Genomic DNA, 144,179 nt, shown 5'->3' on the forward strand with positions numbered 1-144,179 from the left:
GAAGACTCAAGTTAAAAGAAACCACCAGCTTTCATATGTTCTCATGTTCTGAGCAAGGAACTTAAACGTTAGCTTTTTTACATGGCACATATTGCACTTTTACTTTCTTCTCCAACACTTTGTTTTTGCATTATTTAAACCAAATTGAACATGTTTCATTATTTATTTGAGGCTAAATTGATTTTATTGATGTATTATATTAAGTTAAAATAAAAGTGTTAATTCAGTATTGTTGTAATTGTCATTACTACAAAAAAAATAAAAAATAAAAATTGGCCGATTAATCGGCATCGACTTTTTTTGGTCCTCCAATAATCGGTATCGGTATCGGCGTTGAAAAATCATAATCGGCCGACCTCTAGTTGAAACATTGATGCGGGGATTTGCTTCCATTCAGCCACAAGAGCATTAGTGAGGTCGGGCATTCCAATTCATCCCAAAGGTGTTCGATGGGGTTGAGGTCAGGGCCCTGTGCAGGCCAGTCAAGTTCTTCCACACCGATCTTGACAGACCATTTCTGTATGGACCTCGCTTTTTGCATGGGGGCATTGTCATGCTGAAACAGGAAAGGGCCTTCCCAAACTGTTGCCACAAAGCTGGAAGCACAGAATTGTCTACAATGTCAGTGTACGCTGTAGCATTAAGATTTCCCTTCACTGGAACTAAGGAGCCTAACCCGAACAATGAAAAACAGCTCCAGACCATTATTCCTCCTCCACCAAACTTTACAGTTGGCACTATGCATTGGGGCAGGTAGCGTTCTCCTGGCATCCACCAAACCCAGATTCGTCCGTCGGTCTGCCAGTTGGTGAAGAGTGATTCATCACTCCAGAGAACGCGCTTCCACTGCTCCAGAGTCCAATGGTGGTAAGCTTTATACCACTCCAGCCGACACTTGGCATTGTGCATGGTGATCCTAGGCTTGTGTGCGGCTTCTCGGCCGTAGAAGCTCCCGACGAACAGTTCTTGTGCTGATGTTGCTTCCAAAGGCAGTTTGAAACTCAGTAGTTGGTGTTGCAACCAACGACAGACGATTTTTACGCACTACGCGCTTTAGCATTCGGCGATCCCCTTCTTTTAGCCTTGTGTGGCCTATAACTTCGCGGCGGAGCAGTTGTTGCTCCTAGACGTTTCCACTTCACAATAACAGCACTTACAGTTTACCGGGGTAGCAGGGTAGAAATTTGACGAACTGACTTGCTGGAAAGGTGGCATCCTATGACGGGGCCACATTGAAAGTCACTGAGCACTTCTACTCCCAATGTTTGTTTATGGAGATTGCATGGCTGTGTGCTAGATTTTATACACCTGATAGCAACAGGTGTGGCTGAAATAGTCGAATCCACTAATTTGAAGGTGTGTCCACATAATTTTGGCCATGTAGTGTATCATTCTCCTGTACTCAACTCACCCACTATACCCCAGGCTGCCCTGGACAGGTGACCCGTCTGCCATCTCACTTGTGATCTCAACTGGAGGGAGTAAAACAGGAGTCAGGGACATATCAGTCTATTACTATCATAACTATTACTATCAAACTCATATCAAGAACACAGTGCTGGTAATGTAAGTCATCTAATGAGAGATAGGGTGAGATAGGGTGTTTACTGGGGAATTGGTCAGGCATAATGACAAAGTTGTCCGTCTCGGAGGATGTGTTCCTGTAGTTGTGGAGGGCTGTGTCCCCGGAAGGGGAGGGCTGAGCCTTGGCCTGGAGTCTCTGCAGCTCTGCATCAGAATGCTGAAGTGGAAAAGAGTGGAAAATATCTAATATTAGACCCTAAGTGACTGGTTTTGGTGGCGGATCATTTCCCCTTCATATTGTAAAGCATTGGGCTGAACACTTGGAAAAGTGCTATATAAATCCTATTCATCATCGTTATCATTCCCCAGAGAGGAGGGGGGACTCACTTGAGGGGAGCAGGCCAGGTGGAAGGTGGAGGAGCTGCGAGAGGAGCTGGCAGACCCATAGCTGGTGTAGGAAGGCATGGGCACCGGAGAGGCTGGAATGATGAAGGACACGGTCAGTGTGGTGCTAATCCCAACTACATACTGGGGGTCATGAAATGGCGTTGGTACTCTGTTTAAGTACTAGAAAACTTGAGGTGCACATTATAACTCATTCATAATTCACACCTGCCTAAAACGCAGCTCTAATCCAACGATTAATTTGCCTGTATGGCCTATAGGTATACTCACATTTCTTTGTGGATGAAGTTGAAAAAACTCATCTGTGTGGGTAGATGATCACAAATAAATGGAAATAAGACTTTGACAATGAGTGCACTGACTTCATTTCCATTCCAGTGAAAAATAGGTAATGTCAGACTTCAGATAGCAGTGTAAATATAACTGAGTGAGAGAGTAAGTAAGGCTAAGCAAAGTCCATGTGTTCCTTCTGGTTCCTTTGTAGCAGGCCCAGGAGCAGGTGTCTGAGGGGGACTGACGTCTTCCGTGGGATGCTGGAAAAGACACAGGGTTAAGTATATCCCTTTGGTAAAAGGTCACTTTGAAAAAACTGAACCAGCTCTGTGTTCAACAAGGATACAGAATAATGTCACTCATTGGGTTGTTTTGTGTTTGTATGTATTGACTGTTGAGACGATGATGTTTGTGAGTGAGTTTATATTTACTAAGCAATATCTTGGGTTGTTATGACACCCTGAACTGTAATGTGGTTGTGTTTTACTAGCATTAAGAGCATTAAGACACTGTAAGTTATGATACTGTATGAGTGTGGCCCTGTGCGTCTGTATATATTAGATCTAATAGATTAGGTCTAATAGCCTCATCGCAGACCATGGCAGAAATCAGCTAAAGAGGGGTAGGAACTCGAAACCCGGTGTAAATCAGTGAAGCCTCGCAACACGTCAAAACAATCAAATTCCTTGGGTGGAGCTCCTAAGATGCTCACCAGATTAGTGCCGTAGTGCGTGAGGACTAAAAATGTCAACAAAGCAAGCACTGGTGACAAAACATTTTAGAACTTTTGTAGCACGCTGATTTTCACAGCATTTCTTTGTTATTTTGAGATGATTTAAAGCTGCAGCAATAGGGGAGGAATGGTCTACAATGCTGGCCATATCAATATTTAAAATTTTGACGTTTCTGAAGTGATATTTGGCTGTAAAGGCTAGCATGAGGGACAAGAAGTAGCAAGGCACAATGTTTGTTTTCAGAAAAGTCAGCTAACCTTGTAAGCTACCAAGGACTAACTAACTAGCAACATACCATCTAGTTACATTTCTCTCACGATCATAAAGCCAATAACATTTTAATAAAAACAGCATATTATTGACCTAAAAGTTTAGCTGTGTTAGCCCAGTCCCTATCACAGCGACTGGGATACATAGACCAACCATGTACTGTCTATCTATGGGAACAACTGCAAATAATTTTGCAAGCAACATTGCCAAAATGAATAAAATAAAATAAAAATAACCTCATAAAATGTTATCTGTAATAATCATCTCCAGTAGCGTAATTGCCATCTCTTTATTTTCATACTGTACCTAAATTACAAGGGTTGGATTTGCACTAAACAATTTTTTATGTCAGCACTTAAAAGGCATGACAGATGCCCATAAGTCCAGTAATGCCATCATACTGTAGGCCTATGGCTGCATTGGTTATGCATGTCATATGATAAGCTGCAAAGTGGATTCACATAGCTGATATACTGAGAGAGAGTGACAATAAAATAAAACTGATTGGAGGTCTTACAACTACTGTCAAAGAAAATAAAATGTTAGAGAATACAAAACAGAGACCCAGACACATTACAGACAGAACCCCTTCCCCTCTTTATTGCAGGATTGTGAAATAAACTCAGCAAAAAAAGAAACGTCCTCTCACTGTTGTTAAGGCTGCGAAGGTTCAACTGAGATAGGAACAATAGCACACCTGAACTTGGTTAAAATAATTGTTTAATTCAAAAGTTAATAAATGGCAAATACAATTTCCGTATATACGGGTTCAATGTTTCATCACGCAGGATAAGACAGAGAACTGATTTGTTCCTGACAAAGATATTATATATACTCATGACAGAGATAGTTCCCGCTTCCGAGCCGGCCTGTCAGAGTAGAGACTGGGCGTGGTTTAGACTCACCCAGCCTATCGTTGGTGTTGGCGCCTAAGCCAGTCCCAGCCCCTTAACGCTCTTTGGTGTCCCGGCGCTGTTGCTGGGTAGATTACGCTCCCTCACCCCAGAGACTGAGGTCAGACAGCCCTGCAACATTGTCTGAGCTATTTGCACCTGTATACAAAGCCCACTGTTCTCGCTCAAGGCTAACCACAGCTTCCCAGCACACTTATCTGAGGCTAACTGTTACTTCCAGCACACACACACAGACACCCAGGCTCCCAGGCCAACAGTTGCTAATATTCAATCACATGTGTTATAGTATTGGGTTATAGTGCATAACTCAGAACCTCACAGATGTTCTTCGTGTGTATAGTTTATCTGTTATTGTCTATTGTACACCACAGTCAGCAGTCTCCTGATTCACCCCCCTCCCTCTAGCCCCTCATGTGCCTCCCTAAGATTAGCTTAGTTTCGGTCACACAGTACAGCGCCCTTCTTAACACACACACATTTCACACTTTATTGTTCATATCATAGGCCTTGTACATTGTTGCATACACACACATATTTCAGGCTGTGGCCTCATGGCTAGGCTATGAGAACTGTTTCTCCTGAGAACAAAGACAAATGTCAGGTTTACATGAGTCAGTAGCTTAAACTTTAATTAATGCAAAATCCTTCTAGTTTATAGTTATTTTAGCACGCTAAGCTTAGCAAAACCCCACACTGTCAACTGCGTTTATTTTCAGCAAACTTAACATGTGTAAATATTTGTATGAACATAACAAGATTCAACAACTGAGACATAAACTGAACAAGTTCCACAGACATGTGACTAACAGAAATGGAATAATGTGTCCCTGAACAAAGGGGGGGGGGGGGGGGGGGGTCAAAATCAAAAGTAACAGTCAGTATCTGGTGTGGCCACCAGCTGCATTAAGTATTGCAGTGCATCTCCTCCTCATGGACTGCACCAGATTTGCCAGTTCTTGCTGTGAGATGTTACCCCACTCTTCCACCAAGGCACCTGCAAGTTCCCAGACATTTCTGTGGGGAATGGCACTAGCCCTCACCCTCCGATCCAACAGGTCCCAGATGTGCTCAATGGGATTGAGATCCAGGCTCTTCGCTGGCCATGGCAGAACACTGACATTCCTGTCTTGCAGGAAATCCCGCACAGAATGAGCAGTGTGGCTGGTGGCATTGTCATGCTGGAGGGTCATGTCAGGATGAGCCTGCAGGAAGGGTACCACATGAGGGAGGAGGATATCTTCCCTGTAACGCACAGCGTTGAGATTGCCTGCCATGACAACAAGTTCAGTCCGATGATGCTGTGACACACCGCCCCAGACCATGACGGACCCTCAACCTCCAAATCGATCCCGCTCCAGAGTACAGGCCTCGGTGTAATTCTCATTCCTTCGACGATAAACGCGAATCCGACCATCACCCCTGGTGAAACAAAACCGCAACTCATCAGAGTAGAGCACTTTTTGCCATTCCTGTCTGGTCCAGCGACGGTGGGTTTGTTCCCATAGGCGACGTTGTTGCCGGTGAGGACCTGCCTTACAACAGGCCTACAAGTCCTCAGTCCAGCCTCTATCAGCCTATTGCGGACAGTCTGAGCACTGATGGAGGGATTGTGCGTTCCTGGTGTAACTCGGGCAGTTGTTGTTGCCATCCTGTACCTGTCCCACAGGTGTGATGTTCGGATGTAACGATCCTGTGCAGGTGTTACACATGGTCTGCCACTGCGAGGATGATCAGCTGTCCGTCCTGTCTCCCTGTAGCGCTGTCTTAGGCGTCTCACAGTACGGACATTGCATGCCTAAGGCACGTTCACGCAGATGAGCAGGGATCCTGGGCATCTTTCTTTTGGTGTTTTTCAGAGTCAGTAGAAAGGCCTCTTTAGTGTCCTGGGTTTTCATAACTGTGACCTTAATTGCCTACCGTCTGTAAGCTGTTAGTGTCTAAACAACCGTTCCACAGGTGCATGTTCATTAATTGTTTATGGTTCATTGAACAAGCATGGGAAACAGTGTTTAAACCCTTTACAATGAAGATCTGTGAATATTATTTGGATTTATACTAATTATCTTTGAAAGACAGTATCTTTTTTTGCTGAGTTTATGATTAATAAACATTGACAGTAGTTCATTAAACACTTAACTTTAAAGAATGAACAATGAATCACTTCAAAATGTACAAATAAGCTATCTTGTGTGTAAAGATTAGACATCTTAGTCTAAAACAGTGTTTCCTAACCCTGGTCCTCCAGTACCCCAACAGTACACATTTTCATTGTAGCTCTGGACAAATACACCTGACTCAGGGTTACAATAAAAATGTGTACTGTTGGGGGTACTGGAGGACCAGGGTGGGGAAACACTGGTCTAAACAACAATAGATCATTGAGTAGTAACAAGTAGGATATTTGTAAGGGCTTTCGTCGGTGGAAGAAGGAGAGGACCAAAGCGCAGCGTGATTAGTGTTCATCTTAATTTAATGATAATAAAAAACTGAACACTACAAATTACAAAACAACAAAAGTGAAAACCGAAACAGTTCTATCTGGTGCAGACACAAAGACTGAAGACAACCACCCACAAAACCCAACACAAAACAGGCTACCTAAATGTTGCGTCAAAAAACAGAGCACTCAAAACATGAGCAAAATGGCAGCTCTTCCTTTAAAGACCTCCAGGCCTCAAGAGGGCAGATAACCCAAAAACACGGGTGGAACTAAAAAATTGAGCCAGGATTTCTGGAGGGACTACTTTTACATGCGCACCTGGCAGATAAGCATGGGTATAAAATGTTTGGTCCTCAACATACACACAGCTCATTGTTCAACCCTAAAGACGCAACTGGTATGTAATGTTTGGAATTATTTATTATGTTGCATCCAGTGCTTAGCACAATTTACATGTTTAACTCTGGTAGGAGATGTGACTTCTTTTGTTGTGGATATTTTCTGACTGCAGAAGTAATTGCTAGAAGTGCTAGATTAAATTGTTTAAACGTTTACTTTATTCAAAGCCATGCTTTGTTGCTGTGTCATGCATTGTTTAGTGTAAAATAATGCATGTTTATTCTCTGTTTTAAGGTTATCAACCTATTGCTATTCCTATTCCTATTCCTTATTCCTCTGTCATTCAACTACTCTATTCAACAAATCAACTGTTTCAACATATTCAACAAATGGCATCAAAACCATAATAAAACACTGGAAAGGAATTGAGTTGTCCCTTTGCATCCTTCACGGGTTGAGCAAGCCGTTTTCAAGTTTTGGCAGAGCTGAAATAATTATAACACCTAGACAACTTGATGGTTCCCAATCAGAGACAACACAAAACACCTGCCTCTGATTGAGAACCATATCAGGCCAAACACAGAAATAGGAAAAACATAGAAATACAAAACTAGACTGCCCACCCCAACTCACGCCCTGACCATACTAAATAAAGACACAACAAAGGAAATAAAGGTCAGAACGTGACAGGACTGAGGGGTAGCTCAGGACTGAAGGGCGGCTCAGGACTGAAGGGCGGCTCAGGACTGAAGGGCGGCTCAGGACTGAAGGGCGGCTCAGGACTGAAGGGCGGCTCAGGACTGAAGGGCGGCTCAGGACTGAAGGGCGGCTCAGGACTGAAGGGCGGCTCAGGACTGAAGGGCGGCTCAGGACTGAAGGGCGGCTCAGGACTGAAGGGCGGCTCATGACTGAAGGGCGGCTCCGGACTGGCGGGCGGCTCTGGCTGCTCCTGACTGGCGGGCGGCTCTGGCAGCTCCTGACTGGCGGGCGGCTCTGGCAGCTCCTGACTGGCGGGCGGCTCTGGCAGCTCCTGATATATTTGTTGTATTTTTGTTGTGGTCTAGTACTGTCTTTTTGCTAGCTAAGGCCATCTACTTTAACTGCGGACTGCTCATAATTTGACATATCAACCAGGATCCAGGGGCATGGCAATTTGTGACTTGTTTTGGTATTCAGTGGCTGTATTGGAGGGGGAGTGGTTTCACCACTCAACAAGTTGTACAGGAAGGTGTGCTCTCCATCTCTGCTAGGAAATTAGCAATTAGTGTTAGTTCTTCAGTCTCCCCTGGTTTCTCAGCGGCCGCTGTAAGAGGCGGTTTTGTCGCAAAAATCAAGACTGTCTCTGAAACCAAGATGGTTCTGCCGATTTGTTCGAGGAAGGAAAGAAAGGAAGGCTCCACACCGCTCTCTCACTTTGAGTATCTTACATATTTTATAAAATTTTATTTACTTACTTGAATAGGTTTTTCCAACTGCCTCAGTTTTTTGGGTCCTTACAAAAAACGAAATAATGGGCAATCTTCACAATATTTTTGGTGGCAGCCAGCAGCCATGTGGACAAATTGTCACCAGAGCGGTTTAGAACGTGTTGTGACGTTTGACTTTGCCAGCGTAATCCACTTTCAATTTCAATAAATATAAATTGCAGACTGTCGCCCACACTTGATGACTTAAACTAGCACTTGAAGCTAGCATATGCAACAACTACCCTGACAGAAAACAGTGACGCACATAACACATAGCACCCCTTCTACTCTTGAAATGTCACATCCAATCAAAATCTTGCCACTGGGAGCCAGCAGACCATTCAAACTGTTTTTGCAATACACAATTCTCCAGACCTCCAAGGGAGGCATGACAATGATGTGATTTTGGAGGTATGGCAACGCACTTGACAGGAAGGGTAGAATGGAGAGTGGGGGGAGTAATGAGGGGTCCAGAAAGTTCTCAGCTTGGCAATGGCAGTCAAACAGACACCTGTTAGCTGTGTGTGTGTTCCTGCAGACCTGGCACCAAGATAAAGTGACTAAGGGGGCAGTTGAAACTGGCAAGGGGGCAACATTTTTTGGGGTTCTTGCATTGGAATTATATTGAATTCTGCTTATATAAGGCTAAACCACAAGAAACCTAACATTTAAATGCCAAGACCCCGGGATCATTGAGTGCTTTAAGTGACAACACCATTTTGGTAACGAATAGATAGGCTATTTGTAATAGGTGAATTAGCCTATGTGAATGCAGCCGTATACATAGCTGTCTTACCAAAATCATGCAAACTAAATGCTAAAAGTAGTAGCCTAGTTAGAATACAAACACAACTGCGAATGCAAACGAATGAATGCCAACAGAGCAAAACAGCGGTACCAAGTAGTAGTCCTAGTAAACAAAATATCAGGTCGATAAAGGCATGACACAATCTATATTTAGGCTAGTTACAGTAACAGTAAACAAACACAGAAAACAAAAGGCGAATGGAGAGCCAATTAACCAAAATAGCCTACAGCCTACTACAGTGAGATGCAGCCATGCACTGCTGTCTTGCCAAATAAATAAGCCTATAGGCCAGCTTCAAACATGGAAAATCAGGCCGCTCCTGAGTTCAAGCAACACATTGTAATATGGCACAATACACTTCTGTGGATCAAATTAGACCCGCGTAATCAATTAAGCAATGCCAGCCTACCATAAACACGTTTCCAATACGTACAGTTCAATTTACAACCACGAAAACCAATAAGCTACCAAGAACCATAATAGAATGTATCTATTTCCGATATGGGCTACCGATATGTAGCTATACCCAGGGGCTTCATTTGGGTTCTTGCATTGGAATTATATTGAATTCTGCTTATATGACGCTATACCACAATAAACATAAGTTCCATGATGTGACTAGACCCAGCCTCAGCTACATCCACCATCCATAGCATGACTAGATCCAGCCTCAGCTAAACCACCATCCATAGCATGACTAGGCCCAGGTTCTTCTGCCTGCGTCTCATGGCTCCCTGCACCTTGACCTCAATTTCCCCCACTGGCGCTTGTACTCTCACCTTGTCTACGGTCTTTATGTGGGCACGTAAAGCTCTTATGCCCCAAATGTCCACACTCAAAGCACCGTAGACTATCTGTGCTGGCAAACCCTGCGTAGAGCCCCTCCCCATGCCTTACTTTAAAATGCACATTGGGGTGGAAATTCTACCTTTAACTAATAATGAGGAGAGTCAAAGTCAATAATCAATCATTGTATTATTTTGATTAAAAACGTCTGGTCGCACCACCCATGCAGGTGAAATGGAGTGAGAGCCTCCTGTACAATGCCTTATATAGTCATGCTACCCCATGCAAGCATCTGTAAAACACGTGACCTTATATGTGTGTGTGTGTGTGTGTGTGCGTGTGTGAGGGGAGACAACTGAGTGAAAAGGTTACCTCAGTCTGTCGCAACTGAGTGAGCACAATAGGGGCCAGAATGACAGGAAGTCACTCTAGACATACTTCCTCTAACAGTAGCTCAACGGTTCCCCCAAGTTGCCTTGGGGTGCCTTTGACTGTCGGCCCAGATGATGTATGGTCGTACTGGTCTCACACACACACACACACACACACACACACACAAAACATGTATCTTTCACCCAGAAACAGGCTCCAAACAGAACAATAGCTTTATCATTGGTTTGCAGGATATAACCTTTACTCTGTCTCCAGTTAACTTAAGAGGAACCAGTCCGTTTCTGTCAAGTATTGGGTGAGTGCCCAGACATCATGGGGTCATTCTATACACACAGAACACTTAGAACAGGTCTCTATTTATGCGCACACACACTTTTCTATCTTATATGAGTTAGTTTCTTTAACAAACTCAAGCCCAATGCCTAGGCTTAAAGACGGATATTTTAGTACAAAAGCATTAGTAAGGTTTAACAGAAAATGCCCTCACAATATTGAACTGTTGTTCATTGTTATTCAGAAACAAGAACATTTGCCTCCAGAACGAAACAACATGCTTCACGGCATCTGCCTGAAAACCACTAGCAAATTCACCAAACCAACTCAGTTCTTTCTGGATTTGATCATCCATAATAAACGGAGGCAAATTTGCAACTACCACTCTAGTCGAAAGACTCGAAAGGGGAGAAATCGGCACCAACACATTCCTTACAAATATTCCGCTAGCAATCAGCCTACCCACCAAATTCACTCTTTTCATGAACACAACCACAGCTTTATTCATTCTAGATGCTTCATCAGGATTCTGGCAAGTGAAGCTAGATGATGCAAGCACAGATAGGACACATGGAAGTTAATTTCCTTAGACATTAAAACTTCTTTGTGATAGGGGGCAGCATTTTCACTTTTGGATGAATAGCGTGCCCAGAGTGAAGTGCCTCCTACTCTGTCCCAGATGCTAATATATGCATATTATTATTACTATTGGATAGAAAACACTCTGAAGTTTCTAAAACGCTTTGAATGATGTCTGTGAGTATAACATAACTCATATGGCAGGCAAAAACCTAGGAGAAAATCCAAACAGGAAGTGAGAATTCTGAGGCTGGTCGATGTTCAGCTCATCGGCTATTCAAATCCCTGTAAGATATGGATATGTTTGTCTTCCACTAGATGTCAACTGTCTGTAGAACATTGAATGAAGCCTCTACTGTGATGTGGGACCGGATGGGAGGTGTTTCAGTCAGTGGTCTGGCAGAGTGCCAGTTCTTGGTCACGCGCATTCCAAATGATATCGCCTTGCGTTCCATTATTTCTGTAGACACAAAGAAATTCTCCGGTTGGAACGTTATTGAATATTTATGATAACAACATCCTGTACTTAGTTTGACAAGTTTATTTGACCTGTAATATAACTTTTTGAAGTTTTCGTCCAACGTTCGCCTGCATCTGTGCGACGTTTGGACATGTGTACTAAACATGCTAGCAAAAGTAGCTACTTGGACATAAGTAATGGACATTATCGAACAAAACAACGATTTATTGTGGAACTAGGATTCCTGGGAGTGCATTCTGATGAAGATCATCAAAGGTAAGGGAATATTTATGATGTAATTTCGTATTTCTGTTGACTCCAACATGGCGGAGAAATGTTGTTACATCTGAGCGCCGTCTCAGATTATTGCAGTCTCAGATTATTGCATGGTGTGCTTTTTCCGTAAAGTTTAAAAAAAATCTGACACAGCGGTTGCATTAAGAACAAGTGTATCTTTAATTCTATGTAAAACATGTATCTTTCATCAAAGTTTATGATGAGTATTTCTGTTATTTGACGTGGCTCTCTGCAATTTCTCTGGATATTTTGGAGGCATTTCTGAACATGGCACCAATGTAAACCGAGATTTGTGGATATAGATATGCACATTATCGAACAAAACATACATGTATTGTGTAACATGATGTCCTATGAGTGTCATCTGATGAAGATCATCAAAGGTTAGTGATTCATTTTATCTCTATTTCTGCTTTTTGTGACTCCTATCTTTGGCTGGGAAAATGGCTGTGTTTTTCTGTGGCTATGTACTGACCTAACATAATCGTTTGGTGTGCTTTTGCCGAAAAGCCTATTTAAAATCAGACATGTTGGCTGGATTCACAACATGTGTAGCTTTAATTTGGTATCTTTCATGTGTGATTTAATGAAAGTTAGATTTTTATAGTATTTTATTTGAATTTGGCACGCTGCATTTTCTCTGGCTTTTGGCCAAGTGAGACAGTAGCGTCCCGCCTAAACTCAGATTTTTGGATATAAATATGAACTTTACCGAACAAAACATACATGTATTGTGTAACATGATGTCCAATGAGTGTCATCTGATGAAGATCATCAAAGGTTAGTGATTAATTTTAACTATATTTCCACTTTTTGTTACTCCTCTCTTTAATAATAGTGTTGAACATGATTTTTGAATGACTACTACTATTTCTGTGTTCAATAATATGTATGTATGTGTTCAATAATAGTGTTGAACATGATTTTTGAATGACTACTACTATTTCTTTACCCCACACATACAATTATCTGTAAGGTCCCTCAGTCGAGCAGTGAATTTCAAACATCGATTAAAATATAAAGACCAGGGAGGTTTTCCAATGCCTCGCAAAGAAGGGCACCTATTAGTAGATGGGTAAAAAAAAAAAAAATCTGACGTTGTATATCCCTTTGAGCACGGTGAAGTTATTAATTACACTTTGGATGGTGTATCAATACACCCAGTCACTACAAAGATACAGGAGTCATTCCTAACTCAGAGGAAGAAAAACCTCTCGGGGGTTTCACCATCAGGCCAATGGTGACTTTAAAAAAAGTTTGATTTAAAAAAGAATGTAAAAACATTTCCTATCAATGGCTGTGATAGGAAAAAACTGAGGATGGATCAGCAACACTGTAGTTACTCCACAATACTAGCATAATTGACAGAGTGAAAAGAAGGAAGCCTGTACACAATACAAATATTCCAAAACATGCATCCTGTTTGCAAAAAATGTGGCAAAAAATAATAATTTTTGTCTTGAATACAAGTGTTATGTTCAGGGCAAATGCAACACATTGCTGAGTATGGGTATGCTTGTAATCATTAAGGACTGGGGAGTTTTTTAGGATAAAAAAATGGAATGGAATGGCACATGCAAAATCCTGGAGGAAAAGCTGGTTCTGATGTTTTCCACATTGACACTAGGAGATGAATTCACCTTTCAGCAGGACAATAACCTAAACCTCAAGGCCAAATATACACTGGAGGATGTTGCACAATCCAAGAGTGTAAAGCTCTTACAGACTTACCCGGCAAAAGACTCGCAGCTCTAATAGCTGCCAAAGGTGCTTTGACAAAGTACTGACTCAGGGGTGTGAATACACATGTAAATGAGATGTTTTTCATTTTCAATACATTTACAAAAATGTCTAAACATGTTTTCATGAAAAAAATATGGGGTATTGTGTGTAAATGAGTGGGGGGGTGGGGGGGGGTATATTTAATCCATTTTGAGTTCAGGCTGTAACACAACAAAATGTGAAATAAGTCAAGGGGTATGAATACTTTCTGAAGGCACTGTAGAGTTGAAATGTATTCAATTTTGAGTTTGCATCCCAATATTACACTTCATATACAGTTGAAGTCGGAAGTTTACATACACTTAGGTTGGAGTCATTGAAACTCATTCTTAAACCACTCCACAATTTCTTGTTAACAAACTATAGTTTTGGCAAGTCGGTTAGGACATCTACTTTGGCAATGACACAAGTAATTTTTCCAACAATTACTTACAGACAGAATATTTCACTTACAATTCACTGTATCACAATTCCAGTGGGTCAAAAGTTTACATACACTAAGTTGACTGTGCCTTTAAACAGCTTGGAAAAATCCAGAAAATTATGTAATGGCTTCAGAAGCTTCTGATAGGCTAATTGACATCATTTGAGTCAATTGGAGGTGTACCTGTGGATGTATTTCAAGGCCTACCTTCAAACTCAGTGCCTCTTTGCTTGAAATCATGGGAAAATCAAAAGAAATCAGCCAAGACCTCAGAAAAGAAAAAAAATTGTAGACCTCCACAAGTCTGGTTCATCCTTGGGAGCAATCCAAATGCCTGAAGGTACCGCGTTCATCTGTACAAACAATAGTACCCAAGAATAAACACCATGGGACCACGCAGCCGTCATACCGCTCAGGAAGGAGATGCGTTATGTCTCCCAGAGATGAACGTACTTTGGTGCGAAATGTGCAACTGAATCCCAGAACAACAGCAAAGGACCTTGTGAAGATGCTGGAGGAATCAGGTACAAAAGTATCTACATCCACAGTAAAATGACTCCTAAATCGACATAACCTGAAAGGCCGCTCAGCAAGGAAGAAGCCACTGCTCCAAAACCGCCATAAAAAAGCCAGACTACGGTTTGCAACTGCACATGGGGACAAAGATCGTATTTTTTGGAGAAATGTCCTCTGGTCTGATGAAACAAAAATAGAACTGTTTGGCCATAATGACCATCGTTATGTTTGGAGGAAAAAAGGTGAGGCTTGCAAGCCAAAGAACACCATCCCAACCGTGAAACACGGGGGTGGCAGCATCATGTTGTGGGGCTGTTTTGCTGCAGGAGGGACTGGTGCACTTCACAAAATAGATGGCATCATGAGGCAGGAAAATTATGTGGATATATTGAAGCAATATCTCAAGACATCAGTCAGGAAGTTAAAGCCTGGTCGCAAAAGGGATTTTCCTAATGGACAATGATTAAAGCATACTTCCAAAGTTGTGGCAAAATGGCTTAAGGACAACAAAGTCAAGGTTTTGGAGTGGCCATCACAAAGCCCTGACCTCAATCCTATAGAAAATTTGTGGGCAGAACTGAAAAAGCGTGTGCGAGCAAGGAGGGAGGCCTACAAACCTGACTCAGTTACACCAGCTCTGTCAGGAGGAATGGGCCAAAATTCACCCAGCTTGTGGAAGGCTACCTAAAACGTTCGACCCAAGTTAAACAATTTAAGGCAATGCTACCAAATACTAATTGAGTGTATGTAAACTTCTGACACACTGGGAATGTAATGAAATAAAGAAAAGCTAAAATAAATCATTCTCTCTAATATTATTCTTACATTTTACATTCTTAAAATAAAGTGGTGATCCTAACTGACCTAAGACAGGGAATTTTTACTAGGATTAAATGTCAGGAATTGTGAAAAAAACGGAGTTTAAATGTATTTGGTTAAGGTGTATGTAAACTTCCGACTTCAACTGTACATCACAGAAGACTGAAATATGTGACCCGTTTCAAGAAGCTACAGTATGTGTATGTCGCTTGTCACTACTTCACCAGGGAGGCATTTATTTTAAATGCGATTTGGGGCAGAAATGCCTTCTGGAACATGTGAATTTTCATGTCCCATAATAACAAACGTGTATGCAATCATTTAAATTATGAATACAATTGTTAAGTTACAAGCCTAGCTGGTTTAGCCACGGAAAAAGACAGGAATCTTCCCGCTAGCCATAATTGGCTGAGATAATGGGTGGCCTGTACATGCTGAGAGATGAGTTCGGATTGGTCTGCCATGTAACATGATTCTGTCTTTCTTTTTTTTAAAGACTTAACGTTAGCATGGAGAACTGCAAAGTGTTGCAACTGCTCTTAACAACATTGCAGCCCAGAATTTAGCAGGCGCTATCGTCAAAGATCAGTATGAAAAAGTTGTGATGGACTATTTTCTGCACAAGGTCAGTGTGAACCGGATTGACTTGACCCAACAACGGGCCAAACAAGATGTAGCTAGCAACAAAAACCAAATGGAAAAGGCACGCTGCCGTGAAGCTCATTAGGTAGAGCATGGAGCAAGCACCAGGGTTGTGGGTTTGATTCTAATGGGGGACCAGTACGAGAAAAGTATTAAAATGTATGCACTCACTACTGTAAGTCGCTCTGGATAAGAGCATCTGCTAAATGACGAAGAGTCTAGCTACATTTTTAGATACTATTCATTTCTAATTTTGTCAGTCATTTTCATTGCAAGTTAAAGTGTAAGGTTAGCTAGCAAACGTTAGCTTGCTGGCTCACTAGCTAATATTAAGTGTATGGTCTGTGTATTAATATTATTAGCATCTCAGAAACACATGTGCATTGCTAGTTATAGGCTAATGTTAGCTAGCTAGCCAACGTTGAACCTCGTTGGTTAGCTTTAGCTACCTGCAGATTCATACTCCAACATTTCATTCATAGTAGCTAACTATGACAATCCATTTGTACTGTAGCTATGGGTTGGGATTATTGTTAATTATTTATCTAGCTAGCTAGACTAGCAAGACTCCAATTCGCAAGAGAATGATTACATGACCCATCAAGTTAGCCAGGTGTATCTGGGGGTGATTACAGCCATCTATTGTATTTCCTGAACATGTGTACATGTCTAGACAATAGTGACCCATCCACTTAGCTAGATGTGCCTGGGGGGTGGTTAGAGCATTTCCTTCATATGACCCATCAATTTAGACAAGTGTCTGGGTAAGCATCATTTAATAATTATAAAATATTTATATATTTTTATCTGGACACTTTCAAAGCCAGATTATTATATAGGCCAAGGACTAGATAAAGTGTAGAGTTTTTCGTTATTGTAGGCTACTACTTAAACCACTTTTAGTGTTGAAATCTTTGGTTGTTTACTACACTACCTTATTCACTCTGTTTAGCACATGGCCTCACATGTAAATCCTTAAAGAGATAGGTGGGGCTAGGCTTAAGAGGATGTGAACGATGCTGAATAGGTGTAGACAAAGAGCTCTCCAGTAGGTGTACAAAAATATTCAAGGGCCCTTTTTCTCAAAAGCGGGGTTGATCAACTTTCAAGGCAGAATTACTTTCCCATTGTTCCTCAACTGCAGTGTATGATATACCATTTTGTAGCTCTAAATCTACACTTTTTTCCAATGTTAAAAACACTATGAAAAATGTTGCTACATATAACTGAATCGAGGCAGTCGGTCACATATAACAAAACCTTTTGACATAAACACAGAATTTTCGGTGGGTTTTAAAAAAATAATATGAATTATGAACCATATAACATTCCACCCATGAGGCCACTAGAGGTGATTTGTTTATTTGACTACAGGAAAGGGCTCGATCATGCAAACACATTTCTAATTATTTTGACATGGCATCAGTGAGATTCAAACCTATAATCTTCTGTTCTTTATCCATGGAATTAGTCCACTGCACCACCAGGATGGAGCAGGCATGCCATGTTTTTTTTACACATTCAGAGCTGTTCATCTAGTCTATTCAAACAGACCCTATTTCAAAGAATACAAGCCCTCATTTAGATCAGGTGTGGCCAATTAGTGGGCGAGCCAACACACCTAACAAGCATAGAGTTTTGTTGATGCTGAGAACGGAATGTATATGTTTTTAAATAACATTCTTAGAACCTTCTCTGAACGTTATTAAAGTTTGTTTGTTTTTTTACCGAAAGTTTTCTTAATGTTCTCGGAACAATTTGAGAACATTAATTTAAATAGAACAGTGAGGAAACCTTTAGGAAACGTTATGCTGAGGTAATGAAATTCCCACAGAATGTTTCTTCACATTCTTGGTGCAATTTGAGGATGACTTTAAATAGAAACATGAGGAACTCTGTAGGAAACGTTATGCTGAAGTAATGAAATTCCCACAAAAGAATGTTGTTTCTTAACGTTCTCTGAACAATTAGAGAACATTCCCAATGTCAAACCAGTTCGAAAACATTACTAGATCATTAACAAAATTGAAATGAAATGTAACCATGTTTGAACTTTTATGAAACGTTCTGTTAAAGTAATGAAATACCAGAAATGTTTTTTGTCAAGTTCCTTATGTGCTAATGTTCCAAAACCAAGCAACTATCCTGCACCATTCCCAAAAGGTTGTGGGAAGGTAGTATGCAAAGTACCCATGGGAAAACCACACGCTCACCAAGCTCTATGAAACACATGGTTCTCAGAATGTTATATGCCAGCTGGGTAACTTCTTACGGGAGTTTCTACTTACAGTAGATAGTGCAGGTGTAACAGTACTTATTATTATTATTTCTTTTACATACATTAGCTACTGAGGACTGTTGACAGAGGAATTACATTCAGTACATTTTTTGTTTATTTTTATTCCACAACAGAAATAAGAGAGAAACCTTGAACATGAAGTACTATAGAACAAAACAAATGCAGTCCATATGATAGAATGGTCTGTTCTGAAATACTGAAAGACTAGGAAGTGCTTTTCAATTATTTCATAAAGTAAATCCTATTGTAGGAGACTAAGTGTTGGTACAGTGTCAGAACAATCAAGACTTTAAACAAGACATCTCCAATCTCAGTGAAACTCAACAAAAATACACTTTGCTGGACGTGTGTTTGTGAAATACATGTATGCTATTACTATGTATCCTCAAAGACAAATCATGATAAAAAAATCTAATGATCTGTGTAATTTAAAAAGATAAATGGAAAACGAATACAAATTCACAGAACTATGTCTAACGCAATAATTCTCTATTTTATAAAAAAGCATGAAATAATGCAGCTTACAGAGACATGAGGTACATTCGGAAATAGCATTGTCAACTCATCTCAACTCATCATTGTCAGAAGAAACAAAGAACTTCAAGAGAGGCAGAGTATCAAACATTGTGACCATTGAGTGACTTGTGTGCTCTGATGCTTTGCAAATTTTTAAAACTGTAAATGACAAAATCCATAAATAAGTACATTTAACTGTGGGGGTCTTGATTTGATTACACTTTTTACATTAAAGTATTCATCCCTGTATGTATGTATGTGCTAAGGCACGTTTGTTTGGTGCCAGATTCAATGTTTTGCACTTTCTGAACATTAAATATTTCAGAAAAGAAGAACATTGTTATTTATTCTTTCATTGGTTGGTTCGACACATAATGCTTAATGTACCATCCAGCCAGGACCCTGTAATAGAATAACCATCCTGCACAAACCCATTACCAGGCTGTTATAGCCTCCATTGTGACTTTGTCAAAACCATAATTCATTCTGAAAGTAACAATAAAACTTAAAGTTAAAGCTAAACGTATGTTTACATATCACAAAATATACCAATGCAAAACATTGGATAGCCTCTGGTCAAATTGATAATTATTCATGACACATACTTGGGAAGAAACATTTCAAGACATTATACACTGTTGGACACAAACAATCTGAAACAGTTAATGGCATGTTTTAAATTCTCAAGGCCAACAATCTCACAAAGTCCCCTCAGAATTCCCATCCCTACACTCTTAGGAAAAAAAGGTGCTATCTACAACCTAAAAGGGTTCTTCAGCTTTCCCCATAGGTGAACCCTTTGTAGAACCCTCTTTGTTACCAGGTAGAACCCTTTTGGGTTACATGTAGAACCCTTTCCACAGAGTGTTTTACATGGGAACCAAACAGGGTGCTCCTATGGGGACAGCAGAAGAACCCTTTTTTCTAAGAGTGCATATGCGTATGGCCAGCTGTCTTTTATTAAAGAAGTTGAAAGGCACAGTCCCTTGAGTCTTTGTCTTCAGGGTGTGCTGATGCCCCTTTGGGGTTACAGCTTTACATTAAATCATTGCATAGTGGAGGAGTAAGGGAGTGGGAGGCTGTGGGCTATGGAAGCTGTAAGAATGGTTAGTCATTGTGTATAGAGCTCTACATGAAGACGCATGACATCCTGACTATGTAGCTACACCACAACACACCCCCTTATCTAAGGCTTTTCCTTTTGAGTCCATGAGAGTGGATCATACATCACATATAACAGTGGGCAACAACACAATACTTAAGCAAGTGTATGTCAATGAATCTAGTGAACCCAAGGTTGGCATGGCATCCTACTTCCGCCATTATTGGAAGCGAAGTCCTGTAGTTTTACACAGCGGACAGGTCGATCCGATTGGCTGAGTAGGTGCTTTTGTCCCATGTGTTTATCTTTGTGGGGCTCACGCCTCCTCTGTTTCCATTAATCTATGAGAGAAAAAGGAGAGTAAATGATTGATCTCACATTTAAAGTTCTAAGTTGAATTCATGTCTTTCTTCTACCCAATTAGACCCCTCTACCTTGGTACTCACAACATCAGAGTTGAAGGGTTTCACATTGATATTGCGAATGGAGCTGCTGGTAAGCGACCACACCTTGGTTTTGTGCTTGAAGGCAGCTCTGACCTACAGCAAAACCATGAGAACGCCCAATAACAGGTGCAATATTTCATAAACCTCCCCAGACATTAGAAACAAAACAGAAACTATACTGAACAAAAATCTAAACGCAATATGCAACAATTTCAATGATTTTACTGAGTTAAACTCATAAGGAATTCAGTTAATTGAAATAAATTCATTAGGCCCTAATCTATGGATTTCACATGAATGGGCAGGGGCGCAGCCATGGGTGGGCCTGGGAGGGCATAGACCCATCCACTGGGGAGCCAGGCCCAGCCAATCAGAATGAGTTTTTCCTCACAAAAGGGCTTTATTACAGACAGAAGTACTCCTCAGTTCCATCAGCTGTCTGGGTGGCTGGTGTCAGATGATCCCGCAGGTGAAGAAGCCGGATGTGGAGGTCCTGTGCTGGCGTGGATACACGTGGTTGTGAGGCCGGTTGGATGTACTGCCAAATTCTCTAAAACAACGTTGGAGGTGGCTTATGGTAGAGAAATTAACATTAAATTATTCTCTGGCAGCTCTGGTGGACATTCCTGCAGTCAGCATGCCAATTGCACACTCCCTCAAAAGTTGAGACATCTGTGGCATTATGTTGCGTGACAAAACTGCACATTTTAGTGGCCTTTTATTGCCCCCAGCACAAGGTACACCTGTGTAATGATCATGCTGTTTAATCAACTTCTTGGTATGGCACACCTGTCAGGTGGATGGCTTATCTTGGCAAAGGAGAAATGCTCATTAACAGGGATGAAAACACATTTGTGCACAAAATTTGAGAGAAATACGCTTTTTCTGCATATGGAACATTTCTGGGATATTTTATTTCAGCCCATGAAACATGGGGCCAACACTTTATATGTTGCGTTTATATTTTTGTTCAGTATATATCAACACTATAACAACATGAAGGGTGTGTCTTACCTCAGAGTTGAGAAGACAATGGAACAGGAAAATAAAGAATCCCTTTAGAAAGATCCACATGATTGCAGTCAATTACCGTAAATAAAGGCTATTAATAAAGACCAATTTGATGTACCGTATTAGATTGAATAATGGTACATTTACAGTAGGCTACTGACCTGTAATGAGTTGAACACAGCAAACATGTACTGGAACATTAGTGAGTGATCGTTGATGGCCAGTACCCCAAAGATCCAGGAGATGCCCAGAATAGGAAGGAGTACAGCCACTGCCTTTGCAGTCAGCCTATACACACAGAGAGGCACAAACACACTAAGTGTCAACTATCTGCACACGATGTAATAAGTACTGTATTCATATCATTCTGACTGAGTGAGTCAGGATAGCATTATCACCATGAAGGTTTTAGGACAGAGTTGATGACTCACTTGACTGCGTTGGCATCTCCATGAACCTTGTAATTCTCTGAACTAATACGAGAGATGATCCTCGTCACAGATATAAGAATCACAATATTCACCTGAGACAGAGAGAAAACAACACACATCAGTTAATATACATTTTACATTTAAGTCATTTAGCAGACGCTCTTATCCAGAGCGACTTACAATTACATACATTCATTTTTTTTTGTTTTTTTTGTACTGGCCCCCCGTGGGAATCGAACCCACAACCCTGGCGTTGCAAGCGCCATGCTCTACCAACTGAGCCACACAGGGCCTAATAAAACTGAGCCACACGGGGCCTATAAAAAAAACAACTTAATTAGTTGTTCAATAAGAACTGAAGTCAACTACAGTGGTGATTGCTTCAGTTCTCTTACCAAAATGACAAACAGTGCTGGTGCCACAAAGGCCCAAATAGCCCCGATCTTCAAAGACAGCCAACAGCTGAGGGAGAGAGGAGAGACAAAACAAGCTAGGTTGACATCCCTTACATTATACTTCCCATTTCCCCTGTTGGTGTAAACTACTTATACATAAATGGCTGTTTCATGCCACCAGTATCGATATTTTAACCCTATTCAATGGCACAAAGTGCTAACAAGTGGTTTTGAATGTCCAGGTTAGAGTGTGTTGACAGTGTCTTACTTCCCAACCTCTCCGTAGCTGTCCAAGGCTGATGTCATAGAAACCACACAGATCACCAGTGGAGACCCTGGGTGAAGAGGGGAAATGTTAATCACAAGATATAGAGATATCACACACACATCATGACATCTGTAACATTACATTGTCCAGTATGTGCATCCTTATATTGACTTCAGTCTAATGCTGTCCAAATCAAGTTTGGCAAAGAGTATTAGATGAAAGTTAGACAGACCGAGAGTAGAGGACACAGGATTTTTTTTTTTAAATGAGGGTTTTCTGTGGTATTTTGTCATTACTCATTTCCACCAACATGGTTATATTATTGGTAAAGCTTCTTTGTTTAATGTTGTAATGACTTACTGAGTCCACAGAGATTTCCAGACTTCCCCGGCACAGAACAATTAAACTGTTACGCCAAAAGAGGAAATTAAGAATAAAGGATCAGAAGCCTTTTTTCACTGCTAATAACAGGAGCTGTAAACGACAAAACTCAGATGTCCTAACAGCTATATTTCCAGCTGCTGGACACGTCTATGCGACTTCATTTGTAGCTGGCCACAAATCGCAGCATTACTTCAGCCAACAACATAGGAAATGATAAAAATGGGATCTTATTTCCAATAATCACTCCAGCATGTGGAGGCTGTTCCCAGACAGCTAAACACACACACACACACACACACACACACACATTATCCTGTCTGTCTGTCCACTCTGGCCCACAGAGACCAGGGCAGTCTCAAAGCCAAACCAGAGGTCTGCTAAAACCAGACCCAAAAGGTCATCCCAAAAGGTCATCCTTTTAATTGTGCCAAACATTGTAAAGTATCAATCTTTTGATGCAGAGCAGTAGGGTTGCAAAATTCCAGTTACTTTCCTAAAATTCCCTGATATTCCAGAAATCCCAGTTGGAGGATTCCTTGAGTTAGGAGGGGATGAGCAGGTAACCCTGGAATCCTCCAACCGGGATTTCTGGAGAACTTGAGAATTTTGGGAAAGTAACTGGAATGTTGCAACCCTACAAAGCAGATTGTTGCATATAACTACAGGTATAAGTGGAAACACAGATTGAGCCAGTTTGATCCGAATGGGAATCACATCATTGTCAGTAAGACATGTGTGCCTAAAAAGGTCAATTAATACAGTTACAAGATGTACCCCAGCCAATCCCGTAGTAGTAGAAATGCTTGCTGCCCTCGGAGCCGAAAACCTTGATGACCATGCTGTAGAGGTGCAGGCCCTCCACCAGCATCCAGGCAAACACACTCAGGAAGAAGAAGTGGAGCAGCACAGCCATCACCTTACAGGGCAGCTGGGAGAGGAAAGGGGTTAGGCTACATCATGATCACAGTTGTCATCATCATCATGCTTTGTTTCCTCTTCATCATACAGTAGGTACAAAATCCCTTCCTGGTTCTAGCCAGTGAAATACTCTGGCTGTGGTTATGAGGTGCTTACCGTGCCCGGGTCAAAGCGGAAGCTGATGAGCATCAAGATCTGGGCAACCAGAATGGCAAAGGACAGGTTGGCATGGATGTGGTAGCGTTGGTTACAGATAGTGCTCACTGTCCTGCAAGGCCACACAAATGATAAGTAATATTACAAGAAATGTATCAAATACGTTTGACATAACATTTAATCATAATGGGGTGAATACCACTTATACAGAGCATGTGTGGCACACAACACACGTGAGGTGCTTTGATACGTTTATTTTGACTGAGTCAGTGAACAATAAAGATGGAGGGATACTCACGACAGGATTGCAAACGTCACCAGAGTGATGGTCAGACAAAAGATGGAGATGGCACAGCCAGTGTAACTGATGGTTGATAGTGCCACCTGGTGGGTCTTGGAAAGCTGTGCAAAGGTGAGAATCACATCACGATTCAGTAAAACATTCCAGACACAAATTTGATGTTTCGATTCATGTTAAGGCTGATTCATTTCAAAAGGATGCAGACCAGAATATGTTGCATTGAACACATTACTATGGGAAATAACATAAAGCTGAAGTGAGAAGAGCATTAAACTAAAATATTGATTTTATAGGGAATCAGTGAGTGGAGCTTCACTATGAACCATCACTGCCCTCTGTGAGATGTTTAAAGTAAGTGACATTGTTAAATGTCAGACAATTTGAAGATTTTGCCCATACTGCTGACCATGCCACTATATAGGAGGTCATTGTGTTGCTTTTATTGCATGGTTAGCCTCCATGGCAAGAAGTGACTCCAATATGTGTGACCCCCTCAGTGCTTTGAGTCCTGTCCAACATGCCAGTGCCAGTGCCAGCAGAGTGGTGTGGTACAGTATGATGTGCTGGGCTTTAACAGGGAGCAGTGACCCTCATTACTAGACCTCTGTGCCGGACTGGACTGGCTAACACTCTGTCACCATTGTAAAGCTGCTGTGGCAGGAGACAACTACCAGCAAAGTAAAGAAAGAGCATGCCCCTGACCTTGTTTCTGAATGAGGTCCATTCTCAAACTATGCTGCTGCACATATTTTCTGTCCTTGTATGTCAAGGATGATTCCCCATTTCTCTTTCTGTGTGTGTGTCTGTATGCAAATGTGTCCGCCTGTCTGTCTTTTTCATGTACAGTGCCATGAAAAATTATTTGCCCCCTTTCAGATTCTTTCTATTTTTGCATATTTTCGACACTGAATGTTATCAGATCTTCAACAAAAACCTAATATTAGATAAAGGGAACCTGAGTTTACAAATAACCCAAAAAATGTATACTTATTTAATTTATTGAATTAACAAAGTTATGGAACACACAACCTGTATTTTTTTCACCAGGTAGGCCAGTTGAGAACAAGTTCTCATTTACAACTGCGACCTGGCCAAGATAAAGCAAAGCAGTGCGACCCAAACAGAGTTACACATGGGACAAACAAACGTACAGTCAATAACACAACAGAGAAGTCTATACACAGTGTGTGCAAATGTAGTAAGATTAGGGAGGTAAGGCAATAAATAGGCCATAGTGGCAAAATAATTACAATTTAGCAATTAAATACTGGAGTGATAGATGTGCAGAAGATGAATGTGCAAGTAGAGATACTGGGGTGCAAAAGAGCAAAAAATAAATAACAACATGGGGATGAGGTAGTTGGGTGGGCTATTTACAGATGGGCTGTGTACAGGTGCAATGATCTGTAAGCTGCTCTGACAGCTGATGCTTAAAGTTAGTGAGGGAATTTTAAGACTCCAGCTTCAGTGATTTTTGCAATTCGTTCCAGTCATTGGCAGCAGAGAACTGGAAGGAAAGGCGGCCAAAGGAAGAGTTGGCTTTGGGGATGACCAGTGAAATATACCTGCTGGGTGCGTGCTACGTGTGGGTGCTGCTATGGTGACCAGTGAGCTGAGATAAGGTGTGGCTTTACCTAGCAAAGACTTATAGATGACCTGGAGCCAGTGAGTTTGGCGACGAATATGAAGCGAGGGCCAGCCAATGAGAGCATAGAGGTCACAGTGGTGGGTAGTATATGGGGCTTTGGTGACAAAACAGATGGCATTGTGATAGACTACATCCAGTTTGCTGAGTAGAGTGTTGGAGGCTATTTTGTAAATGACATTGCCGAAGTTAAGGATCATTAGGATAGTCACTTTTACGAGGGTATGTTTGGCAGCATGAGTGAAGGATGCTTTGTTGCGAAATAGGAAGCCGATTATAGATTTAATTTTGGATTGGAGATGCTTAGTGTGAGTCTGGAAGGAGAGTTTACAGTCTAACCAGACACCTAGGTATTTGTAGTTGTCCACATATTCTAAGTCAGAACCGTCCAGAGTAGTGATGCTAGACGGGCGGGCAGGTGCGGGCAACGATCGGTTGAAGAGCATGCATTTAGTTTTACTTGCATTTAAGAGCAGTTGGCTGCCACGGAAGGAGTGTTGTATGGTATTGAAGCTCGTTTGGAGGTTTGTTAATACCATGTACAAAGAAGGGCCAGAAGTATACAGAATGGTGTCGTCTGCATAGAGGTGGATCAGAGAATCACCAGCAGCAAGAACGACATCATTGATGTATACAGAGAAAAGAGTCGGCCCGAGAATTGAACCCTGTGGCACCCCCATAGAGACTGCCAGAGGTCCGGACAACAGGCCCTCCGATTTGATACACTGAACTCTGTCAGAGTAGTTGGTGAACCAGGCGAGGCAGTCATTTGAAAAACAAAGGTTGTTGAGTCTGCCGATAAGAATACAGTGATTGACAGAGTCGAAAGCCTTGGCCAGGTTGATGAAGACGGCTACACAGTATTGTATTTTATCGATGGAGGTTATGATATCGTTTAGGACCCACATTTGTGGTTTTTCAAGCATGAACTGTTGGTTTCAAGTCCTGCCACAACATCTCAATTGGGATTAGGTCTGGACTTCCAAAACTTCATGTGTTGCTTTTTAACCATTTTCATGCAGACTTGCCTATTTTGGATCATTGTCTTGCTGCATGACTATGATCAGCTTCAGCTCACAGACAGGCCTGACATTCTCCTTCAGAATTCTCTAGTTCCTTCTATTAACACCTACTTTAGAAAGGCAAACGCATGCCATTCCTACATGCTATCAGCCCTCGGGATTTTGACAATCGTCACTTTCAGCGGGAGCTTGCCATTGGCATCTCACAGCCCTCGATGAGCCAATGTTTTGGATGAAATCATAGGCAAAATTAACAGTATCATGCAATTTCCATACACCATCGCACAATAGGTTTAAGTTAAGAGCGTTTTCTTTGTTATCAATGAATTCCCAAATACGAACGGAACAATAGACGGCACCCACAACGCCATAAAAGCACCATCCCAAAACGAGTTCAACTATGTGAACAAAAGAATACTTCCACTCTTAATGTGAAGGTGATAGGTTATGTTATGGGTAAAATAATCTGCTGAGTGTGGTGGCAAATTGGCTCAGTGGAATGCACGACTCGTTCATTCTGCAGAACAGCAATGTTGGCCTAAACACCTACAAGAGGGAGCTGTTTAGGATGGGTGGCTTATTGGTGAGTGTTAGCTAATCATTTGAAGAATATTTGCCATTGCTAAATCTTATATTTTTCTGGTTGCGCGGTGGTATTTCATGGTACGGCGTTGTATATTCCCCACCGGCTTTAAAGTGATGGGTTTGACCATATGTGGTCAATTATGTGCGTTTCGAAATGCAACTAGCCAAGGTCATGCACGAGCACTGAGAACAATCGTTAATGATATCTACTACTAGTGTGTATATGATTGATGCTAGTACGGAGATTGTTTGATAAATCACACCTTTTTTTATGCGTACGAACATTCTAAATTTCGTTCGTAATTATAGATATTGATAAATGAGGCCCAAGGAATATTCATCCTGTGAGTGTGGTGACCGACCATCCATCTTGAATGGATTGCCAAAATAGAAAAGGAAAACCGTCCTTTCTGCTCAGTAATGTAGGCCTATTGCAGCAATCGTCTCCTTGATGCTATACTTTCCTCCAGTCACTACCTAATTAGTGGACAGCAGCTTTATCCCTCAGCTGGATGGGAACATCCCACTCATCAATATTCTGGAACGCTGTGACTGCTCCACTGTCCTAATGACAAGGTGCACGCTAAAGTTAATGGAGAATCAAACCTCAATGTCTGTAAATAACATCTGCTAAATAAAACAACAACAAGCCTTACGCCACACACATACATACAGTGCTGTGAAAAAGTATTTGCCCCCTACTAATGTGTTCAAGACCGAATCACTACTTTTGCATATTTTTTATACTGAATGTTATCAAATCTTCAACCAAAACCTAATATTAGGTAAAGGGAACCTGAGTGAACAAATAACAACAATTACGTATTTGTTTAATTTATTTAACAAAGTCATGCAACATGACTGTGTGAAAAAGTAATTCCCCCTTACACTCAATAACTTGTTGTGCCACCTTTAGCTGCAATGACTGCAACCAAATGCTTCCTGTAGTTGTTGATCAGTCTCTCACATCACTGTAGAGGAATTTTAGCCAAGTATTGCATGCAGAACTGCTTTACATAGAGACATTTGTGGTTTTTCAAGCATGAACTGTTGGTTTCAAGTCCTGCCACAACATCTCAATTGGGATTAGGTCTGGACTTCCAAAACTTCATGTGTTGCTTTTGAACCATTTTCATGCAGACTTGCCTATTTTGGATCATTGTCTTGCTGCATGACTAAACTATGATCAGCTTCAGCTCACAGACAGGCCTGACATTCTCCTTCAGAATTCTCTGATATAGAGCAGAATTCACAGTTCCTTCTATTAACACCTACTTTAGAAAGGCAAACATATGCCATTCCTACATGCTATCCGCCCTCGGGTTTTTGACAATCGTCACTTTCAGCGGGAGCTTGCCATTGGCATCTCACAGCCCAATGTTTTGGATGAAAGCGCTTCCTGTAGTTGTTGATCAGTCTCTCACATCGCTGTGGAGGAATGTTGTCCCACTCTTCAATGCCGAACTGCTGTAACTCAGCAACATTTGTGGGTTTTCAAGCATTAACTGCTCGTTTCAAGTCCTGCCACAACATCTCAATTGGGATTAGGTATGGACTTTGACTAGGCTACTCCAAAACTTCAAACGTGTTGCTTTTTAGCCATTTTCATGTAGACTTGATTGTGTGTTTTGATTCATTGTCTTGCTGCATGACCCAGCTTTTGGTGTTTGGTTTTCGCCAGACATAAATGGGACCCATGTCGTCCAAAAACTAACACTTTTGAATCATCTGTCCATAGAACATTCTTCCTAGAGTCTTGATGAACTTTTTGGACGAGATGGGTCCCATTATGCATGGTGAAAACCAAACACTGCATTCCACAGTAAGAACCTCATACCAACGGTCAAGCATGATGGTGGTAGTGTGATTGTTTGAGGATGCTTTGCCGCCTCGGAAACTGGACGACTTGCCTTAAAATCCTCGCAAAAATCCAATAAGATTGTTTTTGGGAAACGATATCTGACGAGCCAATCTGTACTTTCTTTAAAAAAAAGTCCCACCTGTAGCTAAAAACCTTCGCTCTGCGAAATGCAGCATGTGCCAAATGTTCCAACAGATCAAGATCAGCCATCTCTTATTAAATGTTCCATTATCTCTCCCCGTTATCTCAATCTTTTACAGTATTTCAACAATGCTTTCACTTACACACGTGCCTCTAATTTAACAAATGACTGTACTTTATTTAGGATATTATTGTAACAAATGCACTGATGTGGTCAAATTACTATATATGATATAGCCTGTCAAGATATGTTGCATGAATTCACATTGGAAATACAATGACATCGAAAAAATTATGCAATTATTACTCTCACAATTTCACACATTTTCAACATATTTTCCCCATTCAAAGCTTGACAAGCAGTTCCCTTATTCCACCACAATGGCACTGTGTATGCATGGCTGTGCATACATTTATGCAAGCTCTCAAGCAAACCCTCATATTGATACATTTCACACTGTGTGGAAATGATCCCACGCATGGTTTACGAACAGATTTGTGCCTACACATGATTGATAAATGAGGCTCCTGGACTTTTGATAACAGAGGAGGGTTAAAGACCTTGCTTCTCTTGCCTGGAACATGTTAGAATTTTTTCATTTAGGAGAAAACAATGCACTAATGGTGATAAACTGATGTGATCTGGAATGTGCTTTTAAAAGTTTGGGGTACAGGTTTACAACAAGAAGGAGACTGTGGCCTTCATGGTATAATATTGATATGTAATTAGTTCAGTAGTTTGTATATCTATTACAAAGAGGGTATAGAACGAGAATCCCTGAGCCAGTGGGAATAGATGGTCTTTGAAACATGGACCATTGCCTCATGTACCTGTCATACATGTCATTTCCGGTCACAACTTGCAGACTTGTTTACGTGCTGCTGTGCGTTTTGTTGCTAACCTTACTTTGCTACCTGACAACTTTACGGTTTTTACTTTTTAATTACGTTTATATTTTTTGTTTTTCCCTCACTCAACCTTTTTCATTCAACTTTTTCACTCCGGACGCTTTATCTGGACATGGTTCGTCAGGACCTCCAACAACCAAAGCTAAGTAGTAACATTAACATGATGCCTTCTAATTGCAGTCGCTGTACTCATAATATACAAGAGAAGGATCGCCTTACGGCGAGGATAGCCGTGCTGCAAGCCCAGCTTCAGACGCAATCGTTAGGCAAGGGTCATTTCAGTGTTGGAAAGGATGAAACAGCGTCTGTGCCACCAGTAAGTACAGATAGTAACGTTAGTATAAATCCCCTCGCACGGTCCCCGCAGCCGGACAACTTTCTCATGGCTTCTGAAGGGAAATGCTGTAGAAATGCTCAACCCGTGTTGCTCATTCAGCCGACAGAAACTTTCAACCGGTTCTCCCCATTAAGCAGCGAGGAGTCAGAGGCCGAGCCTTCTCTGGTCTCTACTCCTCCCGTTACGGGGTCTGAGATGCCGAAGCCTCCCACCATTAGCTCTGACAAATTGAAAACCCTAGTCATTGGCGACTCCATTACCCACAGTATTAGACTTAAAACAAATCATCCAGCGATCATACACTGTTTAGCCGGGGGCAGGGCTACCGACGGTAATCTGAAGATGGTGCTGGCTAAAGCTAAAACTGGCGAGTGTAGAGAGTATAGGGATATTATTATCACATCGGCACCAACGATGTTAGGATGAAACCGTCAGAGGTCACCAAGTGCAACATAGCTTCAGCATGTAAATCAGCAAGAAAGATGTCGGCATCGAGTAATTGTCTCTGGCCCCCTCCCAGTTAGGGGGAGTGATGAGCTCTACAGCAGTCTCACAACTCAATCGCTGGTTGAAAACTGTTTTCTGCCCCTCCCAAAAGATAGAATTTGTAGATAATTGGCCCTCTTTCTGGGACTCACCCACAAACAGGACCAAGCCTGGCCTGTTGAGGAGTGACGGACTCATCCTAGCTGGAGGGGTGCTCTCATCTTATCTACCAACATAGACAGGGCTCTAACTCCCCTAGCTCCACAATGAAATAGGGTGCAGGCCAGGCAGCAGGCTGTTAGCCAGCCTGCCAGCTTAGTGGAGTCTGCCACTAGAACAGTCAGTGTAGTCAGCTCAGCTATCCCCATTGAGACCGTGTCTGTGCCTCGACCTAGGTTGGGCAAAACTAAACATGGCGGTGTTCGCTTTAGCAATCTCACTAGAATAAAGACCTCCTCTATTCCTGCCATTATTGAAAGAGATCGTGATACCTCACATCTCAAAATAGGGCTACTTAATGTTAGATCCCTCACTTCCAAGGCAGTTATAGTCAATGAACTAATCACTGATCATAATCTTGATGTGATTGGCCTGACTGAAACATGGCTTAAGGCTGATGAATTTACTGTGTTAAATGAGGCCTCACCTCCTGGTTACACTAGTGACCATATCCCCCGCGCATCCCGCAAAGGCGAAGGTGTTGCTAACATTTACGATAGCAAATTTCAATTTACAAAAAATAAATGCAGTTTTCATCTTTTGAGCTTCTAGTCATGAAATCTATGCAGCCTATTCAATCACTTTTTTATAGCTACTGTTTACAGGCCTCCTGGGCAGTATACAGTGTTCCTCACTGAGTTCCCTGAATTCCTATCGGACCTTGTAGTCATAGCAGATAATATTCAAATTTTTGTTGACTTTAATATTCACATGGAAAAGTCCACAGACCCAATCCAAAAGGCTTTCGGAGCCATCATCAACTCAGTGGGTTTTGTCCAACATGTCTCCGGACCTACTCACTGCCACAGTCATACTCTGGAACTAGTTTTGTCCCATGGAATAAATGTTGTGGATCTTAATGTTTTTCTTCATAATCCTGGACTATCGTACCACCATTTTATTACGTTTGCAATCGCAACAAATAATCTGCTCAGACCCCAACCAAGGAGCATCAAAAGTTGTGCTATAAATTCTCAGACAACCCAAAGATTCCTTGATGCCCTTCCAGACTCCCTCTGCCTACCCAAGGACGTCAGAGGACAAAAATCAGTTAACCACCTAACTGAGGAACTCAATTTAACCTTGCGCAATACCCTAGATGCTGTTGCACCCCTAAACACTAAAAACATTTTTCATAAGAAACTAGCTCCCTGGTATACAGAAAATACCCGAGCTCTGTAGCAAGCTTCCAGAAAATTGGAACGGAAATGGCGCCACACTAAACTGGAAGTCTTCCGACTCCTCTTTAAATCTGCGTATTCCTCCCAAGCTCAGTTGTCCTGAGTCTGCACAACTCTGTCAGGACCTAGGATCAAGGGAGACACTCAAGTGTTTTAGTACTATATCTCTTGACACAATGATGAAAATAATCATGGCCTCTAAACCTTCAAGCTGCATACTGGACCCTATTCCAACTAAACTACTGAAAGAGCTGCTTCTTGTGCTTGGCCCTCCTATGTTGAACATAATAAACGTCTCTCTATCCACCGGATGTGTACCAATCTCACTAAAAGTGGCAGTAATAAAGCCTCTCTTGAAAAAGCCAAACATTGACCCAGAAAATATAAAAAACTATCGGCCTATATCGAATCTTCCATTCCTCTCAAAATTTTTAGAAAAAGCTGTTGCACAACAACTCACTGCCTTCCTGAAGACAAACAATGTATACGTAATGCTTCAGTCTGGTTTTAGACCCCATCATAGCACTGAGACTGCACTTGTGAAGGTGGTAAATGACCTTTTAATGGCGTCACAGACCGAGGCTCTGCATCTGTCCTCGTGCTCCTAGACCTTAGTGCTGCTTTTGATACCGTCGATCACCACATTCTTTTGGAGAGATTGGAAACCCAAATTGGTCTACACGGACAAGTTCTGGCCTGGTTTAGATCTTATCTGTCGGAAAGATATCAGTTTGTCTCTGTGAATGGTTTGTCCTCTGACAAATTAACTGTACATTTCGGTGTTCCTCAAGGTTCTGTTTTAGGACCACTATTGTTTTCACTACATATTTTACCTCTTGGGGATGTCATTCGAAAACATAATGTTAACTTTCACTGCTATGCGGATGACACACAGCTGTACATTTCAATGAAACATGGTGAAGCCCCAAAATTGCCCTCGCTGGAAGCCTGTGTTTCAGACATAAGGAAGTGGATGGCTGAAAACGTTCTACTTTTAAACTCGGACAAAACAGAGATGCTTGTTCTAGGTCCCAAGAAACAAAGAGAGCTTCTGTTGAATCTGACAATTAATCTTGATGGTTGTAAAGTCGTCTCAAATAAAACTGAAGGACCTCGGCTTTACTCTGGACCCTGATCTCTCTTTTGACAAACATATCAAGACTGTTTCAAGGACAGCTTTTTTCCATTTACGTAACATTGCAAAATTCAGAAATGTTCTGTCCAAAAATGATGCAGAAAAATTAATCCATGCTTTTGTTACTTCTAGGTTAGACTACTGCAATGCTCTACTTTGCGGCTACCCGGATAAAGCACTAAATAGTCTTCAGTTAGTGCTAAATACGGCTGCTAGAATCCTGACTAGAACCCCAAAAAAGTATCATATTACTCCAGTGCTAGCCTCCCTACACTGGCTTCCTGTTAAGGCAAGGGCTGATTTCAAGGTTTTACTGCTAACCTACAAAGCATTACATGGGCTTGCTCCTACCGATCTTACCGATTTGGTTCTGCCGTACATACCTACACGTACACTACGGTCACAAGACGCAGGCCTCCTAATTGTCCCTAGAATTTCTAAGCAAACAGCTGGAGGCAGGGCTTTCTCCTATAGAGCTCAATTTTTATGGAATGGTCTGCTTACCTATGTGAGAGACGCAGACTCGGTTTCAACCTTAAAGTCTTTATTGAAGACTCATCTCTTCAGTAGGTCCTATGATTGAATGTAGTCTGGCCCAGGAGTGTGAAGGTGAACGGAAAGGCACTGGAGCAACGAACCGCCTTTGCTGTCTCTGCCTGGCCGGTTCCACTCTCTCCACTGGGATTCTCTGCCTCTAACTCTATTACAGGGACTGAGTCACTGGCTTACTGGTGCTCTTCCATGCCGTCACTAGGAGGAGTGCGTCTCTTGAGTGGGTTGAGTCACTGACATGGTCTTCCTGTCTGGGTTGGCGCCCCCCCTTGGGTTGTGCCGTGGTGGAGATCTTTGTGGGCTATACTCGGCCTTGTCTCAGGATGGTAAGTTGGTGGTCGAAGATATCTCTCTAGTGGTGTGGGGGCTGTGCTTTGGCAAAGTGGGTGGGGTTATATCCTGCCTGTTTGGCCCTGTCCGGGGGTATCATAATAGGATGGGGCCACAGTGTCTCCTGACCCCTCCTGTCTCAGCCTCCAGTATTTATGCTGCAGTAGTTTATGTGTCGGGGGGCTAGGGTCAGTCTGTTATATCTGGAGTATTTCTCCTGTCTTATCCGGTGTCCTGTGTGAATTCTCTCTCTCTCTCTCTCTCTCTCTCTCTCTCTCTCTCTCTCTCTCTCTCTCTCTCTCTCTCTCTCTCTCTCTCTCTCTCTCTCTCTCTCTCTCTCTCTCTCTCTCTCTCTCTCTCTCTCTCTCTCTCTCTCTCTCTCTCTCTCTCTCTCTCTCTCTCTCTCTCTCTCTCTCTCTCTCTCTCTCTCTCTCTCTCTCTCTCTCTCTCTCTCTCTCTCTCTCTCTCTCTCTCTCTCTCTCTCTCTCTCTCTCTCTCTCTCTCTCTCTCTCTCTCTCTCTCTCTCTCTCTCTCTCTCTCTCTCTCTCTCTATTCAATGGGCTTTATTGGCATGGGAAACATGTGTTAACATTGCCAAAGCAAGTGAGGTAGATATTATACAAAAGTGAAATAAACAATACAAATTAACAGTAAACATTACACATACAGAAGTTTCAAAACAATAAAGACATTACAAATGTTATATTATATATACACAGTGTTGTAACAATGTACAAATGGTTAAAGCACACAAGTTAAAATAAATAAGCATAAATATGGGTTGTATTTACAATGCTGTTTGTTCTTCACTGGTTGCCCTTTTCTTGTGGCAACAGGTCACAAATCTTGCTGCTGTGATGGCACACTGTGGAATTTCTCCCAGTAGATATGGGAGTTTATCAAAATTGGATTTGTTTTCAAATTCTTTGTGGATCTGTGTAATCTGAGGGAAATATGTCTCTCTAATATGGTCATACATTGGGCAGGAGGTTAGGAAGTGCAGCTCAGTTTCCACCTCATTTTGTGGGCAGTGTGCACATAGCCTGTCTTCTCTTGAGAGCCATGTCTGCCTACGGCGGCCTTTCTCAATAGCAAGGCTATGCTCACTGAGTCTGTACATAGTCAAAGCTTTCCTTAAGTTTGGGTCAGTCACAGTGGTCAGGTATTCTGCCACTGTGTACTCTCTGTTTAGGGCCAAATAGCATTCTAGTTTGCTCTGTTTTTTTGTTAATTCTTTCCAATGTGTCAAGTAATTATCTTTTTGTTTTCTCATGATTTGGTTGGGTCTAATTGTGCTGTTGTCCTGGGGCTCTGTGGTTTGTGTTTGTGAACAGAGCCCTAGGACCAGCTTGCTTAGGGGACTCTTCTCCAGGTTCATCTCTCTGTAGGTGATGGCTTTGTTATGGAAGGTTTGGGAATCGCTTCCTTTTAGGTGGTTGTAGAATTTAACGGCTCTTTTCTGGATTTTGATAATTAGTGGGTATCGGCCTAATTCTGCTCTGCATGCATTATTTGGTGTTCTACGTTGTACACGGAGGATATTTTTGCAGAATTCTGCATGCAGAGTCTCAATTTGGTGTTTGTCCCATTTTGTGAAATCTTGGTTGGTGAGCGGACCCCAGACCTCACAACCATAAAGGGCAATGGGCTCTATGACTGATTCAAGTATTTTTAGCCAGATCCTAATTGGTATGTTGAAATTTATGTTCCTTTTGATGGCATAGAAGGCCCTTCTTGCCTTGTCTCTCAGATCGTTCACAGCTTTGTGGAAGTTACCTGTGGTGCTGATGTTTAGGCCGAGGTATGTATAGTTTTTTGTGTGCTCTAGGGCAACGGTGTCTAGATGGAATTTGTGGTCCTGGCGACTGGACCTTTTTTGGAACACCATTATTTTGGTCTTACTGAGATTTACTGTCAGGGCCCAGGTCTGACAGAATCTGTGCAGAAGATCTAGGTGCTGCTGTAGGCCCTCCTTGGTTGGTGACAGAAGCACCAGATCATCAGCAAACAGTAGACATTTGACTTCGGATTCTAGTAGGGTGAGACCGGGTGCTGCAGACTGTTCTAGTGCCCGCGCCAATTCGTTGATATATATGTTGAAGAGGGTGGGGCTTAAGCTGCATCCCTGTCTCACCCCACGACCCTGTGTGAAGAAATGTGTGTGTTTTTTGCCAATTTTAACCGCACACTTGTTGTTTGTGTACATGGATTTTATAATGTCGTATGTTTTACCCCCAACACCACTTTCCATCAATTTGTATAGCAGACCCTCATGCCAAATTGAGTCGAAGGCTTTTTTGAAATCAACAAAGCATGAGAAGACTTTGCCTTTGTTTTGGTTTGTTTGGTTCTCAATTAGGGTGTGTAGGGTGAATACATGGTCTGTTGTACGGTAATTTGGTAAAAAGCCAATTTGACATTTGCTCAGTCTCTCTCTCTCTCTCTCTCGGGGGACCTGAGCCCTAGGACCATGCCTCAGGACTACCTGGCATGATGACTCCTTGTTGTCCCCAGTCCACCTGGCCGTGCTGCTGCTCCAGTTTCAACTGTTCCGCCTGCGGCTATGGAACCCTGACCTGTTCACTGTGATTACTATTATTTGACCATGCTGGTCATTTATGAACATTTGAACATCTTGGCCATGTTCTGTTATAATCTCCACCCGGCACAGCCAGAAGAGGACTGGCCACCCCTCATAGCCTGGTTCCTCTCTAGGTTTCTTCCTAGGTTTTGGCCTTTCTAGGGAGTTTTTCCTAGCCACCGTGCTTCTACACCTGCATTGCTTGCTGTGTGGGGTTTTAGGCTGGGTTTCTGTACAGCACTTTGATATATCAGCTGATGTAAGAAGGGCTATATAAATACATTTGATTTGATGTCAAGGCCCAAAGGACCACACCTCATTATGGTAGTCCGCAGCAATGTCCTATTAAAGCACTAGTGAAACCAACATTGTTACTCTGGACCCATAAATGACCTACAGGAGAGGAATGCTGAAAACTCTAACAGAACCAGGACCTCTGGAAGGGGAGGGGGAAGTTATTGTGTGGTGAACCACAGACCCCTGTCCAAATACACTTAAATCACATACTGTGGTGCACTGATGGATAAACAAGAACAAAGAGGTACACACACACAGCGAGTGTCTGCATGGGACACGTTGTGGAGGAGAGGAGAGGGGATCTTACCTCCATGGGCACCACCTGCATGAGGATGGCGAAGTTGGTGAGATGATTACACAGACACACCGAGTAGGATATGTTCCCTTCGGACCGCACACAGCCCTCATTGGACCAAACACCCTCCTTTGAACTGACAGAAGATAGATAAGCAGCCAGCCAGTCAGGTAGAGGACGGTGACACAGGAGACAGCCAGTCAGGTAGAGGAAGGAGACACAGGAGACAGCCAGTCAGGTAGAGGAAGGAGACACAGGAGACAGCCAGTCAGGTAGAGGACGGAGACACAGGAGACAGCCAGTCAGGTAGAGGAAGGGTACACAGGAGACAGCCAGTCAGATAGAAGACGGAGACACAGGAGACAGCCAGTCAGGTAGAGGACGGAGACACAGGAGACAGCCAGTCAGGTAGAGGACGGAGACACAGGAGACAGCCAGTCAGGTAGAGGACGGAGACACAGGAGACAGCCAGTCAGATAGAGAACAGAGACACAGGAGACAGCCAGTCAGGTAGAGGATGGAGACACACACAGTGACATATAGACGCACAATAAGCTCGGACAGAGATGCAAGTAGGCACACAAACATGCCTGTCACCATAATAGCAATGATAAATCTACAATCCACACTCCCTAAGCCTGATTATATTCTAAGTATAAAGGTTATGTGGGAGGCCCATTAACACATATGTTTTGCTGAATTTCATTTTTAAGAGGGCTGTTAAGTATTTCAATGTTTTTCATGAAGCACAAGGGGAAGGGGAGAGTAAGCATTATGAGTCTAAATAAAACACTAACAATTCACAATGATTTATAGTTTTTACAGAAGGTTGCTGCACCCCCTTACTCAAGATATACTGTGCCAAATATATTGATTCTATGCATCATGGCTGTAATGTATATGATTATGATTCATACTCAAGACTAGACTATATGTTTTCCTATTTATAGGACACACTATAGTAAAGCTCCTTATACATTTAGCCTTTGGCAACACAATCTTCTCCTTGGGATTCCTAATTCCCTAATATCCACATACCGTACTGTTACGTCACAATTTCATGAACATATCTTAGTGTGAATATGTAAACCAACCTGTAGTCGAGGAAGGCACAGTAGAGGTACACTTTGTTGCTCTGGTTTAAGGCTTGACCCTGCTGATCCCTGTTCTGAAAATAGAAAGCAAGGTCGTCATTTCACGGTTACCGCTCTAGGCTACTTTCCAAACCTCTATTGTGAGGTACACTCTTAGAAAAAAGGGTTCTACAAGGGTTATGTGGCTGTCCCCATAGGATAACCCTTTTGGTTCCAGGTAGAACCCTTTCTCCCACTGGGCACAAACGTTGACTCAACATAATTTAATTGGAATGACGTGGAAACCAAGTTCTGCCCAGAAGGTTGGTTCCAGGTAGAATTACTTTGTGTTCCATATAAAATCCTCTGTGGAAAGGGTTGTACATGGAACCAAAGTGGTTCTACCTGGAACTAAAAGTGTTTTTTTGTGGACTTTTTGGTTCTAGATAGAACCTTTTTTCCCCCTAAGAGCGTAGGCATGTGACATTTTGATATCCCTTTGGCATTTTTCTCGTCACAATATACTGCCTCATCTTATATTTCTAAACAGAGATTAACTTGAAGAAACACAATTCCAGGTGTCCCTTGAAAAAGTGGTTATATTATCAATGGGACAACCGGGTAAAATAAAGGTAAATAGAAAATAATTGACTTGATTGTATTAGTAGTCTGTTTGATGGCCACACTAGTGTTTGTTTACCCCCATAACCCAGAGCAACCTGTTAGGAAAATGCATGTTACTGTAATCATCATGACAGTGGTATGGAACCCTTTGGAAATGAGCAGCTCTCTCCAGCTGGCATTCTGTGACTCGTTGGCTTCCCCTTCATCCATAAGCTTAACAAGACCATTAGAGCTGGCTCAATGCGCTCCAAAAATAGCAATCTCTTTTGAATTTGGAAGAATAAACCACCTATTTGCTTTTTGTTTTGTGAAATCAAATAACAATGCTCTCTCCACTCGTGCTGAGAAACCAATAAACATCTAAAGAAGACATCAGATTAACTAGCTAGAGCATAACAACGGCTCAGCCACACAGCAAAGGTGATTGTTGTATTGTGTGAGACTCCTTACTGTCTTAAAGCATTTTATTTTATTATAACTCACTTTTTCCATGTAATTCCTTAAATCAAATTTGGAGTCTCCAGAGACAGTGAGCTAATGGTTGAAGGAGTAGGAATGTGGTAATTAGGGCCTGGCCATGGTTTCAGGTTCAACTTAACACTCCGTCCAATCTTTCCTCAACACAAAGCAAAGCTTTCATAGGCTGGTGTGGTGTAACATCTACAGTAGACCCACCTCTCCTTATTCCCTGGGCCTTAATGGAGAAATTATATCAGAGTATGTTGAGATGGACCTTCTGGAAAAAGTGAGTGAGAGCGAGAGTGAAGCTGACAGTGAGGCTCGATGTCTTGTGCATGTGTCTGTTTCCTGGCCCTACCATAGGTTGTCTGCTTAATATTATGTTAGATATGGCCCAAATTCAGTGTGTTGCTCACCTAAACATTGTGCTAGGGATATGTACAGATAGGACAGTGTGTTCCATAGAGCAGCACACATGCACCCCATCAGCATGGGCAACGTCTGTCTTTGACAAGGTGCTAAAGACCCTCTGGGTGAGTTTACAGGGCATACGGGGTTTAATAACTCACTGGTTCTTGTCAGGAGTAAATAGAAGCAGATGGGAGAGTGAGGTACACCTAGGATCCATTCACAGCCCAGGAAGAGAAAGAACAATTACAGACTGCCATCAGGCATCCCTTTAACTCTGGAACATTTGTTCTCTACTATCGCTGAAACTTTGATGATGCTATTATGTTACAGAGGGGACGGGGGACTCATTTTCCACATTGAGTGAATACAGAGAGGGAAAATGTTACACACTCTGACCAGACACACGTTGAAGAGCATACTGACAAAATGGACAGTCACAGATGTGAGAAGTGTTATTATTCAGCCACAATGTCTCCGTGGCGACACAGTGGTTGTTGTGACATATCCAGTGGGGCGTTTCTGAGCCCATATCGTTTCTGAGCCCATGGGGAAAGATCGAGTGATGTGAAGCTGAGAGTCTCTCCTCTGTATTTAGAATGCAGGGAGAGAGAAATGTGATCTGGTGTGTGTGTGCCTGCCACTGCTCCCTCCCCGTCTCTCCCTGGTGCCCTGCGGCCTCCCCGTCTCTCCCTGGTGCCCTGCGGCCTCCCCGTCTCTCCCTGGTGCCCTGCGGCCTCCCCGTCTCTCCCTGGTGCCCTGCGGCCTCCCCGTCTCTCCCTGGTGCCCTGCGGCCTCCCCGTCTCTCCCTGGTGCCCTGCGGCCTCCCCGTCTCTCCCTGGTGCCCTGCGGCCTCCCCGTCTCTCCCTGGTGCCCTGCGGCCTCCCCGTCTCTCCCTGGTGCCCTGCGGCCTCACTGTCTGCCAGGGAAGAGAGCTCCGCTTCAGCACTTTATTAACAACAGAGGGCCAGCAAAATGAGCCTTGGAAATCACTTCAAACCTCATCTGAGGAAGAGACAGAGAGCAGACGACAGAGAGAAAGACAGAGACAGAGAGACAGTAAGAGGGAAATAAACATGGACTGAAAGGCGGATTGAGGGAAAGAGGAAGAGAATGAGAGACTGACTGCCAGAGGGAGGCAGAGAATGAGGTCATGATGACAGAGTGACCATTGAATCAGTCGTGAAGTAAGCAGTCCGTCCTTTACTGTGTCTGTCAACCCACTACATCTCAATCAATGAGAGACCAGTGCCTATCATGACATCATGACTACATGCCTATCATGTGGCAGCGTGTTGCATAACAACATTAGGGGGAGATTCGGAGGGAGTGTTGTGCCACGGAGATGAGTGGCATAAGCTTATCATTAACAGCTAGCACACCCGCACAAAACATATATTTTCGATTTCTCGACATACTGTAGCATTCTTACTGAGGACATTGAAAGACAGGGTGTAATGTAGGATTACTCGGAGGTGTGTGGTGTGGGACAGATGCAGTCTTCACCACTGAAAATTAGTCTAACAGCACGACTGTCTGCATCAGTGACACCATTCCACCGAAAAACATGAATTAATTTCCTTTGATGCCTTATTGTTTGATTAATCAGGAGACAGAACTCTGTGTCTGGTTCCACTAAATAACATGTAGAAAGTGCAAACGTATGCATATCTCCACAGAAACATTTAGTAGCTGAAATTAGCCATAAAAGGAAACACTTTATCTCTGGGACAGGCAAACAGAGGTGTAGTGAAACACTATCCAGTCCAGCAGGCCAAATGGACCACAGCATAGCAGGTTAGTATCACAGTGACACATCACTGATCTGAGATCCTTTCAGACTGGGACCCACTTTAAAATGATTGGTCTAAGCTAACCCCAGCACAGTTTGGGCTTAATGAACAGGTAATGTTGCTATGAAGGTCCATGGTGACAGACACACCAACTAATTTAGAGCATGTGGAGAAACCATCTGAGCAGCACTGGACAACACAACTGGCCCAGAGCAGAGTGAGGTCATGATGTCAGGGGAAATGTAAGGCTTGCAGCTGTGGTCTGGGCTGAGCCTCCAAGGTAGACACACAAAACAACTATGTAAGTGTTGATAAGTGTGAAGGGTGTGAAGAAAAGTGAAGTTGCCATTTTATTTTGATAGGGCGGGATACCGAGATCTGGAAGTCTAACAAGACTTCAAGTTATATTGAAATATCCTTGGTTGAAAAATAGTATGGCACATTGTTGAATTTCTAGGAAGTGTCTCAAGATACTAGGAATTGTATTCTAACAAGCTTTACTTTTAGAAATGACAATTTGCGTGAATATGGGGGAATGTTACTTAACAGTATGTGCCAAACCATCACTTTCTCTTTTGGATCAGTAAATTGAAAGGAAGTTCCATCTGAGTAACTCTGGGAAAGGGGAACAGAGCAAGGGAGAAAGAAAGTGAGGCGGGGGGAGTGAGAGAGACCCTTAATGCAAAGCTCCTGGCAAGAGAAGGATAGCAATCGCCAGACCTCCATCTGCGATTGATCAGCGAGCTAGCCCAAATGTGTAAGTCTGTATGTGAGGGAGGGAGGGAGGGAGGGAGGGAGGGAGGGAGGGAGGGAGGGAGGGATAAATAGATAGATAGAGAGAGACTCACCCACAGGGATTGGATTGGGTGTGTACTGAGAGTTATAAAAAGACTGGCAATAAAGACTGCTTATTATAGTAGCAGACAACTGATACCAGCTTTGGCTTACTTGTTTACAAAACATTGGGTATCAGGGTTCTTAAAGGTTTTGGTGGGTTTATTTTCCCAGTTCTTGATTCATTAATCCACAGTTATTCAGCATTCCAGCCTTACTTGGAAGCTCCTGAAAGTCTACTAGACTTGCAATCACTAGCCTGCTCTCCCCTCCAAAGAAACACTCCCTCATTCTCTCATCCCGTTTTGTTTTAAAAGACATTCAGTAGATGGATAAAAATGTGATCAATTATAGTGCAAAAGCAAGATATATAAAACGAAGTCAATATGAAACAGAACATTAATTCTAGCAATTTCATTGCAGTACCTGCTAAAAGGGCCTGCTGTAGTACACTATGAATGTGTGGGTCAATTCTGGGAGAGACAGCAGCCACCACCGCTCCTACACTACTCCCTCTCCATTCCTCCGCTGCCCACAGTCCCTCTCATGCAGCCGCCTCTCCAACACACAGCTTTATTAGCCCGTAAACTCAAGTTCTGCTTGTCAAAACCTTTTTTCTATCATTTAAATGTTGACACTGAACAACACCGGCATTCCTCGTGAAATGACTCTTTCCATTTCTTCATCTTATACCGTCAGTGTGATGCTTGAGTGAAACGGAGAATGGGGAGAGGGATGGGGAGGGGGGGCAGGTTTTTTATGTCGGTATTCATGTTTAACTACAGACCCCAGTGCCCCCTCTCCGCTGGTCCTCCCACGCCAGACGCCAGATGGCGTGAGAAAGCTCACAGGCCTTCAAGAGACCCGATAACACTTTCACTCCGTATCGGAGCCACTCCCCAGAACCCTATTGACTGGCGTGGCCCGGACTGATACGGCACGGCCAGTTAGCTCTGGAAGGAAATGACCTCAGTAGATGTTTGGTGAGGGTCTGAGCGTACAGGTGCAAGTCCAGAGTCACTGGCCATCCATTCAGACCTGTTTGGCCTCCCCTGTGAACGATGCTAATAGCCATAAGACAAAGTCATTATGTATCATTCCGACTGGTGACAGCGTCAATGAATTACCTATAGTTTTAGGCATTCACAGCAATAGCGTTCATGACATTGTTTTTCTTTTTCTGCTCATAAAACAGGCGTCCTCCATGTGAGGTAAATGGTCAAAGGTGTCTACTGTTGTGTTCGAGACCTGACAGTAAGTGACTGCTGTGTTACTAATACACAAGACCTGTTGTTACCATGGCACCATGACCAGGATGGTGAAATGTGGGGGAGCTGACAGTACTATACTGCTGCTGACAAATTTCCCCTTCTGAGACTTTAAAACTTCTTATGGATGCAGGGGCAGTATTGAGTAGCTTGGATGAAAAGGTGCCCAGAGGTGCCCAGAGTAAACTGCCTGCTCCTCAGTCCCAGTTGCTAATATATGCATATTATTATTCATATTGGATAGAAAACACTCTGAAGTTTCTAAAACTGTTTGAATGATGTCTGTGAGTAAAACATAACTCATATGGCAGGCAAAAACCTGAGAAGAAAATCCAACCAGGAAGTGGGAAATCTGAGGTTCTTAGGTTTTCAACTCATCGCCTATCGAATACACAGTGGGATATGGGTCCGTTTACACTTCCTACTGCTTCCACTAGATGTCAACAGTCTTTAGAACCTTGTCTGATGCTTCTACTGTGAAGTGGGGCCGAAGGAGAGGGGAATGAGTAAGGTCTGCCATGAGCTGACCATGCTCTGACCATGCGCGTTCACATGAGGGAGCTCTGTTCCATCGCACTTCTGAAGACAATGGAATTCTCCGGTTGGAACATTATTGAAGATTAATGTTAAAAACATTCTAAAGATTGATTCAATACATCGTTTGACATGTTTCTACTGACTGTTACAGAACTTTTTGACATTGTCTGCTTTTAATGAACGCGCTTCGTGACGTTGGATTTGTTTATCAAACGCGCTAACAAAAGTAGCTATTTGGACATAAATGATGGACATTACCGAACAAAACTAACATTTCTTGTGGAAGTGGGAGTCCTGGGAGTGCATTCCGACGAAGATCAGCAAAGGTAAGTGAAGATTTATAATGCTATTTATGACTTTTGTTGACTCCACAATTTGACGGGTAACTGTATGGCTTCCTTTTGTGGCTGAACGCTGTTCAGATTATTGAATATTGTGCTTTTGCCGTAAAACTTTTTTGAAATCTGACACAGCGGTTGCATTAAGAACAAGTTTATCTTTAATTCTATGTAAAACATGTATCTTTCATCAAAGTTTATGATGAGTATTTCTGTTATTTGACGTGGCTCTCTGCAATTTCTCCGGATATTTTGGAGGCATTTCTGAACATGGCGCCAATGTAAACTGAGGTTTTTGGATATAAATATGAACTTTATCGAACAAAACTTATATGTATTGTGTAACATGAAGTCCTATGAGTGTCATCTGATGAAGATCATCAAAGGTTAGTGATTAATTCTATCTCTATTTCTGCTTTTTGTGACTCCTGTCTTTGGCTGGAAAAATGGCTGTGTTTTTCTGTGATTTTGCAGTGACCTAACATAATCGTTTGTGGTGCTTTTGCTGTAAAGCCTTTTTGAAATCTTGAGGAATTTTAATTATGACATTTCTGTTGTTTGAATTTGGCGCCCTGCACTTTCACTGGCTGTTGTCATATCGATCCCGTTAACGGGATTGCAGCCCTAAGGAGTTTTTAATCAGACTAGATGTCTCTCTCTCTCCTCTTGCTGGCTAAAACCGTTGGGAAAGCAGAAGGGTCAATCACAAATAATTTAGCTACCCCTGAGCAGTGGAGGCACGCCACGGGAGGCCATTTTTGGAGTGGAGTTAGACAGACAGTAAAGAGCGGAGTGAACAATGACGGGAAAGGTCTTCCACATACTGTTTGAGCAGTTTCCCTCTCTCCTAGTTTGGAAGGTGAAGTATCCACCAGCTCCCAAAGACATAAAAATTCCAAAAATAGTCAGTCACTTTTGGGCTGAATCTATCCTCACGCTCACAACAGACCAGTAATAGCCTATTTACCTCTTTTCTGGTTATGGTTACAGACAAAAAGTGATGTGTGAGGTATGCAACTTCTAAATATACAGTGCATTTGGAAAGTATTCAGACCCCTTGACTTTTTCCACATTTTGTTACGTTACAGCCTTATTCTAAAATGGATTAAAAAAAAATTCCCCTCACCAATCTACACATAATGACAAAGCAAAAAAAAGAAAAATTACATTTACATAAGTATTCAGACCCTTTGCTCAGTACTTTGTTGAAGCACCTTTGGCAGTGATTACAGCCTCGAGTCTTCTTCGGTATGATGCTACAAGCTTGGCACACATACATTTGGGGATTTTCTCCCATTCTTCTCTGCAGAACCTCTCAAGCTCTGTCAGGTTGGATGGGGAGTGCTGAGTACCAGGCAGCTGCACAGCTTTTTTCAGGTCTGTCCTAGGGCTGTTGCAGTGACCATATTACCGCCACACCAGCGGTCTCGAGTCATGAAGTCAATCAAATTCCACATGACCGTTTAGTCACGATAATTAGGCTTCTCCAAGCTCTGATGCTGCTGATGGTCATTAGTAGTCTACCAAACTTGCTAACTGCCTGGTACTCCGCACTCTATTTTCCCTCTAATCACTCTACCATCAATGCAAATTTGATCGAAAGTCGAATCAAACACTTCAAGAGAGCCCATGAGCTCATGTTGCGCAACATTTATATAGGCTATGCAATTGCGCAAAAAAACTGAGTGATGGCCTCTATTAAAAAGAGGAGGATCGCATCAGCTTTCTATAGGCTAAGCCTACTATATTTATTTCTCAACTTTCCTAATATTAAGCAACTATTAAGCACAATGCTTATCTTTACAACAGGACTATAGCCTACCTGGCTGGCATGAAAATGAACCACGGGAAAAGCGTCCTCCATTCACTATTTAAGGGCAGAGACAACATGTTTTTTTCCCCTGCTCCTGTTTCGAGACAGGTGCATGATAATGGTCCATTCTAAATCAAAATCAATTTCACAGATATATTATTTAGTATATGTAAAGACAAGATAAAATCAAGAATAGTCTAATGGGTGACAATATTAGCCTATCACTTGTGAATGATATATTATAACTTGTGAATGATGCCCTGCATAAGGCAAGAAACAATTTTCTAATCATTGTCGCACACCTCATGTAGCCTAGCCCATAGGCCTATATGTTTTGATAAGGCGCTCGCCACAACTAAAGTGGCCAAATATCTTCTTTAAATTAAGCACATTAATCTGCTTTACAATATCTTCAATATGCGCCTCGGAATTGGATAAGGACACGCGCAGTTGCGTCTATGTCTGTCTTCACTTGTAGCCTGTGAGAAAGACCCGATCCGGTGATGGAGTGCCATGTGAGTGAGAGGTGCTTTCGGAGCACGTAGCACTCTGGGAGAAGGGCCGCAAAAGGCATGGATTTTTTTAGGGTGCATTACGGCAACACAAAGGGGATGCCACCGGGAAATTCAAGGCATTATCAAGTGCCTCTTGTGAATGAGAAACTGATGAAGTGTTTACAGCCTGTGCAAAAAACAAAGCAGCGCTCATGCCTTTTAAGCAACTTTTTTCAAATCATCATTAGAGTCACATCATGCTGTCACACCCGGATCTGTTTCACCTGTCTTTGTGCTTGTCTCCACCCCCTTCCAGGTGTCGCCCATCTGCCTCATTATCCCCTGTGCATTTATACCTGTGCTCTCTGTTTGTCTGTTGCCAGTTCGTCTTGTCAGGTCTTACCAGCGTGCTTTCCCGTCTTCCTGTTTCGCAAGTTCTGTTTCCTAGTTTTTCCCGGTTCTGACCATTCTGCCTGCCCTGACCCTGAGCCTGCCTGCCTGACTCTGACCTGATCACGAACCTCTGCCTGTCCTCGACCTGCCTATTGCCTGCCCTGTGTTTATATTAAATTATATGAGAACTGTACAATCACAACTCAGGATATGACCCAGATGCGGATAGTACAGTTCTCAGATAATTTAATATAAACAAGGGGCAGGTCGAGGACCTGACAAGACAAACTTGCAACAGACAAACAGAGAACACAGGTACAAATACACATGGGATAATGGGGCAGATGGGAGACACCTGGAGGGGGGTGGAGACAAGCACAAAGACAGGTGAAACAGATCAGGGTGTGACACATGCAGCCTTAGAATGTATTAAAAATCACAACATATAGCCCAACGTTTGTAGAACAACTAAAGTTACATTAATAACTCTAAATTAAGCATATAGGAGTACCTATATCTTTGTTAACCGCCCAACACAGAATAGCCGCATGTTTGCACTCCCTCAAATCGTTTGGAGAAAATTTCCTTTCTATTTAATTCAGCTTTGTTCAATTGTAACCTTCATACTATAAAATAATGCCAAGGAATTCTAAGAAAAAACGCTTTTTTATGGCGGTTTTGGAGCAGTGGCTTCTTCCTCGCTGAGCGGCCTTTCAGGTTATGTTGATATAGGACTCGTTTTACTGTGGATATAGATACTTTTGTACCTATTTCCTCCAGAATCTTCACAAGGTCATTTGCTGTTGTTCTGGGATTGATTTGCACATTTCGCACCAAAGTATGTTCATCTCTGGGAGACAGAACGCGTCTCCTTCCTGAGTGGTATGACGGCGGCGTGGTCCCATGTGTTTATACTTGCGTACTATTATTTGTGCAGATTAACGTGGTACCTTCAGGCTTTTGAATTCCTCCCAAGGATGAACCAGACTTGTGGAGGTCTACACATTTTATTTCTGAGGTCTTGGCTGATTTCTCTTGATTTTCCCATGATGTCAAGCAAAGAGGCACTGAGTTTGAAGGTAGGCCTTGAAACACATCCACAGGTGCACCTGCAATTGACTCAAATGATGTCAATTAGCCTACCAGAAGCTTCTAAAGCCATGACATGATTTTCTGGAATTTTCCAAGCTGTTGAAAGGCACAGTCAACTTAGTGTATGTAAACTTCTGAAACACTGGAATCGTGATACAGTGAATTATAAGTGAAATAATCTGTCTTAAATAAGCATGCCCCATTAAAAATGTAGAACCAGGAACAGATATAGCCCTTGGTTCACTCCAGACCTGACTGCCCTTGACCAGCACAAAAACATCCTGTGGCGTACTGCATTAGAATCGAATTACCCCGCGATATGCAACTTTTCAGGGATGTTAGGAACCAATATACACAGGCAGTTACGAAAGCAAAGGCTAGCTTTTTCAAACATAAATTTGCATCCTGCAGCACACACTCCAAAAAGTTCTGGGACACTGTAAAGTCCATGGAGAATAAGAGCACCTCCTCCCAGCTGCCCACTGCACTGAGGCTAGGAAACACTGTCACCACCGATAAATCCACGATAATTGAGAATTTCCATAAGCATTTCTCTACGGTTGGCCATGCTTTCCACCTGGCCACCCCTACCCCGGTTAACAGCCCTGCACCCCCCCTACAGAACTTGTCCAAGCCTCCCCCATTTCTCCTTCACCCAAATCCAGATAGCTGATGTTCTGAAAGAGCTGCAAAATCTGGACCCATACAAATCAGCTGGACTAGACAATCTGGACCCTCTCTTTCTAAAATAGTCAGCCGAAATTGTTGCAACCCCTATTACTAGCCTGTTCAACCTCTCTTTTGTATCGTCTGAGATCCCTAAAGATTGGAAAGCTGCCGCGGTCATCCCCCTCTTCAAAGGGGGAGACACTCTAAACCCAAACTGCTACAGACCTATATCTATCCTACCCTGCCTTTCTAAGGTCTTCAAAATCCAAGTTAACAAACAGATCACCGACCATTTCGAATACCACCATACCTTCTCCGCTATGCAATCTGGTTTCCGAGCTGGTCATTGGTGCACCTCAGCCACACTCAAGGTCCTAAACAATATCATAACCTCCATCGATAAGAGACAATACTGTGCAGCTGTATTCATAGTTAATCCAAGATGGCGTAGCAGTGCATACGTGGTTTGTTGTCCTCGTTTACTTTTTATATTTTTTGTATTTTTTTTGTATATATTCCAATTTATTTTTCAATCTCTTTTTCCATTTTAAAATTAAATATACCTTCCGGTAACCCGCCTCACTCAATGTGACACGGATCCGCTATTTATTTAGACCCTATAGCCAAAACTTTCTATGTTAGTGTTGGCGGCACTGGGTCACAGATCTAAGTAAGACATTTCTAAGTAAGTATCTAACAGTAAGACCTAAAAGTAAAACTGGTTGAAATACAGTAGCCGGAAAACATAATATAGAAGGCGAAATAAAGTAAAGTAAGTTACGTTAGTCTAGGACTAACGGGAGTAAGTGAGATTAAGTATGATAACAGTAGAGCACACACACAGATTGTGAGATTTAAGTATAATAACAGATTATAGAAACACACACATAGATTGTGAGAATTGGAGCTAATATTGAGACCTAAACGATAACTGGTCAATAATATATTAGGCGGAAAATGTCAAATAGAAGGTGAAATATAATAATAAAAATGATAAGAAAGTCAGGGACATCATTTGTTATGAATATAGATCGCATATCGAAATACATTTTGGAGGGGATAGTCGAGATCTACCGGAGGCTGATTATTCCAAACAGGAGGAAGGAGGTTACAGCCATAGAAAGTGAGTAATTGAGTAAGTACACACATAGATTGTGAGAATAAGCATAACAGTAATTGAATAAACATGATGGGTAAATCCTCAAAGGAGGTCCCGGAATTAACCGGGGACGAGAGGTATATGCGGTCTGAGGATAAGAGGAATGTGTATTATGGTCCGAAATGGAGAAAGAAATACGAGTTTATGGGGCGTCTAGATGTGGACAAGCTGGAGGTTATAATAAAATAGATGCATGAAACCTGTGGTAATAACATCCAGAGACAACAAGCAGAAGGTTTGGATACAGCCAGGGTGTGGCTGTCAGAGGCCCGGAAAAGAGTAGAAGGTAATCATAAAAGGGCAAGCGAAAAGAAGGAAGAGCCAAGTAGGATTAGAGAGAGAGAGCAAAGTATTCAGGAAGAAACAATGAAAGATAGATTGAGAACAAGGAAAAGAGAGAGAGAGAAACATATGAACACGAACAGAGAGAGCAAGCCATAGCCAGGGAGAGGAAAGAAGGGCCAGAACCAAGAGAGTCTAACCTTAAAAAGCGATTAGCACCGTATAATAAGCCAGGGCTGAGGGAGGTTCAATCAGATTGGGAGGAGGATCAGTGTCCTCTCATAGAGCTTCCTAATCCTAGGGCAGGCGAAGCTGATCAATCGGATACCTTACAAGTGTATCGACCCTGGACTCAGAGATGTAGCAAGAGCAGTTGAGGGAATAGTACATCCAAAAACAGGAATAGAAGGGTTTAGGAGAGATATGGAGGGACTGACCGAGAGTTTTAAACTAAATACAGGAGAATTGGAAAGGGCTGTTCGACAGATAGTGGGGAAAGACTGGGCAGCAGTGAGGGGAACCTGGGTTCCAGGGCAAGGAGGAGAACCCGTTTTACCATGGGCAGGAGATGGGGATTATGCAGACAAATTGACACAGCTCTGTAATAATCTTAGGGACTATTACCATAGACATGCAGACTTTTCAAATATACATGAGTGTAAACAAGGGGATGGGGAAACTGTTAGCCAGTATTTAGAGAGACTGAGAGACGTGTTCAATGCTAATAGTGGACTGGTAGATCCTAGACAGGGAGACGACGGACCTTACCACCAACAGTTAAAAATAGCCTTCTTGAGTGGTATGAAGCCTGACATTTTCCAAATCATAAAAGAGACTCTGATAGGGTGGGGAACAGCCACATTGGCCGAAGTAAAGAGGTATGTTATACACCCTGAGCATAATGGCAAAGAAAAGAAAAGTAAGAAAGAACAGACATGAGCAGAATATTTGATCGCCACTCTTGGGGAAATTGCAGGAAAGAGCAGGAAAGATTTTAAAAAGAAAGGGGGAAACAGGGAGAGTAGAAAGTGGATAGAACCCGAGGACAGAAAGTGCTACAACTGCAATAAAACAGGCCACATGGCAGAGGATTGCAAGGCCCCACCAAGGAACAGTAGACAGAGACAGTTCAGGGATAGACAGAAGAGGGAACGTAGGCGAATGAGAGAGCGAGAGGAGTCCGAGGATGAGGAAGAACAGGCATGACTAGACGAGGGGAATGACAGTGGGGATTCAGAGGACACAGACTGTGAGGTATTGAATTGGCAACCATTGACCTAGCATTACAACAGGATCAGACGATAGAAAATGTTTCAATTGTGATGAGACAGGACATTTCGCCCGGGAGTGTAAGGCTCCCTGTAAACATTGTGAGCGAGTAGGACACAACCACCGAAATTGCAAACATAAGGGGAAGGACAGGCATGACAATCGGGAGAGAAAGAGAGAGGCAGAGACACCGAGAGCGAGAGTAAGGAGAATCATCGCTGGAGAAATGCTTGGACCTTTAAATTAAGGCTATTTTCTGGAAATTGTCTCGGTAATATGTGCCTGATTTTACGACTATAGACAATTATAAATAGGGTTATTTGCAAGGAGTCTTCATCATTTCAATAGCTTTGGTGGTCCAGTGGTAAAACTTTTGCCTACCACGCAAGAGACCCGGGTTCGTATCCCAGCCTTTGCACCAATTGACTAAAATCTGGGTTTCTGATTGTAATTCAAAAAAAATACGGTTGTTAGTGTTTGTTTAAGATATAAACTGAACGTTTTAACGTGGACATGTACTGGCTTAAGCAGGGGGACACGTCTGGCACTGCAGGATTTGAGTCCCTGGCGGCGTAGTGTGTTACTGATGGTAGGCTTTGTTACTTTGGTCCCAGCTCTCTGCAGGTCATTCCCCGTGTGGTTCTGGGATTTTTGCTCACCGTTCTTGTGATCATTTTGACCCCACGGGGTGAGATCTTGCGTGGAGCCCCAGATCGAGGGAGATTATCAGTGGTCTTGTATGTCTTCCATTTCCTAATAATTGCTCCCACAGTTGATTTCTTCAAACCAAGCTGCTTACCTATTGCAGATTCAGTCTTCCCAGCCTGGTGCAGGTCTACAATTTTGTTTCTGGTGTCCTTTGACAGCTCTTTGGTCTTGGCCATAGTGGAGTTTGGAGTGTGACTGTTTGAGGTTGTGGACAGGTGTCTTTTATACTGATAACAAGTTCAAACAGGTGCCATTAATACAGGTAACGAGTGGAGGACAGAGGAGCCTCTTAAAGAAGAAGTTACAGGTCTGTGAGAGCCAGAAATCTTGCTTGTTTGTAGGTGACCAAATACTTATTTTCCACCATAATTTGCAAATAAATTCATTAAAAATCCTACAATGTGGTTTTCTGGATTTTTTTTTCTCATTTTGTCTGTCATAGTTGAAGTGTACCTATGATGAAAATTACAGGCCTCTCTCGTCTTTTTAAGTGGGAGAACTTGCACAATTGGTGGCTGACTAAATACTTTTTTGCCCCACTGTAGAAGTTGAAGATATACTAGCAGAACACATGAGAAGACTGTTTGTTAACCAAACCCGTATGTCCAAGATTTTGTGTCCAACAGGTGAATTACAGAAGAAGGTGTGGATCCAGTCCCTGAGGAGAATAGACGGGAAGCAGCCCCGTTGGGAAGGCCCATACCAGGTTCTGTTAAACCACCGCCTTTGCCATTAGAATAGCTGAGAGAGTCACTTGGGTCCTCGTTACCCACTGCAAAAGGTTATGTACACATACAAAGCGCTGCTGCTCACACACAGAGTTAGGAGAATAACTGAGTACCAACAGGATCCGGGGGTCACCTCCTTAACAAAGATTTCCTATACCGACCGTTCATTACTGTGTGTGCTCCTAGAGGTGTGAGTATGGGGTGGTACCTAGCAGACCGACTAAGGGCAGGAGAGGGTTGGCGGGTTTTGGGAAGAGTAAGGACTCTGAGCTGCATCATAGTCTTGGTAACCTTTCTGATACATCCAGATCCACCACCTGCCGGTACTAATTATATGACGCCATTGTCATTGATAAGAAGTAAAAGATAAACTATATAATACAGTGATGAGTGACTTACAGAATAAGGAGTCAAAGAAGATCAAGATGTAGGATTTAAGGTAAACATTAAACAATTCCCTAAGAAAGCAAATAACTTTACAGGGATTGGGTTGGCAAGGTTGAAGTACTCGGCCAACCCACCTCGGTTCACTTTAACTCCTGATGAGTACCAGTGTTGAAGATACAAGAATGGCACCGAGAACTTAGATGATTTTAATGGCTGAAAGGTAATCGTTAATGTGACTCACTTAGGTTTGGAAGTACAGGAGAAAATGCTTAACCTCACAGCACCTATAACTGATGTAGGGTGGGCTCATACCAGCAAAGAACGCATACGACAGAAACTACCAGAAAGGTGGTCAGGAACTTGCGCCCCGGTGTTATTGGTCCAACCAGTTCGAGTTAGTCATCAGAGGCCAGTTATAGGAGGCTAAAGTAGGTACAGGAGGAGTTTTGACCAGGATGGGAGTTTAGATGGATGCTATTGGCATCCTCAGGGAAGTTACAGATGAATCAAATAGGTGAAGGCTTTACCACTACATTATTTTGGTGGTTGACAAATAAAAATGTGGATTGGATTAATGACATCTATTATAATCAACAGAGATTCGTGAATGATACTGGGGATGCAGTAAAGGGGTTCTCTAACCAATTATCCGCCACCTCCCTCATGACCTGGTAAAATAGACTGACTCTCGATAGGTTATTGGCAGAAAAGGGCAGGGTATGTAGAATGATAGGGGTTCATTGCTGTACGTTTATTTTTTAAATAACACAGCTCCAGACGGATAAGTGACCAAGGCCCTGGCAGGTTTTATCACATTAGCTCATGAGTTAGCAGAGAACTCTGGGGTGGATACTTCCCTGATAGGGTGGTTCGATAGCATGTTTGGGAAATGGACAAATATTGTAAGTACTGTATTGTGGGCTGCTTTCACCTGTATGAGTGTGTTGGTTTTGTGTGGATGTTGTTTGATTCCGTGTATGCGAGGTCTCATTTCCAGGACTCTGGAGAGGTCAATGACGTAACAGATGGTGAGATACGGACCGATTCCGAGCTCCAACCAGTGGGAGGACGAATACAGATCTCCTGGCCTAGGAGATGGCTCTGTTTCTTTTAACCACGAGGAGCCAATGTTAGATGAGACTATCTTCAATGTTTAGATCAAACTGTTCTTTTCATGAAGATTATGATGAAAATCCTAACAGGAAGAGTTATAATTGGATATAGGCCTAGAACAGTCATTGATGAGTATCGAATGTAAATACAGGTATTGGTTTGGTTTATTCTTGTATAACATTTATGTTTCCATATAGTGTTTGATATATCAGTGTGTATTATTTAGTCATTAAGGGTGGATTGATAAAATAATTTAGATGTTTAAAGATAATGATTAAATAATTCTACCCTGAAACCTAACTATTAGGGATTATAGTTTATGTAGCATGTATAAGGAATAATTAAAGTATTAAACGTAAGTCCAACTAGGCTCAGAAAAGACCTGTAAGGGAGAGAAATGTGTGTGCCTAAGAAAATACAGAGAACAATTAAACTGTGTTTGAACCGACCTGGCTTGAACTCGGAGAAACTTATGATAGGACAGGGAGTACTTCTCAAGGTTTCCCTAATCTCGGGGGAATGGAACTGTCGGCTGGGTAGTGATACACAGTGGTGAGAACTCTGGAGAAGGATACAACTCACCTACTGTTCTTGTGTATGTATGTGCGTAGGATACCTACTGTTTGTGTGGAAGTATGTGCGGAGCAAGTATAAAATGGATGTCTTTGTATAATGGACTTCAGAACGTTCTCTGAATAAACTGTACTAACCTTTTGCATAAGATGAGTCTTTGCCTAATTATTATTAAACCCATGGTCTTACAAACCTCTGGGATTGGTCAAAGCTATTGATTGTTAGTTATTATCATTGGGACTGAAAATTCTCTTGACACTTTTTCAAACAGAAATTTGCATCCTGTAGCTCTAACTCCCAAAAGTTTTGGGACACTGTAAAGTCCACGGAGAACAAGAGCACCTCCTCCCAGCTGCCCACTGCACTGAGGTTAGGCGACACGGTCCCCACCGATAAATCCATGATAATCGAAAATTTCAATAAGCATTTCTCTACGGCTGGCCATGCTTTCCTCCTGGCTACCCCTACCCCGGCCAACAGCTCCGCACCCCTCGCAGCTACTTGCCCAAGCCTCCCCAGCTTCTCCTTCACCCAAATCCAGATCGCAGATGTTCTGAAAGAGCTGCAAAACCTGGACCCGTACAAATCAGCTGGGCTAGACAATCTGGACCCTCTCTTTCTAAAATTATCCGCCGCCATTGTTGCAACCCCTATTACCAGTCTTTCATTTCGTCCGAGATCCCTAAAGATTGGAAAGCTGCCACGGTCATCCCCCTCTTCAAAGGGGGTGACACTCTAGACCCAAACTGTTACAGACCTATATCCATCCCGCCCTTCCTTTCTAAAGTCTTTGAAAGCCAAGTTAATAAACAGATAACTGACCATTTAGAATCCCACCGTACCTTCTCCGCTGTGCAATCCGGTTTCCGAGCTGATCCCGGGTGCACCTCAGCCACGCTCAAGGTACTAAACGATATCATAACCGCCATCGATAAAAGACAGTACTGTGCAGCCATCTTCATCGACCTGGCCAAGGCTTTCGACTCTGTCAATCACCGTATTCTTATCGGCAGACTCAATAGTCTTGGTTTCTCAAATGACTGCCTCGCCTGGTTCACCAACTACTTCGCAGATAGAGTTCAGTGTGTAAAATCGGAGGGCCTGTTGTCCGGACCTCTGGCAGTCTCTATGGGGGTACCACAGGGTTCAATTCTCGGGCCGACTCTTTTCTCTGTATATATCAACGATGTCGCTCTTGCTGTGGGTGATTCCCTGATCCACCTCTACGCAGACGACACCATTCTGTATACACCTGGCCCTTCTTTGGACACTGTGTTAACTAACCTCCAAACGACCTTCAATGCCATACAACACTCCTTCCGTGGCCTCCAACTGCTCTTAAACGCTAGCAAAACCAAATGCATGCTTTTCAACCGTTCGCTGCCCGCACCCGCCAGCCCGACTAGCATCACTACTCTGGACGGTTCTAACCTAGAATACGTGGACAACTACAAATACTTAGGTGTCTGGCTAAACTGTAAACTCTCCTTCCAGACTCATATCAAACATCTCCAATCCAAAATCAAATCTAGAATCGGCTTCCTATTTCGCAACAAAGCATCCTTCATTCATGCTGCCAAATATACCCTCGTAAAACTGACTATCCTACCGATCCTTGACTTCGGCACTCTACTCAGCAAATTGGATGCAGTCTATCACAGTGCCATCCGTTTTGTCACCAAAGCCCCATATACTACCCACCACTGCGACCTGTATGCTCTCGTTGGCTGGCCCTCGCTTCATATTCATCGCCAAACTCACTGGCTCAAGGTCTATAAGTCTATAAGTCTTTGCTAGGTAAAGCCCCGCCTTATCTCAGCTCACTGGTCACCATAGCAGCACCCACCCGTAGCACGCACTCCAGCAGGTATATTTCACTGGTCACCCTCAACGCCAATTCCTCCTTTGGTCGCCTTTCCTTCCAGTTCTCTGCTGCCAATGATTGGAACGAACTGCAAAAATCACTGAAGCTGGAGTCTTATATCTCCCTCACTAACTTTAAGCACCAGGTGTCAGAGCAGCTCACAGATCACTGCACCTGTACATAGCCCATCTGTAAATAGCCCATCCAACTACCACATCCCCATACTGTTATTTAATTTTTTTTGCTCCTTTGCACCCCATTATCTCTACTTGCACATTCATCTTATGCACATCTATCACTCTAGTCTCTATCACTCCAGTGTTTAATAGCTAAATTGTAATTATTTCGCCACTATGGCCTATTTATTGCCTTACCTCCCTTATCTTACCTCATTTGCACACATTGTATATATACTTTTTTTCTCTATTGTGTTATTGACTGTATGTTTTGTTTATTCCATGTGTAACTCTGTTGTTGTTTTTGTCGCACTGCTTTGCTTTATCTTGGCCAGGTCGCAGTTGTAAATGAGAACTTGTTCTCAACTGGCCTACCTGGTTAAATAAAAAATAAAAGTCTGTAAACAATTGTTGGAAAAATTACTTGTGTCATGCACAAAGTAGATGTCCTAACGGACTTGCCAAAACTAAAGTTTGTTAACAAGAAATTTGTGGAGTGGTTGAAAAACGAGTTTACAAAGTAGATGTCCTAACCGACTTGCCAAAACTAAAGTTTGTTAACAAGAAATGTGTGGAGTGGTTGAAAAACGAGTTTCAATGACTCCAACTTAGTGGAGTGGTTCAATGACTCCAAATTTGTGGAGTGGTTGAAAAACGAGTTTCAATGACTCCAACCTAGGTGTATGGAAACTTCCGACTTCAACTGTATGTAAATAAGGTATTTTCAAAAATGTCTAAAAACCTGTTTTCACTTTGTCATTAATGGGCATTGCGTGTAGATTGATAATGATTTTTATTTTATTTAATACATTTTAGAAAAAGGCTGTAACGTAACAAAATGTGGAAAAAGTCAAGGGGTCTGAACACTTTCCGTATGCACTGTAAGTCTCAGATACTCTTGTTAGGTGTTGACACCAAGTTAAAAACCCAAATCACATACTGTACGGTAATTCGTCATAAAACTGATGAAAGCAGCAGTGGTGCATATTTGTTGTCACAGGAATTGAGGTCCAAACTATTCCCGACACAAGACCAATGTTGATTGGGGGGGATTTCTGTGAAAACCATTGATTTATCACTACTTTATTTTGGCACCATAACAATGAGCACTAAGGCAGGCCCAGTGACTGTAAATAGAAACACCTTGAATCAAGATGAAAGAGCACTGGAACACATCTCCAGCACTTCATAAGAGAAAGACATTCTCCCTTCTCCCGTAGTGTCTGCTAAAACAAACACAGTAATCATGTCACAGGAACATGGCCAGATCACTGCAGCATAAACATTTATTTCCAGGGGGAAAATGGAGGCAAACACCCATTGCCATGGTTTCACAAACCCGCTTGGTTTTCATTTGTGCTCTTAAGAAAGGCGGAAGAGAAAAAACACCTTTGATGGCGATTCACTAGCAAGTGAATATTTTCTACTGAGCAGCTCACATGGCTGGAGAAGCACATTCTCTCCAAGTGTAATGGACGGCTGCTTATGTTAGCTGTTGATGGAAAACTATCACATCTCATTTTTGGTAAAAAATATTGGATGATATCTTGTGAGGTCATTTGGTCCTTATGCAACAATTGAATGTTTATGGAAAATGTTTTTTTGAATAAGATGGATGGGATGACTCGATCATTCTTACTCTTTCTGTGTGTTGAAGAAGAGTGTTCTATGGATGGACTTTAGAACTCTCCATTGCATTTCTGCATTTAGAGGGCTAACAATTGCCATACACGTCTTCTAAGTTAACTTTCATTATGGGTTTCAAATGCATTTCCCATGGAAAGCTGGCAACACTTTCTCCACTAAATCCCTGCCACAAAGCAAAAAGGCAAAAAATATGTTATTCATGAACTCAAATTATCGTTCCTTTAAAAGTACCCAAAGCCTACAGTTCAAATGTCTAGAATCACTTTTGTTTCAATAAAGAGGTTGGGACAAATGAAAACCCAAATATATTTCCTTTTACAATCCTGTTTCCACAAGAAACACAGACCCTTTCACATACTGTGAGAGAAAACAGCTGAGAATAGTCTAAAAATCACACCCTTATTCCTTCTGATAAGGTAAGAATACTACCCCCAACAACTGTGCTGCTTATTTCAGGAAACTATTGCTAAGCAGTTTTTCAGCACAATTTCAAGTCTTTCACTAAGACAGAGATGAAAGGTTTCTTATGGCCAGTAAAATGGTAATCCATTGACATAGCTTGGTAATTCAATACACTGGAGTAATCCTACGTGATGTATTTGTGTTGGTGAAGTTCTCTTACCAGGATGTGTGTGAGGACGATCTTGATGAGCGGAGACCCAGACAGGTTGACGGACAGGGCAGGCGATGGCTCCACCTTCAGTGAGATGAGGAAACTGGCCACCTGGATCTTATGGTCTTTGAAATCAGCTGCCTCGTTGATCCTGAGAGAGAGAGAGAGAGATGATACAGAATGTCACTCGAACACCAATAAGAGCTCTGCTGGGGTGTTCTATCTACACAGTAGTGTCACAGAGTGCTCAGAACAGTAGCATGGGAGTGGGACTGATACATCTGTCAACGTCATCAATCACAGTGAAAACACAGCATCTCAACAGGAGCATTTCTAGGTCAATGTAAGTGATGATAGGTTGTAGAGGCAACACCCCCATATCATTGTGCAGACGGACATTCTCACCCACTGGGGAGTGAAACACAACCATTATGAACTAACCTCACCATCAATTGTAAAAGAAACGTGTTTATCATTATTTATCCGCTTTACTGAGAAACTCGTTTAGAACAAAGTATATTGTTATATATTGTTGCAGAAGCAGATTGTGCCTTAAAACTTATACATATTACATTTAGAGCTGGATTCTGAAGAGGCAGTCAAAGTTACTGAGGGCCACAATATAGTCAGTCCAACTTATTGAGCATAAAGGACACAATTATGCCATTGATGAAGTCTGCCAGTTACTACATGTTTTAAAGAAAACAAGATTGTTTAGTACTATACCACTTAATTACTTTAATCAAATTCCAAGTCATGCAAAGAATAAATGTCACAGCATTATCGAAATACGCATCCCCTATTGATGGGGAAAGAAGTATGGAGTCGAGTTCCTGTATGAAGTTAATGGCAGGGTGTATCAATCAGTGGAGGTTAAGTGGTGAGATGAGAGACAGCCTGGTGGGAGACTGATAAGGACTGGCCCCAGGCATGATCCGTTCTTGACGACAGGAAACAGGGGCGCCTCTCCACCAGGGGAGACACACAGGAAGTGATCCTGGCTGACGCTCAGAGCGCTTAGTGCCGTAACATCCCTTAGATTATCTGAGATCACTTCTTCTCAATGGTGGTAATTCATAATTGCGCGGCGTGCAAAGTAAACAATTTAGTTTATTGCGTACTTTTCGGACTAGTCTAATTCCAAACAGATGATTCGACAACCTCAAGCCTTTTCAACTAAATGCTTATAAATGAGAGTATGACATGACTTTTTGCAGGCCCTGAACTAGGTTTGCTGTCTACTGTACTGTATATGATACTGTCACGCCCTGACCTTAGAGATCCTTATTTATTCTCTGTTTGGTTAGGTCAGGGTGTGACTCGGGTGGGAGATTCTATGTTTTCTATTTCTTTGTTGTTTTTGCCATGTGTGGTTCCCAATCAGAGGCAGCTGTCTATCGTTGTCTCTGATTGGGGATCATACATAAGTTGTGATTTTCCGTTTGGGTTTTGTGGGGAGTTATTTTCTGTTTAGCTGTTTTTGTTGCCTGACAGAACTGTGCACTTTTGTTTTTTCTACTTTGTTATTTTGTTGCGGTGTTCAGTTTATTAAAAATCATGAACGCTTACCACGCTGCACCTTGGTCTCATTCTTCATCCGATGAGGGCCGTTACAGAACTCCCCACCTAAAAAGGAAAAAGCAGCGTGGCCAGGTGGAGCAGGGATCCTGGGCCCGGGAGAAAAGGGAGTGGAGGACATCCTGGACCTGGGAGGAGGTAATGGCAGGGGACAAGACCCTGCCATGGAAGCAGGCGGAGGCAGCGAAAGAGGAACGGCGATGATACGAGGAGTCAAGGCAACGACGGAAGCACGAGAGGCAGCCCCAAAAATGTTTTGGGGGGGGCACACGGGGAGATTGGCGGAGTCAGGGTTTAGACCTGAGCCAACTCCCCGTGCTTACCGTGGGGAGCGTGTGACCGGTCGGGCACCGTGTTATGCAGTGATGCGCACCATGTCTCCAGTACGCATTCATAGCCCGGTGCGCTCTGTTCCAGCTCCCCGCAGTTGCCGTGCTAGAGTGGGCATTCAGCCAGGATGGATTGTGCCAGCTCAGCGCTCCTGGCCTCCGGTGCGTCTCTTCGGTCCAGGATATCCTGCGCCAGCTCTACGCACGGTATCCCCAGTTCGCCAGCACAACCCAGTGCGGCCTGTTCCAGCTCCCCGCACTTGCCGTGCTACAGGGGGGATTCAGCCAGGAGGCGTTGTGACAGCTCTACGCTCCAGACCTCCAGTGCGCCTCCACGGCCCAGCATATCCTGCGCCGCACTATGTCTCCAGTGCGCCTTCATAGCCCAGTGCGTCCCGTGCCAGCTCTCCACACTCACCGAGCTAAAGTGGGTATCCAGCCAGGACGTGTTGTGGCAGCTCCCCACACCAGGCTTCCAGTACGTCTCCTCAGTCCGGTGAGACCTGTTCCGGCTCCACGTACGAAGCCTCCAGTGATGATCCATGGTCCGAAGCCTCCAGTGATGATCCATGGCACGAAGCCTCCAGTGATGATCCATGGCCCGGAGCCTCTAGTGATGATCCATGGCACGAAGACTCCAGTGATGATCCATGGACCGGAGCCTGTAGTGGTAGTCCATGGCGACGGTCGCCAGTCCGGAGCCTCCAGCGACGGTCCGCAGTCCGGAGCCTCCAGCGACGGTCCGCAGTCCGGAGCCTCCAGCGACGGTCCGCAGTCCGGAGCCTCCAGCGACGGTCCGCAGTCCGGAGTCTCCAACGACGGTCCGCAGTCCGGAGTCTCCAACGACGGTCCGCAGTCCGGAGTCTCCAGTGATGGTCCGCAGTCCGGAGTCTCCAGCGACGATCCGCAGTCCAGAGCCTCCGGCGACGATCTGCAATCCCGAGCCTCCAGCGGCGATCTGCAGTCCCGAGCCTCCAGCATCGATCTGCAGTCCAGAGCCCCCAGCGGCGGTCTGCAGTCCAGAGTCTCCGGCGATGATCTACGGTCCGGAGGTCCCGGCGACGATCCCTGCCCCGGAGGCACCACCGAAGTGGGGGGAGCCTAAAGCTGCACCGGAGCCCCCACCGAGAGTAGATGCCCACCCGGACCCTCCCCTATAGGTTCAGGTTTGCGGCCGGAGTCCGCACCTTTGGGGGGGGGTACTGTCACGCCCTGACCTTAGAGATCCTTATTTATTCTCTATGTTTGGTTAGGTCAGGGTGTGACTCGGGTGGGAGATTCTATGTTTTCTATTTCTTTGTTGTTTTTGCCATGTGTGGTTCCCAATCAGAGGCAGCTGTCTATCGTTGTCTCTGATTGGGGATCATATATAAGTTGTGATTTTCCGTTTGGGTTTTGTGGGGAGTTATTTTCTGTTTAGCTGTTTTTGTTGCCTGACAGAACTGTGCGCTTTCGTTTTTTCTATTTTGTTATTTTGTTGCGGTGTTCAGTTTACTACCACGCTGCACCTTGGTCTCGTTCTTCATCCGACGAGTGCCATTACAGATACTAGTAAATGGTTCATAATTCATACACAGAGAGCATTCCTGTTTGGTATGATCATGGCTCTTTATGTGTCCTCCCATCCCCCTTACCTGGTCCTGAGGGGGTTGATCCCTGTGTAGTAGTTGTGCATGTTGTGGTAGAACACACCCACAATGGTGGTTTGGGCTAAGAGGGAGAGAGGGAGGGGAGAGAGAGGGGGAGATGATAGAGGGGGGGGGGGGGGGGGGGAGATGTTAAGGAGGGGGAGGGAAGGAGAGGAGAGAGGGGTCAAAGGTGAAACACAGACCCACAGCAGGGCTGAGAATGTGATGAGGCGCTGCTAAAATGCTCACAGGGAGTGGAACTTAATTAACACGGCCTCGCTGCCTCAGGTTGGCATTCCCTGACTAATGGGAGAGCTGTATGCTCACACACGGGTGAGACGGAGGGTTACCATGGACCACATGTGTGTTGGGAAATGATGCAAGTCACAGTGCCATAACTGAAACAGTACAGCAGGAGGCCTGTGGCCTGCTCCTATGCACTACCCCTACCACCCAGTCCCACCTACTGTACAACATGGTAAACAATGACAACTAGAGAGGGATGTGAAGTACTTGAGGGTGAAAAAAACCCTTTTCATTCAATCAAATCTACCTCACTGAGTAAGAAAAAAAAAGGTATTGAAAATACATAGGCCCATACTTGCATTCTAAATAGTAGGCATGCGAAAATATAAAGTTTAATAGTATGTCAAATTTAGAAAATTGCGTATGCTTTAAATGCCAGGATGTTATACTCATTTCAGCTTTTCATGTAGTAGAATTCACTGCACACTTTTGAAGAAGAGAATCGTCTATTCAGACGTGTGTTTGACATCAGCTGATAATGAGACAAGGGGAGGTGCTTTACCCAAATGAACGAATGGCGGGAATTAATGCAATTGCGCATTAGATGAGGCATTCTCAGAATGGGGGAGCCTAGTATGTTGATATTTTGTACTAAACAGTACGTTCTAAATAGTATGTAGTTCGATTAGAACACATATCATTTAGTAAGTAGTAGGCAAGATAGATTTCGGACACGGCCATTGTATATGAAGGTAACCATTATGTCAAGGTTTTTAATGTAATGCTCTTTGTATGTAATGAGTGTAATACCCCTTACCAGACCCTTTGAGAGATCAGCTGGTGGCCAGTTTGCCTATAGAAATAATACATCTGCAACTTTTTATTAATACTTGGAAGTATCTCAGTCCAAGTGGATTATTATTTTTTTCTGCACTTAATTGGCGTATAAAAGCTCCACTTGGTGCCTTTAATACAGTATACCATGTGTCAGGATGCACAATGTTACATTAACACAATCTAGGAGCTTAGGTTGTCAGCAGTAACATTTATATTCCATTTCTGATAATGGTGCTTTAATAGATTATTTAAATTATTGTTTTAAATGTTACTGTAGCAACACAGTGCGTTTGGGGGCCAGGTGGAGCCAAGTGGATCTGACCCGAACACAAGTCAAACAAACACAGTTTTAATACTGCCATAATTACTGCCTAACCAGCACTCACAGCGTAGATAAGAGTGAACTAAGCAAATAAATGAGTTCACTGTGAGTTGAGGGGTTTCTTTTTAATGGACAGTAAAGTGAATGACACGTCTCCTTCTATCTGACTCTCTCTGGTGTGTCTAAAGTAGTCACTGATACATCTATTCATAAAAGTCATACAGCACTGTAGCTGTACTCCTGTACTTTAAAGCATCACGAGCAGTCCCACGATGGCTCTCTCACACACTATCTTCTTCTGTGTTCAAGATCTTTAATCCTATCATCATAAAAAACTACTGCCCAATAACAAGGGCTTCCCAGTTGGGCAACTTTCTCTTGGCAGAAACAGTGTGCAGATCTAATGAGAAGTATTTATTCAAATTCAATCCAAGGAAGCTGTGTGCTGAGGAGGAGTAAGAGTCGGACACAAAAGAAAGATGAGCCTATGCTATATTCTAGCAGTGTAATATGCAAGACAAAATTGGAATTACTTTGAGAGAGTAAGTATGTAAATGTATAGTATGTTCGTAGAAAAAGAGTGAAATGGGATGTAGGGAACTCACACTGCATGGTGAATGCCTCGCCAGGCACTGAGATGTAGTTCTTTCCTTGCGTGGGGAAGCGGTAGAGTGGAAGATTGTAGTTCTGTGGGATCTTCATTAGAGAGTAATCTGTTCGGGTCAGAGGTTAGAAACAGAGAGGGACCACTGCGAGTGTTTAACTAACTCCAACACCAGGCCTGGAGGGTTCTGACTGGGAGCCAAAGGCACAGTGTTATCTAGTGGTAATGATGATTTATGTGCAGATCAAAGATTTGACTTAGCCCCTGGGAGAGAGATGATGCAAGCTTGTCTACAGGCAAACAAAAATATTGTGCACAAATGGGGTCTGTTGAAAGGACCATGGTTATCTAAGCTTTTGGGGAACCCAGGAAATGCAAACATGTAGTGTATTCAAGGGTTTAAAACGCTTCTAAAGTTTGTAATTTCCACTTTAAAATGTCAGACTTGATTTGCCCTAAAAAAATGGTAACCCATACACAAATGTGTAATTAATTATACTCCACAAAACAATTCACATTTCCTGTTGTTATAGGATTATTTTTCTGCTGTAGCATACTGGCTCAAATTAAGATCCTACATCTGTAGGGTCTCTAACACTCTGTTTACAGTTAGACACTACAGTGTGTCAGTACAGTACAGTCAGGACTGGAGAGAGTTGAGTCACCATGGTACTAACCTGCTACAAAGGACTTTCCTCCCAGTGAGATGAGAGAGTGAGGGCTGGGGCTGGACTCCAGGCTGGACACCATCTGGACCATCACTTTGTCCACTGTCTCAATCAGCCCACTGACCACAGGGGTGGACTCCTGCTCCGAATGGTCCAGTAACAACATTCACACTCACAGAGATACACTGAAAACTTACTGTATTTTTGAAAGTTTTTGAGAGTTGGTAAATTATCATTGATATAGACCATAAAACCATGTAGTTACTGTACATGCTTTAAGAGTGTTATCAGCTGGGAGTGGGACTATATATACACAGAGGTGGGACCAAGTCACTATTATTCGAGTCACAAGCAAATCTCACATCACAAGGTCCGAGTCTCAAGTCGAGTCCCAAATAGAATGGGTTGAGTCTCGAGTCAAGTACAAGTCGTGCATTCTAAGAGCAAGACAAGTCAAGCCGAGTCACAAGTTTTTTCAAATCAATTCTCAAGTCAAGTAAAAAAACGATCTATACATGCAAACAGACATTGGGACTATAAGGTTCCATCTGACATCCATCTGACATTTTTGTCTGTGTCTGTGTGTAATGAACACAAGGGAGACAGAGAGCTGGTTTCAAGCGCAGGGCGCAGCAGGTGTTTAATGTAAAGGACCACAGGAGGAGGCAGGTAGCTGGGTCCAGGGGCAGGCAGCAGGTCATACACAGCGGGTCCAAAAGGCAACAGTACAGGCAGGGACAAGGCTAGTAACGTTGTCCGGGAGATCAGGCAATAGGTTGATAACAGGAAATCCGATAGGCTAAGGTACAGGCAGGGAATAGGCAAAAGGCATCGTTAGTGAGGCAGGCAAAAACTATCATACACGGGAGGCGTAAATGACGGGAAAAACAAAGCTCGGAAGAGAAGTGTGTCAAAAACAAACAATACCTCAAAAAGAAGGGGTGCAAAGAACTGAACTAAATAGTGTGTGATAATGACATACAGGTGTGTGAACAGGTGATCAGAATTCGGGTGATTGGGATCTGGAGAGTGAGCTGCATTCAGGGGATCTACTTGTTGGAGAGTGTGAGCTGGAAAGTGGGCTGGAAAATGAGCTGCATTCAGGGGATCTATGTGTCTGAGAGTGTGAGTTGGAAGCAGACGTTACACTGTGAAGTTAGTTCTATCTGCATAAACACATTTGAAGATGGTGCTATAAGGTTCTATCTGCAATCCAATCACAAGCCTGAACAATATAGATGGACCAATCAGAACACATCTCCCTCTTAGCATCTCCCTCCATCTCCCTCTTAGTATGGTCTAGGCTAGTCTAGTCAGCAATAATGGCACTCGGGCAACAACAGAAAAACACTGTCAGAAAGCTTAAAGTAAATGATTGTTGTTCAGTAATGACAGTAATTCGTCTGATGATCTTAATTTATTTCATAATGCATTTGATGATGAGTACTGACTATCTTGGTAAAATAGTGATATTTTACAATTGATGTATTCAAATGGCTGCAGTCTTCTTTCTAATTCAGAAGTGTCAGATAGAACCTTTCAGAACATTTCAGAGCCATAAGGTACAAATGATTTACACATGTCTCAGGATTTTGATACTCTGTACCTTAGATACTTTTAAGGTGAGGACCTCAACGGGTTATGAAAGAACAATTCACTACAAAACAGTTCTGAGATCTGGTATGTGAAATCTTTGATGCTCAATATCTCAGAACTATGCATTGCGTAGATAGAACCTTATAGGCAAGGTCACGAAACCTTAGTTTATTTATTGAGGTTATCAGACAGCCCTTTACATTATTTAGTCTACAACACATTTTGATTATGTAATAATACATTTTAAAAACAAATTCCAAATGCAAGCTTCATGAGTAAATGATACATTTCAAGCAATTTTGACATACCAAAAGACCAGTCGGCCTATGCTAGTAATTGTTGCCACCAATGTGAAGGAGCCAAAACTTTAACTTTGCTGGAGTATTGAAACACATCATCCTGAGATGTTTTGAAACATTACATGGTATGTTGTAACACCACTTAATCAAGTGTTGTGCAACACCTTGCCAGGGACTGGGAACATTACCAGAAAAGGTTGAAAATACAATTTTGGTGTTTCGAGCTCTGTTTAGTGCAGAATTATACACCTTCTCTTTTGGTGTTGTTTCCTCTCGCTAAAGCTTCTAAACACTATTATGGTGTTTAAAATCCTGTCTAGTTCAGAATTAGATCATTTCTTATTTTAATGTTCAACATTGATTTATGTATCTGATCATTTGCCAGTTTAACCCATTTTAGCAGGCACAGTGCTCAATCCATCAGCAGTAATTAGAGGTTTTACAGTAAACATTGCAGGATACTGTATTTGCCTCTACCATTAAAAGTTGGAAATGTGGGAATGTGTCGTCTCATCATTGCATGTCATTTTGCCTGATGGTTTTGAAAGCTGTTCATCATGATCCATTACAACTCATGGCATAACATGGTGCTTAATACTAACACTAATACTGGCCGATAGGTAGCCTAGTGGTTAGAGTGTTGGGTCAGTAACTGAAAGGTCGCTGGTTTGAATTCCTGAGCCGACAAGGTGAAAAATCTGTTGATGTGCCCTTGAAGGCACTTAACCCTAATTTGCTCCAGGGGTGCCGACCCTGTAAAACGACACATTTCACTGCAGCTATCCAGGTGTCTGTAACAATAGTATTTTTTACATAGAACTATACATTTTTCTTTCTTCAAACATGCATACAACATTGTGTAAAATAATCATTAAGTCAGAAATGTTTTACTCACAATCCTGTCAAACTGAGCCATGTGGCAAAATAGGAAGTGCAAGGAGATTAAAACCAGACTTCCAATGAGTTCAATAACAACATTTTCTCAATCTTTGCTTATCCTCATAAAATATATTTACATTTTGAGCAAAATATTATGTTGGATTTATTCCCCCCAAAAATGGGTCAAATTAAATGAACAAATAATTGAAATGACTTGCATTAATTTATTGGGTTTACAGTATGTTATTTTTATTTAAAAAAATTATATTTCAATTCACCACAGAATATTTTTTTACAGTGTGGCTGTGTTGTTGAGTGTAAAATTCCAATGAAATTCCAATGAAATGACGTCGTACCATCTTACTAAGATGTTCAATTCAATTCCCGCTTTCGCCTGTCCCACTTCCACTCCTTCTCTGTCTCCTCCTGTTTCTAAAAATCAATCAATATTTAGGCTATAAACCATTTGCAGTTCTCCATTTGATTGTATGAGGCACCATTTTGTGTGTTTGATGCTGCTTTTACATGCACTGAAACCCCACTCTCTGAAAACACTAATATTCAGATTGAATAACCACTTTGGGTGTTTCAGAATACTTCTATTCTGTTTTTAAAACTTTCTGTGTATCATAATACTGACATTGGGTTTAAATTCAAACACTCTTCAAACACCAGATCTCAGCTTAGGTGCACTACTTTTCATAGTTTCATTACACAATCACAGTGTTTTGAGTCTTTCTATTTTTACAGTGTATAGCTAGCTGTACAGCAAATCAGCAAATTGTTCGCTAGTTCAGTGGTTCTCAAACATTTTGAGCCGCGATCCCAAAAAGGAGTGGTTCAATGCTTGCGACCCCCGCACACGTGCACAATCGCTGAGCAAATGTAGCCTGTCATTACAGCCATAAACGGTGATACATTTTCCAAATGCGAGATAAAGAAAGTGTATTTTACACCTGCATTTTGAGCTGAAAGTCATTCATGTTAGCAGTCAATATCAACTAGGGATATCATCAGACCCGCTGGAGGATGACATGCCTGAGGGAGCATTTTAAATCAATTTGGAGCCCTAATAAAACAAGGTAGATTGGTCATACAGTTGTTCAAATGTATCTGAAATGTAGCCGTACACATCAATAACCATTGTTTTATATAATAACACAAGAAAGATATGTGCTCCACTAGGAAATACTGTACAACTGTATCCGAAATGCAGCGTAGCTGCCATAGACCTACACATCATTTGTGCACAGAACAGCTCGACACGATGAGCACCACTAGGCTATCAAAGATTCTTACAGGCTTCATAGCTTAAACTTCAATCAGTACAACTGTAGGCTACATTTCTGTTGAATTTGTGACACTACGCAATGAGCTTAACCTACAGTAAGCAATATTTTCTGTGGGCGTGTTTCAGAAAAGCTAACTAAATCAAACAAAGTGCATATTTTATATTCATAGCTAATGTGAAATTTCCTACATGACAGCACCCAATTTGAATCTGCCACGAATAAGAGTAAATGCCCATTCAGAGGGCAACACACACCCACATGCTATAGGAAGAGAGCAGAGCGATAAAGTAGGCTGTGTTGTTTTCATAGTATTGACATAACTTTTACAGTAGCCTATCACACAATGACTGTAATGCAAATGAATGATAACAGAGTCAACGTTTGCCTACTTCTTTTAGTAGGCTACACACGGTATTGGTCCTATACTACTGCAACATACAAAATGTACAAAAATGTAGGCCTATCTGAAATGCAGCCATATACACAACAACTGCCATTTAGCACACAAGAAAGCATGTGATGTTGAAGAGAAGCCCCATGAAGACTTATAGCCCAAGATGAGCTCATTAAAAAAGCACACACTTTAACCATCGATTCAGGACCATGGACAAAAGGCTACCTACCACCAGTCAGTGAGATGAAATTATGCAATGCCAATTTCAGCATCCCTGAAGTGGACAACAAGGACAATAGCAAAAAGCTTTGGAGCACCTTAAATTAAATTTCGGGCAAAAAGGCAAACTCAGCTCCATCAGTCATTGAGCCAGATGGCTCATTCATCACAAAACCCACTGACATTGCCAATTACTTTAATTCATTTTTTCATTGGCAAGATTAGCAAACGCTGACATTACACATCCAAGTATAATTATGAAAGACAAGCATTGTAATTTTGAATTCCATAAAGTGAGTGTGGAAGAGGTGAAAAAATTGTTGTCTATCAACAATGACAAGCCACCGGGGTCTGACAACTTGGATGGAAAACTACTGGGGATAACAGAGGATGATATTGCCACTCCTATTTGACATATCTTCAATCTAAGCCTACTAGAAAGTGTGTGCGCTCAGGCCTGGAGGGAAGCAAAATAAATTCCACTACCCAAGAATAGTAAAGACCCCTTTACTGTTTCAAATATCCGACCAATCACCCTGTTACCAACCCTTAGTAAACGTTTGGAAAAAATGGTGTTTGACCTGAAACAATGGTATTTTACTGTAAACAAATTGACAACAGACTTTATGCACGCTTATAGGGAAGGACATTCAACAAGCACATCAACTTAAACAAATAACTGCTAATTGGATGAGAGAAAATTATGATAAAAAGATTATGGGAGCTGTTTTGTTAGACTTCAGTGCGTCTTTTGACATTATCGATCATAGTTCTGATGGAAAAACATATGTGTTATGGCTTTACACCCCCTGCTATATTGTGGATAAAGAGTTACCAGTCTAATAGAACACAGAGGGTGTTCTTTAATGGAAGCCTCGCCAAAATAATCCAGGTTGAATCAGGAATTCCCCAGGGCAGCTGTGTAGGCCCCTTACATTTTTCAATATTTACTAATGACATGCCACTGGCTTTGAGTAAAGCCAGAGTGTCTATGTTAGCGGATGACTCAACACTATACAGTGAGTGAAATCACTGTAACACTTAACCTTTCTAGGAGATGCGTTCCGCTAGCGGAACCCCTGACAACATTCCGCTGTAAAGGCAGCGCGGGAAATTCAAAAATATTTTTTAGAAATATTTAACTTTCACACATTAACAAGTCCAATACAGCAAATGAAAGATAAACATCTTGTTAAATCTACCCATTGTGTCCGATTTAAAAAATGTTTTACAGCGAAAACACAACATATGATTACGTTAGATCACCGCCAAGTCCAAAAAACACACAGCCATTTTCCCAGCCAAAGATAGGAGTCACAAAAAGCAGAAATAGAGATAAAATGAATCACTAACCTTTGATGATCTTCATCGGATGACACTCATAGGACATCATGTTACACAATACATGTATGTTTTGTTCGATAATGTGCATATTTATATCCAAAAATCTCAGTTTACATTGGCGCCATGTTCAGAAATGCCTCCAAAATATCCCGAGAAATTGCAGAGCCACATCAAATAACAGAAATACTCATCATAAACTTTGATGAAAGATACATGTTTTACATAGAATTAAAGATACACTTGTTCTTAATGCAACCTAGTCTTCCGACTAGCTTGGAAAGACAGTACCGTGCAGTATCGAAGAGCCCTCACTGCTGCTCAATCATCCTATTTTTCCAACATAATTGAGGAAAATAAGAACAATCCAAAATTTATTTTTGATACTGTCGCAAAGCTAACTAAAAAAGGAGCATTCCCCAAGTGAGGATGGCTTTCACTTCAGCAGTAATAAATTCATGAACTTCTTTGAGGAAAAGATCATGATCATTAGAAAGCAAATTACGGACTCCTCTTTAAATCTGCGTATTCCTCCAAAGCTCAGCTGTCCTGAGTCTGTACAACTCTGCCAGGACCTAGGATCAAGAGAGACACTCAAGTGTTTTAGTACTATATCTCTTGACACAATGATGAAAATAATCATGGCCTCTAAACCTTCAAGCTGCATACTGGACTCTATTCCAACTAAACTACTGAAAGAGCTGCTTCCTGTGCTTGGCCCTCCTATGTTGAACATAATAAACGTCTCTCTATCCACCGGATGTGTACCAAACTGACTAAAAGTGGCAGTAATAAAGCTTCTCTTGAAAAAGCCAAACCTTGACCCAGAAAATATAAAAAACTATCGGCCTATATCGAATCTCCCATTCTTCTCAAAAAAAAAAAAAAAAGCTGTTGCGCTGCAACTCACTGCCTTCCTGAAGACAAACAATGTATACGAAATGCTTCAGACTGGTTTTAGACCCCATCATAGCACTGAGACTGCACTTGTGAAGGTGGTAAATTACCTTTTAATGGCGTCAGACCGAGGCTCTGCATCTGTCCTCGTGCTCCTAGACCTTAGTGCTGCTTTTGATACCATCGATCACCACATTCTTTTGGAGAGATTGGAAACCCAAATTGGTCTACATGGACAAGTTCTGGCCTGGTTTAGATCTTATCTGTCGGAAAGATATCAGTTTTTGGTTTAGATCTTATCTGTCGGAAAGATATCAGTTTGTCTCTGTGAATTGTTTGTCCTCTTACAAATCAACTGTACATTTCGGTGTTCCTCAAGGTTCCGTTTTAGGACCACTATTGTTTTCACTATATATTTTACCTCTTGGGGATGTCATTCGAAAACATAATGTTAACTTTCACTGCTATGCGGATGACACACAGCTGTACATTTCAATGAAACATGGTGAAGCCCCAAAATTGCCCTCGCTAGAAGCCTGTGTTTCAGACATAAGGAAGTGGATGGCTGAAAACGTTCTACTTTTAAACTCGGACAAAACAGAGATGCTTGTTCTAGGTCCCAAGAAACAAAGAGAGCTTCTGTTGAATCTGACAATTAATCTTGATGATTGTAAAGTCGTCTCAAATAAAACTGTGAAGGACCTCGGCGTTACTCTGGACCCTGATCTCTCTTTTGACGAACATATCAAGACTGTTTCAAGGACAGCTTTTTTCCATCTACGTAACATTGCAGAAATCAGAAACTTTCTGTCCAAAAATGATGCAGAAAAATTAATCCATGCTTTTGTTACTTCTAGGTTAGACTACTGCAACGCTCTACTTTCCGGCTACCCGGATAAAGCACTAAATAAACTTCAGTTAGTGCTACATACGGCTGCTAGAATCCTGACTAGAACCCAAAAATTTGATCATATTACTCCAGTGCTAGTCTCCCTACACTGGCTTCCTGTTAAGGCAAGGGCTGATTTCAAGGTTTTACTGCTAACCTACAAAGCATTACATGGGCTTGCTCCTACCTATCTTTCCGATTTGGTCCTGCCGTACATACCTACACGTACGTTACGGTCACAAGACGCAGGCCTCCTAATTGTCCCTAGAATTTCTAAGCAAACAGCTGGAGGTAGGGCTTTCTCCTATAGAGCTCCGTTTTTATGGAATGGTCTGCCTACCCATGTGAGAGACGCAGACTCGGTGTCAATCTTAAAGTCTTTACTGAAGACTCATCTCTTCAGTGGGTCATATGATTGAGTGTAGTCTGGCCCAGGAGTGTGAAGGTGAACGGAAAGGCTCTGGAGCAACGAACCACCCTTGCTGTCTCTGCCTGACCGGTTCCCCTCTCTCCACTGGGATTCTCTGCCTCTAACCCTATTACAGGGGCTGAGTCACTGGCTTACTGGTGCTCTTTCATGCCGTCCCTAGGAGGGATGCGTCACTTGAGTGGGTTGAGTCACTGACGTGATCTTCCTGTCTGGGTTGGCGCCCCCCCTTGGGTTGTGCCGTGGCGGAGATCTTTGTGGGCTATACTCGGCCTTGTCTCAGGATGGTACGTTGGTGGTTGAAGATATCCCTCTAGTGGTGTGGGGGCTGTGCTTTGGCAAAGTGAGAGGGGTTATATCCTTCCTGTTTGGCCCTGTCCGGGGGTATCATCGGATGGGGCCACAGTGTCTCCTGACCCCTCCTGTCTCAGCCTCCAGTATTTATGCTGCAGTAGTTTATGTGTCGGGGGGCTAGGGTCAGTTTGTTATATCTGGAGTACTTCTGTCTTATCCGGTGTCCTGTGTGAATTTAAGTATGCTCTCTCTAATTCTCTTTCTCTCTTTCTTTCTCTCTCTCGGAGGACCTGAGCCCTAGGACCATGCCTCAGGACTACCTGGCATGACTCCTCCTTGCTGTCCCCAGTCCACCTGGCCGTGCTGCTGCTCCAGTTTCAACTGTTCTGCCTGCGGCTATAGAACCCTGACCTGTTCACCAGACGTGCTACCTGTCCCAGACCTGCTGTTTTCAACTCTCTAGAGACCGCAGGAGCGGTAGAGATACTCTTAATGATCGGCTATGAAAAGCCAACTGGCATTTACTCCTGATGTGCTGACTTGCTGCACCCTCGACAATTACTGTGATTATTATTATTTGACCATGCTGGTCATTTATGAACATTTGAACATCTTGGCCATGTTCTGTTATAATCTCCACCCGGCACAGCCAGAAGAGGACTGGCCATCCCTCATAGCCTGGTTCCTCTCTAGGTTTCTTCCTAGGTTTTGGCCTTTCTAGGGAGTTTTTCCTAGCCACCGTGCTTCTACACCTGCATTGCTTGCTGTTTGGGGTTTTAGGCTGGGTTTCTGTACAGCACTTTGAGATATCAGCTGATGTACGAAGGGCTATATAAATACATTTGATTTGATTTGAACCGCTGTGTCAGATTTCAAAAAAACTTTACGGAAAAAGCACACCATGCAATAATCTGAGACGGCGCTCAGATATAAACAACATTTCAACAGAAAGTCAACAGAAATACGAAATTACATCATAAATATTCCCTTACCTTTGATGATCTTCATCAGAATGCACTCCCAGGAATCCTAGTTCCACAATAAATTGTTGTTTTGTTCGATAATGTCCATTACTTATGTCCAAGTAGCTACTTTTGCTAGCACATTTAGTACACATGTTCAAACGCTCGCGCAGGTCCAGGCGAACGTCGGACGAAAACTTCAAAAAGTTATATTACAGGTCGAATAAACTTGTCAAACTAAGTAGAGAATCAATCTTCAGGATGTTGTTATCATAAATATTCAATAACGTTCCAACCGGAGAATTCCTTTGTGTCTACAGAAGTAATCGAACACAAGACGATATCATGTGGAATGCGCATGACCAGGAATTGGCACCAGACCACTGACTCAAACACCTCCCATCCGGCCCCACATCACAGTAGAGGCTTCATTCAACGTTCTACAGACTGTTGACATCTAGTGGAAGGCGTAGGAAGTGCAAACAGATCCATATCTTACTGGGATTTCAATAGGCGATGAGTTGAAAATCGACCAGCCTCAGAATTCTCACTTCCTGTTTGGATTTTTTCTCAGGTTTTTGCCTGCCATATGAGTTCTGTTATACTCGCAGACATCATTCAAACAGTTTTAGAAACTTCAGAGTGTTTTATATCCAATAGTAATAATAATATGCATATATTAGCATCTGGGACAGAGTAGGAGGCAGTTCACTCTGGGCACGCTATTCATCCAAAGTGAAAATGCTGCCCCCTATCCCTAAAAAGTTAAAGAGCTGCAGTTGGTTTCAGAATGGGTGGCAAGGAATAAGTAAGTCCTAAATATTTCAAAAACTAAAAGCATTGTATTTGGGACAAATCATTCACTAAACCCTAAACCTCAACTAAATCTTGTAATAAATCATGTGAAATTGCGCAAGTTGAGGTGACTAAACTGCTTGGAGTAACCCTGGATTGTAAACTGTCATGGCAAAACACATTGATACAACAGTAGCTAAGATAGGGAGAAGTCTGTCCATAATAAAGTGCTGCTCTGCCTTCTTAACAACACTATCAACAAGGCAGGTCCTACAGGCCCTAGTTTTGTCGCACCTGGACTGTTGTTCAGTCGTGTGGTCAGGTGCCACAAAGAGGGACCTCGGAAAAATAAAATTGGCTCAGAACAGGACAGCCCTTAAATGTACACGGAGAGCTAACATTAATAATATGCATGTAAATCTCTCATGGTTCAACGTGGAGGAGAGATTGACTTCATCACTACTTGTTTTTGTAAGAAGTGTTGACATGCTGAATGCACCGAGCTGTCTGTTTAAAAAACTAGCACACAGTTCGGACACCCATGCATACCCCACAAGACACCAAAAGTCTCTTCACAATCCCCAAGTCAAGAACAGACTATGGGAGGTGCAGGGTACTACATAGAGCCATGGCTACCTGGAACTCTATTCCCCATCAGGTAACTGATGAAAGCAGTAGAATCAGATTTTTTTTAAATATAAAAATACGTCTTATGAAACAGCGGGGACTGTGAAGAGACACACATACAGATATGCACTCTACACACACGTACACATGGATTTTGTATTGCATATATGTGGTAGTAGAGTAGTGGCCTTAGAGAACACAATGTGTTGTGAAAAGTGTTCTTTTTTATTGTATATAACTGCCTTAACTTTGCTGGACCCCAGGATCCTGAATAAATACAAATACAAATAGGAGCACCATGCCAGGGCTCACCTCTGAGCACAACCAATAGGCTACATTGGTCATTGTCCCTATACCCATAAAATAACGCAAAGCTGTATATCTATCAATAGCAATTAGACACGCAAAAGCAAGCACATATTAAGAATCACAGGTAAATTTAACATGCATTGAAGTAAAAAGCGAAGGCCTAAAGTAACTACACATTACATAAAAAAACTGCCAAACAACCAGGCATGAGGGGAAAACAATGAATTGAATATTCTGGCATGGCGTCCAGGGCCATAAAGGTTGTAGCTTACCATTTAGAAGAGCTGCAGCTTCCTCAATTATGTGTTGCACCTTATGAGAAGTGTCTGATTCCCTTCTCCTTCCTGGCGAAATGTACTTGTCAGGTCCCTCTCAAATGCCAGCTGGACAAGCTGGGCTTTTCGTTGATGTAACATACTGCGTCTGTGTTCACTGAATACGTTCTTCAGGGTGGAGAAGGCCCCAAACGTAGATGCCACCAAATATTAATCCATGTTTCAGTGCCAACAGCACAGTCAGCACTGCTGACAAAGGCCTGCCATATCTTTGAAAAACACTGAGTGGGGTCCATTTGTTGTTGTTGGCAGCAGTTGCGATTTCACTTTGCAAGAAATTTCGACTCACAATAAACTCTGCTTCCACTGGTTCAGTTTTGGTTCGATCCAACAATGGCTTGGTATTGCTCACATCCCAAACGTTTGGGCTCTTGAGATCAATGGCACACAGAGCTTCCACCCATTGACTATTTTAATTGCGATGACATTTCCCCCAGCACGGCATCCAATGAGCTGAAAAACAGTATTTTACAGTCCCTCATTATGCTGGTCCACAGTGCTTTACAACTACTGTACATATTGTACTCTTGCAGAGTTTTACTCATGAGTCTCAGTCGTTTGCTTGGAGCCGGTGTGCTCGTGCCCTCCAGGCATGCCTCCCAAAGCTTTTCAAATTCACATCGCAGGTTTTCAATGCACCCATACGTACAGTGTGGACAAGTTTGGCACCGGTGTGTAGATCAGTAGCTTCAAACTGCAGTAACTTGTTAGGAGGATCAAGGAACCCCAGGATTTTGTGAGTCATGATAGAAATAAACTTCAGCTTGGCTCTGTCACTGCTTTCAACAAGCCTGTGGTCTCAAGTCTCCCATCTGTGCCATATGTGCAAGTAGATTCGATTTTACCGAGCACAATTTCAAAATGACTGACACTGTGGTGAGATGGCCAGTCCAAGTAATTTCAGTTTTTCCCCAGTGTACTATGCAGTACTATGGGCTCACGAGTGGCACAGCGGTCTAAGGCACTGCAACTCAGTGCTACAGGCGTCACTACAGACCCTGTTTCGAACCTGGGCTATTTCACAACTGGCCGTGATTGGCCGTGAATTTGTTCTTAACTGACTTGCCTAGTTAAATAAAAAGCTACTGTGTGTTTCCTAAAGAAGCTACACATATTGAAAAAGTCCTCTATCAAATCCTCAGATGACATAAGGTGCACCACAACCAAATGCAGACCTTGAACCAGGCGCTACAAAAGGCCCGCTTTCTCCCACTGAAAATGTGTATCGGGTAAGTGTCAAGACAAACCTGTGCTGGCTCCTCATCACTAAGGTTGTCAGGTGCTAGTGGCAGGGGTAACGGAGGTGCAGGTGTTTGTTGTGATGTTACCCTTGTGCTGGTGCTAGGCCATGGCTCTTCTCCATCTAGTTGGTCAGCAGGCAGTGTGGGGGAGGGGTGGGTTGCTTCTAGGCTCCTCAACCTCGGTGGTCGGGCTAGCAGGCTGCTCGGTGAGCTCGGCATCGGTCTCGACATGGTGGTCCTCAGTTTTTGTTGCTCTTGGCAGTGCCCAGCCATTTTCAGATATCCATTCTGACCAAAGCTTAGCAAACTAGCTATAATTATTCAGTGTGCCACTACCAAAACTTAATGAAGCTAGCTGTAGTTGTCTGCAATAGTGAACAACCTTTTTCCCTGTCAATTTGACCCTGCCCTGTGATCCATGAGCTTCCTAAACAAGGTAATTAAGGCGGTACCTTATGACATTGTATGGCTATATAAGTGCCCAATCAGAATGCCTTTTTGGATTTTAACTACAAAATATTACATTATTAAATCCCCCATTCCTCCCCCCTCCTCAGATCATGAGCACACATCGGCATATAGCCTCCATAGCCACGGGAAGTAGAGGTGCTAACGGTGCTGCAGCAACCCCTGATAAAATACAAATGGTAGGCTATATGTAGCCTATTAAAATAATATTTTTCCCATTCAGTTTCACACTCGCGACCCCCGCAAAACCTTCTCACTGGGCTTGCTCACCTGACCTGCAATGATTGACCGCTTGCTGATCCAATCAGAAAGCCGAGTGTGTGTTTCACTAGCCAATCTATTTTCTTGCAAGTGCCATACCGTCTCTGGCTGCGTGGAGAATAGCCAAGGAGACTCTGTGCCACAAAATTAGTGACAAAATGTTACAAAAGCTGTCCAAATAATTTCACGTCATCAGTCTCAAGTCAAAGTTGAGCCTCAACTCTTGAGGCTGTAAGTCAAAGTCAAGTCTCAAGTTATTTTATTTTCTATCAAGCCGAGTCTCAATTCATCAAATTTGTGACTCGGAGTCAGACTCGAGTCCAAGTCATGTGACTTGAGTCCACACCTCCAGCTTGGTCTCATAGTTAATGTATCTGACACTCAAATTAGTATGCTATGCTGTGTTTGGTACGGTTACATAAAACAGAAAGTTACTTAAGACAAAAAACGAAAGGAGGGTGACTGGTCGGGGTGGATGGGTAGCATATAACGCAAACGTCTAGCAACCCAATGGTTGCGTGTTCAAATCTCATCACGGACAACGTTATCATTTTAGCTAATTAGAAATGTTGCTACTAAACTCAGCAAAAAACAAAACGTCCTCTCACTGTCAACTGCATTTATTTTCAGCAAACTTAACGTATAAATATTTGTATGAACATAACAAGATTCAACAACTGAGACATAAACTAAAGAAGTTCCACAGACATGTGACTAACAGAAATTGAATAATGTGTCCCTGAACAAAGGGGGGAATAAAAATCAAAAGTAACAGTCAGTATCTGGTGTGGCCACCAGCTGCATTAAGTACTGCAGTGCATCTCCTCCTCATAGCCTGCACCAGATTTGCCAGTTCTTGCTGTGAGATGTTACCCCACTCTTCCATCCAACAGGTCCCAGACATGCTCAATGGGATTGAGATCCGGGCTCTTCGCTGGCCATGGCAGAACACTGACATTCCTGTCTTGCAAGAAATCATGCACAGAACAAGCAATATGGCTGGTGGCATTGTCATGCAGGAGGGTCATGTCAGGATGAGCCTGCAGGAAGGGTACCACATGAGGGAGGATGATGTCTTCCCGGTAACACACAGTGTTGAGATTGCCTGCAATGACAACAAGCTGTACCGATCCTGTGCAGGTGTTGTTACACGTGGTCTGCCACTGCGAGGATGATCAACTGTTCGTCCTGTCTCCCTGTAGCGCTGTCTTAGGCATCTCACATTACGGACATTGCAATTTATTGCCCTGGCCACATGTGCAGTCCTCATGCCTTCTTGCAGCATTGCTAAGGCATGTTCACGCAGATGAGCAGGGACCCTGGGCATCTTTCATTTGATGTTTTTCAAAGTCATTAGAAAGGCCTCTTTAGTGTCCTAAATTTTCATAACTGTGACCTGAATTGCCTACCGTCTGTAAGATGTTAGTGTCTTAATGACCGTTACACAGGTGCATGTTCATGAATTGTTTATGGTTCATTGTTTAAACCCTTTACAATGAAGATCTGTGAAGTTATTTGGATTTTTACGAATTATCTTTGAAAGACAGGGTCCTGAAAAAGGGACGTTTCTTTTTTTGCTGAGTTTACTTACTATTTTTTAGCTACTTTGCATGTTAGCTAATCCTTCCCCTAACCCTAACTTTAACCCTTTAACCCAACTCCTAACCGTAATTTAGCCTAGCTAACTCTAGCCACCTAGCTATTGTTAGCATTAGTCACCTAGCTAAAATGTGAAAATTCATAACATATTGTACATTTACTATGTTACATCTACCCCTGGGTCCAGGTTGCAGCTAGTACACCTCTGATATACACTGTATTAACTGGCATCTGACTTACTTTTTATGATGCTCTACCACATCCAAGTCTATTGTTTTCATGCACGAAGACCATCTGGTTCAGCTTGCTTATATGAAAACAAGTGTGTTTGTTCAGTGTCTACAGAACATTGAAATCACAAACTCGCTCATTCCTGTGTTCGCACATGTTAGTGTTGAAAGATTTAGAGCCAGAATGAATTTGATCATATTCACAATTTAGTATCATATAGCTGGTTTACTGTCAACCCGTATTTGCCTTTATCCTCTCAAATATTGACTTTCACACAGTGATTTCACAGAGATATCATGAACTAATTTACCTCATCCTCTCGAGCCACTTCAGAAGACAGTACTTCCCCCACACTCTTCAGAAAGGCCTGGGTGGGACACAACATTATGGGTCTGTGACCTGATACAAACTATTACAATATACTTTGGTGTGTGTGTGTGTGTGTGTGTGTGTGTGTGTGTGTGTGTGTGTGTGTGTGTGTGTGTGTGTGTGTGTGTGTGTGTGTGTGTGTGTGTGTGTGTGTGTGTGTGTGTGTGTGTGTGTGTGTGTGTGTGTGTGTGACTGTATATACTTCTATCCTTGTTAAAGTACCTGTGTGAGGTTGTTGGCAGTGTCTTGGGGGATGGTCTTGTTGGGCAGGCTGAATGGCAGAAACTCCAGGAAGCCTTGCATGGGCAGAGGGTCCTGGGAGCTGTGGATCTCCTCACTCAGCCTGGTGGTGATAGAATGGGACACATCTGTGTTTCCCTAGGGGAAAACAAGCACCATGCATTAAAACAGATTTTATTCCCTAAAGATACTCTCCCAAGACCAGAATGGGACCAATATACACAGGACACGTTACTTAACCATTACCCTATCCAGTTAGAACTCTTTCTGGCTAATGTCTGCTGTAAAAGTGTGCTGCTTATTTTCCAGCTTCATGCCCTACAGGGACCCATTTTGTGCTGTTTTGAACAGCTGTCTCTGCTTTCGCCACTCTACGTCCACAACTGCCGTTTAATAAACAGAAGAGGTTCATTCACATGTGCTCTTAATATCCCTTTTTCCATGCAATTCCTGTCTTAAAGGAAAACAATAGTTCCATAAGGAATTAATTGTTTGTTTGTGTTGGTGGCAGTTCAACCACCAGGCTTCTACCTCATTTCCTGTGAGGCTGCCGTGTGTCTGTTCTAGTTGTAAACCCTGAAAACCATTTCAAATATCCAAGACATGCACATTCCTATGGTGAGAGGTCAAGATGGGCACCAAATGTATTATCTGTATAAATCTCCAAAGTTGAGAACTCACCGGTGTTTGTGTCGTAGAGGAGACTTCTTTAGGAACACTTGCTGTGGTAGGATAAGTCCAAGCATCACCTAGTTGGAGAAATATATGAGACCCATTCGACCCTTCCACCTGTCATCTATAGGAACACTATCTACATGCCAAATGGATTGCTTAGAGAAGAGCTGGATTTGTTCAGGTCCCAAAGATTGATGATTCCTTGCTACGTGTCTGATGATGTTTGGACCTCCCCCAGCCAGGGAATGATGGAAAGAAGTGCTGTGGGGTTGTACCTGCTCTTCATATAATCAACCACCTAATACATCATATAGGTACTGTACAAGCCAAAGAGATGTTGGAAGGAAGTCATGAAATCATGCTGTCTGTAAATATCACTAGGTGCACTCAGCAACACTAAATGACCATATATGGTTTTACATTAGGACCATCCCTTCCAATAGTCAGTTCTTCTTTAGTCCCATTCATTCTCTACAGGTGTAAAATTATAAAATGCCTTCTATTACCATGACAACTTTGTTGTTTATGTCTGTTATGTCTGGGGGGAAAAACAGCACTGAGACCACCTGAATCTTTCAACATAACCACCTGAATCCTTCACAATGGGCCTAGTTATTAGACAAAGCCTCAGGGAATTGGTGCCCACACCCACATTATTAGTATTTTCCATAAGCATGACTAGTGATTCATCAATTTTTACCAGCAGACATAGTTCACCATGATCCGAATAACACTTCTAGGACTATACAGAGGTCATTGTCCATTTCTTTTGAGTTTTTAGAACCACCCAAGATGAATCAAAGCAGCAATGAAAAAGGTAATGTATTATTTATATTTTTACATCAGTTTAGTCCCCTAATCTAAAACCAACGTGTTTGGCCTATATCCCCACTGGACACTTAGTAACAGTACAGGGCCCTTATCAGATGAAATGCTTATATATGGTAAAAATATGTGAGACCCTTATAAGGTGGAAGATTGTGAAACAATTTTATGGTAGACGTATGTGAGATGATTTTAAGATGGGGAGGATTTGTACAGTTTAATATGTTGTCGTGTCTTCCATGCGGCAGTACTGTGGATGGAATGTCTATGGAAATGACCAAGATGGAAATTGCTTTTGAACCTCTTTCTCCTCACATCCGTCCAGGGGAAATTGTGAACATAGCGAACATTTCACATCACGGAAAAAAAGAGTGGAACAAATTCAGACTGACAGTGACATGTGATCTTACCTATGGCAGCCTTGTAGTACATAAGGATCTCCTCTGGTGACAGAGCCCTCTCCCAGATGATAAACTCATCAAAGGCTCCTGTCAAATGGTGTCCATAGGACTGGTCATTTCCTGTCCCAATGACCAGGTCAGGGTAAGGGTCTCCATAGTTCATAGACACGTTGCCAGTGGGGTCACTGGTGTTGAATGTCCCATTGATGTAGATGTTGAGACCATCCTTCAGGGTCCAGGTGAACAGAATGTGGGTCCAGAAGGGCCCTGAAAGGGAAGAGAGAAGCGGAGAAATCATAATTATGACCACCCTCCATCTCAGGAAAGTAAAGGGCTTCTTTATTGGGCTTAGAGAATTTACGTTTTGCATGAAATGAAGCAAAGTTCACCTAATATTTGTTCTACTCTTGTATGTGGGTATTATAGCCTACAGTAGGTCAGACAACTGTGTTATTCCACTAATATCCACCCAAAATGTCCCCATGTTCCACTACACACTCTTAGAAAAAAAGGTGCTAAATAGAACCTAAAAAGGGTTCTTCGGCTGTCCCCATAGGAAAACCCCCTGAAGGCCCCTTTTTAGTTCCAGGTAGAACCCGTTTGAGTTCCATGTAGAACCATTTACACAGAGGGTTCTACATGGATCCCAAAAGAGTGCTACCTGGAGCCAAAAAGGGTTCTTCTATGGGGACAGATGAAGAACCTACTTGGAACCCTTTTTTCTAAGAGTGCAGCCATTCAGTCAGCACCTCCATTCTATCCCCCCAAATTGTTTCAATAGACTCCTCCAAAGAGGAAATAACATATCCAGTACTTCTAAAGGTAAACGGACAATAAAGAGAATCCCAAAATATATTCACTGTGAACAGTTCCACCAGTGGAGGTTGGCTCAGAGTGCCAACACCCAGCTATCCCATTGGGATTGGTTTAAACACAAACCATATGTCCCACCAAGAAGTTCCCCATTCACTTGTTCAATCTCTCTTTCCTTTTGGTCTCTCTCTATATTTTAGATAGAGATGTTTCTGTTGAACACAGGTTAGGCTCGAACACATTGTGACAAGGTCTACCAAACCAGTCCTGTCTCCTGGTACTGGAAGAGGTCTCATAACAGCTGGTTGAGTCATAGATCTAAGGCTTTACCTCTGTTATGAATCAAAAGCTAAACAACTGCATGGTAAAATGGTGACATATCGTCATGGCACATTATAAGAGCCAGATGATGTTTGATCTTCTGTAACTAATAATCAAATAAATCAAAAGTGCACATGAAGTCCTGTAATATAAACAAGATGACGGAAGACATTTGAGAATTTGTTCATTTTTCTCCTCTAATAAAAAATGGCTGGGAAATGTTCCTTTCTTATTCAAAGAACCTGCAGTGCAGAGAGCGACATGATGTGTTTTCCTCCAGAAATAGCAGACCAGGTTTGAGATTGTAGGGGATGGATAAATAGTTTTGCTATAGTAGAATATTTATGTTATTTAAATTACTTCATTTAGAGTCCACTTGGGCCTTCAAGTTTGAAATATATGACATTTTTAAGGATATGACTTTCATACATACTATGAAAGGTTACATACGTATGCACTATTTAGCATGTGGTTCAGTATTTACTATAGTCACGCAACAATATGGAAACAGGCTTGCCAGTAAAATGTGACACATTTATAGTTTGAGATAAAGAATACATTTAATCCATCATTGAATCCATAAAATAATTCTGGGACCAACAGTATAGTCTGCTGATGATTGTAGCTCCATCTGCTTATAATCAACCATATTCAAGGCAAAAAATCTAAAATTATTGAAAACCACAATACATTCCTCATGTATTAATATAAGAATATTTTTTATCCCAACATCTACATCTAAAGACCGCTTTATAACATTCTTTTAAATAATTATTTTGAATCTTTAGGAAAAAAATACCTAGTATATTGATGTTAGCCCTCCACCTCTTGAAGTTTCCTCGTGTGTAGAACTCTACGTATCCAATGTAGGCATTGGCATAGACAGAGAAGCCATTGGAGATGACTTTCCCTCCAGAGACTATTGCAAAACGGGACTCTGCCTCCTGGTTCTTCCAAAAGAAGGAAAATGTAATCCCTGAAAAACATGAACATAGATTTATCACAGATTCAAAAATAGGGAAAATTGTTTCAGAACACAAAATTATGCTAATTGTAATACATTTAGATCTACATTCAACGCCATAAACAAGATTGTGTAGTTACCCCATTAGATAATCACTTCAATTCACTTCAATACATTGTCAGTACTGTGTAGCTGTAGAATGTTGTTGAGAAGAGATCGAGACAGGCAGAACTCACCCTCAGGGCCACACAGAGTGGGGTCACTAATGCAGGAGTTCTGGTAGTTCCCAAAGTGGAGAAATGTGCCTCCATTATCTCCATTCAGATAGATCCCCTTGTTGACCATCCCTTCAACTATGTCTACAGGAGGATGAAATAACAACATTATTTTGCCTGATGAGAAAAGGAGGCAGTTTTTCCTCTGAACTAGGCTTTTCACAGGCAAACTAATAGGCAAGCAGTTGTCATAGATTTATGAACAAATTCTCTGTACTGCACCAAATATGGAATGTTCCCCACTGCATAATGACCTACCATGGTAGTCAGCTATGACCAAAGTGTTTCCCTTTGTTGTTCTCCCCCTTTAAATCATGTAAGCAGACAAAACTAAATAGGCCCACCACGTTGAGGTTAAAAAGCAAAGCTCCACTTTACAGCACTCTAGATACAGATCTCTATACCTCTAGTCTCCAAGCTTGTGTAATCCCGATTTACACACTGCAGTCTCGGCTCTTTTTCCAGTGAAGAAAACAATTGTCTCTCCCTGACTACACACACCGTCTCACACACACAGACAAATCCAACATCCTCAGGTTTCAGTGTGTGTGACACACTCATGTCAACTACTGGCTGAGCTGGTACCCCATGCAAAAGACGATGGAGACTGAATAGCCTTAACATGACAGATAGCACTACAGTAACACCAACAGAGCAGGGAGACTGACTATACACACAAATTAATTTCGGTGAGCAGTGATGTTCCTCACCTACTGTTGCAGAAACATTAGTGTAGGCAGAGTCATTGGTATACACAGAGGAAGAGTTATGGGAGGAAGGGAGCACAGTGTGCTTGTGGATTTGAAGAGCTAGGTGAAACATAGAAAACAAACAGACAAAGGAGAAACAGGTGATTTACATATATACACACAAATAACACAAAACAGCCAGACAACACAACAGAACAGTGAGAGACAAGCACAGACACTAGGCATCGTGAGGGATGTGGTGCGTGAGCAGGGTTGAGATTAAGTGTGATGCTGGGCTCAGTACACAGTGCTCAAGCAGGAACAGATCAATAATATCCCTTTAGGATCAAAGTACATTTTGTAAGGAAATATTTGAACTGCCGTTCTCAAGTCTTGATCTCATCCCTCACAACTGATATAATCGATTGTGAGTCCCAAGGTATTCCATTCCGAATCACTTTGATGTTTCAAACTACCTTAAGCTTATTCAAATTATCAATATCAATTATCAATCAGTTTTGCAAACAATAGTCTTAGCATTAAAATGTACCAGGGGATGAAGGATAACTTCTTATCCCATTTTGTTTATTGAAACACAGTGCTTTGATGTACATTAGCAAGTAGCCTTTAGACATTTCATTTTGACTCTCTACTTTGAAAGTTATTATAGCAAATTTTTGTGTAAGACAGACAAAAGGTGAATTGAGCTATAGACCATGCGGACAGAGAATGGAAAAGACTGGGTATTCTATTCCTAAGAATATAGGTCAATGCACATACTTATATTACTTCCATTAACATGACCTGGTCTGTTTCCAATCTGGTCCCACAATCCATGGATCCCGTCCACCTTATCCAGTGGCCAATAGTGTGAGGCTGTGCCTAACACCTGGAGGCCTGGACAGAAAGTTATGTGTAAACAAAGCCCCAGATGGGACCTTTCTCTAATCACACTCAATCATGCTATTTCAATGGGTTATTTTCCTGGCATTCCTCCGTGTGTATTTTAGGATTACAATTATTGACAATTCTAAACAATACAGCTAATTTGTTGATGTTTGGGTATCTCATTCAATAAACACTGTTTACATTGCTTAATAAAACACTATTACTGAGTATTACACTTATGGTCAGTCACAAACTATAATTCATCATCCCATTATACAGTACCAGTCAAAAGTTTGGACACACCTACTCATTCAGGGGTTTTCTTTATTTTTTTACTCTTTTCTGCATTTTAGAATAATAGTGAAGACATCAAAAATATGAAATAACACATATGGAATCGTGTATTAACCAAAAGAGTGTTAAACAAATCAAAATACATTTTATATTTGAGATCTTCAAAGTAGCCACCCTTTGCCTTAATGCCAGCTTTGTACACTCTTGACATTCTCTCAACCAGCTTCATGAGGTAGTCACCTGCAATTCATTTCAATTAACAGGTGTTCCTTGTTAAAAGTTAATTTGTGGAATTTCTTTCTTTCTTAATGCGTTTGAGCCAATCAGTTGTGTTGTGACAAGGAAAGGGGAAAGGGGGATACCTAGTCAGTTGTACAACTGAATGCCTTCAACTGAAATGTGTCTCCGCATTTAAGGTAGGGGTGGTATAAGGAGATAGCCCTATTTGATAAAAGACCAAGTCCACATTATGGCAAGATCAGCTCAAATAAGGAAAGAGAAATGACAGTCCATCATTATTTTAAGACATGAAGCTCAGTCAATACGGAACATTTCAAGAACTTTTAAAGTTTCTTCAAGTGCAATCGCAAAAACCATCAAGCACTATGATAAAACTGGCTCTCATGAGGACCACCACAGGAAAGGAAAACCCAGAGTTACCTCTGCTGCAGAGGATAAGTTCATTAGAGTTAACTGCACCTCACAGAGTTCTAGTAACAGACACATCTCAACATCAACTGTTCAGAGGAGACTGCGTGAAGCCAGCCCTTCACGGTTGAATTGCTGCAAAGAAATCACTACTTAAGGACACCAATAATAATAAGAGACTTGATTGGGCTAAGAAACACTAGCAAAGGACATTAGACTGGTGGAAATCTGTCTTTTGGTCTGATGAGTCTAAATTTGAGATATTTTGTTCCAACCGCCGTGTCTTTGTAAGACGCAAAGGAGGTGAACGGATGATCTCCGCATGTGTGGTTCCCACGATGAAGCATGGAGGAGGAGGTGTGGGTGTGCATTGCTGGTGACACTGTCTGTGATTTATTTAGAATTCAAGGCACACTTAACCTGCATGGCTACCACAGCATTCTGCAGCGATACACCATCACATCTGGTTTGCGATTTGAAGAATCTAAAATCTATTTTGATTTGTTTAAAACTTTTTGGGTTACTACCTGATTCCATCTGTGTTATTTCATAGTTTTGATGTCTTCACTATTATTCTACAATGTAGAAAATAGTCAAAATAAAGAAAAACCCCTGTAATGAGTAAGTGTGTCCAAACTTTTGACTGGTACTGTATATATATTTTTCTCCATAATTTACCAATAATATTCATTATAAACAGTAGGCTAATTTCAGACACAACATAGAAAATCTCAAGAATTCAAGGAAAAGGAATCCATATTCAAAATGAAGTATAATTAGATTTACCTGGATCCTTGGATGGCTTTGGCTTTACTACTTCGCCATTAACCTGTAAAGAAATCAAATAATCTCAACATTGCAACGTTGCAGTAGCCTAATGGTGAAGGTCATATAAAAATAACTGCTGAAATTACCTGAATCAAAGTGACAAAAGCAGGTACAAACAGAATTTCGAATAATAGTTCCATGACTTGGCACTTGATTAAAACTACAAATTGATTACTACAAAAATACTGGTTAATTTAGTTTAAATCCCCAATGCACGTTCACTCCAAGACACTGAAAAAAATCATTCTTCTCTGCGTATTAGTCCATGTCTCCAATAAAAACAATTGTCACCCAAAACTTAATTCCCTGACATTTTGTAAAACTGCATTAAAATGTAGCAGTGCAATTGGCACATCATAATATACTGCAAATGTGCGTATCCATTCAGAACTTTCCCCAAAATTGGTAATCCTCGTCTCTCAATACAGAATAAGAAATATTGAACGATTTCAGCGACGGATTTTGCTCTTTCTTGCTTGATGTGGTCTGCTCTGTCTGTCTGTCCTAGGATTGCACTGAGTGGAGGAATTCTCCGGGCTGTTCGATTGGACGTGGTAATACAAAACGTGATGTCATTTTTGGAGCATCGGAACTCAAGGTGGGGCCTGCGTAAATAACGTATATCAAGTGCGTATTTGGTGATTATGACCCCTTTTGCCCTCAGAACAGGCTCAATTCGTCGGGCATGGACTCTAAAAAGTGTCGAAAGCGTCCCACAGGGACACTGGCCCATGTTGACTCCAATGCTTCCCACGGTTGTGTCAAATTGGCTGGATGTCCTTTGGGTGGCCGACCATTCTTGATACACACGGGAAATTGTTGAGAGTGAAAAACCCTGCAGCGTTGCAGTTCTTGACACAAACCGGTGCGCCTGGAACTTAGTACCACACCCCGCTCAAAGGCACTTCCATCTTCACTCTCTGAATGGCACACATACACAATCCATGTCGCAATTATCTCAAGGCTTAAAAATCCTTCTTTAACGTGTCTCCTCTTCATCTACACTGATCGAAGTGGATTTAGCAAGTGACATCAATAAGGGATCAAAGCATTCACCTGGTCAGTCTATGTCATGGAAAGAGCAGGTGTTCATAATGTTTCGTGCATTCAGTGTATATTGCAATAAAAAATTACTTTTTTTTAAACAAAAATATATGAAATCTTCAAAATGACAATGTTGGTGTGTCCTTTAGTTTTGACGTGTCAGAACAAAACGGAGCATTGATGCTGATGGAGGGCGGTGGATGCTGATTTCTGACTGTTTTGCCAAAAGAGAGATTTGCATTTGAGCCTTTTTATTTGGACAGTCAACTTTATGAAGGGGATATAAAAGTCACATATTAAGGTGCACTGATGTAAGCGGATATGAAGCCCGATTGAATTCGTTAGATATGCCTACATTTGATTTAGTTAATTGAAAGTCGATATAGGCTACTCAGGAATAGGCGCCTACCTACTCATAGGCCGACATACCTGAACTAAAACACATGGCTGCAGGCTGCTTCCTTACATCTCATTCTCAACGTGACTTCCACTCCTGTTTCATGTTCTTCATCTGTAGGCCGGCTACTGTAAACTAATGGGCTGGCCATATACATTGAATTACTAGTACTAAAACCTAGAAACCTAGCCTGAAAATAAACTGTTCTGTGGAAATTGGAAGCCTAGAGATTTTGGAATGACCTGCTTCCACGTGAATCATGGGGGGAAAGGACACGAGAGAGGAGATTATGCAGCCACTCACAAGCGCACGGAAGGCTGTATGGTCAACAGCGCCGTTGTGTGGTTAATATCCTGAACAACAACTGCGGTCACAGGAGTAGTGCTCCCGCCGAGGAGAGCCGAGAGGCGTATCCCATTCCCCAACAAGCTCGTAGATAGACGTAACGTTAGAAGGTGATGTGAAGTATGTTGTCTGCCACAACCAGATAGCTAGCAGACTAACGGTGCATTTTGGTTGATACCACATTTTAAGGAGTTGGACAACGCTTTCCTAGCTAATATTAATGATTGAAAGAGAAAACATCTCACACCTATTGCATGACTATAGAAATTGATGTTGATTGTCAAAAAACTCAGTATAACAGTTATCTAGTTAACGTAGCTACTAGCTAGAAAAAGTTAGCTAGACACTTGTAGAGCTAATTTAGCTACTCGAGCTAGTTGCAATGGAGTTGAGAAGTGGTTGTTTAATTTATTATTAGCCAGTCAAAAACGCATCAAACGTGATGAAGGACCGGTTGGATGAATTAACCGAAGTAAGTAGCCTACTATGATGTTACTGATCTCACCAGTCATAAATCCATGGCTGCAGGCTGAATAGATTATTCTATTCTTTAGTAGCTATTTCCTAGGACCTAAGGAATGCAGCTCTGGTCTATAGCATTTTGTTGTCATGATAATAATATGTTAAATGTAGGCCTGTTATTCACGCAGTACTTGAGCCTCAGATTTTACTCTCTAATAAATGACTGTTTGTCTTGACAGAGCAGGACACAAGCAGAGGAGGATGTCAGAGTCACAGTTGACAGTGATGGATTTATGGAAGGGTTTTTCAGAAGGGTACGTGGTTCAGTCACTACTGTTTGTTTTCAGATAAGCCAGATGGTTACTGTAAAGTACTGTAAGTGTCTGCGTATTGAAATAATATTGAAAATACTGTATGTGCGTGACTCAGGTGGAAGAGGTTAGGGGGCTCATTGATAAGATATCTTCTGAAGTGGAGGAGGTGAGGAAGAACCACAGCATGATCCTGTCTGCACCCAATACAGATGAGAGTAAGTTGATGCCCATCAATCAGAACCCTCTGTCATAAAGATAGTGTAATAACATTAGCCATACTGGTGACTATACCTCCACTACAAAAATATGCAATTTCAAGTCTTGAATTCAAAACTTTTGCATGACTAAATATAGGCTTGGTATTTGCGTTGTGACTTCTGAAGTTGTAATAACAATAATATAACAAAAGCTCTTACTTCCTCTAACATCATTGTCCAGCGTCACAAACAACACACAACACAATACAAATAGATGGCTGGGTGTCCGGAAACCTGTGTAGGAAACGATGTCATGGCCCTGTGGTGGGCTCTGACTAAACCTTCTAGAATGGTCATTTTACTGGGGGATAGGTCGTCTACCGCTGGGAGGTTATGCATTGGTAGGTAGCCTGTATGTATGTGGCGTACAGTGACCGCCTTAACTTCAGCGCCTATGCCGAACAACCGGTTTTATACAAAATAGAATTTGGAAGCGTGAAAAGAGAGTGTGTGTGTGTGCGCGAGTGCATGTGGGTATGCTTCTTACACTGACGCTGTGTTGCTGCAGCTGTGCTTGTTCAGAGTTGATCCACTGTGGAGACTGAATAGGCACAAGGAGCTAATCAAGACCTGCATGGACAAAGGCCCTCAGTTGACTCTATAATGCCACAGAGCAGCATCAAGTATTACCAGCAGAGTAACACAGTATCAACCATCTGCTATAAAATAATACTAACTGGGAATGGCCCAAGAGTTTGGTGCAAATACTTGTTGGCCCACAAATCCAGTGATAAGGTGTCTAATGGTTACTACGGACAAAGGTAGGTGTAGGGTTTCTTACCTGAATAAATATGAAGAATAGTTTATTGTTATAGAAGAGTTGCCAAGTGATATGATTAATGCTAATATTTGTCCAAGTGTTGGGGAAATTTGCAATAATACATTTATTTTTTGTCACTGTTATTTCCTGAAGAGATGAAAGATGAACTTGACCGGTTGACCAATGAGATCAAAAGTGATGCCAACTCTGTGCGAGTTAAGCTTAAATGTAAGTTTAACACCACGACGTACATTACATTAAAACATTTTTGTTGTTGTCATTTTGTCATTGATATGACTGGATTAAATGCCTCATCCCAAATACTGCTAGATGTAGAGAGGTAGATGTGGGGAATTTATCGGAGGTGATGTTATAGCTACTGTAATCACTGTTCTTTCTGTTCTCTGTAGCTATGGAGCAGAGCCTGCCCAAGGATGATGTTTCTAACAGGGCCTCAGTTGATTTCCGCATTCAGAAAACCCAGGTCAGGAAACAGCCTTCCTGGGACTCATTCCTCACATGTTTGCGACTGCTGACATGTTCTTACAGGTTGTGGTTAAGAACAGAGCTTGACAAGAGATACTCGGAGTCTAACTTAGAATCCTGTATACAAAGTTGACCATGTTTTGTTGTGATGTTTGCTGCTATGTTTTGATGCAGCTGTTTGACATCTTAACCTTTCAAAAGTTTACTGAGTCTTTATCCACTTGACTTTTTCCAGTGGTTGGAACTCTCATTCATCTCTCCTCAGCTTATGTTTTCTCTAACCCCACAGCACACGGTGCTCTCCAGGAAGTTTGTGGAAGTCATGAGTCAGTACAACAAGACTCAAGTGTCGTTTAGGGAGAGAAGCAAAGGAAGGATCCAGAGACAGCTGGAGATAAGTGAGTGACAAACTGGGCCAGCAGCAGAGCAGACAGGAAAATGGAAAGGAGTCCGACCACACCTAGGAGCTTTTCTCTCCCACCATGATAACACATAGGCTACACTGCTCACAATTACCCCCCAAAAATATCCTCATTATTGCCTATTTTCATTGTGGATAAGTCAGGTTGTTTTCCGGCTTCTTGACCTGGCACTGTATGTTATTATCTATTGTCATGGCATGGACAATGTGGCCAGTAGACCTATTAGACTACGGCTACGGGAAATACGGGAAGACAGTCAAGTGTTTGGCTTGAGACACCAAAGAGACTTGCTATAACAAAACCATATGGCAGACACCCATATATTGTTCGTATAGAGTATTTGTTTAGAATGAGAATAATTGATGATGACAGAAATAGCCGTAGCCTCTCCAGTCCCTTAGGATAGTCTTAATGAGGCTCTCTACTACAGCACACTCCAGAAGGAAGAGAAGAGTCTTACACAGGACACATACACCTCTCTGTGCCTACCTGTGTTAGTGTTGCCAAGGAAACAGAGGGCTCAGAAGCCTGCGACACTCCTTTACAACTGTCTTTATAAGAGCTGGTCACATGACCAGTTGTGGGCTCATGGCTGTGCTGTATAGTCATTTTTATTTTACCTTTATTTAACTAGGCAAGTCAGTTAAGAACAAATCCTTATTTTCAATGACAGCCTAGGGACAGTGGGTTAACTGCCTTGTTCAGAGGCAGAACGACAGCTCGGGGATTCAATCTTGCAACCTTTCGGTTACTAGTTCAACGCTCTAACCATGGGTAATCATAGGTTATATACATTCACTGGGGTGGAAGGGCTTATGTACATGATCCCAGGTTTGTAAGTTACAGTGGCTTTGATCATGTTAGGCAGTGAGAGTTGAGTCTCTCTAAGGAATAGCCTAGATCATAACACTGTGGTTATGACTACAGAGACTATTCTCCCCACGGAGTGGAGGAGAGAGAACACATTTATTTGTTTTAGCACCTGTTTGGTAAAAGTATTTTCTTTCCTGGTTCTAGCTGGGAGAGTGACTAGCAATGAGGAACTGGAGGACATGCTGGAGAGTGGCAACCCATCCATTTTCACATCTGATGTAAGTTATCATAATAATAGTGAAGCTGGTTGAGAGAATGCCAAGAGTGTGCAAAGCTGTCATTTTTATTTTATTTTATTTCACTTTTATTTAACCAGGTAGGCCAGTTGAGAACAAGTTCTCATTTACAACTGCGACCTGGCCAAGATAAAGCAAAGCAGTGCGACAAAAACAACAACACAGAGTTACACATAAACAAACGTACAGTCAATAACACAATATATTAAAGATATATATATATGTACAGTGTGTGCAAATGTAAAAGAGTAGAGAGATAAGGCAATGAATAGGTCATAGAGGCGAAATAATTACAATTTAGCATTAACACTGGAGTGATAGATGTGCAGATGATGATGTGCAAGTAGAGATACTGGGGTGCAAAAGAGCAAGAGGGTAAGTAATAATATGGGGATGAGGTAGTTGGGTGTGCTATTTACAGATTGGCTGTGTGCAGGTACAGTGATCGGTAAGCTGCTCTGACAGCTGATGGTTAAAGTTAGAGAGGGAGATATAAGACTCCAGCTTCAGTGATTTTTGAAATTCGTTCCAGTCATTGGCAGCAGATAACTGGAAGGAAAGACGACCAAAGGAGGAATTGGCTTTGGGGATGACCAGTGAAATATACCTGCTGAAGCGCGTGCTGCGGGTGGGTGTTGCTGTGGTGACCAGTGAGCTGAGATAAGGCGGGGCTTTACCTAGCAAAGACTTATAGATGACCTGGAGCCAGTGAGTTTGGCGACGAATATGTAGTGAGGGCCAGCCAACGAGAGCATACAGGTCGCAGGGGTGGGTAGTATATGGGGCTTTGGTGACAAAACGGATGGCACTGTGATAGACTACATCCAGTTTGCTCAGTAGAGTGTTGGGGGCTATTTTGTAAATGACATCGCTGAAGTCAAGGATCAGTAGGATAGTCAGTTTTACGAGGGTATGTTTGGCAGCATGAATGAAGGAGGCTTTGTTGCGAATCAAGGCAAAGGGTGGCTACTTTGAAGAATCTCAAATATAAAATATATTCTGATTTGTTTAACACTTTTTTGGTGACTACATGATTCCATATGTTATTTCATAGTTTTGATTATTATTCTACAATGTAGAAAATAGTAAAAATAAAGAAAAACCCTTGAATGAGTAGGTGTGTCCAAACTTTTGACTGGTACTGTATGTATTTGAATTAAATAGACTGTCTTACTGGCTGTCTTCCTGTCGTCCACTTCCTCTCTCAGATCATCTCTGACTCTCAGATCACGCGGCAGGCCTTGAATGAGATTGTGTCACGGCACCAGGATATCATCCGCCTGGAGTCCAGCATCAAGGAGCTCCATGCCATGTTTATGGACATGGCCATGCTGGTGGAGAATCAGGTACTGTAGTGCAGTACTGTAATGCTGTCTTGAATATTATTAGTTCTGTTTTTAGTCAAACTATATGGAACTCACGTGGTGCTGTTTAAAAGGGGGATATGATCAACAACATAGAGAACAACGTCTCCAATGCAGCTGAATACATAGGCCGTGCCAAAGAGGAGACCAAAAAAGCTGTGAGATACCAGAAAAAATCCCGGAGGGTAAGTCTCCTCTTCCCCAAATGAAAGGTCACATGGTGCATCTGCTAATAATACTGGATAATACTGCTCAAGTTCGACTCTTTTAACTATTGCAACAGCTCTGAATGTTTTGGTCGTAAGAATAATATTATTTCAGTATCATATACTGATACCATTCTAAATGCCAGACAGAATGTTTAAATGCCATATCTAATGTCTAAATTGAATGTCAAAATGCCTCACTATCGCTAATGGGCAGTCATTTACATTGTCCGTTACCTGACTAATGTTTTCACTAAAATCACTGTAGTGTGTTTTGGGTCACGCATTATTAACCTAACCACTTTGTTTCTGTTCTTGGCAGAAACTCATCCTCCTTGCCTTTGCTCTATTGATCCTGCTTGCTGTCATTGCACTAATTGTTGGCCTGTCTGTTGGACTAACCAAATCCCCTGTATGAGTCCTGTCCTGCTCTCTGTCTGGGGTAATTACTACTGTGCGTTTTATCATGATCAACATAACATTCAACATTCAACAGCAATTCCTTCCATTCACATCCCGACGCCGGCGGGTTTTTGACTTCTAACCCTTTTTAAACATTGTGTGTTTGAGCTACAGACTTCTGCGTTGTACCATTACATGTGTCTATTTCTTCTCCTTCTGTTGGTTAACGGGGGCTGAGCTAGAGCGGTGTTTGTGAGATAAGGGCGGATCACGAAGGGGCCCGGGGCTGGGTGTTTTTACAAAAACGTCTGTAGACTCTGAATTGTTTGAGATACAAACTATGAAAAGCTGCTCTACGATGCTCACTAGCTACACAAGAGTCGTTAGAAGGTAAGGGGTTCTTCTGCATAGAAGATCACAGGAAATCCAAGGACATAGTGTCTATAATACTATAAGATCACATAGTTGCTGTCACAATCTCCAAACTCCACACAGTTGTCACTGAATAGTTGGATATTCATTTACCACTCAAAAAGCCATTTCTGTACTTACAGCATTCATATACATTTCATTTTTTATCAGGGGTTTTGCTTTGGCAGACCTTTTTTTTATTGACATTTGTCAATAAATTTGACAATAAAACCCATGAATGTAACTGTTTATGTCAAGTTGTTTTGTTTTTTACTTGTAGCCCTGGTTGTCCTGAAAAGTGGTAAATGGTAAAACACTTCATTGTGAGGCTAAATATAAGGGCTGGACATGCAGATAAATAAAAGTCAGATAAATACTATTGTAAAGTGGTTGTTCCACTGGATATCATAAGGTGAATGCACCAACTTGTAAGTCGCTCTGGATAAGAGCGTCTGCTAAATGACTTAAATGTAAATGTAAATGTAAATGAAAAGCTGGTTTTTGCTGGGCTCTTGGGACTAATAGGGTTAACACATTGAGGTACTGTTCTTGATAGTGGTTGATATAGCGGTCCAGTTTTGATTTAGAGAATTTGAGAATCACAGTAATGGGTAAATTGCCAAGTTAGGTTCATAGTAACTACATTCAAATAGATGAACACAGACGCAATTTTGTCGGTTGAAATTGGTCATTTTGGTTTGATATGTACTAAATGAACAGTGAACCAAATGTATCTTCCTCTCTCACAGAAATTGTTCTGGCTTGCCATTTGTGTGGCACTGGCTCTCCTCATAGTCATCATAATAGCAACAATATTTGACTGACCATTGAGAGGCCCCACTGTTCAGAACAGCAGATGAGTCTACAGCAGTTTCTCACACCTTTGGGGCCAAGTTCCAGTCATCATACCCTGCTCAATTTTCAACTACTCCTCCAATACCAAGACGGGCATTTCACTTCTCAGAGGACAATAGATCCAGCTGTATCCACCATGTTATTACAATATTACACCTCTTGACTCCATATAATGGCTGAGTCAGTGGCCTTGGCTTACACAATTTCACAGAAGTCCTAGGGCTCCTAGGAAAACATTCTCTCTTGCTGCAATAATACAGGGTAGCCTTTTTTACTGTCCGTGCAAGTAACTAGAATGAAGTCTCTACAGGATTGCCATAGGCTACATGTCAACAATGACTACCATTGCAAACTACATAGACAGACAAAGACTCACCTCTACTGCTGCCATAAAGGCTAATAACACGTTACATGGTAAGTAGAGAGATGTCACTTTCAAACTTTACTGAGCAGAATGATTTTTATCTACACCATAAGTTAGACACTTTAAAGCAATTCATTTCTAGCTCTGTGTTAAAATATCAACTTCAGTTTATGTAATTTTGTTCAATTTAGTGTAACGACCAGAACAAGATGATTTCATACAGCTTAGGTGTAATGTTTTTTTCCTTGTGATGATCATGACTAAATGTGCCTTAAGAGAACCGAACACTATAATACTTAAGTGTACTAATTAATACACTCCCAATGAAAACTTTGATTGGAAACCATTTCACTGTTGGGATGCAATGTTTGTGTCTTGTTTTGACTACTCCTATTACTTTGGTCTGCACTTAGATTTTTATTTTATTTCTATGATTTATTTAAGTGTCATACACCTACTGGTGCCCAGCCCACATGGGTTTACAAGACACAACAGAACCAAATAACATTTGACAAATTATACATATCATACGCCTACAATAATCATGGCCAGTATAGCTACCATCTAGCCACTGTACACACAAAGTTGATATCTCCTGTCCTGGCATCGTGAACAAACTGAGCAATCTCAAACACCATGTCTGAAACAGAATTCAAGCCTCAAAGACAAAATCCATTTATTGTTTTATTGACCTGTATGACAACCTGAGACGTGTTCTTTTTTTGTAACATTTTGGTGATAACTCTGAAGTTTTCTGGTTACGGGATGTAAGTTATCACCAAAATGTTACAAAAAAAGAACACGTCTCAGGTTGTCATACAGGTCAATATAACACTAAATGGATTTTGTCTTTGATTTCCCCGAGATCACACAGTATGAAATCATCTTAGCAAATTCTCTCCTCTTCAGGCACTCTCTTAAATCTACCTGACTCTATAGCCAGAGGGAGGATTTTGAGTTGTGCACAAACTGACCTTTGGCTTTTTGTTAGGTTTAGGCGGACAAATGATTCAGGGGTGTAGTTCTCTTTGATGAGAGTGTATGTTTAGGTTTAAACCAATCATCAACTGCCCATTTTCCTTGTGGATCAGCAAAAGCTTGTCCTTGATTTGGTTAACACCACATGGTAATTTGTTCCTGATTTGTTCCTTTGTATGAACAGATTGTTTGTAATACACACTCCTGAGATCTTTGTCTCCTGAGTGTGGCGCTTTTGATACATAGCTCATTTTGTTGTAAGATCATCTCTGCACAACATTGAGTCAGATCTTTCTGCATTTGATACAGCTGGAATATTGTGTAGATAAACAATAAATATGTAAGTGAATTATCATCCAGATTCTTAGTGTTTCATTTCAGTTTTGGGTGCTCTGTTTGAGTACACGGTTAGGCAGTGCAATCAGATGCACCCCCTTAGATTTCTTCACATTGTATTGTGTTATAAAGTGGGATTAAAATTGATTTAATTGTAAAAAAATAAAATAATTGTCAACGATCTACATAAAACACTGTAATGTCAAAGTGGAAGAAAAAAATCTAACCTTTTTTTAAAGATGAAAGAAAAATGAAACTATATAACTTGATTAGGTAAGTATTCACTCCCCTGAGTCAATACATGTTAGAAAGGGGATACCTAGCCAGCTGCACAACTGAATGCATTCAACCGAAATGTGTCTTCCGCATTTAACCCAACCCCTCTGAATCAGAGAGGTGCGGGGGAGCTACCTTAATAGAAGTCCACATCATCGGCACCCGGGAGTAGTTGGGGGTTGACTGACTTGCTCAAGGGCAGAACTGCAGATTTTTCTACTTTGCCGGCTTGGGGATTAGAACCAGCAACCTTTTGGTTACGGTCCCAGCGCTTTTAACCGTGTGTGTTTGAGTGCGTGTGAGATAGAGAGGGAGATTGCTGCATTGGACCTTTAAATCTTTCTTGCCAAGGATTCAAGAGGGCGAGCATGAAAAACTCAACATTAAAAATGTCATGGCAAGAGCCAAAGGGGAAAGTTATATAATGCAGAAGTCCATTGTGCCAGGAGGAGCAGATCAGAAACAGTAAGAAACCAAATGGAATTGAAAATGATACAGATGCAATGGGCATTTCACTGTAAGTCACTGCAAGTCCTTATTATGAGATAGTGAGTAATATTGAGATAGTAAGTCATAATTATGAGATAAGTAGCTAGCTACCCACGAAGTTACCCATTCGTTTTAGGACATTTTTTAAACTATCTGGTTAGTTATATTATTACGATTCACATGTACAGTGCCTTCGGGAAGTATTCAGACCCCTTGACTTTTCCCACATATTGTTACGTTACAGACTTATTCGAAAATGGATAAGAACAATTAAAAATCCTCAGCAATCCCCACACAATATCCCATAATGACAAAGTGAAAACAGGTTTTTAGACATTTTTAAAATGTATTACAAAAACAGAAATACCTTATTTACATAAGTATTCAGCCCCTTTGCTATGAGACTCGAAATTGAGCTCAGGTGCATCCTGTTTCCATTGATCATCCTTAAGATGTTTCTACAACTTGATTGGAGTCCACCTGTGGTAGATTCAATTGATTGGACATGATTTGGAAAGGCACACACCTGTCTATATAAGGTCCCATAGTTGACAGTGCATGTCAGAGCAAAAACCAAGCCACGAGGTCGAAGGAATTTTCCGTAGAGCTTCGATACAGAATTGTGTCGAGGCACAGATCTGGAACAAAAAAATCTGCAGCATTGAAGGTCCCCAAGAACACAGTGCCCTCCATCATTCTTAAATTGAAGATATTTGGAAACACCAAGACTCTTCCTAGAGCAAAGAACAGAGAGATCCTTGATGAAAACCTGCTCCAGAGTTCACCTTCCAACAGGACAACGACCCTAAGCACACAGCCAAGACAACGCAGGAGTGGCTTTGGGACAAGTCTCTGAACGTCCCTGAGTGGCCCAACCAGATTGGACTTGAACCCGATTGAACATCTCTGGAGAGACCTGAAAATAGCTGTGCAGCAACGCTCCCCATCCAACCTGACCGAGCTTGAGAGGATCTGCAGAGAAGAATGGGAGAAACTCCCCAAATACAGGTGTGCCAAGCTTGTAGCGTCATACCCAAGAAGACTCGAGGCTGTAATCGCTGCCAAAGGTGCTTCAACAAAATACTGAGTAAAGGGTCTGAATACTTATGTAAATGTGATATTTCAGTTTTTTATTTTTAATAAATTAGCAAACATTTCTAAAAAACAGTTTTTGCTTTGTCCTTATAGGGTATTGTGTTTAGATTGACGGGGAAAACCCCCAATTTAATCAATTTTATAATAACGTTTTAAAAAATGTGGAAAAAGTCGAGGATACTGTAATGAAACAGCAGGGAGCAGGTCTCGAACTCTCGACCTTCTACCCCGAAGTCCGGCGCGCTATCGACTGTGCTGCAAAAGTATGCTCGCGATTATAAACCCAGGGTCGTTACACTACTCCCTCCTTTCCCGCTAGCTTGCGACTCTACGTTTTACAGGAACGCGCTCACCGGCCAAGCACACACACTGTCGTGGATGCAAGGTCCGATCACTTCTGACACCAATGTAATGAAACAGCAGGGAGCAGGACTCGAACCCTCGACCTTCTAGCCCAAGGTCCGGCGCGCTATCGACTGTGTCGCAAAAGAAGAAGTCGATTTCCGCGCTTATAAACACAGGGTCGTTACAATACTTTCTGAAGGCACTGTAGCTAGCTGATAGTAACGAAGTAAAACCTTGCTTTGTGTATATCTTGTTTCGTCTCTATTGCCATTGTCCTGGCTGGAAGAATTTTCAGTCAATAGTGCTTACTGGCTAGCTACCCACAAAAATGTTAATCTACCTTGTATAACATTTGTTTTAGGTCATTTTTGCCTGTTTAACTAGCTGGCTAGCTAAATTATTACAATTCACATATAGCTAGTTGATAATTCTGAAGTAAAACGTTTGCTTGGTGTTTATCTTGTTTTGTCTATTGTTGCCATTGTCCTGGCTGGAAGAAGGTTCGGTGAACGGGGAGGTAAAGCATGAGTTAATACAGTAGGAGGAGTGCGTGTGTTTCTCAAATTTAATGTTTTATGCATTCTCCACACTCTCATCCTCACAAGAACGTACTCTAGAGAATGTCGGAGAATGCACTCCGAGCATGAGAGTGTGGAGCACGGTAGTATGCATATTCAGAAACAGGTCATAATTATGAGATACTATGTCAAAATGATGAGATAGTAAGTCTGGATCATGGATATTGAATAGTCCTGCAGATTGACCCCTTTTTAAAGGGGAAATCTGGGATTCAAACAATTACAAAGTGTAATCCCTGCCACTTAATTTGGTAAACAGTTTAGGAATGGGGCAGGGGAAATTAAACCACTCTCAATACATAGAGGCAAGAACTCTCACATAATCACATATTATGGATGCAAGGTCTAACCATCCATGAGATCAAAATGATCGTTTTAAACATGTTTTGAAGCTTTACAGTTTGTTAACAATTAATGTTTTTAGAAATAATGGAGTGGAATACACTTATATTTAGAGTTATGATGGGGTAAGACCGTTGCTCATGAGGCATTTCTAAGTTACATTCTTCAAGAATTAATACACTGAATTAATGAAACATCATCCCCACAAACACTCTCTGAATGACTATATGATATACATAAGGTTATCCTTGAAAGTTGAGGAGGGCCTGATGCAAAGTGTCCATTGGATTTATGTGATACAGATCACCTAAACATATTTCATAATCATGAACTTACTATATCATAACTTGTAGTCAGATTTGTTTATTATTTTATGATCTTATATGTTTTAAAAAGTTTTAGAATAGCTTTTACCCTGCCCTGAACCATATATACCTTTCATATACAGACCAATATTCCACAAATTTTCCATGCCTACATTTTTATACCAGGTTTTTCCTATATCTTAAAGGGGTAGAGGGTAAAAAAAACATGGAAAAATAAAAGCCACCTAAAGATCTAATCATGATTATGATTTTCACAGACCCTGTAACTAAAATACAGGTATCGGGTCTGTGTGAATTGTTCTCTGCTTTTTCGCAGGTAAATTCATTAACACTTCCATGTTTAATACCCCCCCCCCCCCCAATTTGCCAGTCAACAACTGATATTTATATACCTGCAAATAACAGTTTGAAAGGGAGTCAAACATGTCCTTATATTTTCTGCAGGTAACATACCACACATTCTGATACTCTACCCTGCACCTTAGAGACTGCTGCCCTATGTACATAGTCATTGAACACTGGTCACTTTAATAATGTCTACCCATTTTATATGTATATACTGTATTCTAGTCATGGCTCATCCTATGTAACTACTGCTGTACACACTTTCTCTATTTATATACTGTCCATACTGTCTTTACACACTATTATATATGTATATACAGTGTATTCAGAAAGTATTCAGACCCCTTCACTTTTTCCACATTGTTACATTACAGCCTTATTCTAAAATGGATTAAATTGTTTTCCCCCCCTCTACACACAATATTCCATAATGACAAAGCAAAACAGTATTTCTTTTAAAACATTTTTGCAAATTTATATATATATTTAAAAAAAAAATGAAATATCACTTTTACATAAGTATTCAGACACTATTTTCAGTACTTTTGCGAAGCACCTTTGGCAGCGATTCCAGCCTAGAGTCTTCTTGGATATAACGCTACAAACTTGGCACATCTGTACTTGGGGAGTTTCTCCCATTCTTCTCTACAGATCCTCTCAAGCTCTGTCAGGTTGGATGGGGAGCGTCGCTGCACAGCTATTTTCAGGTCTCCAGAGATGTTCGATTGGGTTCAAGTCCGGGCTCTGGCTGGGCCACTCAAGGATATTCAGAGACTTGTACCGAAGCCACTCCTGCGTTGTCTTGGCTGTGTGCTTAGGGTCATTGTCCTGTTGGAAGGTGAACCTTTGCCCCAGTCTGAGGTTCTGAATGCTCTGGAGCAGGTTTTCATCAAGGAGCTCTCTGTACTTTGCTCCATTCATCTTTCTCTCGATCCTGACTCCCAGTCCATGCCACTGTAAAAACATCCCCACAGCATGATGCTGCTACCACCATGCGTCACCGTAGGAATGGTATTAGCCAAGTGATGAGCGGTGCCTGGTTTCTTCCAGATGTGACGCAAAGAGTTTAATATTGGTTTCATCCGACCAGAAAATCTTATTTCTCATGGTCTGCAAGTCCTTTAGGTGCCTTTTGGCAAACTCCAAGTGAGCTATCATGAGCCTTTTACTGAGTAGTGGCTTCCTTCTGGCCACTCTACCATAAAGGCCTGATTGGTGGAGTGCTAAAGAGATGGTTGTCCTCCTGCAAGGTTCTCCCATCTCCAGAGAGAAACTGTGTTCCTGGGGACCTTCAGTGCTGCAGAAATGTTTTGGTACCCTTCACCAGATCTATGCCTCGACACAATTCTGTCTCTGAGCTTTACGGACAATTCCTTCGACCTCATGGCTTGGTTTTTGCTCTGATATGCACTGTCAACTGTGGGACCTTATATAGACAGGTGTGTGCCTTTCCAAATCATGTCCAATCAATTGAATTTACCACAGTTGGACTCCAATCAAGTTGTAGAAACATCTCAAGGATGATCAATGAAAACAGGATGCACAGCTCAATTTCGAATCTCATAACACTTATGTAAATAAGGTATTTGTGTTTTTTATTTTTAATACATTTAATACAAATCAAGGCGTTTGAATACTTTCCAAATGCACTCTCTCCATATGTACATTATGTATATATATTTATGATATTTGAGATTTTTTCATAAAAATAATTCTGGATTATGTGTGTATTTATTGCTAGGTATTGCTGCACTATTGGAGCTAGAAACACAAGCATTTCGCTGCACCAGTGATAACATTTGCAAATCTATGTACGCGACCAATAAAGATGGATTTGAATTAATCTTCGTTCACACGTCCTGATCTACCTGCCTACCTTTGTGGCTGCGCCTGACTGTTGATTATTGTTCGCTGTTCGTGACCTTGATTTTAAACTCATTTTTCTCACTTTTTTGAGAATCATATTTACATAGTACAATTTTATGTCCGTTTTTATATGTGTTGTTAGCTTAAGGATACTTGTTCCCGCGGTAAGATTTGAACTATGCCTTTACAGGCTACCAAGCCTACCTGAGCGGCTCCTGCCTCCCTCCCGTCAAAACCCCTTCAGGCTGGTGGCCGCTTACTCTGCACTGGGCATGACTATAAAGAGGAAATAACTGTCAGTCCTAGTGATATGGTACCGGTGGGTCCCGAACTGAGAGAATGGCGAGTGATAGGCCTACATGCGGTAGGCTACCTAGGCTAGAACGGCCTGGTTTGGTAGGCTATTCAGTGCTCTAACTGCAACCTATGTTTGTCCTCGTGCCATGACCATGAATGTTCTGCTGAACCGCAGCCTAGTCGTAGCATCATGAGGCTTCAGAATACACATTTTAAAAGTCTGTCCAGTGGAGGGCCTATTCATTGTGTCAGTAGTTTCAATTCAATCTTTGGAAATGCTTTGGCTGGAATTGAATTGAATAAAAAAAGTCCTCATCGTTCTGGTAATATCCTAATAGTAATAACCATGGTAAAGCAAAATGAAATCAAAGCTGCAGAGTCCAACATTGATGAGTCCTCATACCTGCTGACATCTAGTGTCCATAATCGAGCACTGGACCACTTGACACATTACCTTATTATACCAGATGCATAATGTATTGTTTTTTCATATTTCCCCCATGCAAATCAAATATTTAATTATTCTTTAGCTTCAAATCCTTTTCAGTTATTCTAAAGTCATTGGCATACTGTAACGGCTTTCGTCCTCTTCGTCTGAGGAGGAGTAGGAAATATCGGACCAATGTGCAGCGTGGTACGTATCCATAATATCTTTTAATGAGAATGAATACAAATACAAAAAGAACAAGAGAATTAAAATGAAAACCGAAACAGTCCCGAATGGTGCAAACACTGAAACGGAAAACAATCACCCACCACACACAATGGAAAACAGGCTACCTAAATATGGCTCCCAATCAGAGACAACGATAAACAGCTGCCTCTGATTGGGAACCACACCAGGCCAAACACATAGAAAAACAACAACCTAGAAAAAAGAACATAGACTGCCCACCCTAACTCACGCCCTGACCAAACTAAAATAGAGACACAAAAACGGAACTAAGGTCAGGACGTGACACATACAATGAGAGTCCTATAATTGATTTGTGTGATATATGGTACCATCATTACAATGATTAGTGTTAGATACAGTAGCTGTTGACTATTATGTTTAGCATGGGTTGCGTTTTATGCACTGGTATCAGTTTTAAGTATATTTAAATTCTCACTGACTAAAACATTAATGATTTTTTTTCAAGCTAAAACAAGCCTACCAGTATGTTTGGTTTGCCAATTAATAGCCTCAACCTTCCAGAAATCCATATTTAAAGCAGTTGAAATGGCCTCTCACATGTTTATTTCTGTTTTATTTTTAAAGGCTTATGTCCGTGAGGCAGCAGAGTTGTGTCTGCAGTGTTTTCTATGCACTAACAAATAATCCAACATCCACCATTATGTAACTCCCCGGAAAACAGTTATGAATAATCTCAGCATGCTATAGTGACATCATCAGTGGCTTCTGACCATGGCTAGAGCCCAGAGCTTTTGGGAAAACATGCGGACGGCACTGCCATGGTAGGTCATTGCGAAGATCACTGGGGATTCCTAATTCATATGCAATGTTACATTGATTATATGGACTTACTGCAGTCTGAGGACACACAATTGGGTTGTAAGAGCAGTTTTGAGTGTCCCTGTGGTTGTATTTGATTGTAGTGTGTGTGTATGTGTGTGTGTGTGTTACACAGGAGACAATGGGTGGTCAGAAAGAGCAGAAGGCTTGTTGTGAAGTGGAGAAACTACTGAGAGTGTCCCAGTCCCAGAGGGAAGTGATGTGGAGCCAGAGACAGTGGTCAGACACAGCTAAGAACAACTCCACCCACATGAGGGACAAGGTGAGTGGATCCTTCTCTAGCAACCAACCACTGACTGAGGTGGTGTATTTCCCCGGGTTGTAAGGTTTGCCCAAATCTTTATGTGGGGATATTACACAGACGCTATGGTTATTGTTGCAGTCTGGTAGCTTAGAAAATGGAGCATGCTGCAAAAAGCATTGGTTTTATCAAGTGAGAAGTTGTAGTATGTCTTTAAAGGATTAGTAGTTGATGATGCTACGATTAGGATTTGACCTCACCCTGCACCATTCAGTCCCAAAGCTCTCCCAAAGCGCTCACCATTCACTCCCAAAGCTTAACAGTGCAGGGTCATTACTATCCATATCACCATGTGAAACTTTCAGTTTATGAATCAACCAAGATGGGTTTAATTGTATTCATTTACAGCAGCAATACTCAGTTCTATACTGTATAATGCATTATATTTAAATGATAGTTAAACAAATGAAAATAACTAGCTTGATATTATGTACTTTGAAAGTGTAGTACTATAATTATATAAGTATCTATTTGTATATGCATTTTCTTTAAAAAAACATTATAGCTTCCCTTACAGAACCCACAGGGTGAAACGTATTTAGCAGTCTTCCTTAGCAGCTAAAGTGGCTTAACAGATCAATAGAAAGGCCTTGTCCAAGGTCCCACTTTGGAGCACTCAGAGACATTCTCAGAGAAATGAGCTTTGTTTCTCCTCTTTGACCCTTTATTCTGACGTTGGGGTCTAAAGTGGGCTTTTAGCCCACAGGTCGCTCTCAGGGCTGACATGAACTTTAGCAAGCAGCAGTTTGACCCACATGGCTTTGATCTGCAGCATCAAGGCAGACATCCTCACTACCTCTCAAATCTAAGCCACACAGGGGACTTCTATTCTATAAGAGTCCTCTCTCTCTCATAACTGCCTATTATCTCATATTTGTGCTCATGTGTTAGGGTATGGTGGCGTCGGGATCCAATCAGAGCTGTATTTTTAATCAGGAGACATTACACAGTCATTGCTTGTGTATGTGTCTGTAATTTATCAAACAGGAAGGATTTTTTTTTTTTGCCAAGCATTAAATTAATTTGCCAAGATAGAGACGAATTTTTGATTGGAGGTGGCCTAGCCTGTAATGTGTATAGTAATGATCAGGTGTGTGTCTGCCTGCAGCTAGCCAGTGCTGAGCTCCTCCTCGTGTGTTTGCACTGAGAGTAGAGGACATGGGCAGGGAGCATTTGACATCAATCGTGTGTGATCTAGTGCCAAAGTGTTAAGCAGCAGTTGTGCAATGGAGGCTCTCAATTGGGATTGCAAAGAGGGTCCTGCTGGAGGGGGAGGGAGGGAGGGCACAAAACAGAGAGAAAAAAAGAGCTGCTGTGGTTGCTAGGCAGCCAAGCAGAGGAGAGCATATCTGTTTTGGGCTCTGTTTATTCTCTCCCTCCCTAACCAGAGTGCACTACCACAGCCATCCAGAGAGAGCAGCCTCTGCGTGCCTCCCCCCCCCCCCCCCCCCCCCCCCTATCTCCCAATAGGGAAAAACCCAGGACGACACAAATAATCCCCTTTAATACCCATCTGCTTTTGATTTCCCGATCTAGGATTGGATGAGCAATGTTCTTGCCAGTGTTTGGCGTAGCTGATTGGTCGTGCCCACTGTGCAATGGAAGAGGGTTTGTTGGGCTGGGCCTAGGGGGATCCTCTTTAGCATAATGACCCATGAGGAGGCTGAGTCACCCGATTAGACCAAGAAACACTGCTACAGAGCAAGGAGGAAGGAGAAGGGGAGGCCACAGCCAAACATAACCTAATTTGACCTTGTCAGCTTTAATCATGGCTTCTCATCAGCTGTGGGGAGGTGGGGTGGTGGTGTGGTGGGAGAAGGTACTAGAAGGGCATATGGACATATCCATTCTCTGTAATTGGAGAGAGTGAAGAAGAAGAGAGAAAAATAGCAACAGTGATTTAAGGCAGAGACTGAAAGAGAAATCCTGGAGAGAGCGCTGCTTCAGTGCTGCGCTCACGGCCTCTGCACCCCTGCGTGCCTGTGTCTGTGTGAGTAAGCGTGTGAGAGAGAGAGAGCAAAAAAGAGGGGGGAGAGGGGGGCGTGTAAATGTGTGTGTGTGTGTGTGTGTGCTTGCTACACAGCCATGGTAGTGTGAGCTGAATGATGCTCTCTGGCTGTCTCTCTCCGCGCTGCCTGGCTGTGCCGCTTTCTGCCGCCGCGCGCTGATGAACCATTTTAAGCTGCAGCGGACACACACAGCCCTGAACAACCGCTTCCCTTCAACGGCCATCGTCCTGGTTCTACTGCCAGCTGATGGTCTGACACAGTAGGACACTGCTGCCTCTGCACCGCTCCTACAACAGGGAAATACAGAGACAGGACTGCTGCTTGTGAGGTACTGTCAAACCCCCTCTGTTTTTCTCTACAGGCTGCACTGTACTGGCTTGTTTCTACTGCCGCTGCTGCAGAAGCACTGTGCTGCTGGGGGAATGATGATCATAACATGCCTCTGTGTCACGGCTCAGCTGCTCTGCAGTTCTCTACATGGATCGCTCTCTGCTGTACGTGGAGCAGAGAAGGAGAAAGATGCAGAATATTCCAGCAGGACCAGACAGAGAATGCCAGCAGCCAGAGGACCTACTGTAGAATAGCTTTAGCATGAATGAGAGGATCTGGAAGTATGTTGTATAGGAATCCTGTGCTCTGGAGTTGAAATTATTGGAGGACATTAGTATTTGTGTAGTGTGGTAGTGAAGACTTTAGGGACTGTAGTGTGTTTGGGGAAATGTCAATAAGAAGCCAAACTATGGTATTTGTGCTAGTAAAGTTTCATGCTAATACTGTATGCTAGGGAATACACATTGTGTTGGTGTGCTGGGGAAGTTGATCATTATCGTTAGGGGAATTAATATGGGATATGGTAATTAGGGGAAAGCCTATTGGTCAATTTAAATGGATGATTTGGGAACTGAGTGTTTTATTAGTGGTCAACGTGTTAGTGCACATCACTTGAGAAATTAGACGATTCTCGGTGTTACAGTTTGTGTTAAGGGGGTTGAATAATTTAGGGAGGTCAGTGTTTCATTTGCAATGACTTGCTGAATTAGGGCACAACAGAGTGTGGTTGGTAAGTTGGTGGTTAGAGGACATAGTTTAACTGGGATGTCCCAGGGGCTGGCATTGGTGTGTCTTCTCAGGGATTCATTCAGCATTGAGCAACACTAAGTAATAGTAGAGATGAGATGAAGGAAATATTTTAGTGTGTGTGTCTGAGACAGAGAATGTGTGTGTGTGTGTGTGTGTGTGTGTGTGTGTGTGTGTGTGTGTGTGTGTGTGTGTGTGTGTGTGTGTGTGTGTGTGTGTGTGTGTGTGTGTGTGTGTGTGTGTGTGTGTGTGTGCGTATGCTTGTGTGTGTGTGAATGAGTTCTCTCTGCCTCCCAAAGTCACTTCTCAGAAGTCCCATAGTTAGGGCTGTCACCCTCCACCAATCACCTGGTGTGTGAGAGAGTAGCCCTCCACCCCCTATCCCCATTCACAGCTCCACCTGCCCACCTAGACAAGGAAACATTCCCCATTCACAGCTCCACCTGCCCACCTAGACAAGGAAACATTCCCCATTCACAGCTCCACCTGCCCACCTAGACAAGGAAACATTCCCCATTCACAGCTCCACCTGCCCACCTAGACAAGGAAACATTCCCCATTCACAGCTCCACCTGCCCACCTAGACAAGGAAACATTCCCCATTCACAGCTCCACCTGCCCACCTTGACAAGGAAACATTCCCCATTCACAGCTCCACCTGCCCACCTTGACAAGGAAACATTCCCCATTCACAGCTCCACCTGCCCACCTAGACAAGGAAACATTCCCCATTCACAGCTCCACCTGCCCACCTAGACAAGGAAACATTCCCCATTCACAGCTCCACCTGCCCACCTAGACAAGGAAACATTCCCCATTCACAATTCCACCTGCCCACCTTGACAAGGAAACATTCCCCATTCACAGCTCCACCTGCCCACCTATACAAGGAAACATGGTAATTTATCATTCCAGTTACTATCCCTGAACAGACATCAAGCTGCTTTCCTCTTTACTATGTACTGTAGTACACTGGTAGCCATTTAACAGAAAGGACTTGTAATCACCAAGCTTGAAAATCAAATGACTCAAATTGAAGTTTCCTGTTCAGTGTAAGAAATTATCATTTTTATGCCATTTCATGCCAACAAAATTACATGACTCAATGATACTTTTAGGGGAAGGGTTTGTCTAGCTACAATCCTATTAAAATGCTCCATGTGCCCCTCTTTCAGTGATGAAACGACTGTATCGCGAGAGGCACTGTGGTGCTTCCAAGCTGAGTGAAATAAAATGGTTGACTGTGTCAGTCCTACAGTATATCATGGAGCCTAGTGCAGCCAGTGAAGCCAGCAGCAGTACAGCAGCAGTACAGCACTCTACGTGTCGAGGTTTTGTCCTGCTTGCATCTTAACAATAGAAGCGTTATGTAAGCTAAGCGTGCGAGGGTCAGTGCTCCTCCTGTGCTAGCCAGGATGCTGTGGTGGACCGTACAGTGGGAGCAGCTGGAACAGTGCTGAATGACGCTGAGACTGATGCAGAGACGTAGGTCAAGGCTGGCCCCTCAGTGGAGGCGGGAGGATGGGTTATGTGAGAGGAGAGGAGCGTGGCCCTGTGCACTCACTGCTTTCTCTGATGACTGAGCATAGGCTGTAGTAACAGCTGGAGCCCTGTATTACTGCTGCTGTTATGGGCTGGCCTGGCGGCAGCACGTGACCGGCCCTGGCTGCCATGGTGGGAGGTATTAGTGATATGAACAGAAGGGTCCGTGTCCAGGATTACGCAACAGCATCTTCTCTGCCTGGGAAAGCAGCTCTGTAAAGATGACAGCAGTAGACAGCCCAGTCAGTGAAAGTGCATCATCATCACCCCCGTCATTGTTGCTGTGAACCTGTCCGGTGCATGATAAGGCAAGCAAGTGATTTTTGTCCTCTTTTTTTCCCAGCTGCTGAAAAGCGGCAGGGCTTTTCCTACGTATGCGAGCAGATTTAATTGTACCGTAGATTTGCAAGCCCGGTTCATCCATGATTTGTAATTCCTATCGCTACACACTCGATCCTAAGCTACTGGATACACAAGTGTGTGTATGTGGGTCTGTTTTTGTGTGTGTACATTTACACAGCACATCAGTGTACACATACACAACCATATGTGCACATGTTTGCGTTATGCTCCCCTGAGCACATACCATGTAAATGAGATGTAAATGAGATGTAAGTGGATATGGGCAATTCCACGGAATCAGAATGACGTCGAGACGTTGATTCTTCACTTTAAAAGTACGCCAAACAAAAACCATTGATTGCGAAGTTAAACAAACCATACAACTCTATGCACAGGTACTACTTTTAACAATTTTCACTGAAAATGTTACAAAAACACATTTACTGGAAGAACAGTGCAGATGCAAAGTTTGGTAACAGAATGATGGTAAAATGTCCCCCTGTGACCACCTTTTCCAAAAAGTCTCTTAAATATCGATTCAGAATGAAGATTCGAAGATGTCTGCAGAAAGAATGGGGTGTCAGCTATGATACCTTGACTTTGGAAAAATGTATTTTAGTTATTGAACTACAGTAAGTGAAGTGGATTAACACCCGGTAACAGAATTATATCACGGTCCCTGATCTGTACTATATAGAAATGCATAATTATGAATTTCATTCTGTTAATGGTGATGTATCTTAAGTAGGTACACAAAGGTATAAAAATGTTATATCCTCTTTTGCATATTTGGGTATTGTTCTACACACTGGCTATTATTTTAATGAGCTCTGCCACCAAACAAGACCACATTTTGTTGGTCTGGACCAGACCAAATCTGAACAAATCATAGACGTCTATGTTTCACAAGTTTGGACATCAAAGTACAGTACAGTACTACATTAAAGTTCAATACAGTATAGTAAAGTACAATAGAGTAGAGTAAAGTACAGTACAGTACAATAAATTATACTGTACTGACCTATACTCTACTTTTCTTTATTGTGCTGTCCAAACTTGTGAAACAGACATCTATGATTGGTTCAGATTTGGACTGACCAAATTTCAACTACTTTTCAAAGTCCATGGATGTCTGGTGTCAGATGGTGCTCAGTGGGTGAGAGGGCTGGTTACAGTAAATGGAAACAGAAGGGCTCATGGGTAGGTGTCACGGGAGAAGTTACATTGAGAGACAGAGACAGAGACAGCCAGAGACAGACAGACAACAAGAGACAGAGACAGACAGACAGCCAGAGCCAGAGCCAGAGCCAGAGCCAGAGCCAGAGCCAGAGCCAGAGCCAGAGCCAGAGCCAGAGCCAGAGCCAGACAGCCAGAGACAGCCAGAGCCAGAGACAGCCAGAGCCAGAGACAGCCAGAGCCAGAGACAGACAGCCAGAGCCAGACAGCCAGAGAGACAGAGACAGACAGAGAGAGACAGAGAGAGACAGAGAGAGAGTTTGAGATCCAGCTGGTCCTGGGGCTGAGTTCACAAACATGTTCTACTAACACACTGAAGCCTCAGGACCAGCACATGCAAATCAATCAGAATAAACCAAATTACAACACAGTCAAAACAAAACTACATTGCTTATTGGAAAACACAAACACAAAGCAAAATGCAGTGCTATCTGGCCCTAAATTGACAGTACACCGTGGCTAACTATTTGACCATGGTTACTGATCAAAACCTTGACAAAGTACAGGCTCAGTGAGCACAGCCTTGCCATTGAGAAGGGTCGACACAGGAAAACCTGGCTCCCTGTAGAGGAAAGGCTGTGCAACCACTGCACAACAGCAGAACCTGAGACAGAGCTGCATTTCCTGACAAAATGTAAAAAATATAAAACAATTACATAGTGTCATTTCCCCAAATTTGAAACCCGTATTCAAGGTTTCTTAGACCTCTCTGATGAGAGTAGGCTACCCGTCCTGTTGGGGGAGGACGCAGAGAGCTGTGGGTTGGCAGCGCACTACATTGCTGCCTGCCAAGGGTTGAGGGACAGTGTCTGACAGACCAATCAACCTGCACATGTCCTGTACTGTATACTTATTGTTATTGTTCAATGTATGGTTATTTTGACCCTTGGTTATTGTTGTTACTGTTGTCCCGTTGACAATTTTGATTCTCTATTTTGATTCAAAATTCATATTGTAAATATCCAAAGTAAGCTTTGGCAATATGTACATTGTTATGTCATGCCAATAAAGCAAATTGGAGAGACAGAGGGAGGGAGAGACAGAGGGAGACAGAGACAGAGAGAGAGAGCGAGAGACGGAGACGGTGAGGGAGATGGAGAGAGATTGGCCAGACTGTCACATAAACCAAATAAAACATCATATAAATGTTGATATTAGTTGTCAGGGGTTGTTACTTTAAAATTACTTTGTTTTTATGTATTTCTAATACGTTTTAAGACTTTTTCTGCTGTTTTCTAAAATCCTTTTTCCAATACGCCTTCGCGCATTCCCAATTTTTGGGATGGAGAATGGTTGAAAAATGTATATATGCCTTAATCTCTCAAAAATATAGACTCTTAGCTTTCATTTGACACCAAATTTGATGTGCGTCTATGAACTTCACATGTTAGTGCTCATGGGGCTTTTTACATGGAAATGTCCATATGTTGTGCCAGCTGTCGTTATGTTACGCAGCAGTTTAGCTGTGAGTAGGTCGTGGTATCCGCTAGCTGGCCTGTGTATGTGTGCTGCAGGCCAGAGCAGAGGAGAGCCGCTAGTAAATCACCTCAGGGATCGGGCCTGAACCAATTCATAATTGATTAATTTGAAGTCGATCTGGGGGTATCCACTCAGAGGGCTAGACTGATTGTGCTGTTGGGACAGAACATCTGATGGATGCTCTCTAAACGTTGTTAGCCAGAAATCAGGGGTCCTATTCAATCAAACCTGGTGTCCTGAATAAGTCAAATATGATAATTCTTGTGTTGCTAGAATGTCTTACATGCATATAAAAAAAAGGTAAACAGACCAGTGTGATAGAAAAAGACAGTCAAATGCATATCACTCATCTGCTACAACGGTTTTGGGTTGAATTGTTTGGACTTGTCTGGTGTGGTGAGACTGCACGCATAGGCTTCTTCTGATGCTACTGCTCTATCAGTGTCACTGTCGTAGTCAGACCATTGCTTGTCTTAATGAGAATGTAGTGCTGGCTGGGGAGAAGACTGACTGAGGAGGAGGGAGGATGGGAGGAGTCTGCCTATGGAGGAGAGGAAAGGAAAGGTGACTCTCCCTGGGGAGGAGGGTAGAGAAGAGGAGACTGCCTAGGGAGGAGGAAGAGGGGACTCCTGAGGCAAGGGTGTATGTGTGATAGCTGCACGGGACTAGTGGGGTGAACACGGGTTCACTCTGAGACTGAAAGTACAGGCAGCACACAAATTCATAAGTGCAACAGTAAGATCAAAGCATGAAAAAGAGAAAATCACATTTAAACCTAAGATAGGGTGGCACATGATTACATCTGACTCGAACTAGCAATTTGGTAATAGCAACGGCTTTGTAAAAAGGTTGGGGTTCAGTTCCATAGAGCTTTTCTCAGTCAGCAGATTGTCACTGGGTTGGAGAAGTCAGGGTCTTCTGTCTGCTGCTCTATGTACATTGTCATTGAACACTGGTCACTAAGTATTTTTACATACTGTTTTATCCACTTCATATGTACAGTGTCTTCAGAAAGTATTCACATCACTTGACTTTTCCCACATTTTGTTGTGTTACAGCCTGCATTTAAAATGGATTACATTTAGATGTTGTGTCACTGGCCTACACACAATACCCTATAATGTCAAAGTGGAATTATGTTTTTAGAAATATTTACAAATTAATAAAAAATTAAAAGCTGAAATGTCTTGGGTCAATAAATATTCAACCTCTTTGTTATTGCAAGCCTAAATAATTCAGTTTTGTGCTCAACAAGTCACATAATACGTTGCATGGACTCACTGTGTGCAATACGTGTTTAACATTATGTTTTAATGACTACCTCACTTCTGTACCCCACACATACAATTATCTGTATGTGTCACGATCGTCATAATAACTGGAACAAAGCGCAGCGTGATCTGGGTTCCACATCTTTTTATTTGTAAGTGAAACTCACAGCAAAACCAAAAAATCTCAAAACGAAACGTGAAGCTAACAATAGTGCTAACATGCAACTATCCATAGTTAAGATCCCACCAAGCAAAAAGGGGAAATGGCTGCCTAAATATGATCTCCAATCAGAGACAACGACAAACAGCTGCCTCTGATTGGGAACCATACCTGGCCAACATAGAAACATAATCCCCTAGATGACCCACCTTTAGTCACACCCCGACCTAACCAACATAGAGAATAAAAAGCTCTCTATGGTCAGGGCGTGACAGTACCCCCCCCCAAAGGTGCAGACTCTAACCGCAAAACCTGACACAATAGGGGAGGGTCCAGGTGGGCATCTACCGTTGGTTGGCGGCTCCGGTGCGGGGCGAAGCACCCATTCCGCTCGCAGACACGTTATCCTCAATGGCGGCTCTGGTGCGGGGATCGTCGCCTGATGCTCCGGACCGTGGATCGTCGCCGGGGGCTCCGGACCGTGGATCGTCGCCGGAGAAACCGGACCGTGTGTCGTTGCCGGGGACTCCGGACCGTAGATTGTCGTCGCCGGGGACTCCGGACCGCGGTTCGTCGCCGGAGGCTCCGGACCGCATACCGTCGCCAGAGGCTCCGGACCGCCTCAGGAGGTTCCGGATCGTGGACCGTCGTAGGAGGTTCCGGACTGTGAAACGTCGTAGGAGGTTCCGGACTGTGAAACGTCGCCGGAAGCTCTGGACTGGGAACTGTTGCCGGAAGCTCTGGACTGGGAACTGTCGCCGGAAGCTCTGGACTGGGGACTGTCGCCGGAAGCTTGGTGCGTGGGGCCGGCACTGGTGGTACCGGGCTGGTGACAGGCACCTCAGGACGAGCGCGAGGAGCAGGCACAGGACATACTGGACTGTGGAGGCGCACTGGAGGCCTGATGTGTGGGGCTGGTACAGGTGGCACCGGGCTGGTGACACGCACCTCACAGCGAGGAGGAACAGGATGTACTGGACTGTGGAGGCGCACTGGAGGCCTGATGCGTGGAGCTGGTACAGGTGGCACCGGGCTGGTGACACGCACCTCACAGCGAGGAGGAACAGGATGTACTGGACTGTGGAGGCGCACTGGAGGCCTGATGCGTGGGGCTGGTACAGGTGGCACCGGGCTGGTGACACGCACCTCAGGGCGAGTGCGGGGAGGAGGTACAGGACGCACTGGGCTGTGAAGGCGCACTGGGGATACAGCGCGTAGAGCCGGCACAGGATATCCTGGACCGAGGATGCGCACTGGAGACCATACCAATACTTATTTTCCACCATAATTTGCAAATAAATTCATTAAAAATCCTACAATGTGATTTTCTGGATTTTTTTTTCTCATTTTGTCTGTCATAGTTGAAGTGTACCTATGATTAAAATTACAGGCCTCTCTCATCTTTTTAAGTGGGAGAACTTGCACAATTGGTGGCTGACTAAATACTTTTTTGCCCCACTGTATATACAGTTGAAGTCGGAAGTTTACATACACCTGAGCCAAATACATTTAAACTCAGTTTTTCACAATTCCTGACATTTAATCCTAGTAAAAATTCCCTGTCTTAGGTCAGTTAGGATCACCACTTTATTTTAAGAATGTGAAATGTCAGAATAATAGTAGAGAGAATGATTTATTTCAGCTTTTATTTCTTCCATCACATTCCCAGTGGGTCAGAAGTTTACATATACTCAATTAGTAGCATTGCCTTTATATTGTTTAACTTGGGTCAAACGTTTCGGGTAGCCTTCCACAAGCTTCCCACAATAAATTTGGTGAATGTCGGCCCATTCCTCCTGACAGAGCTGGTGTAAGGCCTCCTTGCTCTGCCCACAAATGTTCTATAGGATTGAGGTCAGGGCTTTGTGATGGCCACTCCAATACCTTGACTTTGTTGTCCTTAAGCCATTTTGCCACAACTTTGGAAGTTGTTTGTTAACAAGAAATTTGTGGAGTGGTTGAAAAGTTAGTTTTAATGACTCCAACCTAAGTGTATGCAAACTTCCGACTTCAACTGTACCAGTCAAAAGTTTGGACACATCTACTTATTCAATGGTTTTTCTTTATTTTTTTTACTATTTTCTACATTGTAGAATAATAGTGAAGACATCAAAACTATGAAATAACACATATGGAATCATGTAGTAACCATGTTGTAGCCACCCTTTGATGGACTGTTGTTTCTCTTTGCTTATTTCAGATGTTCTTGCCTTAATATGGACTTGGTCTTTTACCAAATAGGGCTATCTTCTGTGTACCACCCCTACCTTGTCACAACACAACTGATTGGCTCAAACGCATTAAGAAGGAAAAAATTCCACAAATTAACTTTTAACAAGGCACACCTGTTAATTGAAATGAATTCCAGGTGACTGCCTCATGAAACTGGTTGAGAGAATGCCAAGAGTGTGCAAAGCTGTCATCAAGGCAAAGGGTGGCTACTTTGAAGAATCTAAAATCTAAAATATATTTGAATTTGTTTAACACTTTTTTGGTTACATAATATGTGTATGCGACCAATAAAATGTTATTTGATCTGATTCTTGATTTGGTCCAAAGGTATTTCTTGTCTATCCTGAGGCTCCAGTCACAACAGAGAGATGAGAGGGATAGCTTTAGTTTGAACAGTCTGTTAGTGTCCCCTAGAGGTGGCACGTCACGCCAGGCCAGTGGAGGTGCATGATTATGGTGGTCTCTGGGGTCTGGCCAGAGTCTAGCTGAGGCAGCGGCGATTAGAGACAGGATTTGCATTGTAATGAAAAAGCTTATCTCTGCAGGTTCAATCTCTATGTCTGCCTGTCCCCGGCCGGCTCAGTTTTGTTTATTTTCTGCCTGATCTGACCACTCTCTGCTAGGGTGTGCTGTGTTACTCCAACTATGAATGAAGCACATACGCATCCCTCTTATTGTCAAGTTAGCTTGGCATGTTTTGGTAGGCATTTTTGATATGTGTAATGTTGCCTATAACAATGTCCTTGTTAGATGTTTCTCTCATATACTTACATTTGCACCAGGTGGAATTTCCAAACATATCAACCACACAGGTATTTTTAGTTGCTGTTCAAATTTGGGTCTGGAGTCAGAAAGACTCTCTGAGATTCTTGTTGTGAGGTATGAGACAGATATCGTTTTAATATTGGCTAGTGTAATTGATTGATATACTACTCCTTGCTTCCAGTGGCAACCCAGAAGGACATGATACACTAGACTAGAGTAGGATGTGTGTGACGTGAGAGACATAGGATCCAGTGTATGTTATTGTTCCTCTGTCTGTCCATGGTGATGAGCTGCAGCTCATCTGTGCACCCTGTCCACTTTGCCCTGTCTGTGTAAGGTTAATGGGACTAACTGGCCTTTGATTACAGCGTGGTATTGGCAGGGAGAGGAGCAGACACACACTCTGCCAGTTTGCTGTTTATGACACGCGGTCGGTTCCACAGCACTTTTAATTCTGACTATGATAATTGCCTGCTGATGTGATGTGGTGTTAAATGCTTTGTGTTTGTGTGGAGGGATTCATTGATTTGCAGGCACTGATCAAGTGGAATTTCAAACATAATTAGGAAGAAAAGCTTTTTCCCCCCACTGTGCTACTGCGTGATCATTCTCATTTCTCAGCGGTTCATCCTAACACTTTGGTTGGTAGGCTGTCTTCAAGGCTGCAGTAAGGTGAAATCTATGGGTTAGGTATAAGCCTCCTCTCCACTCTACAGTCTCCACTGTCCATGGACAAGTCACAATGAGCAGGGGCACTGGGTAATAGCATAAAGAAGCTTCAATAAGCTGGATTGAATTAGCTTTGCACTGGCTAAAATGAATTAAAGAGGCAGACATGACATCGACTCCTAAATTGAGTCATTATACCTGCTGGACTCGAGCTAAATATGACGTGTTCTTATTTCAGCAAGTAAATATTTACTAACCATGGGCCACAGTCCAGGATGAGCTCTGTACAAATGGTCCTCTCCACTGGAGCCTGCCTGAGCCAGAGATTCATATAAATATAGGTCTTGATATAGCGTGTCTATGACTTTATTCATTCTAATGAAGGTATATAGGGAGACCTACCCTTCAGTCCTGGCAATCACAGTTGATAGAATCATTTGTTCTTATGGCCCAGAAAGACTATACTCTCACATCCCTTGCCTACATGCCTGAGCGGTCCTGCACTGCTACTTACAGTGAGTCAGTGCTATTCTACCTTGCAACAAAATTGCACTCATGAATCATTCATGAACATATAATGTTCTAAACCACATTTCATGTTTACAGTGAATGTGGCCACTGACAAGCATACGTATCTGATGATGAAGAACCAACTTTGACTTTCAGTCATGAAGTCAGTGTTGCTCAAATTTATGGAGCATTTATAGAGCAGAAAGATTTATTCCCGAGGCTATTGCAGAGGTAAAAACAGAAAATGAGCAGCCGTGGGCTAAAACTGTACATGACTGATACACACTGTAAAGACGTGAGACTGAGGGGGAGGGGTGATGTTGAGCACCAGTCCCTATGGTGGTTGAGTAAGGCCTGTGTGGCCTATTGGACAGGGGGCATGGGGCAGGGTAAGAAAAGCCTGGGTGAAGATGTCTGTGTTGCGGAGGTAGGCAAGCTGCCTCCTGTCAGGAGAAATAAACACTAATTGCCCGTTGGCTTTGGGTTGGAGATGTGCAGCTGGGGACGAGCAGCTAAAAATATCCCTGCCTTTTCCCATGAGCAGAAGGCAGGCAGACAGACAAGCAGGCAGACATACAGGCACACAACACCATGGAATTAGTATGAACTGCAAGAGGATGGCACCGGCATGGACATCTTCCGGCCATTTTTACAAACGTCAGGGCGGGGGATGGAGCGACACCAACACTGGGAAAGGTGAACTTAGGGTGAGCTGCTCCACATGGACTAATCTCCCGTGGGCAGATTCTGCATGTAGCTGACCAAATTACGCAAGATTTTACTCCTGTGTTACAGAGATTACATATGGACTGCAGGGTTGGGCTCAATTCCATTTTAATTCCACTCAATTCAGAAAGTAAACCCAATTGTAATTCAAAATGTTCTACGCACAGACACACACACACACACACACACACACACACACACACACACACACACACACACACACACACACACACACACACACACACACACACACACACACACACACACACACACACACAAACACACACACTCATGCTACACACACACATCACAACTGCTGCTACCAGACTCTTATTATTACTGCAAAATATTACACAATTTAACCACTTGCCCGCAATCCCCCCTTCCCCAAAACACGTGTAAATATTGGACCATAAATTGTGCCTTCCTGTATTATACTTACTGTATGCTAAAATGTTTATTCTATTCTACTGAGCCATTTACTTTAAGTTCTGTCACGCCCTGGCCTTAGTTTTCTGTAATATTTTGGTTAGGTCAGGGTGTGACAGGGGGGATGTTTGTGTTTTTGTCTTGTCTTGGGTGGTTGTAGTGTCTAGGGGGTTTTGTTAGAGTGTATGGGTTTGTGTTGAGTGTAGGTGTCTAGGTATGTCTATGGTTGCCTGAATGGTTCTCAATCAGAGACAGCTGTCATTCATTGTCTCTGATTGGGAGCCATATTTAAGGCAGCCCTAGGCATTGGGCTGTTGTGGGTAATTGTCTATGTTTAACGTTTGTAGCTTGTGTATGCACTTACGTTTGTAGCTTCACGGTCGTTTGTTGTTTTGTAAAAGTGTTCGTTTTTTTTCGTGTTTCGTCTTCTCTAAATAAAAGAAGATGTATTTCTCTCACGCTGCGCCTTGGTCCACTCTTCCTCATCAAGACGATCGTGACAGAATTACCCACCATACCAGGACCAAGCAGCGTGAATCAAGGCAGCAGCAGCGAACGCACGATTATAGGAATTGGGAGGAGATTCTGGACAGCGGAGGACCCTGGGCACAACCGGGAGAATATCGCCGCCCCAAAGCTGCGCTGGAGGCAGCGAAAGCAGAGAGGCGGCGGTATGAGGAGGCAGCACGGAAGCAGGAGAAGGATCTGGGCTATACAACCTGGGAGGAGATCGACAGGTGGGCGATCGACCCAAGGAGAGTGCCGGAGCCCGCCTGGGATTCGATGGAGCAATGTGCGGAGGGATACCGGCGAATGGAGGCAGCACGACGAAGCGGTAGGAAGCCTGTAAATCAAGCCCAAAAATGTCTTGGGGGGGGGGGGGGCTAAAGGGTAGTGTGGCGAAGTCAGTTAGGAGACCTGCGCCAACTTTCCGATCTTACCGTGGAGAGCGAGAGTACGGGCAGACACCGTGTTATGCGGTAGAGCGCACGGTGTCTCCTGTACGTGTGCATAGCCCGGTTCGGTACATTCCAGCTCCACGTATCGGCCGGGCTAGATTGAGCATTAAGCCAGGTGCCATGAAGCCGGCTCAACGCGTCTGGTCTCCAGTGCGTCTCCTCGGGCCGGCATACATGGCACCAGCCTTACGCATGGTGTCCCCGGTTCGCCAACACAGCCCAGTGCGGGAAATTCCACCTCCCCGCACTGGTCGGGCTACGGGGAGCATACAACCAGGTAAGGTTGGGCAGGCTCAGTGCTCAAGGGAGCTGTTGCTGCTCCCCGCACTAGCCTTGAGGTGCATGTCCTTAGCCCGGTACCTCCAGTTCCGGTACCACACACCAGGCCTACTGTGCGCCTCAGCCGGCCAGAGTCTGCCGTCTGCCCAGTGCCGCCTGCACTGTCCGTCTGCCCAGTGCCGTCAGAGCCGCCCGTCTGTCCCGAGCCGTCAGAGCCGCCCGTCTGTCCCGAGCCGTCAGAGCCGCCCGTCTGTCCCGAGCCGTCAGAGCCGCCCGTCTGTCCCGAGCCGTCGGAGCCGCCCGTCTGTCCCGAGCCGTCAGAGCCGCCCGTCTGTCCCGAGCCGCCAGAGCCGCCCGTCTGTCCCGAGCCGCCAGAGCCGCCCGCCAGACAGGAGCAGCCAGAGCCGTCCGCCAGACAGGAGCAGCCAGAGCCGTCCGCCAGACAGGAGCAGCCAGAGCCGTCCGCCAGACAGGAGCAGCCAGAGCCGTCCGCCAGACAGGAGCAGCCAGAGCCGTCCGCCAGACAGGAGCAGCCAGAGCCGCCAGTCAGCCAGGATCTGCCAGAGCCGCCAGTCAGCCAGGATCTGCCAGAGCCGCCAGTCAGCCAGGATCTGCCAGAGCCGCCAGTCAGCCAGGATCTGCCAGAGCCGCCAGTCAGCCAGGATCTGCCAGAGCCGCCAGTCAGCCAGGATCTGCCAGAGCCACCAAAGCGGGTATTAACTATGGTGGAGTGGGGGCCACGTCCCGCACCCGAGCCGCCGCCGTAGGAAGGCCCACCCGGACCCTCCCCTTCTGTGTCAGGTTTTGCGGCCGGAGTCCGCACCTTTGGGGGGGGGGGTACTGTCACGCCCTGGCCTTAGTTATCTTTATTTTCTGTAATATTTTGGTTAGGTCAGGGTGTGACAGTTGGGATGTTTGTGTTTTTGTCTTGTCTTGGGTGGTTGTAGTGTCTAGGGGGTTTTGTTAGAGTGTATGGGTTTGTGTTGAGTGTAGGTGTCTAGGTATGTCTATGGTTGCCTGAATGGTTCTCAATCAGAGACAGCTGTCATTCATTGTCTCTGATTGGGAGCCATATTTAAGGCAGCCCTAGGCATTGGGCTGTTGTGGGTAATTGTCTGTTTAACGTTTGTAGCTTGTGTATGCACTTACGTTTGTAGCTTCACGGTCGTTTGTTGTTTTGTAAAAGTGTTCGTTTTTTTTCGTGTTTCGTCTTCTCTAAATAAAAGAAGATGTATTTCTCTCACGCTGCGCCTTGGTCCACTCTTCCTCATCAAGACAATCGTGTCAAGTTCGTATTCTTATCTTATCTTATTCCTTATTGTTGTTGCATTGTCGAGAAAGAACCTGCAAGTAAGCATTTCGTTGTACGGTATATACCATGTGTATCCTGTACATACAACGAATAAAACTTGACCCTTGAAACCTACAGAACCATCGTGTCCTCTACTCTGAACACTGGGAGCGAATGTCACATATAAACACCAAAGCTGCTGTTGTCATGTCACGGTTGTGTTGTGTTTCTGTCCCCAGCTAGCTAAAGCCAGGCTGTGTTCCCATAATGTTGGCAAGTCACGCTCTCCCATGCAGAGATGGCCTTTCCCCGCTGGCCTGCTCTGGCCAGTGATGTATAAACCCTGGATGGCTGACAGGGGGGCTGTATTGAAGCCACCAGGCAGCCATTTTGGTATTCCTCCTTCATTATAAAAAAGATTTTGGAAGCTATATAAATTAATTTCATTTCATTGCTTTTGACAAGATTATTCTATAACAGACACCTTAATGCATACTTGTAAATGATATTATGCGAACTATATTATGTGATTCCTTAACTTCTTATGGCTGAAGGGGCAGTATTGAGTAGCTTGGATGAAAGGTGCACAGAGGTGCCCATATTAAACGGCCTGCTCCTCAGTCCCAGTTGCTAATATATGCATATTATTATTCATATTGGATAGAAAACACTCTGAAGTTTCTAAAACTGTTTGAATGATGTCTGTGAGTATAACAGAACTCATATGGCAGGTAAAACCTGAGAAAAAATCCAAACAGGAAGTGGGAATTATGAGGCTGGTCGATTTTCAACCAAGATACTATTGAAATCACAGGGAGAATTGGATGAGTTTTGAGGGGAATTAGTCAGGTCTGCCATGACCATACCATGCTCTAACCATGCGCGTTCACATGAGAGGGAGCTCTGTTCCATCGCTCATCTGAAGTCAATGTAATTCTCCGGTTGGAACGTTATTCAAGATTTATGTTAAAAACATTCTAAAGATTGATTCAATACATCGTTTGACATGTTTCTACTGACTGTTACTGAACTTTTGGACATTTCGTCAGCTTTTAGGGAACGCGCATCGTGACTTTGGATTTGTTTACCAAACGCGCTAACAAAAGTAGCTAATTGGACATAAATAACGGACATTATCGAACAAATCAAGCATTTATTGTGGACCTGGGATTCCTGGGAGTGCATTCTGATGAAGATCATCAAAGGTAAGGGAATATTTATCATGTATTTTCTGGTTTCTGTTGACTCCAACATGGCGGCTAATTTGACTATTGTTCTGAGCGCCATCTCAGATTATTGCATGGTTTACTTTTTCCGTAAAGTTTTTTTGCAATCTGACACAGCGGTTGCATTAAGGAGAGGTATATCTGTAATTCCATATGTATAACTTGTATTATCATCTACATTTATGATGAATATTTCTGTTGAATTGATGTGGCTATGCAAAATCACTGGATGTTTTTGGAACTAGTGAACGTAACACGCCAATGTAAACTCTGATTTTTTTATATAAATATGAACTTTATCAAACAAAACATACATGTATTGTGTAACATGAAGTCCTATGAGTGTCATCTGAAGATCATCAAAGGTTAGTGATTAATTTCATCTCTATTTGTGCTTTTTGTGACTCCTATCATTGGCTGGGAAAATGACTGTGTTTGTCTGTGATTTGTATGTGGGTGTCTGATGAAAGATGTTTTTATAGTGCTATTGCACTGTGCCATGAGCCACATTTGTAGTTCCCATTTGGGATAGGTGTCAAGAGTGTCTGAATGGGCTCAGGGGGCATGTCAAATCTCACCAAACTATCTCCAATATTGCGACCACGCTTATAGACCACCAGTGGGGGTTCCTTGAAGAGATGTGCGATTTTTTTTTTTTGTCTGATTGCAGAATATGCCAGTGCTTTTTTTGGCTGTGACCTAACATAATCGTTTGTGGTGCTTTCGCTGAAAATCCTATTTAAAATCGGACACCTTGGTGGGATTAACAACAAGATTACCTTTAAAATGGTATAAGATACATGTATGTATGAGGAATTTTAATTATGAGATTTATGTTGTTTGAATTTGGCGCCATGCACTTTCACTGGCTGTTGTCATATCGATCCCGTTACCGGGATCTCAGCCATAAGAAGTTTTAAAGTACTTTTTTTTTGAGAGTACTAATGTTACTGTCCCCACTTCAGGTAAAAACATGAGCAGGCGCACACCCAGAACAACAGTTTGTGTGGAGGTGCTGACTAACGGCGAATAAACTATAAACTATCAAAATAAAGAAAGTCGCACACTCCATGTGTAATCTCCCAGCAATTTAATGGGTATTTACCAACGTTTCGGCATCACTGTGCCTTTCTCAGGGTAATGTCATGGATACTTGAACCAGGTTATGTAGTGCAATTAGAGTAACCAATGACAGTGGTGAGGGGTGTGTCATAATGATTAAGTTAATTCAAATTAGTGAAGCTGTTAAAACATCGTATATGGCATATTAAATATATTATGCTATTGTTATCATATAGAAACATAATGGAATATTGTACATCATATTAGCATCAACATACATTATTGTTTTATTCAATTTCACATAATAATTTCGTATTTAATTTTTGTTACATGTAATATTGGTTCAACCTTAATATATAATGAGCATCATCAACAGGGGGAACATATTAGGTATACGCTAATAAGCTGTAAAAAATAATTTTTCAATTTATAAGACTTGTGCATAAAGGAAAATGTGTTCATAAGAAGGGCCTGAGATCAAAGTCAATATTCAGACCACTAGGGGTCAATGTTTTTAGATAGGATATCCAGTAGCCTCCCTTTGTAGGCTTTTCCACATGAACAGGTGATGAGAGAGATTACTCCCTTGGTCTTGCATGAGATGATACCCCTAACAGGGATCTTTCGACCTGTATGTGGGTGTCTGATGAAAGATGTTTTTATAGTGCTATTGCACTGTGCCATGAGCCACATTTGTAGTTCCCATTTGGGATAGGTGTCAAGAGTGTCTGAATGGGCTCAGGGGGCATGTCAAATCTCACCAAACTATCTCCAATATTGCGACCACGCTTATAGACCACCAGTGGGGGTTCCTTGAAGAGATGTGCGATTTTTTTTTGTCTGATTGCAGAATATGCCAGTGCTTTTTCAGGATTGCTTTCATTTTCTCCGAACCCTTGGTGTACTTAGTGCAAAAGACGGTTGCGTTGTTTTTATTCTTTGGTTGAGTTTTTAGTAATCCCCCTCTTGGTTTTTGAGATATTTTCATCATTGCAACATCAAGAGTTTTGTCCTTGTAGCCTCTCATTTTGAATTTATCTGTCATTTTTTTTAGCATTGCTGTCAAAATCTGACTGGTGGCCACAGATCCGTTTAACCCTGCATAACTGACTGTATGGTAGACCATTCTTGAGTGGAAGGGGATGTATACTATCCGCACATAGCAGTGTACTGCGGTCTGTGGGCTTTGTGTATAAATCTGTGTGTAATGCATCATTCTCTTTGATAATCCAGAAGTCCAGGTAGTTTATTTTTCCCTCATCAGTCTGCATGGTGAATTTGAGGTATTCAGAGCTCTCGTTTAGTAGAGTTTGTAATTAAGTTAGTTCCTGCTGACTTCCTTCCCAGAGCACAAAGACATCATCTATGTATCTCTTCCATAGAAGTATTTTAGAAAGTAAGGGGTGTGTCTCTGTTTTATAAAGGAGTGCTTCTTCAAATTGTCCCACATACAGGTTTGCATAGTTGGGGGAAAAGGGGCAGTCCATGGCTACACCCCGAATCTGAAGGAAAAAGTCTGACTCAAAGACAAAGTAGTTATGGGATAATACCAGTTCAGTAAGATGTAAGATGCAATCATTGGATGGAGCAAGGGTAGAGTCTCTCTGCTGAAGGAAGTATTGTAGCGCTGTCCCCACTTCAGCAAAAAAATACTAAAATACATGTCATTTTGTCCTTAAAATTTTTATTGAAATTCTTTAGAATTCCATTCATTCCTATTCCTGGGTAGTACCAATATGGCCGACCAGTAGCTTCAAAGCCTCTAATTGACCAATACATAGCATCAGCAATCCAGGATTTATGTATACATCATTGGCCCTGGCTGAGTCGAGTTACAGCTCTTCCTCTAATCTATGACACAGTAGCAGCATCTGGTTCCACCTGACTGAAGTCATGAATAATTAAAGCAGGCATTATTATTTCGAGCTAGCGCAACTGGCTTGGCAATAACAAGCAGTTTAGCTACAGCATCGCCTGCTAAGTGGTCCAACATGGAGAGAGGATGTTATTTTACCACGTTGGCAACTTATACTTGTGTGGGTTTGTAAGTATTAGGTTGAGTGAGTGTTGCGGTGTTACCTAGATACTGTATGTGGACGTTTCCTTTGCCATGTGTTGGAATGGAGGGAACTGTATGTAAACATTACTTGGACCATCTGTGTTTATTTATAGTTCGTATTCCTAATTTCATATCTCTGCCCCTAAGCTCTGTATTATACAGTATGTTGCAGTTCATGTTTTACGGACAATATCTGCATGACGTAGAAAGCATGTTTCAGGCATGACCTAGTACTATTCATGATAAACAAATAGGATTTGTACTTAGCCTACAGTAGGCCTTCATTGACAACTTGTTTCACTTTTGTTTTGTTTTCTCCTTTAGTGAACCTTTGCTTTTGCTTGTGTGTCTGTGTGCTCATGTGTGTTTGTACTTTATGCTCTCTCCCTATGTGTGTGTATTTGCATGTCTAATCAGATCTCTGTAGAGCTGTATGTTTACTCAAGGTAGCCGCAGCAGATGTGCAGGTGGTCCAGTCTATACGCCATCCTTTTTATGCTGTAACTGGAGCCTTACAGGAGCGTCAGGTTCATCATTAGCCTAGCATCAGCAGCAGGACAGGTTGTTTTTCAACCCTGACCACCTGCTATATAGTCCTGACCTGGGTTACTCTATAGCCCACTGTGCTGACATGGGGAAACTAACTTGGAGACTAGTCTAGCTATATGTCAGCGACACTCAACTTAAACATTAGTAAGAATTTGTCAAGGTTATACAGTATATGCCTATTTATAGACAGGCCATAGCCGTTTCTGGCCATTGAAAAGAGGTACATGATGACTGTGATATGACTAGCTGGAATAGTTCAGATGACCATGACAACGTTTTCAACTTATTTATTGTTTTCCTCCACAGCTCAGAAATGAAGTTGTGCCCCTCCACTTCCCAGATGTACCGCCCCAGTGTCAGTGTGTGGACAGACTACATCTTCTAGAGGACAACAACCGAGCCCTGAAACTCAAGCCTGGGACCTTCAGCCAACACAGGCTACAGCACAAACTCCTGGTGAGTCACTGACTCTCTACCTCTATCTATCTGAGGCTGCAGTGGTGGAGCATTATTTTGAGAGTGGCAAGAGGCTGCTGTCTTGGCAAGGCAAGGAAGTCGCCCATAGCAGTCAAACTTTTTCCCCATTCGTTTCTCTGCTCTGGACTGTGAACCCTGAATAATTTTTCCTACTGCTAATTCTGCTAAAGATTTAAATAAGTTGACTTTCTACTCGTCTGTCTGTTTGGAGAAGAAGGTTGAGGAATTAATTGGGGTCAGTCAGAGACACAGCTTGAATGGTCATCCCTGAAGTCACTGCTGCTGATGGACAAAGCTCTAAGATGTTGTGCCTTTGTCTAAAATAAAAGAATCTCTGCAAAAACTATTTTCAAGAAAGTCAAGGGTATAGATGTACTGTATATCCATCTCCTTATTTAATCAACAGTTTCCCGCCCTGCCAATTGGAAGCTGCAGTAGCCAACTACACTAGCCATGCTACTGGCCTGGTATGCAGCCGAGCCATGAGGAGTAAACCGGTTGTTAGGGGAGGGGGGCAGGCATGTTAAGTCTCCTCCAGGCCTCAAGCTGATCCTAGGCTGTGTCTTCACAGTGGAGACTGCTTGTAATTCCCCAGGCTTCCCCTGACGTCCTCCCAGGGTCCAATATGAATGAGCTGCATCCATTAGCTCTCAGGGCGCTGCTTGTGCTGAGTGGATCGGGATGAGCCGTTTGTGTATGTGTGCACATGTGTGTGTAGGGAGTTTGGAATGAGCTGTGCTGTGTGTGTAGGGTGCTGTCTCTCCTACAATCTGAGCGGAAGACAGGATGGAAAGTAACCTCCTGCTGAACTCAACAAGCTGCATGGCCTGCTTTGGGAGTAATCTGGTTGATGTTAATAACTGTTGCTATACTGTTTCTTTGAAATATTGAACGACAGCTGGATTGAACGACAGCTGGATTGAACGACAGCTGGATTGAACGACAGCTGGATTGAACGACAGCTGGATTGAATGACAGCTGGAAACAGTACGGCAACAGTTATTAACATCAACCAAATTACTCCCAAAGCAGGATGTTTGCACTATCTAGGGTTGCAAAGGGGTTTGGTATATTACTGGAAACTTTCTAAGTTTACCAGCAAACTACCATAAGTTTGGTAACTTTCAAGGAATTTATGTTATGTATCACAAGAAATCTATTGGCCCTTTTGGGTAATTCAGATTATCACAGGTGTCTGTAATTATCTCTGGCCCTCTGTGTGGCCTTATCACATGTGAAATATATAAAATAATCAAATAAGATGATTTTAAAATAAAAAATAGAATGACAAAGCTGTAAAACATCCTACATATAAACCATCAACTTAGTGAAGACCTTTAGCATTTAATAAGAGGGTTTCAGCATAAAATATCCTTTAGAATTTTTTTTACTTGTCAAAATGTCTTTGTTTTAAATGTTTTGGTGCCAAACTGGTTGCAGTTGTGAAACAGGTCAATAGTTGGAAGAGTTGCAGAGTTAATTCAAAATAATGCCATTGTTGATTAGATTATTTTTTTCATTAATTAGGCAATTGTCTCTTGAACCATATGATCTATCCACAAGAAAATGATGGACAATATGGACACAGATATACAAAATGAATACTATATAAATAATTTTTCAAAGTATAACCTACCAAAGTTACCATAGATTGCAATAGTATTCCAGTTACATAAAAGTACATAATATTCCGGTAACTTTGGTAAATTACCGGTAGCTTTGCAACCTTAGTACTATCAGTCGGATTTCTCTGGTTGTAATATTCCACCACTTGGATGTCCTGAATGGAAATAGATAAAAGGTCTGAACAGCTTTCAAGGTTATTTACAATCATGGATGGTGAATGTAATAGTGTTTGTATCACACATTGAATGATATCCTCATGGCTTGCAGTCGTAAAGCTTCAGGCTAAGGGTGTGAGGTCGAGGTTTCTGTAAGTGTTTGTTTGCAAAGACAGGAAGGCGTGAATTGTATGTATTATTGAATTGTAACTCTCAGCTAGCTCGTCCCTGGGTTATATGTGATACTTAGCCTTTCAAATGAAGAGTCTGCCAGGTCTTTCCACCATTCTGCTGTCAGCTATCTAGTCCCACTGCTGAATCACTTAGGCCTAACCTGAATCAGTTTGAACTCATTCTTGGCCCAAGAATAACGTATGTTCACTTGAAAACTTATTTTCATCCTAGAGCCTCCCCAGCTAACACATTTGGTTCCTTAGAAGTTGTGGAAACTTAAGTTTTTGGTTTCCCATTGGTTCCATTGGAACGGAATGTATGTTTTTAAATAACATTTTTAGAACGTACTTTGAACGTTACTATGGTTTTCTTGTGGTTTTGATGTAAATGTTTCTTCATGTTCTGAGAACATGACTTTAAATAGGAAAACCATGAGGAAACCTGCAGAAACTGTTATGATGAAGTACTGAAATGTTGTGAGAAGGTTGTATGCAAAATAACCATAGGACAACCATGCTCTAAGAAACATATGATTCTCAGAATGCTAGCTGGGTCTAACAATGTAGATTTTTGGCCAATATTATAAAAGATGTGATGCAAAACACAACCTTTACCCACAATATATAGGCTACTGCTAGATTGAGGACGTATGACCAGCAGGCTATTAGCTGCCAGCTGTTGTCTTATGTCCTGTCATGGAGATGTGGTCAGACGAGCTCTGGTCACACAAACCCCTGCCCCCTGTACCTGGCAGTTGCTTGGAAACGTGTGCTTCTAAAGTCAACTTACGTCCTATCATGCCATTAAGTTGTTGTTTTGCATTGCTCAGTCAACAGAGAAATGGGATGGGAGGAACGGGAAGGTGACGGGGAGGGATGTTAGTCCCCTGAAGTGGAAAAAACGCAGATTATGGGTTCTGAAATGATTGTCTTGGCATCGGTAATTACTGATATATGATGCTCCCGTGGAAGACTGAGTGAATTGGTAATGAAAAACTGACAGAGCCTGAGGTACCTCCCATTAGCCCCCAACTCTGTTATCTTCTGATGGAGATAGCCTACAATCAGCAAAGCCGCAGACGTCATGTAAGCAAAGGTACCACTATCACTCGTCATGTACATGGCTGTCTTACCACAAAACATTCCTGTCTTGCTAAATGAAAGCTCGATAAGGAAGGAGTACGTTTTCTCTTGGACCAATGGTGTTTCTGAACTCTGCATGCTATCAGTGGTCTCCTCCTTTTTATAGTAAAGACAGTCGTTGTGAGTCCCCTTCCCACTGTTCCCCTAGTCTGCTGTGGCTGTATGATACGACTGCTAGGCTCTGTATCTATGTCCCTGTGGATACTTCCTCCTCTCGGATTGGTCGGTCATCTATTCCACAGCGTTCTGATCCATAGCCCAAGACGGTCTCTTTCTCAGCCTCACGCTGATAGCGCCACTACTGCTCACAGTCACGTTCATCATCTACCTCTGAATAACCCCCCATGATAAAACAACAGTTAGGAATGCAACAAAAATATATGACTCCTGTCTAAAGGGAATCCTGTTGTATACAGTAGAGTTGCAGATCTGTATTTAGAATAGGGGAACATAGGATGGGGAAAGTGCTGGCACCACTGCTCTGCTCAGGCAAGTGACACAGCCTGAAGGTGTGTGTGTGTGTGTGTTTCTGCTCTTCCTGTGCCATGCTGCTCTGCATTTATTCCCTCTGATCTTGTTTTATTGCTGCATCAGAACTCACACAAACACACACAGGAGGAAACCTGCAGAAAACAGGCATATTCCGATGGGGGTGAGGCGATGATGATTCTGCACAATCCTCACAAAAACAGACACCTGTGTGTGTGTGTGTGTGTGTGTGTGTGTGTGTGTGTGTGTGTGTTTTTTGTTTTACTATCCTTGTGGGGACCAGAAACCCTCACAAGGATTTTATATATTTTTTTATTTAACCAGGTAGGCCAGTTGAGAACAAGTTCTCATTTACAACTGTGACCTGGCCAAGATAAAGCAAAGCAGTGTGACACAGACAACAACACAGAGTTACACATGGAATAACATGGAATAAACAAATCAATAACACAATAAACAAGTCAATGACACAGTAGAAAAAAAGAAAGTCTATATACAGTGTGTGCAAATGGCGTGAGGAGGTAAGGCAATAAATAGGCCATAGTAGCGAAGTAATTACAATTTAGCAAATTAACACTGGAGTGATAAATGAGCAGATGATGATGTGCAAGTAGAGATACTGGTGTGCAAAAGAGCAGAAAAGTTAATAAAAACAGTATGGGGATGAGGTAGGTAGATTGGGTGGGCTATTTACAGATGGACTATGTACAGCTGCAGCGATCAGTTAGCTGCTCAGATAGCTGATGTTTAAAGTTGGTGAGGGAAATATAAGTCTCCAGCTTCAACGATTTTTGCAATTCGTTCCAGTCACTGGCAGCAGAGAACTGGAAGGAAAGGCGGCCAAATGAGGCGTTGGCTTTGGGGATGACCAGTGAGATATACCTGCTGGAGCGCGTGCTACTGGTGGCTGTTGTTATCGTGACCAGTCACCTGAGATATGGCGGAGCTTCACCTAGCATAGACTTATAGATGACCTGAAGCCAGTGGGTCTGGCGACAAATATGTAGCGAGGGCCAGCCGAATAGAGTGTACAGGTCGCAGTGGTGGGTAATAAAACAAGGACATTTCTGACAAGTGGGGACATTTCACCGGTCCCCACAAGGAAAAAGGCTATTTTATGCTTGGGGGTTAGGTTTACGGTTGGAGTTTAAATTAGGGTTAGGGTTAGAATAAGGGTTAAGGTTTGGGGTTAAGGTTAGGGTTAGATTAAGGGTTAGCTTTACCATTAGGGGTCAGGGAAAATAGGATTTTGAATGGGAATCAATTGTTTGATCACCACAAGGACAGTAAAACAAACGTGTGTGTGTGTGTGATGCAGCAGGGCAGGCTGCTGTACTGGGGGGCTGCCTCCCCATGCCCATGTTTACATGAGTAGTAATTCAATTAGAGCGGTGTGGCTCCCACACTACAAGCCTCCACCACTGCCATAATTCAATTATCCTTCTTATTAACGCTCTGGAGCAGCCGGCTCGGTACCCAGGACTATGCTGCTCTGAGTCTGAAGATGAACACACCATTCACTCCTTAGTACTCCTCACCGCTCTGACACCACAACCCTCTGATTCTACAATCTTTATATTCCAGAGTCTTCTCAATCTAGAATGTTCAGAATCCTGACTGCTTTGTATTCAGAAAGCACTGGATCTTAATGCTTTTTACACTCTACTGTGTAGTATAGCTATTGTAGTATGACTTTGGTTGGAACAAGGCACATTCTTGCATTTATTTTACAGGTTAGGTGCAGTGCAGGAGTTAACATGTCTGCCATACTTGTACTATACAGGGAGATACATGGGGAGAGGTTGGTGTTGACCCAGATAAAGAGCGCACACACACACACACACACACACACACACACACACACACACACACACACACACACACACACACACACACACACACACAGTACATAGCAGGTCACACACACACACACACACTGTACATAGCCAGTGGGAGAGCCTTTACCAAATTACAGTGAGGATGATGAGATAACACTTATCAGAGAGAGAGAGTCCTCTCCCATCTCCCCCAGGGTCAGTTACTTCCAGCCTGCTGACACTACAACACTTAGCCTGTCATGACCATACACCTTAATCATAAGCCTTCTGATACAACACATACCCGAATCTATGGTATAGCCAGTGGATGTGTGTAAGGTTCATGTAGATATCTGTGGGTTTTATATCCGTAGTGTACGAGGTGTTTGTGTTGTAGAGAGATCAGACAGTCACCACTGTACACATACCACAGGGTGGTACAGTTAAAGGTCTGCAAAGTTTCTCAATCACTGTATTTGAGGTTATAAAAATTCCAATCTGCTGGAGGCTCCCTTTCTCGCTGTTCAGAATGAATGTGCCCTTTTAATAATGTAACTGGTTTTAACAAGATCGTAAAACGTTCATCTAACTTTCATAAGCCTGTTAGCCCAGTGACAAATTCATGCCATGGTATCTGGGGCTCCTACAGTACGACACTTCCACAGAGAACAGAAACGATGAACAGTGTGAAGCCCCTATGGAGGTTGGAAAGTTGCACTGTAAGTTTAGCCTGCAGTGAGAGGGAGATAGATAGAGTCAGAGAGAAGGGCAAAGAGACCGAGGGGAGAAAGATGGCAGTGAGTGAGGGAGAGAGGCAGAGAGAGAAGGACAGAGAGAGAGCGAGAGGAGGGCAGAGAGAAAGAGAGAAGGACAGAGAGAGAAACAGAGAGAGAGACACAGAGAGAGGAGGGCAGAGAGGAGGGCAGAGAGGGAGGCTGGCAGAGAGGGAGGCTGGCAGAGAGGTAGGCTGGCAGAGAGGTAGGCTGGCAGAGAGGTAGGCTGGCAGAGAGGTAGGCTGGCAGAGAGGTAGGCTGGCAGAGAGGCTGGCAGAGAGGCTGGCAGAGAGGCTGGCTGAGAGGCTGGCTGAGAGGCAGGCTGAGAGGCAGGCTGAGAGGCAGGCTGAGAGGCAGAGAGAAGTCTAGTGGTAATTGATAGCATTCCACTGAACAGTCCCCCTCTCCTCTGCCTCATCTATAATACACGTGTTGCACAGGGATCAACTCTGAAAAGTCTTAGCATGGCAAGAGGGCCTGTCATGTTAGGTAAACAATGTATTTGTGGCTTGTTTTTACTCAAGTTTGGAATGGTGGTAGAACATCAGTATCAGTGTGGGTTGAATGGAGCTGGTGCTGGGCCACTAAGGGAGCAGGTTGAATGGAGCTGGTGCTGGACCACTAAGGGAGCAGGTTGAATGGAGCTGGTGCTGGGCCACTAAGGGAGCAGGTTGAATGAAGCTGGTGCTGGGCCACTAAGGGAGCAGGTTGAATGGAGCTGGTGCTGGGCCACTAAGGGAGCAGGTTGAATGGAGCTGGTGCTGGGCCACTAAGGGAGCAGGTTGAATGGAGCTGGTGCTGGGCCACTAAGGGAGCAGGTTGAATGGAGCTGGTGTGGGCCACTAAGGGAGCAGGTTGAATGAAAAGCTCCTGGGGGATTTAGCCTAGTGCATGCCTCATCCTCCCAGCCTCTGTCCCAGCCTCTGTCCCAGCCTCTGTCCCAGCCTCTGTCCCAGCCTCTGTCCCAGCCTCTGTCCCAGCCTCTGTCCCAGCCTCTGCAGGAGTAATGTGACCTTCATAATGAGATTAAAATATGTAGCAGGCGTGCATTGATTTTTGGACCAGTCACTAAGATTTATGGACTCAGCCAGTACATAAATATTGATACTTGCTCTCTCAAAGAAGATCCGACACTGTAACTGATTGTGTGTATGTGTGTGGGTAGTTATTTTATTTATAATTTCCCCCACCCAATTTCGTGGTATCCAATCTTGTCTCATCGCTGCAACTCCCGTACGGACCCGGGAGAGGCGAAGGTCGAGAGCCGCGCGTCCTCCAAAACACAACCCAACCAAGCCGCACTGCTTCTTAACACAATGCCCACTTAACCCGGAAGCCAGCCGCACAAATGTGTCAGGGGAAACACCGTACACCTGGCAACAGTGTCAGCGTGCACTGCGCCCAGCCCACCACAGGAGTCGCTAGTGCGCGATGTGACAAGCACATCCCTGCCGGCCAAACCCTCCCCTAACCCGGACGACACTGGGCCAATTGTGCGCCGCCCCATGGGTCTCCTGGTCGCGGCCGGCTGTGACAGAGCCTGGACTTGAACACAGAATCTCTAGCACAGCTGGCACTTCGCTGCAGTGTCTTAGACCACTGCGCCACTCGGGAGGCAGTGTGTGCAGTTTCCTAAGACACAAAATAGTGTAACCACAGTAGGCACCTAAACAACTATTGGTACTAAATGAGAAGCCTGTTGGTAACCTAAATGTGCTTCTATAGCAGTAGCAGCAAAATAGGTCATTCACATTAAGTGGCGGCTAGTTACAGTGGGTTTTATTGTGGTTCCCAAGCTGGATTGATGGCGAGTGATGACTTTGATATGTTTTCCTTAGTTCTCCTTTGTCATGTCAAGTCACACACACACACACATACACCCCTCCCCTACTCCAGACACCCTTCACAATTCTCTATCGCCAGCAGACAGAGCACGACGTCACAGCTAGATTGCATTTCCAAATCTGTAACATCTAATTTAACGCCATCAGAAGGTGGGATGGGTTCAATCGAGCGTTCCTTAATTAGATTGCTGTCTGGGTGGAGGGAAATGAGGAAGATGGCCGCTAGCGTTTCTCCAAGGCAGAGAGAGGAGCTGACTATTAGAAGAGTCACTCCAGGTATCAGAGGTGTTGTTGTGCTGACTGTGACTCTGCTCACAGACTGTGAGAAAGGTTGCAGAGTTGACTGTTGTTCCAGTGTGTGACTCACCAAGCCATTCACTCAGAGCCTTTTAGATGAGCCGTTCACCTGACTGTTACCAATCTCACTGCTCTAGTTGTTTATAGCCCTGTTTTTTCAGAGGTTGTGGGGAGCTGGCCCAATTTTTTTGGTGGCTCGGAGTGCTGACGTGTCTTTTAGTTCCAGGAATTGTTTTTTTGGGGGGGGGGGGGGGGGGGGGGATTTGCTTTGATTACACCAACAACAAAAAAACATTTCCAATTCACACATGTGCATAATACACTCTTGTACATGTATGAAATAGGACAAATGTATGCACTCATCATTGAAGGCATGCTCATATTAGATGTAGAGGTCGACCGATTAATCGGAATGGCCGATTAATTAGGGCTGATTTCAAGTTTTCATAACAATTGGAAATCGGTAGTTTTGGACACCAAATATTTTTTTTACACCTTTATTTAACTAGGCAAGTCAGTTAAGAACACATTCTTATTTTCAATGACGGCCTAGGAACGGTGGGTTACTGCCTTGTTCAGGGGCAGAACGACAGATTTTTGCCTTGTCAGCTCGGGGATTCAATCTTGCAACCTTACGGTTAACTAGTCCAACGCTCTAACCACCTGCTTTACATTGCACTCCACGAGGAGCCTGCATGCAGTAAGAAGCCAAGGTAAGTTGCTAGCTAGCATTAAACTTATCTTATAAAAAACAATCAATCAATCATAATCACTAGTTAACTACACATGGTTGATGATATTACTAGTTTATCTAGCGTGTCCTGGGTTGCATATAATCGATGCGGTGCGCATTCGCGAAACAGGACTGTCGTTGCTCCAAAGTGTACCTTACCATAAACATCAATGCCTTTCTTAAAACCAATACACAAGTATATATTTTTAAACCTGTATATTTAGTTAATATTGCCTGCTAACATGAATTTCTTTTAACTAGGGAATTGTGTCACTTCTCTTGCAAGAGTCAGGGTATATGCAGCAGTTTGGGCCGCCTGGCTCGTTGCGAACTGTGTGAAGACTATTTCTTCCTAACAAAGACAGCCAACTTCGCCAAACGGGGGATGATTTAACAAAAGCGCTTTTGCGAAAAAAGCACAATCGTTGCACGACTGTACCTAACCATAAACATCAATGCCTTTCTTAAAATCAATACACAGAAGTATATATTTTTAAACCTGCATATTTAGCTAAAAGAAATCCAGGTTAGCAGGCAATATTAACCAGGTGAAATTGTGTCACTTCTCTTGTGTTCATTGCACGCAGAGTCAGGGTATATGCAACAGTTTGGGCCGCCTGGCTCGTTGCGAACTAATTTGCCAGAGTTTTACGTAATTATGACATAACATTGAAGGTTGTGCAATGTAACAGCAATATTTAGACTTATTGATGCCACCCGTTAGATAAAATAGGGAACTGTTCCGTATTTCACTGAAAGAATAAACGTTTTGTTTTCGAGATGATAGTTTCCTGATTCGACCATATTAATTACCTATGTTATAATTAAGTCTATGATTTGATAGAGCAGTCTGACTGTGCGGTGGTAGGCAGCAGCAGGCTCGTAAGCATTCATTCAAGCAGCACTTTTGTGCGTTTTGCCAGCAGCTCTTCGCTATGACTTCAAGCCTATCAACTCTCAAGATTAGGCTGGTGTAACCGATGTGAAATGGCTAGCTAGTTAGCGGGGTTCGCGCTAATAGCGTTTCAAACGTCACTCGCTCTGAGATTTGGAGTAGTTGTTCCCCTTGCTCTGCATGGGTAACGCTGCTTCGAGGGTGGCTATTGTCGATGTGTTCCTGGTTCGAGCCCAGGTAGGGGCGAGGAGAGGGACGGAAGCTATACTGTTACACTGGCAATACTAAAGTGCCTATAAGAACATCCAATAGTCAAAGGTATATGAAATACAAATCGTATAGAGAGAAATAGTCCTATAATAACTACAACCTAAAACTTCTTACCTGGGAATATTGAAGACTCATGTTAAAAGGAACCACCAGCTTTCATATGTTCTCATGTTCTGAGTAAGGAACTTAGACGTTAGCTTTCCTACATGGCACATATTGTACTTTTACTTTCTTCTCCAACACTTTGTTTTTGCATTATTTAAACCAAATTGAACATGTTTCATTATTTATTTGAGTCTAAATTGATTTTATTGATGTATTATATTAAGTTAAAATAAGTGTTCATTCAGTATTGTTGTAATTGTCGTTATTACAAATACATTTTTAAAATCGGCCGATTAATCGGTATCGGGCTTTTTTTGGTCCTCCAATAATCGGTATCGGCGTTGAAAAATCATAATCGGTCGACCTCTAATTAGATGAGGAGGAAAGCTATTTGTGGCCTAATACGTACCGCTCTGAAAGTAACTTTATAGATTTGAATACATCCCCTTGGAAAGAGTGCACTTCCCGACTTAGCTGTGTCAAATACAGTCTTCATCTGGTAATGCATGTCCACCGTTGGGGCGCTGGCGTATTATGGGATGTCTGGACAGCAGGCATCATGCAGTAATTTAATCAATGGGTTTAGATGGCAGCATGGCAGACTTCATCTGAACTTCAGGATTAAGTTACAGTCCTCCGTGGGGGTTTCAATCTGACGTGAACAGGGAGGTGCAGCAGCAGCTATAACTCATCTCTTCTCTATGTTCTGGCCACTGAGAGACTGCCCTTAGGAGACTGAGCTCTGTTGTACTGTAGCTAGCTGGCATGCTGTGTCTGTCTGAGTAGGACATGAGGGAACTCGTCTTCCAGTCCTTCCCCTCACTGCAGGGTGAGGGGAAGGGGAAAGGGTTAGTTTGGAAGAAAACATAGAGTGTTCAGTGTGTGAATGTTTTTATTTATTTTATTTCACCTTTATTTAACCAGGTAGGCTAGTTGAGAACAAGTTCTCATTTGCAACTGCGACCTGGCTAAGATAAAGCAAAGCAGTGCGACACAAACAACAACACAGAGTTACACATGGAATAAACAAAACATACAATCAATAACACAATAGAAAAAAAGTATATATACAGTGTGTGCAACTGAGGTAAGATAAGGAAGGTAAGGCAATAAATAGGCCATAGTGGCGAAATAATTACAATTTAGCAATTAAACACTGGAGTGATAGAGACTGGAGTGATAGATGTGCAGAAGATGAATGTGCAAGTAGAAATACTGGGGTGCAAAGGAGCAAAAAATAAAAAATAACAGTATGGGAATGAGGTAGTTGGATGGGCTATTTACAGATGGGCTGTGTACAGGTGCAGTGATCTGTGAGCTGTTCTGACAGCTGATGCTTAAAGTTAGTGAGGGAGATATAAGACTCCAGCTTCAGTGATTTTTGCAATTCGTTCCAGTCATTGGCAGCAGAGAACTGGAAGGAAAGGCGGCCAAAGGAAGAATTGGCTTTGGGGGTGACCTGTGAAATATACCTGCTGGAGCACGTGCTACGGGTCGGTGCTGCTATGGTGACCAGTGAGCTGAGATAAGGCGGGGCTTTACCTAGCAAAGACTTATAGATGACCTGGAGCAAGTGGGTTTGGCGACGAATATGAAGCGAGGGCCATCCAACGAGCATACAGGTCGCAGTGGTGGGTAGTATATGGGGCTTTGGTGACAAAACGGATGGCACTTTGATAGACTGCATCCAATTTGCTGAGTAGAGTGTTGGAGGCTATTTTGTAAAAGACATCGCCGAAGTCAAGGATCGGTAGGATAGTCAGTTTTACAAGAGTATGTTTGGCAGCATGAGTGAAGGATGCTTTGTTGCGAAATAGGAAGCCGATTCTAGATTTAATTTTGGATTGGAGATGCTTAATGTGAGTCTGGAAGGAGAGTTTACAGTCTAACCAGACACCTAGGTATTTGTAGATGTCCACATATTCTAAGTCAGAACCGTCCAGAGTAGTGATGCTAGTAGGGCGGGCAGGTGTGGGCAGCGATCGGTTGAAGAGCATGCATTTAGTTTTACTTGCATTTAAGAGCAGTTGGAGACCACAGAAGGAGAGTTGTATGGTATTGAACTCGTCTGGAGGTTAGTTAACACAGTTTCCAAAGAAGGGCCAGATGTATACAGAATGGTATCGTCTGCGTAGAGGTGGATCAGAGAATCACCAGCAGCAAGAGCGACATCATTGATGTATACAGAGAAAAGAGTCGGCCCGGGAATTGAACCCCCATAGAGACTGCCAGAGGTCCGGACAACAGGCCCTTCGATTTGACACACTGAACTCTGTCTGAGAAGTAGTTGGTGAACCAGGCGAGGCAGTCATTTGAGAAACCAAGGCTATTGAGTCTGCCGATAAGAATGTGGTGATTGACAGAGTCGAAAGCCTTGGCCAGGTCTATGAATACAGCTGCACAGTATTGTCTCTTATCGATAGCGTTTATGATATCGTTTAGGACCTTGAGAGTGGCTGAGGTGCACCCATGACCAGCTCGGAAACCAGATTGCACAGCGGAGAAGGTACGGTGGGATTCGAAATGGTCGGTGATCTGTTTGTTAACTTGGCTTTCGAAGACCTTAGAAAGGCAGGGTAGGATAGATATAGGTCTGTAGTAGTTTGGGTCTCGAGTGTCTCCCCCTTTGAAGAGGGGGATGACCGCGGCAGCTTTCCAATCTTTAGGGATCTCAGACTATACGAATGAGTGGTTGAACAGGCTAGTATTAGGGATTGCAACAATTCCGGCTGGTCATTTTAGAAAGAGAGGGTCCAGATTGTCTAGTTCAGCTGATTTGTAGCAATGTACTGGATAAGGAGATGTAGGAGGGATATCATGTAAATGGAGGAGAGTTAGAAGGAGAATGGGGGTGTCTAGCAGTCATGAACTTAAATGTAGTTTGAAACTAAACTTCACAATCCCTTTCAGAGGAGTCATTCCATTTTGATTACAAAATGGTTGCCAATCCATTCTGCACAATATTGCAAGTAACGCATTGTGATTGTTTGTATACTGTACCATGATCGTTTTATAAATGAATTGTGCTCACAGGGAAATCATCTAACACTTACAAAGGGCTACTTAGTATTACAGTACTTGTACCCTAAACAGTGTGTACCCAGTGAACCTGTGCTGTGGTGGTGACTGCCTGAGATCGGAATCTCTTACCAGGGCTGTCTTCA

The 144,179-nt window shown here is 42.7% G+C and overlaps 2 protein-coding genes across 2 annotated transcripts; one reads left to right on the forward strand and one right to left on the reverse strand.

The window, feature by feature from the left end:
- Positions 1–20,306: 20,306 nt before the first annotated feature.
- adgrd1 (adhesion G protein-coupled receptor D1) lies at positions 20,307–90,791 on the reverse strand. Its single transcript, XM_038997578.1, has 25 exons — positions 90,776–90,791; positions 88,205–88,297; positions 87,422–87,520; positions 86,673–86,795; positions 86,272–86,448; positions 84,348–84,605; positions 82,813–82,820; positions 82,420–82,575; positions 82,139–82,195; positions 66,483–66,612; positions 65,807–65,914; positions 63,803–63,878; positions 60,271–60,412; positions 39,042–39,115; positions 37,960–38,083; positions 24,369–24,472; positions 24,071–24,182; positions 23,771–23,924; positions 22,613–22,679; positions 22,345–22,411; positions 21,950–22,041; positions 21,680–21,806; positions 21,522–21,563; positions 20,508–20,600; positions 20,307–20,402 (listed from the first exon to the last, which is right to left on the reverse strand). The coding sequence occupies exons 1-25, from the start codon at positions 90,789–90,791 to the stop codon at positions 20,307–20,309; spliced, it is 2,595 nt and encodes an 864-aa protein (XP_038853506.1).
- Positions 90,792–91,988: 1,197 nt separating this feature from the next.
- stx2b (syntaxin 2b) lies at positions 91,989–100,015 on the forward strand. The gene is made up of 10 exons (XM_039001925.1): positions 91,989–92,316; positions 92,546–92,620; positions 92,736–92,835; positions 93,791–93,865; positions 94,048–94,121; positions 94,413–94,521; positions 95,563–95,636; positions 96,863–97,000; positions 97,093–97,203; positions 98,787–100,015. The coding sequence occupies exons 1-10, from the start codon at positions 92,287–92,289 to the stop codon at positions 98,859–98,861; spliced, it is 861 nt and encodes a 286-aa protein (XP_038857853.1). The 5' UTR covers positions 91,989–92,286; the 3' UTR covers positions 98,862–100,015.
- Positions 100,016–144,179: the final 44,164 nt, after the last annotated feature.

The sequence above is a fragment of the Salvelinus namaycush genome, chromosome 1 (genome assembly GCF_016432855.1).
Source record: "Salvelinus namaycush isolate Seneca chromosome 1, SaNama_1.0, whole genome shotgun sequence".
NCBI classification, from domain to species: Eukaryota; Metazoa; Chordata; class Actinopteri; order Salmoniformes; family Salmonidae; genus Salvelinus; species Salvelinus namaycush.

Excerpts from the sequence above, each read along its gene's own strand:
- adgrd1 (XM_038997578.1), bottom strand. Across the intron at positions 86,796-87,421 it reads TAATGTTTCTGCAACAGTAG|ACATAGTTGAAGGGATGGTC; the intron begins GTGAGGAACATC and ends ATCCTCCTGTAG. Across the intron at positions 60,413-63,802 it reads ATCAACCCCCTCAGGACCAG|GATCAACGAGGCAGCTGATT; the intron begins GTAAGGGGGATG and ends TCTCTCTCTCAG.
- stx2b (XM_039001925.1), top strand. The coding sequence starts at position 92,287 with ATGAAGGACCGGTTGGATGAATTAACCGAA. Across the intron at positions 93,866-94,047 it reads TGTGCGAGTTAAGCTTAAAT|CTATGGAGCAGAGCCTGCCC; the intron begins GTAAGTTTAACA and ends TGTTCTCTGTAG. Across the intron at positions 95,637-96,862 it reads CATCCATTTTCACATCTGAT|ATCATCTCTGACTCTCAGAT; the intron begins GTAAGTTATCAT and ends TTCCTCTCTCAG.